General features: G+C 41.8%; 2 protein-coding genes across 7 annotated transcripts; one reads left to right on the top strand and one right to left on the bottom strand.

Annotated features, from left to right (window-relative positions):
- Positions 1 to 27,998: 27,998 nt before the first annotated feature.
- On the top strand, positions 27,999 to 29,930 carry LEAP2 (liver enriched antimicrobial peptide 2). The gene is made up of 3 exons (XM_089503880.1): positions 27,999 to 28,107; positions 28,680 to 28,816; positions 29,589 to 29,930. The coding sequence occupies exons 1-3, from the start codon at positions 28,051 to 28,053 to the stop codon at positions 29,623 to 29,625; spliced, it is 231 nt and encodes a 76-aa protein (XP_089360006.1). The 5' UTR covers positions 27,999 to 28,050; the 3' UTR covers positions 29,626 to 29,930.
- Positions 29,931 to 30,373: 443 nt separating this feature from the next.
- On the bottom strand, positions 30,374 to 120,296 carry AFF4 (ALF transcription elongation factor 4). 6 transcript variants are annotated; one of them, XM_089530923.1, is made up of 24 exons: positions 120,171 to 120,296; positions 118,873 to 119,020; positions 90,145 to 90,232; positions 89,585 to 89,711; positions 85,526 to 86,317; positions 84,288 to 84,332; positions 80,481 to 80,567; positions 77,118 to 77,154; positions 74,390 to 74,438; positions 73,985 to 74,005; positions 73,151 to 73,205; positions 71,641 to 71,678; positions 71,094 to 71,256; positions 67,310 to 68,236; positions 63,203 to 63,291; positions 61,749 to 61,983; positions 58,401 to 58,498; positions 54,906 to 54,969; positions 54,664 to 54,800; positions 54,202 to 54,273; positions 44,889 to 44,982; positions 40,379 to 40,422; positions 38,794 to 39,014; positions 30,374 to 36,546 (listed from the first exon to the last, which is right to left on the bottom strand). In XM_089530923.1, the coding sequence occupies exons 3-24, from the start codon at positions 90,147 to 90,149 to the stop codon at positions 36,428 to 36,430; spliced, it is 3,519 nt and encodes a 1,172-aa protein (XP_089387049.1). In that variant the 5' UTR covers positions 90,150 to 90,232; positions 118,873 to 119,020; positions 120,171 to 120,296; the 3' UTR covers positions 30,374 to 36,427. The 6 variants fall into 6 exon arrangements, with proteins under 6 accessions (XP_089387049.1, XP_089387060.1, XP_089387071.1 ...); XM_089530934.1 differs by lacking the exon at positions 118,873 to 119,020; XM_089530945.1 differs by lacking the exons at positions 118,873 to 119,020; positions 120,171 to 120,296 and adding an exon at positions 91,990 to 92,065.
- Positions 120,297 to 121,896: the final 1,600 nt, after the last annotated feature.

A 121,896-nucleotide genomic window follows, 5' to 3' on the forward strand; every position in this document is an offset into this window, starting at 1 on the left:
AAAGCAGTGACAGTTTGGTTTGGTTTTTACCCCCTTCCTATTTCCAAATAGTACTTCAGCCATTCCAATGAACAGCAAACTGGGGTAGTTAAATAACTGCCTGTCACTTTGTGGGAGAAATGCAGCTACTGAAGGCAGGGCTGTACACACTCAGGACTCTCTAATGTAGAAGTGTGTACATCTGTAAAGTAAAAGAGGTTTCGTATATATGTATTTATAAAACTGCCTTCTGACTTGTGGGATATTGCTGGTGAGAAAATGTTAGAGTAATTTTGAAGCTCATATTGAACACCAAAGACAGTGCCTCCTGTCTTTGCTGCCTTTAATACCGGGTGGGATAAAAGAATGTGTTACTGCCCAGTCACAGTATTACAAAAATCCAGGATTTTGCCACTTACTTCCATCCATCCCCTTTTCCCCTCTTACTTGCACTCCTGGAGAGGGGAAAAGTGTCTCCTAAGAAATCATAGATCATGACCCTATTCATATGTTGCTCACACACAAATACTTATGAAGAAGAGCTCTGCTTTTAGTTCTGCCCCTCATGTCACTCCTGTATCCAACATTCTCACAATTGAACATAATTATTTGTAAAGAAATCTCACTTTTCCAGACCTGTTGTCCACTCCCGGCACCATTTTTAAATGGGGGGGGGGGGTCACTTTAACCCTGAAAAAGTGAGAATTCTACCACAAATGTAGCTGTTGCCCTAGCCCTGACCCTGGAAGTCTCCCAAGGCTGTATTCTAACTATATAGATGTATATACCTGTACATCTGTACAGGTATATACCTATATATAGCTGTGTAACCCTCAAATAGTGAGTGGATGTGATGTCCCTTCTAATATACCTGGATGTGGCCTGCAGGAGGCACTATGTGTGTGAAAATTGGATTTTTACCCTCTTGAAACTGTCCACTCCTGGATTAAAGAAAGCTCTCTTTCAAATGGCCATAGTTAAACTTGGGAATTTGCTACTCCAAGGTCTAGAGATGGCAACCCACTCAGAATGCTTTAAAGGCGATCAAAGTATTGCTGATTGGAAGTAACAAAACAGACACAAGTACTACTTGTGTCTGTTTCATTACTTCCAATAAACAATACTTTCAACCTTATATAACCTGTTTTAAAAAATAGTTTGTGCTCTTTTTTCTTTTTCTTTTTGTATATTGATGTTGTAGTATACGATAGTAAATACAATCAGAAGGTATGTGAAACTTGCATGACAGGTTTAGACTGTTGGGTGGAGGCTGCAGAGAGTATCTTTGATAGTGGGAGGAAAAATAACTATTTTTGATCAGGGTTGGGGTTCTAGAGGAGCCTAGGTTGTTCATTTTGCTTTTCACATTATCATCCACTTTTTACATTAGCTAATTTTGCATTTTGAGGTGATTTGCCCAAGGTCACCCAGTGGGTTTTGATGGCCAAGCGCATAGGCAAACCATGATCTCCAAAGTTGTTGTCCAATATTCAAGCCACCACTACACATTATAAATGGTCATTGGCTGACCTTAATTTTCAACTGGACAAATATTCTTTTGGCTCTCAAGTCATCCTCTAGTTCGTTCTGTTCCTGTAATGGTGCCCTCTTGTTTAATAAACTACACTGCTGCAACATTCAACTTTATAGCCCCACCATTACACTTCCCTACAAAAATGTAACAAACCAGAAAAATGAACAAACAAGACTGACTGGACTGTGCTGCAGGATTGTCTTGGAATATTCTAATGATTAAAACATGGGGGCATCTGATGTAACCCACAATTGCAGTATAGGTAGCAATGGGTTGTTTTATCTGCATTAATTTACTGGGTTTTTCCCCCAATAGTTACTACTTCAAGGGATACACCTCCAATTCTAAGTAGGAGCTGAGATACAAAAATCACGAGTTCCTGTGTGTGTTTGGAGAGGAGGACACACTTTTGCCCAGTGCAGAGACTTCTCAGACTATTTAAAAATGAAGCAGTAATCCCTTCCTAACTCTAAAGACCAAAGGAATGGTTTTAAAATGGAGCAGTACATTGCTTCGCTAGAAAGCAAATGTACAAATCATTCCTTTGGCTTAAATACTGGGAGCAAGCTGGTGACTTACAAAATAAATGCTCAGAATAATGGCTGCACCTTTTGCTTAACTGCTTTCTTTCTACAAGGACTAGATGACTGATTTGTAAGGAACAAACAAACCTGGAAATTGTGATTTATGGCTTAATTTGAGGGGGAGATTGTTCCCTTGCCTTCCCTGTTACAGATGCCCACAGCTGCTGTGATAACAATAAGAGAGAGATCAGCATACTACAAATTGTCTCCTATTTCCAAATGGGGAAAGGGGTGGGGGAATATGGTAAAGAAGGTCTAGAGGCTACTGCAAACACTGACATATTGAAACCAAGAGCATATTTACTAAATATACATCCCACAAGGTTTATGTTATTATTGTATATGTAAATATAAATATAAATACACTGAAGGCCCCAGGTCCCATCTGATCCCTTGAAGCTAAGCAATCAGTCCTGGTTAGTAGTTGGATGAGAGATGGCCAATAACCAGGTGCTGTTGGTTACATTTCAGAAAAAAGAACTGGCAGAACCATTCTGAGTATTTCTTGCCTAAGAAAATTATAAGAAATGCAAGGGGGTCAGCATAAGTACACAGGTGACATAAAGGCATATACTCACACATTTGTGTTGTTTCTGTATCTTGCAAAATTTGCAGAAGCAGCATCGTTAGAAGAGCATTCCTCTGACCTCCCAGTAAGGCTCTCTCCCAAAATTGTAGGGAGTCTGGCAGCTGGCCTATTCAGGAGTGGTAACAGAGATCAATCAAACTTTCTGGCTGTCTAGATTGTCTGGTTGAAATAAATTACATTAGCATCCCTACATTCCATGGTGTTTAATGCATCTGTCTGCTGGAAGAAGGAAAGAGCCTATAATTTTGGGAGTCACTTCTATCTCCTTTTTTATGCAAGGATATAACTATGCCTGTTCTCCAATCTTTTTGGATGCGGACAGTATTCTTTATATGAGTGAATAGGCTTGCAAATAAAGTAGCCCACCAGTCTGTTCTGCTTAAACAATTTGGGAGACATACAATGCTCACCTGGTGCTTTATTGCCAGTCAGTCAGTCAACCGTTATTAGACATAGAAAAACAACATGCATTTACAATAAAACTTCAGGATTGTTATTAAATTTTAAGACATAATCTTATTGCCTCCACCAGAAAATTGGCCATTAACCTGGTAATATGTGGGTTCTGATCTTCCAATAAGTATTTCACTGATAACCCATCTAAACAGATATTCATTTCCAATAACCTTCTCAACAATTTTCCCCTCAGAATAATATACAATGGACAAAGCAATACAATATGATGGAGAACATCTGGAGCTTGATCACAGTGACATACACAATTAAAAAACAGGGTCTGCAAATACCTGCCCCTGGTCACATTTGAGGGGTGTACATTCAATCTCGCAAACAAAAAAGGCTTCCTCGACACCAGCAGTGAAAGGGTTTGAAAATAATCTGAAATCCTACCCTGCAAGGAGGGGATACCGAGCATCGCTGGGTAACACACTCTAGGAGGAGTTGGATATGTCAGTTGATGTTCTCTCTCTGCAAGGCAGACCCTAATAGATTCAAGACACTCCTTTTCGGTAAGTAAAAGGAGAGAAACAACATTTAAACCCACAGAAATTACTTTACTTTTATAAAATTTAGCCCAACTAGCTAAATCTATTAGGCCTGAAATGTATCTTAAACCAAAACCTATAAGTCATCAACCAGGCTTCAGTTTCAAGAGCATTCAATCCCAGTTCCGCATAGAGAGTCAGATGGTGTACACATGGCGGTATAGATAATAGTCTCCTGAAAAAATGCGTCTGCAAACATTCAATCTCCTTATTGAAGGCTGGAATCCAGGTGAATATGCTGTAAAGTAATTGCGGTCTTAATTTGGCTTTGTAAATTTTTTAGGCTGCTAGAATATCCTGGTTGCCTTTTTTATAATAAAAAGATTGTGTAACTCCCAATAATCTTTTCCCTGTTTGTATTATTTTATCTCTCTGTTTACTCCATTGCCCATTAAAATGAAAAAGGACACCAAGGTAAACATACTTTTTGACCTGATTGCCAACCTTCCATGTTCTCAGTACAAATCTCTTAGAAAATACCAATATTTTGGATTTCTCAAAGTTTACCAGTAGGTGAAATTTGTCACAATATTCAGAGAATCTTTTCAAGGCTCTTACGATACCCACTTGAGATAGAGAGAGTGATAAAGTATCGTCAGTATATCGGAGTACAAAAAGCAGATGATTTCCCAGTAAAGGTGGGTGAAAATCTACTGTGGTCATAAAGGCAGGTAGATCAGCCACAAATAGATTAAACAGATGAGGAGCCAACACACAACCCCTTCTGACTCCTATACCAGAGTAGATAGGGTTTGTTAATAGGCCGGATTCGGAAAATTTCACTCTACAATGATTATTTGTATGGAGTTGGCTTAAAAGAAACAACAATTGAGGATCTATATTAAGCCTAGCCAACTTGTCCCAAAGTAAATGCTGGTGAATTGAATCAAAAGCAGCCTTCAGATCAATAAAAGCCGCATATAGTTTACCTTTAGGGTGCAACACGTATTTGTTTACGAGGAATGAAAGCACTGTTATGTGATCCACAGTGGACATATGCCTTCTAAAACCCGCTTGTTCCAGACCTATCAAAGCTTGTGCATTCATCCAACTCTGTAATTTCAAATCCAAATAACTGGCATACAGTTTGCCCCCTACGGATAAAAGACTTATTGGGTAATAGTTACCAGGATCCTGTCTGTCCCCTTTTTTAAAGATTTGAGTGTTGAGATTATGATGGAATCTTGCCAGAGTTATTTACAACAGTAAACAAAGTAGCCAATGCCTTTGTCCATTGCTCGGGGCGGAATTTCAAAATTTCTGCCAGGAAGCCACCATATCCAGGAGATTTACCAGATTTTATTATTCTTTAATGTTTCAATAAGGCCTCTGATTTCCTGTGTAATAACTGGAGGCCATTTGGGGAAAATCATTTATATCCCCAAAGGATACCTCTATTGTTGATGGTTTAACTAGCTTTGAGTGCTCTTTAAACATATTCAGGAAGTAGCCTTCCCAGGTTGATGCAGCAATTGTATCTCAAATCACCCAGTCTCTTGGCTGTTAATTGCCAGAAATGAGTTGAATTCTTAATAGTTGCCTTTTTTTCCAACAATTAGTCACATAACAAATTTTTGTTTTTAAATTTTGACTAGGTTTTTTTTATAATTCCTTCTGGTGTTAAGCATAGCTAGATATACATTGATTTCAGGAAATGAATGGACCAATCTCATTGGTTTCTTCAGGCAGGCTCTCATCCTATGACATTCGACATCAAATCATGGATAGTTTTTATTCTCAGAACCCTTTTTTCTATATTGGGATATTAACAGAGGTTTTATGAGGGAACACTTTTATTCTGAGCATATATTGTAAAATAAAAACAATTTTCATTTTGCTAGTTGTTTATTTCACAACTGATTACCATTGCATTCAGTGATATATGGGAATTACGATTTATGAGTAAATTGGTACAAAAAAAATTACTACGGATTCTGTATGGGAGGAGACCAATGGGAGTAGTGACACCATGAGTTACACCAGGTGCCACCAAACCTAGTGATGCCACTGGTCTGAAAGACCCGTGAGATAAAGTGCTGGAGACGAATTCTGAGAATACCGTGGACTGCTTAAAAGATCAATGGATGGGTCCTAGAACAGATCAGGCCTGAACTCTGCCTGGAAGGAAAGATGACTAAACATGGTTATATTTTGGCCATATCAAGAGAAGAAAGGACTCACTAGAAAAGACTATAATGCTTGGTAAAGTGAACGGCTATAGGAAAAGAGGAAGAATGCATTCCAGATGAATACACTCAATCAGAGAAGCCACTGCCATGAATCTGCAAGAGCTGAGTAGGGCTGTTGAGGATAGGGTGATTTGAAGGTCTCTCATTCATAGGGTTGTCATGGGTCAAAGTCGACTAGAAGGCAGTTAATAACAACAACAGTTTGACTGTGGTCAGCACTGTGCTGGGGAAATTGGTAGGTCCTGTTAGTATCAGGCATAATAAGTGCTCCTTCTAGCTGGAGTTTTCTTCCATTTCCATTGGAGAAACACTCTGTTGTGGCATTGGTGGTCTTCAAGTAGTTTCCGACTTGTGACTACCCTAAAGTGAATCTATCATGAGGACTTCTTGGAAAGTTCCTTCAGAGGGGGTTTGCCATTGCCATCCTCTGAAGCTGAGGGAGTATGACTTCCCCAAGGTCACCCAATGGAGTTCCATGGCTGAGCAGGGATTCGAACCCTCTTCTCTAGATTCAACACTCAAACCACTACCCCAAGCACTCTATCCCTGCATATTCAAGCATAGCCTTGTTGGCTAAATAGCAAAGTTATGTTATTGTACTCTACCTCTGTAGCCCTTTATGATGCAGGGGGGGGGGAGCCTTGGAACTGGCAATAAACTGGCTAGCTGAAAGCAGATTGAGGGTGCATCCTCCTTTTCCTGGATGACTTTTGTTGTTATTGTTGTGTGTCTTCCAGTCATTTCTGACTTATGACAACCCTAAGGTGGTGAACCTATCAGGGGGGTTTCTTGGTAAGGTTTCTTTGGGGCAGAGTGACCAGATGTCCCCAGACACGTCCTCCATTTCAACCTTCTCTCCAGAAGGAATTCCAGAACACCCTCCATTCTGAGCATGACTAAGAAGTGTCCATTTATATTTCTATGAGTTCTTTTAGCTTTTTATTTTCTGCCCAGAAGGAATTCCAAAACATCCTCCATTTTGAGCATGACTTAGAAGCATCCATTTATATTAATGTGAATATTTGTAGCTGTTCTTTTCTGTCCAGGAGGAATTCTAGAACATCCTCCATTTTGAGCATGACTAAGAAGTATGGATTTACATCTCCATAAGTGTTCTGAGCTTTTATTTGGTTAGGGGCTCCATTTTTTTCTTGAAGGTCCTACATTTTGCGGTGCCTTGTCCTCCTTTGCGGTGAGGACATGGAGTCACCCTGCGCAGAGTGAGGTAAAGATGCCTCAGGCAGCAGGAATGAAGTGGCATCTGAGGCAAATACCTAAGGACTTTATCACACGGGAAAATCGGGGGTTTAAGCAGCATTATCCAACAATATTCTTTCTATTGCGGTAAAGATTTTCACACACAATCATGATTAAAGATAACTTATCCCGGGAATAACCAGGGAATAACCAGCAACAAATCATTCATGGGATTTCCAGGATAAGTCATCTTTAATTGCGCTGTGTGTGAAAATCTTCACCGCAATCATGCAAATATCACTGGATAATGCCCGTTCAAACCCCCAGTATTCCCCACATGTGATAAACTCCTAAGAGCTGCCCTTTCTCGCCACTCTGTTCCTGCAGGGGGCACTCTGCCCCTGCCTCCCCTCAGAGGCCAGTGAGAGGCCTGGCGAGTCCATCTGCAGAGTTCCCTGGAGAACTTCCTTGTTTTGGCATTGGCAACCTCAAACAGGGAGGGTGGGGGGGAAGCCCAGGGCTGCAGGCAGTGCTGGTTGCCAATGGGCCAGTGTGTGGCTGTCAGCCTTAGACCCCAGATTTTTCAGGGATTTGTTTAACCCACCCCAATGCAACAACAGTCATTTATTGTAACAAAACAGCAGTAACAGCAGCACTCCAAACAACATCTTGGACTGGAGGGGCATTTTTGTTACAAAAGTATATACCAGTGTTATAGCTATTCCTGATGAGGAATGACTTAGGGCGCTGGGTGTGTTTAGCTTGGAAAAGAAAAGATTTGAGTGGGGATATGATGTGTGTGCCAGGAGGACCATGTGTCCTCTTTTTCCAGGACACATCCTACATGTCAACCTCCCTGTAGGGAGAATTCCTAAACATCCTCCATTAGAGTAATTAGTTTGTCTAATTACTGTCTATTATTTTATATTCCATGACTTTTAGATTCTGCACTATAGGCCAGATATATGTTGCTTTGATGATTTCTGTAAAGTGCAATGCAAATTTATGGCACTATATAAACAAACACTAATAATAATAATAACATCATTCTGAGCATGACCAAGAAGCATTAACTGATATTTATATGAGTGTTTTTAGCTTTTATTGGGCAATAAATTACTGTATTTACTGTATTTATTAGGCAGTCAACCATTTTTCCTGCTTATTCTACATTTTGTGGTGTCTTGCCCTCCTTTGCAGTTAGGACATCTGGTCACCCTGGGTGTGTGTGTGCGTGCGCGAACACGCTTCAAGCAGGGTGACCAAATATTATAACCACAAAGGAGAACATGGCACCACAAAATATAAGACATTATGGAAAAATGTAGGACATGATCAAATAAAAGCTCAAAACATCCAGATGAACGTAAATTCATGCTTCTTAGTAATGCCCAAAATGGATGACATTTTGGAATTCCTCCTGGACAGAAAATAAAAGCTAAAAACACCCATATAAATATTAATTCCTGCTTCTTAGTCCTGCTTAAAATGGAGGACATTTGGGAATTCCTCCTGGACTGAAATGTAGGATATGTCCTGGAAATGGAGGACACCTGGTCACCCTACCTTTAAGTTGCCTGTTGAGTTATGGCAATCTCATGAAGTTCATATGGTTTTCTTAGGCAAAGAATTCTTAGAGCTGTTTTTGCCAATTCCTTTCTCTGAAAAATAGCCTACAGCACCTGGTATTCATTGGCCATCTCCCAACCAAAAACATCCAGTACTTTTAGCAGTGTGTGTGTGTGTGTGTGTGTGTGTGTGTTGCTTCATATTTCCCTCCTTTTGCTACCTATGTATATCTCATATGAGAGAAATTAGAGGAGAGACAAAAATGACAGCAGTGGAGATGGAAAGGGGCTTGAACACCACTAGGCATTAATTGTATAATATATTGTAGAGAATTTTCACTCTGTTGCTAGAACCTGGTAGTTTAAAGTGATTATTAGCCCAGAGTCGAAACTATGGAGATTATCGCACTGCGTTCTGAGACCGTTCTCATCACGTGATGAGAACGGAACGTATTTGAGTATACCGCACGTATGTGTTCCAATCGGGTTCTCAGAACGCTTAAATGTGTTCCAAATGTGTTCCAGGAGGGTACAGATATGAATGTGTTCCCAGAGAGCTGAAACGTGATGAGAACGTTCCAACAGAGGTGTGTGCGGTATTCTTATCTGTTCTCAAATCCGTTCTCTCATTCCTCCGTCTCCTGATTGGCTGAAAGAATGACAGGCAGGGAGGGAGGGAGGCAGGCAGGCGAGCGACTGCAGTGAGGGAAGGGGTGTGTGTGTGAGGGGGGAAAGAAGGAGGGAGGGAAGGGAGGAAAGTTGGGACAAGTGAGAGAAGAGGAAAGAAGGGAAAGAGAGAGAAAGAGAGAGGGAAACAGGGGGGCCAGAGCAGAAAGCAAGAGGGAGAGGGTCTGGCTGCTTCTGCGGGGGCCTCTAGTGTCATGTCCAGCGGGGCTCCTGTGCTGGCAGCCTGCAGGAGGCAAGGATGGCAGGGATGCCCAGGACCTTCTCCTCCTTCCCTCCAGGAAGGAACCCACAAAAGCTCCTCTGTTTGGAGCAACACACAAAAGCAAGCAAACAACTCCCAGAATTCCATAGCAAAGAGCCAGACAAGAATTAAAGCGGGGAGGGAAGCTCACAGGCCCCACCTGGAATATTGTGTCCAGTTCTGGGCACCACAATTCAAAAAGGAGCGTGTCCAAAGGAGGGCGACTAAAATGGTGAAAGGTCTGGAAACCATGCCCTACAAGGAACGACTTAAGGAGCTGGGGATGTTTAGCCTGGAGAAGAGAAGATTAAGAGGTGATATGATAGCCCTGTTTAAATATTTGAAGGGATGTCACATTGATGAGGGAGCAAGCTTGTTTTCTGCTGCTCCAGAGACTAGGACCCGGAGCAATGGATGCAAGCTCCAGGAAAAGAGATCCCACTTCAATATTAGGAGGAACTTCCTGAGAGTAAGGGCTGTTCGACAGTGGAACACACTCTTTCCTCAGAGTGTAGTGGAGTCTCCTTCCTTGGAGGTCTTTAAGCAGAGGCTGGATGGCCATCTGTTGGGGATGCTTTGATTGTGATTTCCTGCATGGCAGAATGGGGTTGGACTGGATGGCCCTTGTGGTCTCTTCCAACTCTATGATTCTATGATTCAATGAAGGCACACATTACATGCGCACACACACAGGAGGCAAAAGGGTGACAAGCAGCCAAAATGGGGAATTGGGATGACAGCAGATGACTCTTCTTTTCTAACCGGTTTAAAGAGCTGCTATGGCTGCCGGGGCTCTGCCCTTGGCCCAGTCCCCTCCCTGGCAACTTGCTTTTCTTCGGCTTGAAGAGACCTGCATGGAGCTCCTCCTTCTTCCCAGCCTTGCAAAGGAGGTTTGGGATGTAACTTGCAAGGCTCATCTCTCCTCATTTCTCTTTCTCCCTGCCTTCCTCCCGATCCCTCCTTCTTCCCTCCCTTCCCTCCCTCCTCCTTTCCCCCCTCTCTCTCTCACACACCCCCCTTCCCTCACTGCAGTCGCTCGCCTGCTTGCTTTCCTGCCTCCCTGCCTGTCATTCTTTCAGCCAATCAGGAGACGGAGGCGGCCTTGGTGGAATATGTTCTTGGAACGGTTTCAGGAATCGCTGTGCGGTAAAATGCAGTTCTGATCACGTTCTGATCACGTTCTAGTTTACTAATGCAGTAATATCTGTTCCAGGAACGTTCTCATCATGTGATGATAGGAACGTTCTCAGAACGCAGTGCGATAATCTCCTATATATCTGTAAAATAGATTGATAATAGGCTGTTTCCAGACTTGGCCATACTTTAACAGAGACCCAAAAACTTAGGCCCAGTACAGACTGGTGCAAAGCGCCGGCCTGGGACCGATTTTAGGGCTCAGGAGAGCAGAGTGTCCGCACACTCCCAAGCCCTACTACACTGTCCAGGCACCATTTTGGCATATGTGCATTCACACTGATGACATGCCTTGTGCACTGCGTCCAATGGCGTCCAATGGCATCTCAGCAGCAGAAGGATGCTAATGGCACCTCGGCAGCTAATGTGCTAATGGCACCTTGGCAGCAGCGGAGAAAGCAGCCGTATTTCACAGCTCCTTTTTCATGGTGCATCATTGCAGCAACATGCGGTCACCAAGGCAAAGATCTGTGGGAGAAAGGGGTGGCATCTCACCGCCCCTTTCTGCCCATCTGTATCCCCCCTTAATTTGATTTGAAAAATCTATTCTAAGATATGTCTGGAGCCAAAACACTGTACGTACTTAAAAAATTTTTATTTTATTTTTTACAATGGCTTATTTTAAGCCTTGGTCTAATTAGATGTTATGCTTAACAATGAAAAATGTGTATCTGGGTGCTATAATATACCTAGTTGTCTAGAGTTTCAGCCTCTAATTCACACCCTGACATACCCAATATTTTAAAGTTAGGAATTTTTTAGGTTTTATGGGTTTTTAAGTGAATATACTTATTATTATTAACCTTTATTTATAAAGCACTGTAAATTTACACAGTGCTGTACATATAATCTTTTTAATTAGACGGTTCCCTGCCCTCAGGCTTACCATCTAAAAAGACACGACACAAAAGGAGAAGGGAGTGGTGGTGGGGAAGGGGATGAGGGCCAGCAGTTCTTCTCAACCTCCGAGGCCTGGACCAAGGCAGGTGGACTGGAGGGAGGGCTTGGCTTCTTGGAGCTAGCCTGCCTCTCTCTCCCTCAAGATGGAGGACGAAGGGAGGCCTATTCTTCTTCCAGGCAGGCCTGGTGGAGCTAGCCTGCCTCTCTCTCCCTCAAGATGGAGGACGAAGGGAGGGCTTGTCTTCTTCCAGAAGAAGCTAGAATATTCCATTATGACATCCTAATTTAGCTTTATCTAGAGCCCAGCTTCACTCTGTTTACTTGAACTTTTACTTATTTGGAGATGTTTAACTTTGTACATTATGTACTTGTGGTTCTTGTAAATCTAAGTTCCTCAACTTTACACAAAATTCAACAAAATTGAATATAGACAAGCACTTCAAGGCATAACAAATGTGCAGTTGTTCCACATTATCTTCCTTTGATGGTTAGCTTATTTTCCCACTAAAAAGTGCTTGTATTATCTCTGGCAAAATTTATCTTCAACTAGTAGGCACAGTGGTTTGTGAAGTGCTATAAAGAATGTTAATACTAGGTGATGACATATCATACAGCCATCCCCAGTATACTGAATTCTGTCATGATCCTCCTAAGAGCCTGCAAAGAGATGAATATCTGAAACTGACAAGTCTCAAGAAACCTGCAGAAAAGGTATTTTCAATATTTGTCTGTAATGTATACCCTTTATATAGCTTTTTGTGGGTTTTTCAGGCTATGTGGCCATGTTCTAGCAGAGTTTATTCCTGACGTTTCACCAGCATCTGTGGCTGGCATCTTGAAGATGGTCACATAGCCCGAAAAACCCACAAAAAAGTATGGGTGCTGGCCATGAAAGCCTATGCCCTTTTTGTTCCTGCAAAGAAGATGAGAGCAGATGACACATTTCCCAAGAAATGTTAACATCCATACAAGGCTGGACTGATAGTTTATTAGTAGAAGAACTTCATCATGTACTTTCAGACTATAAAAGAAATGAGCATATTTATTTAAGATAGTGTACGTTCAAGAAATAAATCACCATAGTACAATAATACAAATGATAAAAACACCATACTTCATGCACATGTAAGCACATGCACCTTAAAATTATAGACATGGTTTAGATAGATATGGTTTAGAGATATGGTTTCTTCAGATTTTAATTTGTGACTTCAAGGCAGGGGTGTATAACCTGTGGTCCTCCAGAAGATGCTGATCTACAAGTCCCATTACCCCCAGGCCGTTGGCCATGCTACCCAGAGCTAATGGAAATTTGAGTCCACAAATATCTGGATTCTAACTAGATTACCACACTACACTCTTATAGTACTGCTATTCCCCTTTAACTGCTCTGGCTGCCTCCTGTTGCATTCTGGGATTTGGCGTTTGAGGAGGGACATTCAGAGTTCTCAACCAGAGAGCTCCTAGGCCTCACTGAACTACAAGCCTCAGAATAAACTGTTCAATAATTTAATTTTTTTTCTCTTCAAAATAACATTTTTCCTCAATCCTGCCCCCCCATGTATTACACACTTGTTTTTATACCATACTCTTTATTACCTTTGTACCACAATTCTAAGCCTCTGGCTCTTTTTCTCTAGATCAAATGTCAAAATTTGTTGTTAACCACCTTTGCGTCAATGCTCACTCATGGCAATGCTGTGGATGAAATATCTCCAAGACTCCCTATCCTCCACCGCTCTGTTAGGTCCTGCAAATTTATACCCATGACCTCCCTAATAGAGTCTATCCATCTAGTATGCAGTCTTCCTCTCTTTCTACATCCCTCCATCTTTCCTAGCACTATCATCTTTTCTCATGATGTGGCCAAAGTAGAATGGCCTCAACTTGATCATCTTGGCTTCCCGAGAGAGTTCAGGCTTGATCTGCTGAAGGACCCATTTGTTTATCTTGTGATAGTATGCAGCCTTGTCTGACCCCTTTGCTAATTGGGTACTACTGTATATTTTTTTCTCCATATTCTGTTCTAACAGTTGTCTCTTATCCTAAATACAGATTTCTCATCAGGACTATCAGCTATGGTGACATTCCCATGTTTTTGAGAGCAATCCATAGCTTTTAATAATCTATGCAGTCAAAGGCTTTGCTGTAAAAAAACACAAGATTTTCTTTTTGAATTCCTTGGTGTGCTTCATTAGCCTTTATATGTTTGCAGTGTGGGTCTTAGTGTCTTTTCCCTTCCTGACCCCCGCTTGCTCTTCTGGTATTTCTCTCTCCATGTAGGATTGGAGTCTATGTTGCACAATTTTGAGCATAATTTTGATTGTGTGGAAAATTAATGCTATGGTCATACAGTTGCTGCAGCCTTTTGTATCTCCTTTTTTGTGGATGGAGATCACTTCCAATCTGTTGGCCACCATTTTGTTTTCCATATTTGTTGACATATATTCACAAACTTTACAGTTGATTCTCTCTGTGTGGATTATAGCAGTTGAACCGGAATATCATATATTCCTGGTAATTTATTTTTTCTCAATGTCTCTTATTGTAGCTTCCATCTCACTTTTAAAATTTGGAGTTCATCTTTATGTTATTCTTCGTTCCATGTGTCTTTCATTTTTTCATCTCTTTTATATAACTCTTCTATGTATTGCATCCAACTTTTTTTTTTATTTCTTCCCGGTCTTGTAGTATTTTATTTTTATTGTCAAAATAATACACTTTAAGCTGACTGGATTTTCTTTTTATGGATAGGAATCAGTGCATTTCAAATGGGAACTAAGGTGCAAAACACATGTGCAGCAGATAAGAAAGTAAAAGGAGGCCTCGGAGGTGCTCCTGAGGCACAAGGCTCACTCTGCTGTGTTCTTGTTCTTTTTGTTGTACACCTGGCTCAATGCTAGGGAATCTTGAGAACTGTAGTTTTGTGAGACACTGAGCTTTCTCTGTCAGAAAGAGTCCTGGTGCCACTAAAAACTCCAGTTCCCAGGATTCCCTATGTTAGGAAGGATCGAATTAGGGGAATTTAATTAGCTCAAATATTATGAGAGACGTGTCCTAACAATGCACACACGGGATCGTGTCCCTATGTGTATACCAGAGGTCATCTAGTCCAACCCCAAGAAACAGAGACTCAAAATGCCAATGAGTTTCAATAAAAATATGAAACGTTTATTAAAGCCACACAACAAAGGGGATCACACACGCACACACACATTCAATGCTAAAGCAAGGGAGGGGGAGAGTCTGGGAGTAAAGGAGAAAGGATAGAGGCATCGTTGGGATATTTACCTTAGGAGTCTTCTCCAAAGCGACGGATGTGAGGGATAGTGAGACACAGCTGCAAGAACGGGGAAAGAAAGCGGCAGCCGTGGTGGCTAGGATCCGAGTTCCGGCGGACAAAGCTAACTGGAGGCCTGGTGACAGTGAGCTTGGCTTCGCTCAAGTGATTTCAGTAGAGCAAATTGCTCAGGGAACGCAAGCTTGGAGCAGGTTGCTTCTACAAGCGAAGAACTCAGGCTCAGAACTGAATCTACAAGTCCACTGGAGGGCTGGAAGAGGGGTCCTTTTATACCCCTGAACATAACCTCAGGCTATCTAGATGGCAGAGCTGTTATGTTAATCACTCGCTCATTGAGAAGGAGGCTACCTCTATTGTCCTCTCTTCTTTGGGTAGCTTGCGAAACTTGTAGGGCAACTCCCAAACCTGCTTGCTTAAGGTTTTAAAATGTACTTTTTTTCCTGTGGCCAAGCCTAGCAAGCTTGCTGGCTAAGTTGTCAGCTCGCCTTTGGGATAATGGCGGCTTGCGATGGGGTCAGTCAGGGGTCATGATTTTTGATCGCATGGCACCCAAAATTTATATACAGTCCGTCCTCGCCTTGCGCGGCGGATCCGTTCTGGATCCCGCCGCATAAGGCGAATTCCGCCTAAGCTCGAGCCCCATTGGAAACAATGGGGCTCGTGCATGGTGGCGCAGTGGCGCGGGAGCGCGCGGGGCGCAACGGGCGCACGCGCCCATTCAATTGAATGGGACGCGCCGCCCCTTCCGCCCCACGCGTGCCCCGCAGCTTGAGCGCGTATGCTCAAGGCCGCGTATGACGCACCCACGTATGGTGCAGGCGCGCTGTAAAACCAAACTTGGTAACACCTAGCACTGAGCCAGAACAGTTACAGCAGTCTCAAATTGGATTATTTCTGCATTGAGCAGTGCTAGCCTAACTTGTCAAGATAGCAGAAGAACTAATTTTTGCACTGATTTCTTTGAAGCTATAATTATAAGTAATTGTCCTCTCATAACCCCATTCTCTGCTATTTTAACCATAGGTTTTGCCAAGTGTGTTAGAGTGCCTTTAGTTATCAAGTGGAAAATAACTATCATCTGCTTGATTTGCATCAGGAGTACTCAGGCTTGTGGGCTCCATTTAGGTTTTTGTACTTGATTAATTGAATGAAAGATGGTGCAAAAAACAAAGACTCAGATAATATGTTGACTGAATGCCTCCCACAGTCTTTCCACACAAAAACCTCTTCTTGATTACCTCGCATGTTCTTTGTTTTCTCATAACTTGAAGCAATTGGATAGATTCATAAGACTGAAACTTTTTTTGTTACTTTAGGAACATAAAATATATTCTTTACATAATATGACACAACTATACAATTTTGTTTGACATAACATTGTCATGTTTGGTATCAAAATGCAGTTTAGTCAGACAAATTGAATTCCCTTTTAATTGTTATTGTTGTTGTTAGAAATTATTCCCCAGGGGGTGATTTTCAGGAACGCTTCTCAAGTGTTCCCGAAAATCACTCCCTCTGGGATGCATCTGGAACGGGATGGGGATATGAGGCAGCGGTGGCAGCATTATCGCTGTGCAATAAAATGCATTCCCTGCCACCTTCCATCCCCAGAACATTCCGTTTGGGGATGCTGCAGGCCTGTTCCAGGGCCAATGCAGTAAAGCTCAGAGACTGTCCCGTTTAATCCTCTGTTGTCCTACTTTTTCAACTGCTTTTAAAACTCCTCATTTCTCTCTCTTCTTGCTTTCCCCCTTTGGCCTCAGCTTACTTCAGTTGCTGCAAACTGACTTCAAAGTGGAAATGTAATTTGCACTCACTTAACAAAACCAGAGGGAGAAGAGAGGAGAGGCCTGAATCTTGATCTTCCCAGTAGGCTCAAGCACAAGCAAACTGTTGCAGCCTGTCCTTGCTTGTGCATTCTTACTCATAACTTTTATTGTCTTGATGTTGCTTGGCCACATGGTGTCCCAGTTTTCAGCTATACAATGTTGGAGGGTGTCAGGTGGTGGTGATGGGAGTGATGTTTCTTTTCTTTTGATTTGCTGACTGTTAGATTTATTTTGTTCTATTTTATTTTATTTCAATTTTATGCCACCTTTCTCCCAGAAAGGGAGCCAAGGCAGCTCACAAGACAAAACACATTTTTAAAACGTTACTACATGGCTCAGGTCCACACTGTTTGGCAGACTGTTTCTCTTGGTATGAACTGGCCCAGACTCTAAGATCCTCTGGGGAAGCCCTTCTCTCTGTCCCAACATCATCACAAACACGGTTGGTGGGGACAGGAGAGAGGGCCTTCTCAGTGGCTGCCCCTAGACTCTGGAACTCCCTGCCCAGGGAGATCAGAACGGCTCCCTCCTTGATGGCCTTCTGCCGGCAGGTGAAGACCTACCTGTTCACACAGGCATTTAGGGATTTACTATAAGAACAGGCTGGGATGTTCGATGTTGGACCAGTTTAAAAATTCTTTTCAATGTACATTTTATTTTATTGTACTATTTTTATTTTTATTTTTAAATACTGTGAAGCTGCTCTGAGTCCCAGTGCTGGGAAAAAAGCGGGAAACAAACAAACAAACAAACAAATATGTAAAAACAATTAAAATAATCTAATTAAAACAGTATAAAATTAACATAAAAACACTGAAGTTATGCCATTCTCTCTTCAGCCCTAAGGGGTTGTTCTTAAAAAGGAAAAGAAAAAAAGACGAAATAAAAAAGCAGCCTAACACTATGAGTTAGTCTCCCGAGAGGACAGCAAGCAACAGCAATGGGCTATTCCTCCAACACTGCACTGAGTAATATTAATGAATTACTTTTAAGAAGTAACTGCATAGCACAGATGGCTGAAGCATAAGTAAAGGAGGCCATAGAAGGTGAAATAAATTTAGCCAGGAAGAGGGGAGGGTGAAAAGGATTGGAGTTAAAAAAGAAACATTGAGTGCTGCTAGGGGAAAAAAAAACCTGTCAACATGAAAGAATTATCAGTGCTCTCCACAGAGGGGGCAAAGATGAGATGGCTGAACAACTGGCAGACTCCATGTAGACAGACTGTGCTGTTTGACCCCTGCTGAATAAGGATACAATGGCAAAGAACAGAACACAGCTGGAGCCAAATAAGAGGTCAAGAGCGGTTGCATTCTCTTATCTGAATTAGGCAATCACTTGGCACTATTAAGTATCTCTCCTGTGGCTAATTCTAGGAACAGATAACCCCATTTAAAAAAGGGGGGTGTTGAGAATGAAATTTTTTAAAATGTGAGTACATTGAAATTATTTTGCTGCATTTTCATATAAAATGAAGTTGCTTGGCCTCCTGACCTACTATCCCTTTTGTTTATGTAATGTTATTTTTGGTGCTTGGACTAATAGGATTATAATGTTTTTTGGTCTTTTTTAAAAATTAAACCTTAAGGCATCTTTTTCCCATTTTGGGGCTAAGGCTGACTGGCTTCTGGGAGCAAGTGTGAAGCAGGGAGGACATACCTCAGTTTACTCTTCCATGCAATGTCTTGCTGGTGGCACTGAGCAATGTGGGCTCAAAGAAGTGCTTTGGTGCCATTCCAGAGTGACACCAAGGATGCTATCACATGTGGCAAAATTGGAAGTTTAAAGTGGGGCCAATGCAGGGTCATCCAGGGTTTAGGGATAAATTTGCAGCTGCTTTTCACATGACATGCATGCAATCAGAAGAGAATCCGGGGTGAATGTGAGGTCAGTCACCAGCCAGCTCCATCAGGCCTTGCCTGAAAGAAGAAGACTCTCCCTTTATCTACCATCATCTAAAGGGAGATTGGGGCAGGCCAGCTCCATCGAGCCTAACCAGAGTAAGAAGAAGGCTCTCCTTCCAGTCCATCTGCCTTGGTGTGGGCCTCAGAGGGAGAGAAGATCTGCTGGACTTTTCCCCTTCCCCACTGCCATTCCCTTCTCCTTTTGTGTCTTGTCTCTTTAGATTGTAAGCCTGAGGACAGGGAAATGTCTACTTAACAATTTGTGAGCTGCTCTGATAGCCTTTTGGCTGAAGAGCGGGGTATAAATAAATTATTATTATTATTATTATTAATCGGGAAATAAGTAAATTTGCAAAACTACCAGATTTATGTGTCTGTTTCGCTTGCGAATTGACTCCCTTTGCGTCATTTTGCGTCATGCCAGCCATGTGGAAAGCAAGCCTCAGATGACTTCATTTCCCAGGGTGCCTTGCTGTGCCAAAGAGGGAGAATGCTCTGGTCCCTTAAAGGGATACACAACACTCCCCTCTTTAGGCTCCCTGGCTGCTTTTCCTCCTCTAAGTAAGGGCACAGCTGCTGGGAGAAGGCAGAGGGAGGACGCTTTGGAAGTCCTTCTGGACAGTAGGGAGAAATGGAGGACATTCCTTGGAAAAGGAGGGCATCGAGGAGGATCAGCCCTCTGTGGAATCAGGCAGGCCCCCTCTTTTCTCATTCTCTCTCTCTCTCTTGTGTGTGTGTGTATGTGTCTGTCTGTCTTTGTGGTTTCACGGAGTTTAAAAACGGCAGCCTCAGTCTGCCTCCCTCTGACACAGTTTCTGGGGCTTTTGGGACAAAGAGGATCCCCTCTGGTTTCCCCTCCCCTTCCTGGAGCGTGTGTGTGTGTGTGTATGCACTTGTGGAATTGACAGTTTTGAACATGCACAGAAAAGGTATTTCTAAGCGAACAATGGGGATTTGTTTGTCTCCTTTTGATACCCAAACTCGAATCTGACCCTAACTAATGCGCCTTTAACCCCTTGTTGTGCTCTTGTGTGTGATAACCATTAGCAAATGGGCTTGTGTTTCTGGGATGCCACCACTTTAACCATTTTTGAGATGGACACGCATAGTTCCCCATGTGATAATGTCCCAAGTGGCTGCCAACAATCGGCTTTGGATTCTGGGGTTCCTGTTCACTTGCTTGTCTACACTATGCACTAAGCTGCTGTTGCTGCTAACTGATAGAAGTGCAGAAGGAGTGCTTTTTCTTGTGGCTGGAATCAAACTCAAACTCTTGTTACCTTGGGATTTCCCTGTTTGCCTTGGTGTGAAGCAGATTTTGTCTTGAGCTTTTTTATTCTTCCCCCCTTAAGTTATGGACAAATTGCCGCAGTATGGGAATGCTTCTGTTCAAGGTTACAGCAAGCCAGATATGACACCATTTCCAGGATAAATCACCCTTTCCAAGGGCCACTCAACTCTCACTTTCCATGTTTGACCCTTCAACAGTCAGCCAATATAATGCTTCATACCAACTCAGCAACCTAAGTCATTAATGGACTCTGGGGGATTCCCCATCATCTTATGCATTTAATAATAATAATAATAAATAATAATAAATTTTATTTCTACCCCGCCCTTCCAAGAAATGATCAGGGCGGCTTACAAAGTTATAAAAAACATTACAATACAGGTAAAATTCAATCAACAGTTAAAAACCATTATTACAAAAGCCGGAACAGGAAGACGATAAGTAAAAGATACATCTATCAGGGGCAATAGAAAAATGCAAAAACAATCATCAATCCAGGGTCAGAGGAAAAAAAGGGGCAGGAGAAATAGACAAACAATTTAAGGTGGGAAGGCCAGCCGAAATAGATATGTTTTCAGCTGTTTTTTAAAAACATCTAACGAGGCGGCGGAGCGAAGCTCTGCAGGGAGCTTATTCCAAAGTACAGGGGCAGCGGTGGTAAAAGCCCTCTGTGAGGTTCGGGTCAGATTGGACCTGGGAACCTCCAACAAGTTGGTCCCAGAGGTTCTGAGTGTGCGGGGTGGATTGTGTGGGGAGAGGCGGTCCTCCAAGTACCCTGGGCCCAAGCCATTTAGCTCATAAATGAAGTCCCTCATTGTTTAGTGGAGTATACTGCCTTGCAATTGAGAGAGCGATTGCACCTTTTCAGTGCAATGGATTTTTACTGTCAGTTCTTCCTTTTCTTCTTTTCCTTTCCCCAGGGCTGCAGGCTCTGGGGCTGCACTCCTTGTTCAAAGTGTGGTCTGCGTAAATGGAGGATTGGGTTACCTGTATAGGGGAGGGGGTAATGACTATCACATTCAACCCTTGCTAACAGAGTAAACCATGAAGGATGCCAAGAATTCCAATCCTATATCTGGAGGGTCACATAGTTTCTAGCTCTGAGGTAGACATGTGGGAATACCAACTAAAGAATAGGATGCATAAATGGAAGATGAAAGTGATTGTAATGGCTGGCCAGACATCTTGAACCCCACTCCAGCACTAAATTAAGTATGACAGTACCTGATTTTTCTGAAGCAAGATTTCTGTATATACTCATGTGTAAGTCCAGACATTTTAGTCAAAACATCAACCCGAAAAACCTGGGTCAGCTTATCCATGGGTCAGTGTAAATACTGTACTTTATAACCATACGTCTGGAATGTTCTTTGTATTTATTGCTGAGAACTCAATACTTTGATCCTCTTATCGTCCAAAACTGACATTTTTGCTAGCCGGATCTGACTACAGTCGTCCCTCCCCATTAGCAGACTTGGGATCCACAGTCTTGATTACTCACAGGTTGCAAGAGGGAGGAAACAGAATGGCACTTGTGCTCACACAGTGCACGGCCATTGAAATAAATGGGACCCCAACATCGGCATTTTTTCTGATTCATGGGAGGGTCTGGAAAAGATCCCCCACAAATCGGAAGAGACTAGTGTGTTACGTGTCTTATTGAGCGGCTAAGTAAGGGGCTCTACAGATCGGCAAAAAGGGGCGATGAGAAGCAAGCCGCAGCAACCACATGGCCTGCACAAAGTGGTGGTCTGCACTGCCTCCATGTTAAGATAGCTTTGATGAGGAATTTTAATCTGATGGGTGATAAAATATAAGGTTAGAACTATTCTGAATATATTGCATTTTGTATATAATCCATTTTGCTTGTTTATATCCTTAGCTTGATTGTATTATTCAGTCTGTGTATGAGTTTATGCTGTTTTGTTGTTTTATGGATTTTTATGGTCCTTGCAAAGTCTGATTAATGCAGAATAAACTTCTTCTTCTACTAATACTGTACTTTAACTCTTATCAAAAAGGAAACATCCCCTTCTCTGAGTGAAAGACCTTAATCTGTCCCAGGAGCACCTAAAAGAAGCACTGACACACACCTGTGATGTCCTGCCAGGACTGAATGAAATTTTCCCCTGCATTTTCTTTCACATTGGTTCAGGCCATAGTATGTTTAGTGTAGGAAAAGTTCATTGTATTAGTTGTGGGAGGAGCTGTAGGTTTCCCCTGCATTATTTCCAGGTTTGGTTTGCCCTTTCCCAACATGCTCTGTTGTAGCTGGACGCTTTTAGTTTTGGAGCAGTCTTTGTTGTCAGCAGGCAGAGAGCTGACTTTTGGTGGCAAACAGGCCCAGACAGCCGGAAAGGGCATTTCTTACACGTTAGCCATTTTAGTTACCATGTTAGCCATTTCAGTTACCAGATCTCAGCCAAATTAGTTACCAACAACAAGTGAATAAAGAATTCAGGAGCTGAAAGACCCTGCACCAGCTCCATTGAGTGAGGAGAGCAAACTAACATCAGACCCAGAAAGATGACATCCGGAAGATTGCTGAAACTGTAAAGTACCTTTTGTTTAGAGCTGGGGAGGACAAAACTCTTTATTTTGTCCTTTAAATTAAATTTCCCCCCTTTTGAACTTTACATTCAGCTTCAGAGCCTTTTTTGGGTAGAAGAGTTTGATCTCACCAGGGTACCGGCGTTGCACACCCAAACCTGCCACCACCTTTAGTTGGGTGTGTCTTCACAACACCCCTTCTACTCTCTCCTTTGTACATGCCCATAAATTTTAGCCTTGATTTATCCATGGATCATATCAAAATCCATAATTTGGCAGCAAAGCATGCCCAAGACATGAACTTGACTTATACATTAGTAATGTACAGTGTAGTGGTTTGGTGTTAGAATATGACACTGGAGACCAGGATTCAATTCCCAGCTTGGCCATGAAACCCACTGGGTGTCCTTGGGGAAGTCACACTCTCTCAGCCTGAGGGGAAGGCGATCGCAAACCCCCTTGGCAACAAATCCTGCCAAGAAAACCCTACGATAGAGTCATCATAAGTCAGAAATTACTTGAAGGCACACAGCAACAACAATATATAGTACACACAGTTTTTCATCTTAATTGTATTGTCCTGTTTAAATCATTTTGAGATTTATTTAGATAGATAGACAAATATGTATTATGGTCACAGACCAACATAATAATAACATAATACAGCGTACAAAATACTAGATACAATAGCAAACTGCATAAAAGAAGTAAAATACATATAAATATTCCTATAAAAAATAAATAAAATACAGATACAGATACAGACAATAATCTGTCAAAGGACTGGATCCAGCTAATTCTTACAGAGCCCAACTAGAAGTTTAATTTCTAATCCATTGTGTTAGTTATCACCCGTCAGATTTTAATTGCTGTTGCACAAAATTTTGCTACTTTGTGTGTTATAGAGTAGGATTAGTATCTGAAAGTAGCAAGGGAACAAAATAATGTTCTGAACATCCTGGATAGATCAGTGCATAGATCTCTATAGTATAGACACTGAAAAAGTACATGTTCCACTGGTTCTATTTGACCAGAATCACAGGGTCACAGTCTTTCCAGGTATGGGATCTTCCTTCAAGGACAGCTGAAGAAAGAACATGACATTGAGCCAAGGTGAAAGCATTATGGTTTTTGGGCACTTCTAAGTTACATATGTATACCATAGGACAGTGATGGTGAACCTTTTAGAGGCCGAGTGCCCAAACTGCAACCCAAAACCCACTTATTTATTGCAAAGTGTCATGTCCCTCTGGCTTTCTAGTAACAAACTATGGTAAACTCTGTTCTGGGGCGATGGCACATGTGCCCACAGAGAGGGCTCTGAGTGCCACCTCTGGCACACGTGCCATAGGTTTGCCATCACTGCCATAGGAGCTGTAAAGTATCTACTGGTCTCACTGGCGGTAAAGGAAAGAGACCTAGCTATATGCATTTGGCAATCTATATCAGTGATACATTGTTTAATAACTATTTTAGCCTGTTCATATCCCTTGTTAAGCAGAAAGTTGGGAGAAAGGCCCAAGGATAGAATTTTAGTTATAACTATTTGATTCCATTTAGATTGAACTTCGTCTTTCAAAACTAGCAGGGCAAGTCCACTGAGTGAGAATGATAATTTGAGCGGGTAATTCAGTATGGATATCCATACTCTAGCCTTTATCTTTATGAAGCCTGCCTCCAATCGCAGAGTGGCATTAGCGACACATTCTGGGAATTGGAATACTGATCTCGAGAATTTTGATTGTATAAGTTCTAATGGAGCAGAATTTGAGAAAGGGCCTAGCTGGGCACCATAAAAGAGTTCTGCTACTGTCTTTGCTTCAAATAGTTTGAGAACTGCTGGTATATAATGTCCTCCCTTTGCCCGGTAAAAGTTTTGAATAGTTAATGAGCTCCTCTGAGTATTTGCCCCTGAGCTTTCCTACTTCCAGTGGAATGGAAAACTACACCTAAATATTTGAAGCAAGTAGCCTGCTCAATCTTGTGTCAAGATGTAAAATTTCCAAAAACTTTGAAGCCATGGAAATAAAGGTTTTCCCCCATTTTTTTTCCAGAAAAAAATTGAAATTTTCAGAAAAATTGAAAAAATGCAATATTAGCACTGTTTACAGATTTAAAGTCACTCTGTTACTTTAGCAACATAATATATGACTATGTACAATTTGATCTGGCATAAAGTTATTACAATTGGTATATTAAAATACAGTGTATTCAAACAATTATTATAAATGGAATTTACTTTTATTTTTAAATTTTTTTTTTATTTGTAACAAGTGGAGTAATAATCTCCTCCACTTTGGTTTTGCTAGTTTATGTGAAGCAGACAAAACAGTAAAAAAAAGCATAAGAAATCATCAATATTAGTAACAATGAAAATTATATTTCCTCTCTACAATGTCAAGCACATTTGAACCCAATATGTATTGGGTTTGTTTTACTGCTGTATTCTTTTTAATATATACTTTTAAATTAATGTTTTATGTGGTTTTTAATGCTACAGACAGTTTAAGATTACTTTGTATGTCTTTAGCTATGTGTGGTTTTACTTTATCTCTTTATTCTGTAAACCGCCTCTTGGGGGAAAAAGCATATAAATACGATGGTTGACTGAAAGCTTCTATTTGGGCATAGAGAAACAACTGTTTTAAAGCAGCAGAGATTGTAGAATCATAGAAACATAGAGTTGGAAGAGACCGCAAGGGCCATCCAGTCCAACCTCCTGCCATGCAGGAAATCACAATCAAAGCATCCCCAACAGATGGCCATCCAGCCTCTGCTTGAAGACCTCCAAGGAGGGAGACTCCACAACACTCCGAGGGAGTTTGTTCCACTGTTGAACAGCCCTTACTGTCAGGAAGTTCCTCCTAATGTTGAGGTGGAATCTCTTTTCTTGTAGCTTGCATCCATTGCTCCGGGTCCTAGTCTCTGGAGCAGCAGAAAACAAGCTTGCTCCCTCCTCAATATGATATCTCTTCAAATATTTAAACAGGGCTATCATATCACCTCTTAACCTTCTTTTCTCCAGGCTAAACATCCCCAGCTCCCTGAGTCGTTCCTCATAGGGCATGGTTTCCAGACCTTTCAACATTTTAGTCGCCCTCCTTTGGACACGCTCCAGTTTCTCAATGTCCTTTATTAATTGTGGCGCCCAGAACTGGACACAATATTCCAGGTGGGGCCTGACCAGAGCAGAATACAGTGGCACTATTACTTCCCTGGCTCTAGACACTATACTTCTATTGATGCAGCCTAAAATCGCATTGGCCTTGTTAGATGCCACATCACACTGTTGACTCATGTTCAACTTGTGGTTTACTTGGACTCCTAGATCCCTTTCACACATAGTTTCATTCAGCCAGGTGTCCCCCATCCTATATCTGTGCTTTTCATTTTTCCACCCTAAGTGCAGTACTTTACATTTCTCCGTGTTGAATTTCATTTTGTTAGCTTTGGCCTCTGTTCAGGTGATTTTGAATCTTGATCCTGTCCTCTGGAGTATTAGCTATTCCTCCTAATTTGTTGTCAACTGCAAATTTGATAAGTATGCTCTCAATTCTGTCATCCAGATCATTGATAAAGATGGTGAATAACACTGGGCCCAGGACAGAGCCCTGTGGGACCCCACTGGTCACTTCTCTCCAGGATGAAAAGGAGCCATTGTTGAGCACCCTTTGCGTTCGGTCAGTCAACCAATTACAAATCCATGTAACAGTTGCCTTGTCTAGCCCACATTTTACAAGCTTGTTTGCAAGAATATCATGGGGAACTTTGTCAAAGGCCTTACTGAAATCAAGATATACTATATCCACAGCATTCCCTTCATCTAACAAGCTGGTAATTTTATCAAAAAAAGAGCATGACTTCTTTCTCTGAAACCCATGTTGACTTTTTGTGATTATGGAGTTGCCTTCTAGATGTTCACAGACTCTCTGTTTAATGATTTGCTCTAGAATCTTTCCTGGTATAGGAGTGGAGTAGAGACCCTGCTAATGTGGAGAAGACCCTGTGGAGTAGAGACCCTGCTAATTCCCCCTTTAGCTTACCAATATACAAATTCTGTACACCTACGCACTCCCACCGCCTATTTAAAACATGTAGGAAGATTTTTATCAGTTTCACCAGTCTTATATTTAGAAACATCTAAATTAACAATTTGGGTGAGATGTCATCACACAAAGGTTTGCTCTGCTTTTTTCCAAAGTTTCTGAACTTGAATTCTATTTCCAATATTTTATCTAGAGAATGTTGAAACAAGCCAAGATTAGCTTCCCAGAGATTTAATAAATAACTATACTTAGAACAGTGGTTACATGTGAATAGAACACATTAAACAGAGTGAAAACAAGTGTAGGATAAACAGTCAGTTAGGAGGGCGAGTTTTCTTTCTTTGCACAAATGAAGTCAAACTATGTTTCTAATAAAATAGAATAAATTATGTTTCTAATAAAATAGCAAACCAAAACCTGACCACGGTGGACAGCTAGTCATTTTAGCTTAACGTCTCAAACAGTGCTGTTGTGAGAATATAATGTACCCTATATAATATTTATTTATTTATTTATATTTATACCCCGCCCTTCAGACCTAAAGGCTAATTATTTATATTTCCCGCCTCTCCCTGCAGATTGAGGCAGAGCCTTGACTTCACTGGAGAAAACGTTATTGTCTTATTGGAGATTTTAAAAACTCATAACAAGTGGGGGGGAATTCTCTCAATATTCCAGGCGGGGGGAGGTCTGTTAACACAGAGTGGATTACTTAGAAACACTCCCAATGGAATGATTTCCAAATTTTAAACAAGGGATCCATTTGCTTCAGCAGCAAGTTGCTCAACTCTAGGTGCTCTGAAGTTTAGCAGTAGTTTTGTGTGTGATGCTACAACATATTCATAAACATAAAGGGCTGACCAATACCACTCAGCAAGATCTTAAGAAAAGAATCTATACAGGACCCGACCCCTTGAGGTTTTGTGTGCACGGACTTGCATGCATGAAACACAATTTTCATCCACAATCTGCAAGAAAACACCATTCACCTATGAGGAGGACATTCTGTTTGAATCTGCACTTCTTGTTTTCCCACTTCTCACGATCCAACTATTGGCAGTTCCTTTTCTCACAACTAATTCCAAGCAGTGCTGTGAAAAAACATAGGTCAGTTCTATTCTTTCTGTTCTGATCTTTGAACTCTTTTGAAAGTACGTGGTGATCACTGGGTGAAATCCGTTTAAAAAAAAGTCATGGTTGGCATGTTTGATGCACTGTTCAAAGTACAAGTATTTGGAAAAGTAAATATATTTAGCCTAGAGTACAGACCTTGGACTATCACTTTAGTAGACATTAACTTATTACACCTCTTTCCCTTTAAGGTGACCTTTGTGCTTTTAATAAGCTAGCAACTGATGCAATAAGGATTTCATCTATAAAAGTCCAGTAGCAAGCGCTGGGCAACTATGTCCACAGGAACCCAGCACTTTTGGGGAATATACTGACAAGTGAAAAACTATCCAAAGATGATGCATCTGAAAATTGCAGCAATCATCTTAATCTGTTCAGTCCTCCTTCTTCAGGTAAGAATACTTCTAACATTTGAATTTCGTAATCTAAGGAAATTGCTAGTTTGGATGTTATGTGTACTGTACTGTATTTCAAGGTATATTTAAATAGCATGCCTAGATGTGCCATAACTAGGACTGACCTGGATTACAACCCAGCATGAACAGAACACAATTGGGTGCTATTAGAAAAAAGACCACCATTATGTCTTAAACATATTTGGAAGGAGGGTTCATATTCAGGAAGGGTAACTGAACATGTTGCACCTCCGCATAGGCTCTCACTTGACTTGGGCTTGCCTTTACTCAACAGAGCCCCCAAACAGAACGAATAGCAGTCATAAATTTGTATGGTACAAGGGGGACACACTCATGGACATCATGGGAGCAAACACTCAACTTGTGCTTCTGAATGTATTGTTTTTACAATCTCACTGGCTTGGTGAATGCTTCTACAGAAATGTAGGATGGTAATACTTGCCATATGTAGTAGAAATGTGGAAGACCTGAGTGAAGGAAATTACAAGAGCTTGTTGTCAAAATGGACCTCCAGTGTCATACATAAAAAATATGTAATTGTGTTTCAGACACACGCTGCCTCATTGTATCCACAAAACTCTCAGCTAGTACGGCAGAGGAGAATGACACCTTTCTGGAGAGGAATCTCAAGACCAATTGGGGCCTCATGCAGGGATAACAGTGAATGCTCCACAAAATTATGCAGGTAATTTCTTCCTCACTCTTTCAAACAAAACATGTGAATTTTATGCATAATGATTTAGCTAACGATTAATGTTATAAAATTCTACATAAAAAGTTATAGCATGCAATAATAATCCAGTCATCTTCAATTAAAAGGAGAAACAGAATGCTCTAGTGACTCTCCAGGGTTGCAAAGGTACATGACACCAGAATGACAGAAGTATTTTCTATTTCAATACCTCAAAACTTTTAACCTCCACAAAACATTTAAGGAAACTTTGGAGGCCAATTTCCACCTCTCAATCTGACAGTCTGGACATCTGCTGTGCACTATCAAAAGTATGGGACAAACCAGAAATAACTGATTTAAACCAACAAGGCAAACCACAATGAATTAAAGTCATGTTCCAAGTTAGTTTAAAAGGTAATTCCTGGTTTCCCACTTTGGCAATTTTGAGAAGTTGGAAGACCATCGAAACAGCATGGGAACTGTGCATGTTCTACAAACTGATTACCTGTGCTTTCATACAATACACTAAAAAACAGACACTGAAAAAATGTTTTGGAAAATGTAATGCAGACATACTACTAGCAAGGATGTCTAGTGGGAAAACAGATATATACACTGAAATATATTTCTACATCTTCTCTAATCATGATGTTATTTACTACCAAGTTTGCACCAAGAAAAAAAAATCCATGATGGAATTCTAAAAATTAACAGATTAAAAAATGCATTTGCATTAGTCTCAATACACCTAAGAAAAAGTAAACTGTTTTTTCTTCTTTTGTAGGAGCAAACACTGTTCTTTAAGAACATCTCAGGAATGATTCTTCACTGAGAACCTGCTGCTGTTACCTGCAACAATGCTCCTTCCTGTTTATTTATTATCACCCCATCTAACATCATTTGTCAGAGCTTTCAAAGCTTTTAACAGTTCAGTTTTATGGGTGCAAAGGACTTCAACATGTCAGAAGTACATGCTAATTTCAGTTACATTTTTCCATCTTATTCAAAGGTGGGCCTTTAGCCAAGCTACAGTAGCTTACATTGATTGTGCATTTTATATTGTTTGTATTTCATGTTTTTTCTATGCAAGATATTAAAACTCTATTAAACAAATATATGTCACTTGTTGGTCTTGTATACAATCTAGCAGGAAAGGACACTCTGGGAAGCTGTGCTGCAAGTACAGCTGAACTATAAACCTTGACCCTTTTGTTGCAGTTTTAACTTTCCCAGAGCCAGGAATTCTTAAAATAATTATCTAGCCCTAATGAATAAGAAATTTACCCATACCATTAATAAACATCTCAGTATCACCAGAGATTCCATTTCTCTTCCCATGTCCCCTATGGCATTCAAATTTCTATTTTGTGGCAAGTAATGCTGTGTAACCTTCTCTGAGTCAGTAATTCAGTGGAAAGTAAATGGATCAGAAATATAGTGTGCTGTGCCCATCTCCACTTTGGCCAAGCGGAACTTATAAACCAGGTTTTTTCCCATCTTCAAAATGAAAGGTTTTGTAGTCTTTTGTAGCAGCTGCACAGAGACCCATGCAAAAGGATTAATTCAAACACAGTGCATATAAAGTTTAATACAGAAAATCTATTTGATATTTATTAAACTTAGTTTCTCCAGTTACAGTTTTGCATTGTACAAAGCATTTAAATGACACAGTAGTTAAAAAGATCTTTACAAATTGAAATGTGATACCCTTTTCTCCAAATATTTAATTGCCATAAATTTGTTTAAAAATACACATTAAACGCATATTTCAGACACTAAACTTTCTATAATCTCAATACCACAAAATACATAGAATATACTATACAGATGTGGAAAAAAATCTAGTTAGTATATAATACTTTGCTCACCATTAACATACGTGAAATGCACATACTGACTTAGAAATCCTAATTTGGAGCCCCAAAGTACCCTTTTGAAATTTCAAATGTATTGCAAAGAAAAGGGGGGGATCACAGTTTTGTTTTAAAAGTTTAGTTTTGGTTGAAAACAGGTGACTAAATACAATGATAAGTAACAAAATGTGTAAGACATGAACATGTCATGTACAAAGCATACAACAGAGAGCCATCCTGCCAGTCATGATCAGTACCAAGCTGCATGCTTAAGATTTTTTTTAAAAAAACTGATAAGTTAAAGGTTAAAACTAACCTTTCCCCACCCCATTCTTCCCCACCAGTTTGTCCCTAAAAGGAAAAGAAAAACCTTCTTTACCGAACAATTTCAAATAAGATAAAAGGATCTTTAATAAATATATAAGCACTTTATCCTCCATATACAAAACTTCTTAAAACCATTTAAAAGGGAAAACAGATAGAAATGTCAGCATCTGTGCTTGCGGAGGCTACACCTGGCCCATGAAGCCACATTCTCAGTGATCTTAATGCAACCATTTTGGAATGCTTTCTCCAATACTGATGTGATTGATAAATTAGGAGAAAGGAAACATTTGAGTCCATTCTGTTATCAGAAACCAATGCTTTTCCAAATTACATATGTAATCAAGAAGCAATGCCAACATTAGATCTGTTTTGACAATTATCTGAGCAGAAGCAGCAGTTCAAAATGTTTTCAATTGGTTTTAAAGAAAACCTAGATGAACCAGCAAGGGATGTGTAAGGCATTTGTAGAAATGCTTGGGTTTTCTTGGATTTCCCACTCCAATGAATATGTTTTCATTAACCCATCACAGCTATTTTGAAAGGTAATAAAGTGTCAGAAAGATCATCCAAAATAGTGTTGCAGATTACACTTTGCACAGTTAAGCTGTCTTTTCTGTCTCTAGAGAAAAGACAGAAATTGTTTTAACAAGAAGATGCTTTGGCTACACTGTTGAAAGACATCCAACATCAGTTTATTGAAAACCCAACTCTCCCACAATACTGGTTCCCACTCACAATTTAAAAGTCATTCTGCCCTTGACCCAAATATTTATGAAATATTTGACATTCAGGACTCTTATCATATGGTTTGAATGTTGCTTAAAATGTGTTTAGTCTTGATTTGCTCAGGTCCGTCTAAACCACTTTCATAAAAATACTGCAAAGTTTACAGTGCAAGGAAATATTACTACATATAGCAAAGGTAGTCTTTCCCATTATATGCCATATTGGCAAACTATACAATTACCTGCCTACAGCTGTGTTTTACTTGCCTTTGGCAAGCACTTATATCCACAGACTTCATACCTGCTGTGGCTGCTTATAAACACACTATAGGGCTGTTTTGTATAAAAATCACAGCAATCAAGCTTCAATAGTCTAAAAGAAACCAATAGCACTCCTGCATAATATGCAAAATTTACCACCATCACTAAAATGAGGATGGTTCTGCACTCAATAAATATGTTGATATAGTCAGCTGCACTATAATCTAACACAAGTATAACAAACTTTGGACAGACTTGAGTTCATTCATCTATATATGTAGATATATGTATTAGAAACATGTATATTACAAATTGCATACTGCTGTCTAAAGATCAAGAGCCACTTACTTGCTCTGCTTTACAGCCAAAACATTTAAACTGTATTGAACTGAACACGCTGGGCCATCTTGGTCTGGTACCTGGATGTTCATTTAACATAAAAATATGAAGTAGTCAAGTGTTTACAAGGTCAATGGTTCCTATTTTATTAATAGGATCCGCCATAAGAATTTTGCTTTAGTTTGGGATCTGCCGGCTGGATTCTGCCCCAATGCTAGCCCCTAAATCAAAACTGTTGTAATGTCTTGTGCTACATTGTCGCACACATCCACTGCCAGCAGCCTGGTGAAACACCGGGTTCCACCAGTGGATCTTGCATCACCATTCATGAAGTGCTCTTACAACCCTGTAAGTCTGAGAGAAAATTCAGAATTACTTGAACACCTGAGCAAGCCTAGTGTGATTATTAAGCCAGTATTAAAGGCTCATAACAGGATAATGCTACAACACTGATATGTGTTAATACACAATCGTGAGCCCCTTACATTTCAGAGCCTTTAAGACATCACAAAAATTTGAGTGATGTTCAAAATATACACACAAAGGGGTCTATCTAGATGAAGGTGGACATATTTCAGTCCTAGTGGAAGAAACTGGACACATTTGTTGCAATTAACTTAAGTTTCGAAAAAGTAATTGTTAAGGGTAGATTTATGCTCGTAACTTGCTTTTGCTTTTAAGAAAGGTAGTAGTTTATTCCATGTTTGTGCTGAGAAATTAACTTTGGCAATTTACTCATGTACTTCAGAGATTCAGTTATATGGCCTTTTGATATTTGACAAGTCCAATTTAAAGCTGAAAGTTCATATTAAGGAAGAAGAAACACACTCCATTCATTTAGGAGATGTAGATAATACCTCTGGGAGGCATCTAGTACAATGCCTGCTAGCTCAGTCCAGCATTTAAAAGAGGCCTTGGTAGATTATTGAAGATACAAATCCCCAGGATTCATATGGAAACACAACCTGATAGAGCGTACTCTAGTTTTTAAAACAAAGTTATTTCAGAAAAAGAGAGGTTTTCCCATTGGCAGCTAGATATAAAAGCAACCCAGACCACCCAATTTATCACTGTGGCACTACACAGCAAATAAGCAAGTAACTCAGCTCCTGACACTGCAAAATAGAGGTGGGAATCACGCTGCTTTCCTGATATTGTTGGACTGCAACTTCGAGTCTTCCTCAACACTGACTATGCTGCCCAGGGCAGCTGGGACAAGCAATTTCAACGTCTAGAGGGCAGCTGCATCATTCCTACCCCTGGTATAGAGGCTTCAGTGTAGTAAGCATACCCAGGCACTTCTGGATATTAGAGGTGGGGAAATTGTTTCCTGCACCTTAGCTAGAATCTTTGCTGTTCCTGTTGGGACTGAGAAATAGGAAAGGGGACCAATGGCCGGGCTGTTCAACAGTGGAACACACTCCCTTGGAGTGTGGTGGAGTCTCCTTCTTTGGAGGTCTTTAAGCAGAGGCTGGGTGGCCATCTGTCAGGGATGCTTTGATTGAGAGTTCCTGCATGGCAGGGGGTTGGACTGGATGTCCCTTGTGGTCTCTTCCAACTCTATGATTCTATGATTCCTAGTGATCTCAATTTCGTCACCACTGAATGCTGCCCAATCTAGCTGGTCCTAACAGGAACTAGATTTCATCATCATTTCAAGGGCCACAAGTTCTCCATACCAATATGAATGAACCTGCTTTCAAAATGCTTCTCGTGATGGAAGCCTCAAAACAAGCAGTTCATGTTAAAGGAACCATAGAAGCCTTCTCACCACCACTAAAAACAATAAGTAGAATCTCCTAATCTCTGTGTAGAATTCATTCACAATAAACTGTTCAAGAAAACAACTTAAAGGGGGTTCCACAGAACAGATTCTCACACTAGAACTAATGGCAATATTGCCAAAACCATGACTATGTAGTAATTTAATACAGACAGACATACCCATTTTTTACTCAATCTTAGTTTCTGCATATTAAACCTTCTTGAGATGCATACTTTTCTCACTTTTGTTATAGTGTAATTATTTTTGTATGAAGAGACAGTATGGATTTGACTACATACATCTGACCATGATCCAAAAGAATAGTTCTATGGATCCTACAGCTTCTGCCTTCCTACAACTCACCATGAATACTAAAATCTGCCTCAAAGGGTCTGGAAACCCTAAAGAACAGGGTTTTGACACCACAGAAGTTTGCAGATGGAGATGACACTTGATACCAAAGTATGTTGGATATTAGTCATTATTTCTCCATTCTTTTAAAACTTCTTGTGGGTGGAGTGCAACAGGGAAACAATATTCTTGATTGAGAATACAGAACCCGGGGCAGTGATTTCAAAGGAACAGATTCAAATATTAGAGGGCACTCATGCACCCCTAAAAGAAAGAGACATCAGAGTACAAGGCTCTATAATATCCCAGTTATCGCTTAGTGAAGTTGTTGTAATTGATGTAGCCTCTTAACTTTCAAGGTCCCAAGGACACACTGCAGTACTCATGAATGTAGAATTCTATTCCTTATTTCAAAGCTTGCCATCATTTTGGCACATAGCTATACAGCTAGACAACAATTTAGTGCAATCATTTTCTTGAGCATGCACATTCACAACAGGGGCCAAGGATTCAGGGACAAGGGCAGGGAAAGCAGCATTCCATGATCCCACAACGAAGGGATTCAGAGTTTGACTCTAAGACACAACCCATGGTATTGTCAACAAATGACAGCCTCTAGTATTAGGAAAAGGAAGTGGAATTTTACCAAAGTACTGCAGGAGACCAATCGGATATAGTATACCAATTCCTATGTGTAAAACCTCTTGTAAACAGTATTCAAAATCTTCATCTACAAAAGCATAAGGCACACCAGACATGATAGGGATGCTAAGCAATATTCTTATAGTCAGACAAGCACCTTCTATGGAAAAGTACTTTTGGCTAGTAATCTTAAAGCAGTCACGTAGAATTCTATGCATTATTCTTACAGATTCTTACAGATCACAGTAATTTTCCTTTAAAATGAAAAATTCTGTTCCCATCAAAAAGTTAATAGACATGAAGATGCCATAAAATGGCCAAAAAAAATCAAGATTTCAAATCAACTGGACAGAGTAGTTTAAAACTGTTCCTGTAAGTCACAGGTCTATTCTCTACCCCACGTGGACCACCATATAATCCTTTCAGAAAGGAAACACAGATGTTATTCCCCATGCACATTTTCTGATTAAGCACATCAAGTTTCACATAGGAATTGAAGTTTCAGTGTCCACCAATGACAAGCAACAAAATAAGACACTGCACCAAAGCACAAGATTGTCCATTTGACACTATTCCTAGACCATACATAGAGGCAGAAGCTCCTTGTGACCCACACCTTTTTGCTACTGCATTAAATGCAACTTTCAATAATGTTCTGAGATTGTTAGTGTTAAGACATGTGTTTTGAAGCTAATTTTCCATGTAGTTTAAAGAAAAACATTTCACTTAAATAAAACTACTAATGTATCAAAGAATACCCTTGGAATACAAAAGTAAAACTGTGGCTGTCATTTAGGGGTTGACACAGATATTCATGAAAATGTGTTCCTACACCTTAGAATCTATCAACCCTGACATTCTCTTACAAGCTCTACCACCACAAGACATTACAGAATAACAGAGTTCACAAAATATTTAAATAAAGTGTCTACATTTAATCTTCACTAAGTACTTGATTGGGTAAAATTTATAGGAAAAACAGCTAAATCTTAAAACAGCCCAAAAACAGAGCTTTCAAAAACAAAATAAATAAATTTTAAAACAGATTTGTTAGGCATAATTACTAGAATTCCAATCCAATTGCAGCTTCATGAATCCATCTTACATTAAAACATTGCGGAGTTTAAACTATTCTTAAATATCTTAAAAATGGGGCAACTGAAAAAAGTTCATGAACATGATGGTTTAGAGGTTTTCACACACATGATGCTGGGAGACACACAAAAGCCTTCCTTAATTTTAAGCTTTCACTAAGCAACAAATTATGGCAGACTTCCTTTTTTATGACACAGTGTTGAAAAAAATCAGAGGCAGCAAGAAAAGTTATCTTCCATGTTTTACAATGTCTCCAGTCCATCTATCACTTGGCATCCAAGCGTAACCAATGAAGTCCTTGTCTGGTGTAACGTACTAGGTCTGTCATGACACTTGCATTAAAGATCAGAGGGCCCATAACTTTATCCAGTTCAGTGAAGAACTCTATAGAAAAGAAGAAATAACCAAGCTGAAATGCATTTTTCCACAAGATAAACTGATTAATTGAACAGATTAATTCAATTCCAAATATTAATTTTCTAATGGCAATGTTATTTTTATGTTGAACTCTTTTTACCCAAAGTAAAAACTGGAAATTGCAAAATGTAAAAACAAAAAGAGACAAACTCCTTCTTAAGAAACAGTAGTATTTATATTGTAACTTACACTTCAGGTTCAATATTGGAAAGTCTTCTTTAAGTGTAATCAAGTATCACACAGCTGAAAAAGTACATGCAAACCTTTCAGTTGCAAGGGGGGGGCGGGGGAATAGCCAGTTTTCTCAGACATTTTCTTTGTTTCTTTAAGAAACAACCATCAGATTGGTCTTCACTGTATGGAAACTTCCCTAAACTCAAATGGATCAGATACACACAGAGCCGGTCCGAGAAACTATTTCTAACTCAGTGTAATTTCCATAATAAATGAAAGAATGGCTCCTTTTATTGTCTACATTTTCTAACAAATGGGATCTGAAACGTTGTCTCATCCACAAACTTTTAAATTTCACAAGCAAGAAATGGTTACAATACGACTTATCACAATTCAAAGAAGCCAATTATGTCATAGCACATATCTAGCCTGCATTCAATGCCCAAACTATGTTTCACTGGGTCTTGTACTAACATTTAAAACAGACCACCCATTCCTGGCCCTGTCTTTAAATAAATAAATAAATAAATAAATATTTAATATTGGAAGACTGGTAGATGTTCTTTACATCCCTTATATTTGTTAATTTACAGCCATATATGCATGTCTATTATTTATTGGCAAAGAAAGCCAGAAACCTAGTTCATTTATATTCTGAGGCCTCTGTGAATCCTATCACCAGCACTGGCTCAGTTGTCCCTAGTGAGTATACTTTCCTTGCCTTTATACTTTGCAGAGTCCTGTTAGTGCACAGGGAATTCCATCTTGAACTAATGAACAAGACTGATTATTTGAGACAGCAAGCAACAGGGATACACACATTTCCATCCCTGGCATTTGTAAGTTATTTTGGGAGCCTTTTTGGCTAAAGGGTAAGGTATAAATCAGGGGTAGACAATCTTTTTGAGCCGGGGGCCGGGTTGCTGTCCCTCAGACAACTGGGGGGCCGAAGCCAAATAAATAAATAAATAAACAATTAAAAAAAAATTAAATAAATAAATAAACTGGGACAAATGTAGGACAACATTTTCAATTGGTGGACACTTTTTTTAAAAAAGTGCAGGACATGCAAAAAAATTTGCTGATTTTTAAAAAAATGTTAATATAAATGCATGTTTCTGAGGCGTCTATAGACAATTGCCCCCCTTGCCCCTGCGCACGAGAGGCCAAAGGCCCCAGCGGCAATCGGCAGCAGGACCGGGCTGGGGCCGGTCCCAAGGCCTCGCTGGGCCGCATCCGGCCCGCGGGCCGCAGGTTGCCTACCCCTGGTATAAATACTCTGAAGAAATAAATGAGAAATTCTAGTTTTCGCACAAACCTATTCTACCAAAGTTCTCACTGTTCTGAATGCTCCTTATTCTATTCTAAGAATGTTCTATCTATATGGTGTGCCTAGACCTGCAAAATCTACCGGAAATTAATCTACAATTTAATCAACAAATTTTCTCTCATATGAATGCAGTTCAGCCCACAGCAGCTGGCCCTTGACGTAGCCAAATCCACAAAAAGTGCTTCTCTCCCATGCTTAAAGGAATCCCTGCAGCCTACAGGCCATAGGGAGATAAAGTGGTTCTTCTATGTAGCTGGGTGAAGGATACAGTGAATCCTGCTAGTCTTATGTTAAAGCATAGCTAAACAAAGAGATTTGTAAATCTGGCAAAATAACTACACAGTTTTCAGAGATATATGAGATGGCACCTATAGTCTAATCAAAGCTGGAACTATTCAGTTGAAAATCAAGAGATTCACAAAGGGCAAAATGGCTTAGAGAATATGCATTGTTTAACCAAACTCAGCCAATGTAAATAAAGGATTGACTATTATTCAATTAAAGTTTAATGCATATGTATTAGAGCACCTTATCCCAGGGAACTCCTTTGAAAATTTTACAAAGAAATCTAGAAAACTGCATTGCAACTATACCTACTGATGGATAACTGTTATATCTTTTAGCCCCATTTGGGCATTCTCTACTTAGGTTGAATAAACTCACTTAATCTTTGTTATTAACCTGACAGTTATTAATCCAGTAAATCTTACCCTTTTGCTCTCTTGCAAGCTGATCAGCTTGGTCCCAAATTTCAGTGGCATATAGGAAATTGGAAGTAACCTGGACATAACTGGCTGCCATCTGGTGTATCCTCTGTGGAATAGTCACTGAAGAAGTGCTACCTGAAGGGTTGGTTGACCCTGAAGAGTAATTTCCTGAATTTCCTGGAGATAACTTCGGAGAGACTGGAGATGGCATGCTGACAGGTTTGCTAATAATTAAAAAGACACATCTTGGCTAGCTACAATTGTTATATAATACGAAAACTTCATATTAACATTAACTGCAGACCGACTATATAAATAATAAATTCTAATGGCACCATCATCTGTTGGGAAAAGCAGTGGACCCAATTCAGCACAAAAGATGTTTGCAGCCAGGATGCTGGATATATAGTTAAATATCCATAAAGCATCCTTTTGCACGTAAAGTGGGGCAGAGGGCCCTTTTAGTGAGCTTGTGATCTGGAAATTTGACCATGCACAGGTCAACATACCTCATGTTATTCAATGGCAGCAGCATGAATGCACACACACTGAAGTGAGTGCACTCATGTTGCTGCCACTGAATAATATGGGGCACAATTGTTTACATTTTTTTTAGCATCTGCAGAGAAAGACAGAAGAACTGAACCCCTGCCAATATGGAGAGCCCATTGCACAAGACATGATGCACAAGGTGCTGAATATTCCTGATCAATGCATGTTGTTAGTTTGGGGTGACACTGATTCTCAACTGTGCAAGATGTTACTTCAAACATGCAGTGACTCCTGTAAGTGCTATAAATGATGCAATACTTTTAGCATATAATATAATCTTGCAAATTATATATTAGTGCTCTTAAAAATTTGTAGGACAGTAACCTGAGCAACACTGTATCAAAAACTTGGCCAATATATTAATTACTCAAGGGAAAATATAAATTCTATAATAATAATTTTAAAAATGAACAAAATCAAACCAATCTTCAGTTCAAGTCTGAATCTTTAAAACCCAAAGAACATGGATTGATGAAGATAATGAAAGAATGTAAGAGAATAATATAGAAGATCTCTACTTTTCTGGTGCTTCAAATCCATAATCTGATCTCTGATGTCTTAAATCATGCCCCCATGCAAAAGATATAATCATGTGTTAATTACCGTATATACTCGTCTATAAGTCTAAAAACATATGCCCAAAAAATTGATCCCAAAATCCCAGGTCAATTTATTTACAGGTCAGTATGGTAAAGTGATAGCAGCTCTTTCAGATTTCCCTGTGTAGTGGGAAGAGTCCCTCTCCTGCTGTCCGGCACTATCAGGGTGAAGGCTGAAACCAATGTTGAAACAAACACTGAAGCAAAAAGCTTCAATGAGAGTCTCTCTTGCTGTATGCAAACATACACACACTGAAGGAGCTTCCAAGTTTTGCCCTCGACTTATCCTGATTTTGGCCCTCAAACCTGCCCTTGACTTATATATGAGATCAACTTATAGGAGGGTATATATGGTAAGTGCTCACTAATAATAATAATAATAATAATAATAATAATAATAATAATAATAATAATAATAATCTTAATTAAATGCTTACCTTCCCATGCCAGGTGATGGGGCTTGAGAATTATTATAGGAATTCTGTTTAGAGAAACATTAATAACACATTTTACAATAAACATTGACTGAATATAAATTATAAACTGTACAATTAAAATGGGAAATACAAGGGTGTTGTTGTTTTTAGAAAATGCAGCACTACTGACAGTTTGAACAATGATGGTACCTGAATCCATACAAAATTGAAGCAATAATTATCAGCTATGACTATTTGCAAGAATAACTGCATGATTAAGTAGTGACAATTGAATGAGAATTTCCTTGTACTTTCAAAATGTTAATATAAATATATTGTCAAGAACAACAAATTGGCCATCTGGAGTGACATGGCATTGAGTCTACATAATTTCTATACCTTTCACATTGGAGATCAGAAGACAAGGGACATAATGGAAAACATGTAAGAAATCAATAGGAGATAATTCACAATTATCTCCTTTGAAATAGAATGCAGGACCCGGAACAATGGATGCAAGCTACAGGAAAAGAGATTCCACCTGAACATTAGGAGGAACTTCCTGACAGTAAGGGCTGTTCGACAGTGGAATGCACTCCCTCGGAGGGTGATAGAGTCTCCTTCCTTGGAGGTCTTTAAACAGAGGCTGGATGGCCATCTGTCAGGGATGCTTTGAATTGGATTTCCTGCATGGCAGGGGGTTGGTCTGGATGGCCCTAGTGGTCTCTTCCAACTCTATGATTCTATGATTCTATGATTCTATGATAATGGCTTACATACTTCATATGGTTAAATAATTTTCACTAGTAAGAACTAGTAGATGAGAAACTGGGAAGAGATTGTTATTACACAGAATCGTAGAATCATAGAATCGTTCAGTTGGAAGACACCACAAGGGCCATCCAGTTCAACCCCCTGCTATGCAGGAACTTTCAAAGCATCCCCGACAGATGGCCAAAAACCTCTAAGGAAGGAGACTCCACCACACTCCGAGGAAGGAGTGTGTTCCACTGTCGAACAACCCTTACTGTCAGCAAGTTCCTGCTAATTTGAAGTAGAATTTTTTTTCCTGCAGCTTTCATCCATTGTTCCGGGTCCTGTTCTCTGGAGCAGCAGAAAACAAGCTTGCTCCCTCCTCAATGTGACATCCCTTCAAGTATTTAACCAGGGCTATCATATCACCTCTTAACCTTCTCTTTCCCAGGCTAAACATCCCCAGCTCCCTAAGTTGTTCCTCATAGGGCATGGTTTCCAGACCCTTCACCATTTTAGTCACCCTCCTTTGGACACATTCCAGTTTCTCAACATCCTTTTTGAATTGTAGTGCCCAAAACTGGACATAGTATTCCAGGTGGGGCCTGACTAAAGCAGAATAGAGTGGCACTATTACTTCCCTTGATCTAGATACTATACTTCTATTGATGCAGCCTAAAATTGCATTGGCCTTTCTAGCTGTCGTATCGCACTGTTGACTCATGTTCAACTTGTGGTCTACTTAAACTCCTAGATCCCTTTCACACCTAGTGCTTTATAACACTAGGGGGCAAACAGGATTTAAATGAGAATTAAACTAGAGAAAACCAGGAAATGTTGTGTGACAAACATCAGGCATTTCCTGGTTTTCTCTAGATTAACTCTCATTTAAACCCTGTTTGCCTCCTAGTGTGATAAAGCAGCTAGTCTCGTTAAGCCAGGTTTTCGCCATCCTATACCTATGCATTTCATTTTTCCGCCCTAAGTGCAATACCTTGCATTTCCCTGTGTTCAATATCATTTTGTTAGCTTTGGCCCAGCTATCCAGTTTATTTAGGTTGTTTTGAATTTTGATCCTATCCTCAGGGGTGTTAGCTATTCCTCCTAATTTGGTGTCATCTGCAAATTTGATAAGTATGCCCCCAATTCTGTCATCCAGGTCATTGATAAAGATATTGAATAACACTGGGCCCAGGACAGAGCCCTGTGGGACCCCACTGGTCACTTCCCTCCAGGCTGAAAAAGAGCCATTGTTGAGCACCCTTTAGGTTCGGCTAGTCAACCAGTTACAAATCCATGTAACAGTTGCCTTGTCTAGCCCACATTTTACAAGGTTGTTTGCAAGAATGTCATGGGAAACTTTGTCAAAGGTCTTACTGAAATCAAGATATATTATATCCACAGCATTCCCTTCATCTATCAAGCTGGTAATTTTATCAAAGAAAGAGATCAGATTTGTCTGGCATGACTTCTTTCTCTGAAACCCGTGTTGACTTTTTGTGATTGTGGCATTGCTTTCTAGATGTTCACAGACTCTCTTTTTAATGATCTGCTCCAGAATCTTTCCTGGTATAGATGTCAGACTAACTGGACAATAATTGTTTGGATCCTCTTTTTTTCCCTTTTTGAAGATGGGAACAACCTTTGCCCTCCTTCAGTCTGCTGGGACTTCTCCTCTTCTACAGGAGTTTTCAAAGATTATTGCCAATGGCGACAATATGACATTTGCCAGTTCTTTTAATACCCTTGGATGTAGTTCATCTGGTCCTGGAGACTTAAATTCATTTAGATTAACAAGGTATTCCTCTACTATCTCTTTACTTATTCTGTACTGAAATTCCCGCAATCTGTCCTCTGCTTCATTATCCTCAGGTTGCGCACCCTTTGCCTTTTCTGAGAAGACTGAGGCAAAGGTGTTGAGTAATTTTGCCTTTTCTCTGTTCCCTGTTAGCATTTTGCCATCTTCTCCACACAGTGGCCCTACCATTTCATTCTTCTTCATTTTGCTGTGGACATAATCCAAAACAGCCCTTTTTATTGTTCTTAACCTCTCTAGCAAGCCTGAGTTCATTTTGCCCTTTAGCTTTTCTGACTTTACGCCTACACATGCTCGCAATTTGACTGAATTCCTTTTTTGTCATTTCCCTCTTTTTCCATTTCTATGTAAAGTCATTTCTGACTTATGGCAACCCTAAGGCAAACCTATCATGGGATTGTTCACAAGGGGTTTGCCTTTTCCTTCTTCTGAGGCTGAGACAGTGTGACTTGTCCAAGGTCACCCAGTGGGTTTCCATGTGCGAATGTAGATGTGAATCCTGGTATCAAGACATAGTCCAATGCCCAAATGCTGGCTCTCCAGGGGTGATTATTAACCCATAACTGAACTACACTGATCAGCACACTCCATTCATTTAGAGATGTTTCAAGCATTAAACGACATTATTTATGAAACATATGGAAGTCCTGATGCAGATATTGATGTGAGATAAACAATAAATTGCTTGGCAGAGTATAATTCCATGGAAGAAAGTCTTCTTAAGTGCCAATGGGAATATCTGATCAGTACAATATTGTGACTTAGAAATTAATACCATTGTTAGCAGGGATGCGCTTGTTTAATTTATTTGTTCTTGCAGGTGAGAGCAAATAATTTAAACCAAGTTCTCCTCACTGCAAGAACACCGTTGAAAACTGTGAAGTTGTTGACTTTCTCACAGGGAGAGCTTCAAAGTGCCCTCCTCCAACTGGCGTCCCCCAGCACATGTGCTGGGGGGGTCTCTGGAGAACCCTTGTGAGATCCTGGAGGATGCCTGTGTCATTGTGCACCCGACATAGCTGTTGATGGGTGATCCTCTTCACATGGCTGCTCACTCACTGTCTTCTCACCGCCTTTCATCATGGCTGTGCTGGTGGGCTTGGGGTGGGAGGAGGTAGCTGAGTAAGACTCATCTTTCATCGACTGTGATAACTATCAGTGGGCAATCCTCCTTCTCTCAGCTATCATCTTGCCAGCCACCATGTGGCTATGCTACTGTGGAGTGTGATGGGGTGTAGATAATGGCCAAAGGGCAGTCCTTCTAGCTGGGCTGCTTTCACAGCTGCCTCCTCCCTCTGGCTCTCTGTGGCAACTACTGGTGAGAGGACATTGCTAGCTAACAGGAATTAACCAGTGGTGATTCTCCTTAGTCATTTGTCTCCATCCCTCCTGCTGGCCACTACATGGCCATGTCAAGCGGTGACAGGTAAGTCTGGGCTGGAGGGAGTGTAGTGTATTTGAAGATGGGAGGCAGGGAAGTCCCATTGTCCCTAATGGTGTTGGGGATGCATGCATGTGTTGCCACTGGGGACAACGGAACCTGAGCATCTGTGGATTTTGGTATCCATTGGGGGAAGGACACATCCCCCATGGATACCAATTCAAGGTTTAATTTAATTTAAGATTGTAAGCCTGAGGGCAGGGAACCGTCTAACTAAAAAGATTGCATGTACAGCGCTGTGTAAATTTACAGCACTTCATAAATAAAGGTTAATAATAATAATAATAAAGGAGCTTCATTTTCACACACATACACACTCCTTCAAATATTATTTTCATCCTTCACTTTTAGTAATTCAAAAGATAAGAAACCAGAGCAGAAAAATGTGGAATACAGGCCAGTAGAGAAGGAACTATATATACCAGCCAGAAATAATAACACTTGGAGCCTCTTGTACAAAGTTAAAGATCTACAATTTCAAGGCAATTTCTTTAAAAAAAACACACACTTAAACTTTTTACCTTCAAATGTTCAGTTAGTGTCTTGGAATATTTTAATGCACTCTCCTTCTTCAACTTGAAAAGTCTTAAGTATAACAGGGACTGGCATCTAAGACTATATAAAAGGAGAAAAAAACCATTGTTGCCATACAATCTTATAAATAACAGACCAAGAAATAACATCATTGTCTCTGGCAAATAGGCAAAGTGCTTCCACTGGGATCCTAAAATAGGTAAGAGTAATAGTAATCATGGTTAACTTCAATGAAGATTAAAGTAATCCTTAATCACTGTTTCACAAAATTCAGATACTGAAACTTACAAGCCAAGTAAATTTGCACTTTGACCAGGACCCACAGGTGAACTTCTACTCCTGCTTCCAGTAGAGTCAGAAGAGTACCCCTTCCACTCTATAGACACTCATCCCCCAAACTAGCTCTGAAGACTGGGAAACACTCCAGGGATGTACATAGCTGTGTTGGCCATTTAGCAAATTCAAACAAAAATCCACCAAACAGTGATATCTTTACTGGCCAACCGAAATGCACAATATACTTGTTGCAAGCTTTCGGTGTGGGGAGGGTATCTTTTTCAAGGGGGCTGCTCCTCCTTCTGGCCATGTAGGCAGAGGCCTACAAAGAGACCGGTGGCCTCAAAGGAGACAGAGAGTAGTCCTTGTTGAGATGCAAATGGATTGTAAATTTCCTGGACTTTGAAAATCTCCCACGTGGCCAGAAGGAGGAGGAGACAGCCTGCAAAAGATGCCCTTCCCATACCATCTTAACTAAGAACAGAAACAACAGAATGCAGGCATCTTACTAACATCTCTAATTTTATTCCTGTTTGGTTTGTAACCACTTGCCTGAAGATGCCAGTGGAGCTTCGAAAGCTTACAACAAGCATATTGTGCATTTTGGTTAGCCAATAAAGGTATCGCTGTTTGGTGGATTTTTGTTTGAATTCTCTAGGGATGTGTTTGACTTTTGGTGGGGCTGTAGGGACTAAGAAAACCTCTAAACTGGATTTTAAATGGATGGTCAGTGTAGCTATGGTATAGCTGGTTATCTTTTGTTGTTTAAATCTTCTTTTATCGGAGGTGATAAAATTAATAATTTGGGAAGCCTTTCTGACTATAATATCATTCAGTCCAAATTAAAGGTTATGCCTGTTGGAACTAATACTCCAGCTCAGTTGTTTGTCAATTGACAATTTTGGTCCAAAACACAGTGCAGAAATAATCCAGTTTTATACTGCTTTAACTGTCCTGGCTCACTGCTAGGGAATCCTAGGAATTCTAGTTTATTGTGGCTCTGAGAGAGCAGTAGAATTATCTCACAAAAGGACAGGTTGCTTACCTGTAACAGTATTTCTTCAAGTGGTCATCTGCGAATACATACAAATGGGTTTCACTGCGCCTGCGCAGTGATGCTCGGAACCTACTGGAATCACTGGGCAAAGTTTACTTTGCAACATAAAGAAACTTTTTGGCGGTAACTCCGCCCACCCATTATAAAGCCCCTGCCTTCCCGCTCTTTTCCCCAGTTCCGCAATTTTTCCGCCAAGCAGGCGATGGAAAGAGCCAATAAGAGCAGGACACTGAGGGGATGGACGGGTGGGATTTGTATGTATTCGCAGATGACCACTCGAAGAAATACTGTTACAGGTAAGCAACCTGTCCTTCTTCTTCGTGGTCTCTGCGAATCATACAAATGGGTTTAGACTGACAAGCTTAGGTAAGCGGCGGAGGGAGTGTGCTGAAACCAAAGCTATGGTAAACCAAGGGTATATTTATTGCAACAATAAACACCTTGAACCATAAAAAGAGTCAGTCTCTTTGTTCATGCACAAACTCAACATAGCAATAACATTGCAAAACCTGAGAAGGGAATCAAAGGTCATGCAAGACCAGTCCCATTGAAATTGTGCAAATCAACTTTCAACAGAATGTAAAACAGTGGCATTATGTACATAATGCTGAAAACACAAACCATCAGTAGTGCAATCAATGCAACCCTGAAACCAACACAGCCCTCCCAAAAGCTGCGTCTCGGATGGCTCTGGTGTCCAGCCTATAGTGCTTTATAAAAGTCAATGGCTGGGACCAGACAGCAGCCTTACAGACATCCTCCAAGGGAATGCCCGACAGGAATGCAGAGGATGCTGACACTGCTCTCGTGGAGTGGGACCGAACCCTGCCAGGGAGAGGTTTGCCCAGTAGTTCATAGCAGAGATGGATGGTACCAGCCACCCATTTGGAGAACCTCTGCGCAGACACGGGCAACCCCTTCTTCGGTTCCGAGTAGCATTGGAAAAGTCTCTCGGAACGACTGGAGGCAGCAGTTCTGTCCAGGTAAAACGCCAGCGCTCTCCTGACATCAAGAGAGTGCAGGCTTCGCTCCGCATCCGAAGTCGGATTGGAAGCGAGGGTAGGCAACACAATGTCCTGGCACATGTGGAAAGCAGACACAACCTTAGGCAAGAAAGTAATGTCTGTCCGAAGGACCACCTTGTCCTCGTGAAACCTCAGGAAGGGCTGGTCCCTCCGCAAAGCACAGAGTTCGCCCGCACGGCGGGCAGAGGTGATGGCCACAAGAAAAGCGGTTTTCCAAGTCAGTAGTCTCAAGTCCGCTGTGGCCATCGGTTCAAAGGGCTTGGATTGGAGCACGGCCAGCACCGCCTCCAAGCTCCAAGCCGGCGCTGGTACCAACACAGGAGGGTGCAGGTTGGCACATCCCTTCAGGAACCCCTTCACCAGGGGGTCCCTAAAAAAGGAAGCCCTACCCTCAAATTGGTACCTGGAACAAATGGCAGAGAGGTAGCACTTGATGGATGTGAGGCACAAGCCCTCATCCAACAGTGCCATCAAAAACTCCAGCACCACTGGAGTGAAAACTTGAGCAGGAGACAAGCCCTTTCGATCAAGGAAGAGGCTAAACCTCCTCCACTTCAGGGCATAGGACCGCTGGGTGGATGGCTTCTGTGCAGCCAGGATCACCGTCCTCACCGCGTCTGGCAGTGAGGCTAGAGCTGGATTCTCCAGGCCACAAGCGGCAGGCTCTCGATGTCCGGGTGCAGAATCCGGCCGTCCTGGATCGACAGCAGGTCCAGGTGGAAGTCGAGGCGTATGAAGCATCTCCTGGAGAGGTGGAGAAGGGATGCGAACCAAGGCTGTCTCGGCCACCACGGGGTGATCAGGATGGCATGCGACCGGTCCGTTGTCATCTTGAACACCACCCTGATGATGAGAGGGAAGGGAGGAAAGGCGTAGAGCAGCTCTCCCGTCCAAAGGAAGGAGAACGCGTCTCCGAGGGATCCGTCCATTCGCTTCCTGGAGCAGAACTGGGGACAGTGGCTGTTCCATTCGGTCGCGAAGAGGTCGATCCGGGGGGTTCCCCACCGCTCGAACAGGTTGCTGACCATCTTGGGATGGAGCCTCCATTTGTGGCACATCGACGGAGATCTGCTGAGGCGATCTGCCAATTCGTTGTCCTCTCTGGGAAGGTGAATAGCCTGGAGGAGAACTTGTCTCTGGATGCACCAGTCCCAGATGCGGAGAGTGAGGTCAAGCAGTCTTGGATCTGGTGCCTCCATGTTTGTTGATGTAATACATCACCGTGGTGTTGTCTGTCCTTAGGAGGACCACCTTGCCTGCGACGGCAGCTTCGAAAGCCCTCAGCGACTTCTCGACAGCCAGCATCTCCAGGGCATTGATGTGGAGAAGCTCGTCTTGGGAGGACCATTTGCCCATGACGACCAAGTCAAGGAGGTGGGCGCCCCAGCCTTCCAGGGAAGCATCGGTTGTCAGAGTCAGCTGGGGCTGAGGCTGGTGGAAGGGCATCCCAGTGCACACGTTGCGACAGTCCAGCCACCATCTCAGGGAAGCGGCTACCGGTCTTGGTACCGTGAGCCACTTGGATGGGGGGTCCTCCATCGGGGAGAAGACCGAGAGGAACCAGGACTGAAGAGGTCGAAGGCAAAGCCTTGCCCACGGCATGACAAACGTTGTCGAAGCCATGTGGCCCAGGGCGACCTGGACGTCCCTGGCCCTCACCCTTCTGTGTGAGATGCAAGGCCTGAGCGATGCTGTCAGCGCCTGGAAACGGTCTGGAGGGAGAAAGGCGGAGCATCTTTCGGAGTTGAGGATGGCCCCGATGAACTTGGCCTGTCTGGTCGGTGTGAAGTGGGACTTTTCCCGGTTGACGACCAGTCCAAGGGAGTCCAAAAGGTGCAAGGCGAATGAAACTGCCTCCTGCAGCTCTCGCTGGGATTTGGCGGCAAGCAGCCAGTCGTCCAGGTACGGGAAGACTATGAAGCCTCTCTGGTGAAGGTATGCCACAACCGGTGCCAAGCACTTTGTGAAGACTCTCGGTGCCGTGGCAAGGCCGAAAGGAAGCACGTTGTAGTGGTACGCGGTGGAGCCGACGGCGAAGGCGAGGAATCTCCGGTGGGACTCCCGAATCCCGATGTGGAAGTAGGCATCCTTCAGGTCGACGGTTGCGAACCACAGGCCCTGGTGGAGCAGAGGCAGAATGGAAGCCAAGGTTACCATTCGAAAGCGACAGTATTCCAGGAACAAGTTCAATTGTCTCAAGTCCAGGATGGGCCTGATGCCCCCATCTGCCTTCGGTACTGTAAAGTACCTGGAGAAAAAGGCCCTGGAGGATTGTTCCGGCAGCAAGGGGGAAATTGCCCCCTTATCCAGCAAAGTGCGCACTTCGTCGAGAAGGGTGTCCGAGGGTTGAGTGGACATGAAGGCTCCGGTTGGAGGGAGCTCTTGGAACTCGAGGGCATAACCCCTACGGACGATGTTAAGTACCCATGAGTCCGATGTTATAGAGGCCCAGGTGTTAGCAAAGGGCCTTAGAATGTCCAAAAAGAAGAAGGAAGAAGGGGAGACGAAGCGCACTGTGTCCCTTCAGGCTCTCTTCTTCCCCGGTCGGTATCCTGCCGGCGAGCCTTGCGGTACCAAGGCGGGAAATTACGACGGCCAGAGGAGGAGGAAGACTGTGAGGGGTAGCGGCGTCTCTGGGAGCCCTGCTGCTGAGATTGCCGATCCTGTGGGAAGGTCCCCTGAGACTGACCATGCGGTGGCTACGGACGGTGCCTCTTTCTGAAGGGCGAGACGGAAGCCGATGACATCCCGTGCTTCTTCGCCGCCGCCTTCATTCTGAACTTGCGGTTCAGACACTCGTCGGTGTCGGTGTGGAAGAGGCCGCTACCGTCCAGAGGCATGTCCTCGATGGCTGACTTGACGTTGGCGTTGAGGTCTGACCCCCTCAGCCACGCATGTCGGCGCAGAGCCATCGATGCCGCCATGGCCCGTCCCACACAGTCAGCCACATTTCTGGAGGCGGTGATGAGCCAGCTCCCGATCGAGTGGGCCTCATCGCGGATCTCGACCAAGCGACATTGGACCTCATCTGGGACGTCGGGAACAACTGGCGAGATCCCCTCCATCAAGGCCTGGATGTAGGCCCCCATGCAGGCGTTGCAATTTATGGCCTTGACAATGAGGGCAGTCAATGAATAGGCCTTCTTAGCAAGGCTGTCGATCTTTTTGGCCTCCCGGTCTGCTGGGGAGGTCGCTTGCTTCGGCACGAAGATCTGCTGAGCCCCCTCCACAATCGCCGAGTTCTGCTTGGGGTGGTCGGTCAACCAAGAGCAACTCGGCGGGGAGATCCGGTACAGTGTCTTGATCTTCCGAAAGGACGCGGTGAGCGAAGCTGGCGCATCCCACAACCTCTGGACGATGGATTGCAGAGACGGCAACATTGGGATGCAGGGTGGTGTGGGGACTCGGCCAAGGACATGCGCTCCACAGGGTCGCAAGCCTCCTCCTCAGGAGGGGAAAGCTCGATGTCCAGGGCTCGACACATCTTAATGATGTGCTCGCTGAACGAGCGCACATCATCAGTTGGGGACGAAGGACCCAGATGATGCATCCCTTGAGGAGACGGCGGGTTGGAGGGGCCCTCGTCCTCATTGGACGGCACCCGCGATGGCAGCAAGGGCTCTTGGTTGGAGTCGGAGTCCGAGATCAAAGGGATGTCCAGGACCCTGACTCGGGTTGAACAGCGAGCCGGAATCTGAGGGACCACAGGCTCTGCAGGAGGGCGACAAGGTGCCGACGTCGAAGCCACCACATGCGAGGAGGTAGGTTTGTCTCCCTGGGAGGCCACCGGGCGCAGGTTCAGCCTGGTAAATCCCCTGAAGGCAATCTCCCTTGGCACTGACATGCAGTACCTCTGGGTCTCGGTGTCAAAGAACATGTCAGTGTCCGGCTCCCGTGGCTCATCCATGTGTCCGGTTCCATTGGTTCATCCACCTCCGACTGGGGGGAAGGAGGAGACAACACTCTCCGAGGGGAGGCAGGCGCATCATCATCGACGCGGGTGAAGTCTTCCGCTGCCGGTAGCGATGAGGCGGGGTCATCCAGGCACGAAGGGGCTGGTGCCGAGGCCTTCTTTGAAGGGGAGCGTTGCTTATGAGAAGCGCGCTCCTTCGCCTTGGGCGGGCGCTCCGACCCAGTGTGGTCCTTGGTGGATTTGGACCTTTTGGGTGCGGATCCCTCAGCCGTCTCCTTGTGGTGCCTCTTTTTGGAGGATCGCAGCGTCTCGGCCTGATCTTCGGGAGGGAAGAAGGGGTTGTCCGGCAGGTCGTGCAGGACGACAGCTCCCTTGGAGTGGGGCTTGGTCGGCTTAGCCTTCTCCACCGGTGCGGCCTTCCCCGAAGACGATGCCCCCGTCTCGGACAGCTTGGAGGCGTGTCGAGATGCCTTCGATGACGCCTTGGAGGACGGAGGCGAAGCGAGCCAGACCTCCACCTCCGTGCGCTCCTTCGCACGCGAGCCCTCCGGGGACGGCTTCCTCCCGGATCTCTCCTTGGGCTCAGGACCCTCAGTCCCCGAGGTTTTCTGGGGGCGCTTGGAGGGTTCGTCGGTGGCACTGGGTCTCGGGGGACCACGAGCCACATCGGAGGTGGTGGAAGACTGTGTCCCGGCCGGGACAGACACCACACTGGACACGCTGGCCCGGGATGACGAAGCAGGCGGCGCAGCCAAAGGGGCCGATGACGGGCGGGAGCCCCCGTCCTGAACCTTGCCCAAGGCAATAGCTGAAGTCAGCCGGGACTCACGGTTTTTCCGGGCCTGGGATGACAGGGACTTGCAGAGCGGGCAAGCCCTGGCATCATGGTCCTTGCCCAAGCAAAGGAGGCAGGAGGAATGCGGGTCTTGGAAGGGCACCTTGCCCCCGCAAACATCGCACTTCTTGAATGGTGCGGGCATGATTCCGAAGTCGTCAAAGCCAGAGGAAAATCCAACGAGGTCAACAGTCTGAAAGTCCGAAGTTACCAGGGGCGGGAGACAAAGAATGGTCAAAAGACGGTCCGAGGTCAAGTGAGAGTGATTCCAAACAAGCTAAGGAGCGAGCGAAGTTCCCTGAAGCAGCTAGCGCGGCGGAAAAAAGGAACTGGGGAAAAGAGCGGGAAGGCAGGGGCTTTATAACGGGTGGGCGGAGTTACCGCCAAAAAGTTTCTATATGTTGCAAAGTAAACTTTGCCCAGTGATTCCAGTAGGTTCTGAGCAGCACTGCGCAGGCGCAGTGAAACCCATTTGTATGATTCGCAGAGACCACGAAGAAGAACTACAGTTTCCAGAATTCCTTAGCATTGAGCTAGGGCAGTTATAGTGGCCTCAAACTGGATTATTTCTGCAGTGTGTTTTGGACCCAAGTTTCTGTCCAGAAGCTACTAGATATTTAGACATGTTAGTTTCTTGGGATATTAACTATTGATTGCAATTGAATATTAATTCTCTCAGAGCACTGTAAATATCTGTTTGTAGACCCTTACTATGGTGAGCCATACACGCTCTCTCCAACTCACTGTAAAAAAAACCCGCAGCTGCCCTGCATGGCCATTTATTTTATTTTATTTTATTTTATTTTGTGATGAGCAGACAGTATCTGAGAAGCATCTACCTATGTCCCCATAGCCAAGCATGAAATGATTACAGCAGATCAGTGTTGATTGTCATCATTTTGCACCTGGATATGCGGGAGTAGATAGACACTTCTCTAATACGCCTCACAGAATGCTGGGCACCGTCTGCATTGCTAGAAGAAGGTTTTTTTTTTTAAATTTGGATAGACAGGTATCTCTTAAAAGTTACACATTTTACCTTAATATACTTAAGATGACTGTTCTGCCATGGATATTTTTATGTTCTTTGAGTTATTTCATTGTATATTCCTCAGGTTTCATTTCAGAAAATTAATGCAGGCTGAGTCTCCCTTGTCTGAAATGTTTGGGACCTGTGGTAATTTGAATTTCAGAATTTTTTGGACTTTGGGGTACCTATATTTGCATATATGCACATAATGAGTTATCTTTCAGATGAGACTCAAGTTGAGACACAAAGGCGGGTTACAGACCGCCAAAAAATACGTATTCCATACGTATTAGGGTTAGGAAGGGGCGGTGCTTCCGCACCCCCCTAACCCTAGTACGTATGGAATACGTACGAAATGGCAGCGCCCTGTTCATATGGGCGCCGCCATCTTTACGTCTTGGACGCATAGCGTCCAGATGTGTCGCGGCGCCTATGACGTCACGAATGCACCAGCGGCGCCTCGCGATGTCATAGAGGCGCCGCAAGAAGGAGCTCCATTTTGGAGCTCCTTTTTTGCTCCGCGCGGGAGCCGCGCGGTGTGGCTGCTACGGCTCCCTCACGGAGCAAGCGGTGGCAGCGGCAGACCGCCGCAAAGTGGCGGTCTGTAACCCGCCAAAATTCACTTTAAGTTTCATATACACCTTAAGCACATAGCTTGAATGTTTTATACAATATTTTAAAATAATTTTGCAGGAAACAAACTTGGTGTATATTGAACAATTGGAAAGCAAAAGTGTCACTGTCTTAGCCACCCATGAAAAAAGTTTTGGTTAAATATTTTGGATTTCAGAATTCTGGAAAAGGGAGACTCAATCTGTACTGTACTTAAGAAATTAATATGTGGATCCTCACCATGTCGTTTCTCGCTCACCATGCCTCCCATGAGGTAGCAGCAGTCCGAGAGTATTTGCTGTCTTGCCTTATCTAAAGGGGCTGAGTGTTCAGTAGGAACAGCTGGTGCAGCTCCAAGTGAGCTATATCTATGCTGAGCCCCTCCCAAACACTCTTGCCTTGTTGATATCTAAGGGGGAGGCATAACACTAGACTAAACAGTAAACTATGTTTCATTTTTACTGCCAACTCTTTTAAAAAAGAAGTTTATATAGGTAAATTATGCCATTAGCTATTTTATTCTTTCTTGCTAATTAAACTGTGTATATTTACCAAAGTACTGCTAGCCTTTTATCTGCAGCAGTTGCATCTGGTGCAGAGTAATTCTTCAGTTTCATAGTGTACCTGTAACAACAACAAATTAGTAAGCAACTGATTTGTCCAAACTACCAGTTCGTATTCATTTTCCTTTTGTGAAAAGTCTTGTGATGCCTTTTAGGTTTTGACTATATATTGTTTAAACTGAAAATCTTGCTGTTAGCCCCAAGAAAAAGCATATGGAGAACATTTCTGACCAATATGCTTCTTAAGGCATTTTTAGTAAGAGCACATTACCAAAACATACCTCTGGAATTGACTAGTGCTTTTTAAAATATGACTGTTAAGATGACTTTAAAAAACAAACAAACTAAGTTACTCAAATCCAAACAAGATATTACTGTAATCACGCTTCTTCTAAGAATGGGACATCAGTGTTCTAATAACCACATTTCTTGCTTGCCCTGCATCACTTACTTGATCAACTCCACAGTTTCAGAATACATAGGGAATGGGGACTTTGATTCCTGAGCATTTTTCTCCAATGCATTCCCACACTCAATGAATGACACCACAGCATCAAGGTAGTACACAGCTTTCTCAAACCTATCAGACTGGAAAAGAAAAAAACCTTTTATATCCAACTCGAGATTAAATGGGAAGTTGACTCAATGACTCAAGTCAAGAGAAACAGCCTTGAAAGCAACATCACCCCTTACCAATGCATCAGCATTATGCTTCAACTTCTTTGCTTCTTGTAAGTAGTGATCTGCTGAATATGTTCTGAAACATAAAATGGAAACAACACTTACATTAATGCAAGGGTGAGGAATGAATACCACAAGTCCCATGCAGCCCCCTCACCCATAGTTTTTTAGTCTACCCTGAACTGTTTTAGGTTTGGACCATTATCCAGAATTTACCTGAAACAGTCCAGGGAATCAAAGAGATAGCACAATTGCCCCCCAAATCCCCCCTTGGTGTGCTTTGATTTTTTTTAAATTAAAAATCCAAATGAAACATAACAGGGGAATCTGCAAGGTATTGCAGGAAACCAACACATTCCCTGGCAGTTGCCACCTCTCTATTGATGAATTAAATTAAATATGCACAATTGGTATAGGACAGAATTATCTCTTAAAATAGCTGAGATGTGTTTCAGCTATGATAAAATGATGTCATACTACAGTCAGCTTTCCATATCCACAGATTCTACATCCATGGATTTAACCATCTATGGCTTCAAAATATTCCAAAAAACCAAATTCCAAAAAGCAAAGCTAAATTTTACCATTTTATATATGAGACAACATTTTACTATGGCGGGATACAGACGGCCAATTTGGGGCGGGCTGCAACCACCCCTTTGCGCCACGTATTGGGGCTAGGGGAGCCACAGCGGCAGCCCAAAGGCCCCAATACGGCACTTTTCGGGACCAGGGAGGAGCGGCAAAATGCCGCTCCTCCTTGGTCCTGAAAAGGGGAGTCCTTGGGGCTTCATGCCCCAGGACACTCTGGGAGCCGCAGCTAGGGGAGAAAGGGGCCACTCGGCCCCTTTCCCCCTAGCACCATTCCCGTGGCAATCTAGTTGCCACAGAAACGAGGTGCCCTCTGGGAAGGAACTCCGAAACAGAGATCCTTCTGGTGCTGCTGAAAGGGCACAAGTGCCCTGCAGCGGTGCCAGTACGTGATAGCTGCGCAGTGCTGTTTGGATGCAACGCGGCCGTCATGTCAAAATGGTGGCACCCATGTAGACAGGGCACCGCCATTTTGATGTCCAGGCGACGTACTAGGGTTAGGGAGTGTCTAAAAAGGACGCTCCCGGGCAATCCTAGTACGTCGCCAGGACGTACTAAAAGGCCCATCTGTACAGGGTATATGCCACAGTATATAATGTGACTTAAGGAACCACGGATGAACAGGTTACTCACCTGTAACTGTAGTTCTTTGGGTGGTCATCTGTGCCATCACACAATTGGGTATTGCGCCTGCACAGAGATTCCATTTGGAAGCTGAAAAGCTGAGCAAATTGGCAGGAACCCCGCCCACTCCTATGTACTGGTGGCGCAGTGGTTAAATGCCTGTACTGCAGCCATTCACTTGAAACCACAAGGTTGCGAGTTCAAGACCAGCAAAAGGGCCCAAGCTCGACTCAGGCTTGCATCCTTCTGAGGTCGCTAAAATGAGTACCCAGACTGTTGGGGGCAAATTAGCTTACTTGCTAATTAGCTTACTTGCTGTTCACTGCTATGATCTTTGGAATAGCGGTATATAAATAAAACAAATTAATTTATTATTACTACTGATTGGAGAGGACCCGTCAATTTGCTCAGCTTTTCAGTTTCCAAATGGAGTCTCTGCACAATACCCAATTGTGTGAGGCACAGAGACCACGAAGAATAGAATTAGGTATCCACTTGGGGAGGGAGGGGCAGGGAGTGCAGCCCACACCGAGTGACAACTCAGAAGAGTGATGACACCTGGTTGAGCCTTCTCCTGCACCCATCACTGCTGCCACATCGTAGTAGTACGATGTGGAGGCCAGGCAGCCAGCTGGACACACACACCCCTACCTAGCTGCTGCCATGGCATCCTACTCATGAGTAGGAGAACACAGTGGCACTGAGGGACAGAGCCAGCCCCTCTCCAACTTGCTGCCACCATGTCATCCTACTCATGAGTAGGACAACACAACAGCACTGAGGGTGAGGGCCAGCACACCGACCCCTGAAGCCCCTCCAGCCTCTACTGGGTGGCACCTGGGGCAGGGACACAACGGTTTGGAGCCAAACTCCAGCAGATATCAAGGGCCCACTGTAACATATTAGCATGTATTCAAGATAACAATTCCTCCTTAATGCCAAAAATAGTGTATTTTGATAACAATAAGAACTCTTTTCAGGGAAGGTGGGCAGATTTAGAGAACCACAAAAGTTCTCACTTTTTAAAACAAATGAAGAGAACACTATGCTGTGTTTTTCCTGACCACTGTATCTCCCTTCAGGAGACGAGCACACAGGTACTCCGTCCAAGACAGAGCTTCTTGTCTTTGCTCCTAAGCCCACCCTTCAACACTCCTTTTCTGTCTCTGTGGATAACATTTCTATTCAACCAGTCCAGCAAGCCCACAGTCTTGGTTTTATCTTTGACTCTTCTCTGTCGTGTATCCCTCAGATCCAGACCACAGCCAAGGCTTGTAGATTCTTTTTGTACAATATTGCCAAAATCCGACCATATCTCTCCGCCTCTACTGCCAAGATCCTGGTCCATGCCCTAGTGATCTCACAACTGGATTACTGTAACATCCTTCTGGCTGGGCTTCCTCTTTCTCACCTCCGTCCTTTAATCTCTGTCCAGCATTCAACTGCACGCATTATCACTTCCACCCACCGCTCTGACCACATCTCTCCTGTGTTGGCATCCCTTCACAGGCTCCTTCTCCCTTTCCGCATTCAGTATAAGCTCCTGCTGTCCGCCCTCCATGGACTGGCCCCTCCTTACTTATCAGACCTTCTTTCTCCTCGCCTTCCCACTCGGGCCCTTCATTCTGGTAGTCAAGGGTTCCTATCTCAGCCCAGGATTTCCTCTGTCCCATCCCGGATTCGCCCCTTTTCACTTGCTGCCACTCACTCCTGGAACCTTCTTCCCCCACAAGCAAGAGCCATCACTTATTTAACTAGCTTCAAAACGGAGTTGAAAACCATCCTGTTCAGAGAAGCCTTCCCAGGCATTGCATAATTGTCGCTTACTATCTGATGTTCTTTTGTTGCCTGTTTATCGAACCATTTCCTGTATTGCTATGTATTGTATATGTATTATCCTACTTGAGAGTATGTATTTTCCCTGGATGAAGATTAACCTTCCATTTTGAAGCCAAGCCCTCCCTCCAGTCCATCTGCCTTGGTCCAGGCCTCGGAGGTAGAGAGGAACTGCTGGACCTCTTACCCTTTTCCGCCACCGCTCCCTTCTCCTTCTGTGTCATGTCTTTTTAGATTGTAAGCCCGAGGGCAGGGAACCGTCTAACTAAAAAGATTGCTTGTACAGCGCTGTGTAAATTTACAGCGCTTCATAAATAAAGGTTAATAATAATAATGTTCATATCAGAAAAATTAAAGAAGAGTAAAATGGACTACACGGAGAGGTTCATATAAATGTCAGCAGAAATATGTGCCAGTGTCATAGACCAATTACTTAGTTTCCATCTTTATTCTCACCTGTCATCAAACACTAGCTTTGCTCTCCGAGACTTTGAACTATCCGCAGTTGTGGCTGAGGCAGAAGGGCAGTTTGAAGAATTATTTAAAGCCTTTTCCTTGAAAGAAAACAATTCTTGATTACTTAAAGCAACAATTCTTAGCAAACAAATGCTCACTGTGCTTGAATTCAGTTTTTGAGCTTAGGCTGTATAAATGCAACACAGATGTGTATTCATGATTCATATTGCATGATTACCACTCATACAGTTTAACCTACACAGTTGCTGCCATACTGACAACTACATATTCAAAATACAGAGCAGGGTAGATCTTTAATTACAGAGCATGTGTTACAGTTACATGTACTTAGTTAATACTTAAATAGGCATCTGTTAATACTTCTAACTAAGGAGCTCTGTCAGATTTCCACTGACAATGCTGTTTCAACCTATGCTGCAGTGCTACAGAATGAGGATCAAATTACAGCCAGATCCCCAAGCAGAGGTAGAATATTGCCATTATTCAAATACACAGCACACAACCAAAGACATTTTACTTTCCAAATTCAACGCAATCATTTTTTTTTCATTATTTTCCCAATAACATTCTCTAGGCACTTGTATTTTTCTCTCCCTCTGCCAATTGTAGGAGCCACCATGGTGTTGTGGTTTGAACATTGGACTATGACTCTGGAGACTAGGGTCTGAATCCACACTTGGCTATAGAAACACACTGGGAGATCTTAGGCAAGTCACATGCTCTCAGACTCAGAGAGAGGCACTGACAAAACCCCTTCTGAACAAAACTTGCCAAGAAAACCCTGTGATAGATTTGCCTTAAGAATCGCCACAAGCTGGAAAAAATGTGAAAGTACACAACAACAACAACAACAACAACAACAACAACAACAACTTTCAATTCTCCTGTTTCCCTCATTTGAAAGAGACTGTAACATGAACGAAAGTGCACCACTCTAATACAGAGATGTGATTTGCCAATAACTCTGGGGTTTTATTACCTTTCTTCATCCCACGTGTGGCTCCTTTCTTAGCAGAATGGAATACAGAGTTTGTTTTCTATTCAATTTCTTGCCCTGCCCCCCAAGTAATGAAATATTGCTTAAGGGCTCTCCATCTAACACAGTCCTAGAAGGCTTTGCAAAACAGATAAACCATATTCCACTTTAAACTTCAGTGGTAGGTAAAGATTTCAACCCTGAAACTCAGACAACTAGAGAGATGTATTCACAGAAACGTTACAAGATTACGCACATCATGAGAATTATTAAAACCCAGCAGAACTACAGGGGCATGCTAATTTTGTTGTTGCTATGTACCTTCAAGTCATTAAAAAGTGTCCAGACATGACTCAGTGTAGGCTTAGACAAATGAATACCACCCCCTGCCCCCATATATCAAAACCAACTTGTGTCATGTGTACACCCGCCCCCCAAAAGGCACTGCTCTGGCTAACTCTACTTGGATCATAAAAATCCAAGATTCTGAGAAGCTGAAGCTTGAGAAGCTGAAGCTTATTTCTTAAATAGTCAGTTACTTGTTTACTTCCTAAGATCCTCCCACTGTCCTAGTTTCTACACAGTTTTGCCTCAGGCATAAATAACTTTTATTTCTTCCTTTCCAATTCACTTCCCAGTAATACTTTCCGATTAATAAAAAACTGCCCACTGATGAACAAATACTTCTGCAATTCAGAGTAACTATTTCTATCTTTGACCTCACAGAGTTACTACAGTCTAACACAATTGTGTTGTCCACTTTAACTTATATCCATGTTTGCAAAAATTCCATTAGTCTTGATTTCAATAATATAATTTTAATTTATTAACTGCAATAATCTGTGGAATCATATACTCCCACAATTCAATTAAGCAGGAAAACTCAATGCTGTTAACTTGTTGATGTTGTTGTCGTGCGCCTTCAAGTAGTTTCCAACTTATGGCGAACCTGTAACAGGTGTTTTTTATTTTTGCAAGATTTGTTCAGAGGGTGTTTACTTTTGCCTTCCTCTGAGGCTGAGAGAGTGTGACTTGCCCAAGATCATCCCAGTGGGTTTGCGTGGTAGAGAGGGAATTTGAACCCCAGCCTCCAGAGTCACAGTCCAATGCTCAGACCACTACATCACACTGGCTCTCAACTTACAGCCTTATTTTAAAAAATTCATCACATGAGTGAGGCCACAACTACTGGCTTAAACCCCAGCACTATACATTTCAGGTTGCCTCATCCTTTGACATCTTTGCATGTACAGTAGCATCAATGGATTTGGAACCCTAATGGTACTGGGCTCCACAATGCATGGGTGTATTTGTGTGTACAGCTATACAGACAAATTCTTTCTTCCTGAAGACAAGTGTGATGTATTCACAGACAATAAGGGGTGTAGGGCAAACTGATATATACAACAACAGGTCTGAAATTAATTAGTGTGGTCCAGCTTTCACACTTTACTCAACAAATCGGCATTTTTTAAAAGGCTTATATGTGTGGCTTCATAAAAATGACAACAAAGGACTAAAAATTACAAGGACTGGAGTGAGCCTCTTTTCTGCTTCTGCAGAGCCTACAATATGAACCAATGGATTCAGATTACAAGAAAAGAAATTCCACCTAAGCATTAGGGGAAACTCCTTTACTATAAAAGCTGATCCACCATGGAATAGGCTGCTTCAGAAGGTGGTGAACTTCCTTTCCTTATAGGTCTTTAAACCGATGTTGTTCTAGTTATATATCCCTGCATGACAGGGGGTTGGACTTTGCAGTCCCTTCCAATTCTGATTCTAAGGAAAAATCATTACCATATATAATCGACTGTAAGTCAAGAAAATTATGCTCACGAACTGACCCTAAAATCCTGGGTCAACTTATATATGAGTCAATACGGTAATGCTGCTTAGAAAGGTCCTGAAAGAACTATCACACCACTCTCCCAGCCTCAGCAGTGATTTCTGACAGAGCTGCCGAGGCAGTGTGTGTGTACGTATAAAAGAGGCAAGTTTCTTTACGATGGGATGGTAAAAGCTTCTCTCCCATCCTCCTCCCCCTTTCTCTGCACCTCTGCCTACAGAACACCCCACTTTCCCTCACTTCCCTTCCCTTCTCAATGGAGTGGTAAAAGCTTCTCCTTCAGCACCAGGGAAGTGGTGTTAGGTGGTTGGGAGAGATCCAAAGACAGAGAAGGTGGGAAGGAAGTGGTGTTTTCCTTTATATCCTTTGTTACTGCCCCTAAGTTCTACCTTTGACTTATCTATGGATCATATCAAAATCCATGATTTTGGCCTAAAACCTTCCCTCAACTTAAACATGAGGCTGACTTGTACACAAGTATATATGGTAGGTACACCCTTACCTTTGCTTCCTTGGTATTACTCAGGGCCTTCCCTTCAGTCTTCTTTTGTTTAGATGAGCTACCTTTACTGCTGTTGCTCTCCTTATTACTGTTACTGCTTGATTTCAAAGAAGAAGACTGACTGATTGTTCTCTTACGAGATCCATGCTCTTGCTTTAAATCTTTTTGGGTTACTGGTGTGGTGGCTGGAGATGGGAGATGTTCCTTCTCTTTAACAGCACTTTGCTTTGATGACCTGCCCCCAAAAACAAAAATAATTCCAGTCAGATTTATATATGACAGTTTTTCATTCTTCTGTTTCACCAGCTGCTAAAAAGTCACTTCATTTTAGCAAATTGTATTTCCATTTGAAAAGGAGAAAAGGCTTTGCTCACATAACACTTGAAAAATCACTATGTCATGAAGAATGAACAAAAGGTTGCTATTGTAAAACCACAACATTAACCCTGCTAATGCAAAGCAAAGTCACTTGCCTTCTTCCCATTTTGCACTCCCACCCCATCCACTCACCCCCAGCATTTAAGGATGGCTCCCTAAATCTCAGGGAAAGTTTCTGGAGTCATAAAAAATGCGGAGGGAGCACACATCACCTCCTGCAAGTTTTCATTTCCTTATAGTCTTCTGGACCCACATTATAGCTAGCTAGTGTTTAGTGAACTGAAGAGGACACCTCCTTCAGATTTTTCTTTGCCAAAAGACTGTTCTGCTACATCTCTAGGATAGTCAACTGATTGGCTTAGAGCCAAACCTAACCTAGGACCAACCTTCTCTTTTCATAGGAACCCCCTCAAATATATTTAAAATGTGGCTACAGTTTTACTTTTAAATGATGTCTAGTCAGAATCTCTGATTTTTTGGAGGGAATCATGTGCACATTTCAGACTTTGACAATACGTTGTGCATGCCATCACAGAATGACTGCTGAGGAAGCATTCATAAAATAGGTATCAGTCATATAATACCAAATATAGAAGCCAAACTTGTAAATCTAAAAGATGAATGATTAGTCCAAGAAACTGAGTATAAGGTAGAAGCAGAGTCTAAACCCCCAAACCAAACACAAGCAGGTGTCAGGTATCACTTCCATGAACCAAAGATGCAAACATTCTCACACATTTCGGCTGTTTTTTTCCATCAGTTACTTCAACAGAATCAAAACATTTCCATTTAATTATTCTAATGTTAAAAATACAGCAGCTTGTATGAGACATTTTGTTTCTATTCTCCCCTTCCAAGGAGTTCCACACCAACCCCCAAATTAGAAACTTTAAAAAAGTCTGTCAAGTCTGTAGTGGCGGGCGGGGGGAGAGGGGCGGGTGAAGGAGATGAAACATTAAAATTTAGTTTTCACATGGACTTGTGCTTGAAAGGCATGCATGTTAATTACTCCGTGTCCCTTGACAAATCCACGCTGCCACACTTTTCCAGTCTTAGAAATCACAGAAGGCACTCACTCTCTATTACTGGAAGTTTTGTGTACTGAAGAAGGCTTTTCTTCTAGTTTTGTTTTCTTGCTTTCAGTGCCTCGGCTTTCTTCTGCATTCTAAAAGAAAGCAATCATAAAATAACCATTAGAACAATTTCTGATTATTCTATAATGGCAGTAGTGACATTTTGTAGACTATCACAAAGATACTAAAAACTGTTTACAGCATGAAGATCGTGTAGTAAGTAATAAAAACAATTCCTTCGTCAGCAGGATGGTAACAGGAGGCATAAGTATATTGTTGAAATAGTGTGGCTTAAATTTTTAATGAATGCAAAAACACAACTGCTCCGTTTACTCCCACTCTCCTCAATTGTCAAAACAGCAACTGGTCTTGTCATGCCAACATGAAAACCTTGGTAAATGGTGTCACTAACACAGATGGGGATTTTTAAACTATACTACACTACCTAATGAGCACTGCAAAACACACAAACACATTCTGTGTTTTTGTGTTGCTACCTGATTGTGGAATATGCTCCCCTTGGAAATGCAGTTAAGGTCCATTTCATTGCTTTTAAGACTGTGTAAGTTCAAATTTCAATTTTGCCTTTTAAACCTGTTTTATGACTGTGAGTACTTTGTTGATTTACAATGTTTCTGGTTGTCTATTATTAATTGTTTTGAACATGTTTTTAGAAGGTGAGATATGAATGTAATAATAAATTGCAAACATTCACCTTATAAAGCATGTGTTAACCTTCTGATAACCACAGAAACAGTTAAAGGCAGCATAATGTTATTCTTCTGTGTTTGTTAGTTTGGTACAAATACAGCGAACATCAGATGAAGGAACAGGTATGCCATGTAACAAAGATGAAATTAAGATCCATGGATACTGCTAAGAGATTTGATGTGAAGTTTGGCATGCAACTTTAGAAGAAGTGTCAGCTGTGTGACAGTGTAATGTGTGTGTATGCACATGCACTGTATATAGTAATGGCTCAGATTACAGTCCTTCATGCTTACAGCTTTCACAAATTTACCCTAGATGAAGAGAATGGAAGGTGTATCCGCTGTCCCCATTGTTGACATCATATACTCCACTGGCCCAGTCCCTTTCCCAACACCCAGGCATTCATCATACTAACTACAAAGAAGACCTATGTGTATACAAGTAAGAATCAAGATTTCCAAACACATATAAGCCTGCATGTATACAGCTGTATGTGCACAGGCTCTTCTTTTACAGGTGCCAGTGAATTGACAATTCTGTATTATGAATACAATGTGCTGTAATCTCAAAGGTTCTAATCTTTCCTTAGAAAGAAGCTCACTAGCTAGTCTCAAACTCAGCTTCAAAACTCTCACCTGCAGTAGAGGAACAATAATATTGACAAAAATAAACCAAACTAATGAAAGGCTGTAACAGACAGGCCTGATAAAGTGGGCCGTGGCCACTCCAGCACAAGTTGGCCTGACCCCAGTCTGGGCTGCCACTGCCAAGGTTTTGAACTGGGCTGGCAAAAGGAGCAGTATTTTACCACTCCTTTTTGGCCTGGTTCTTTGTAAAAGAAGTGGCCACGGCATGGTTTTCAGCTGTGCATAATCTAAACACTATAGAAATTGGTTTATTTGGCCCATCTGTTTCAGGTCAGAGTGACTTTTTCAGTTTAAAATATGAACTGTATGTAAACTTAAAAGGTGGAAAAACAACTACCTAATTTTGTGTGTTCATTAATTTAGACAAAGACTCAGCTTCTGGTCTGGTTCAGACTACCATGTCTTGGCTTTATAAACTGAGATACAAATAAACCTTTTGCAAGCACATACATGCAGTCCCTTTGCTGCATGAGCAATCAAACTAGGAAGCTTCTGATCAGCTAAAATCTTCTCATTTTATTCAGCCCCGGAAACTCTGGTTATCAGCTTCTGCACAAGCCAGAATGTTCAAGGAATGTTTGACAGACAGGCAAATTATAGCTAAATCAAGACACACAAACAAACTTTACTAGATAGCCAAGGGACATCAATTCAGACAAAACAAACATCAAATCACAAAAGATGCAGCAAAAAGACAACAGACAAAATAGAGTATTTGACTGACATCAGCTCATTTTACATCACAGATAAAAAGCCAGAAACCTAAACATCCCTTCCATTTCCTCCCCTCTTTCATCATTCTGAGATACGTTGGCAATCTATCATATGGCATTCAGCTAATTCCTTTTTAATAGACTGAACTGTCACCAGAAAATGACTGAAATCAAGTAAGATCCTGCAGGTCTGACTATAGCAAAAAGACAAATATATCCCTGTCCACCATTACCCTGATCATCACTATCATCACCACTATGCCATAAAGTTCTGCCTTGGGCTATTGTATGAACACCACCACAGTGCTATGTGTTCTAGCAGCTAGCTGTCCGCAATAACACCAGCATACCACAGAATTTCTGGTGTGCACTCTGTGAAGATGCCAGCCACAGATGCTGGTGAAACGTCAGGAAGAAACTCTTCTAGAATATGGCCACACAGCCCGAAAAACCCACAAAAAAACTATGGATGCTGGCCATGAAAGCCTTTGACTTCACTCTGGTATGATGGTTTACATGACACACTGCAACATGGGGCAAAAGGCTAATTCATGGAAGCCATTATATCACAGAGTCAGTGCTGGAAGAGACCACAAGGGCCATCAAATTCAGCTGTTATGGAAACGGGTTTTCATAAATAGGTATCATGTTGTTGCTAGTAGCTTGCATTTCACTGCTGGCTACTCAGAAATAGTGAAGGAGTGCAAAATTTGTGGATCCTTGATTCACATCATGTATATTGCTTTAAACACTGAAGAGAACTTATGAATGCTAAGTACTATTTACTAAAGGAATGATCATGACTATAATCCCTGAGAAGACTCTGAAAGTAACTGGTGAGACAACTAATTCAGCTCAAACCTGCCATGCTCAGATAGCTTTTTACAAAGGGCTACAAACAACACTTAGTTCACTGTTAGAATTCATAGAGAGGAGCATGGTGTGTGCTCTTGCAAATATTTTTATGTTGATAAAGGCAAATATGTGCTCCACTTCTGCAATTACAAGCAAAAAGGACTAAATGCATTTAACCATTACTGGAGGAGAAAGTCTAGTTAAAACAATAATTGCTCCAATGGCTCCATTATGCTTAGCTGTTTCTCAATCTTTATTATGCTGGTTTTGCAATTTTGAGTCACATTGGCTCCTCAAACAGCCATCAAGACAAGAAAAGTAAATGTTTGCTCTGTGTTTATCACTAATTTAGTACAGCATTGAACATACACAAATCTACCCTCAACTAATAAATTTGGCAAGAACTTAATTCAGCCATGCAGTTAAAATCTCTTACCTCAGGATGTCACAACATTCAAAAAGAATCACCAGAGAAACTGTCACTCTAAGCTGATAACTGGAATAAGGTAATTTTTGCAATACATAAGTTAAAAGTTGAACAAAATGGCCTTTGGGAAGATATTTCAATTCCTGTAAACAAGGTCTGCACAATACCATTAAAAATGCAATGTTTATAATGCAAAGGACTCATAAAAACACCCATGCCTATTTTCTTACCAACAGAGTACTATGTACAATTAAAGTATTTTTAGCATTCTAGAAACAAAAGGTGTTGTTTGTCAACAATCACTATCTTCTGAACTGACTGAACTCCACTTTAGAACACACAAAGATGCCTTGTTCATCAGTTTAATAGTCAAATCAATACCAATACATGTTTTTGTCAGGCTACTGACTGAACTACAATTGGTAACATTTATCATGAAGAACTTTCCACTGCCTCCAGAGTATGTAGTAATAAGAACTCAAAATCATCTAGCAAATTAGAATGAGGAGCAATGTCTTCTTACCTCTGTGAAGTTGATCTCTTCTTACCTCCTTATTTTACATGCTCTTCACCTCATCAAAGTAATGTACCAACTAAGTGCACACGTAAATTGCTAAAATTAAGAGTGCTAGTTTAGCTGTCAACTTTTTCAACAGAGCTGGTTAATTCTTAGTACATTGAAAAGCCCCCTGGTTTAAAAACTATTTCAAGGATCCTCCATTTTGATAAGAAAAAAAAATCGGAGACTAAAACTAACCTGACATAATTTATGTTTTCTCTTGCCCTTGTTGGAGCTTTTGTCAGCAGAAGATGTTTTCTGGGGCTCCCTTGGATGCTTCTCAGACACATTTTTCCTGTCAACCTTTGAAGGATCTGTGTCTTTGTAAGGCTTCCCTGGTATTCTGGTTAACAGGCTCAAGTCAATCTTCACAATGAGGGGATACCTTTCATCAGGATCACTGAGTGGTGACAGGAGTTCCTTCTCTTCCATAGGAGAGAACATTCTTTGTCGTAAAAAACTGTCATCCTCCTCCATGGAGGGTTTAACAGGAGTCCTATTGCTCTCAGAATATTTGGGGGTTTGTGATGATGGTGGAAGGCTCTCATTCTCATCAGAATCAGAGGATGAGGTATCTGTCTCTATGAATTCTTTAGATTTTTGGGTGGATTTACTTGCAACTTTGCATTTCTTTTTCTCTGTTGTAGGACGAGGTGAACATTTGGTCTCCTTCTTTATATTCGGTTTTCTGGAGCCTTTTGTGGCAGCCTTGTGCCTATTAGAGGGTATACTTGTTGCCATGTCCAGCGGGGTTTCGCTTTCTATTTTCAATCCCCCTCTGGGCTCTTCCACAGATAGTTTCTCTGTCTTTTTGGGTTGCTTTTTACCTACAGTCCTCCTCTGGGACATGCTATCACTCTGAGCAGGTGACTTTTGCCTGCCACGATTGCTCTCTGAACCCTTCTGGCTGGTTTTTGAATCTCTCCCAGGAGTGGAGGAAATAGAATCTTTAGATCCACTTTGATCGGCATACCCACCCCCGGCACTTGAGTCTCTACCCTCTTTTTTGTAGCCTTGTGTTGATGGGATGTTACTGTCCACAGAGGAAGCCGGTGACACTTTGTGTGGATTCACTTTATTCAGCCAGTTGTCAAGCTGCCACTTGTTTGTTGGAGGTGGTTCAGGCTAAAGAAAAGAAAAGTCTAAAATGAAAAAAACTCCACATTTCTTTCATCTTCCCAGCAGCCAATAAGCTGCATCAAAGAATCAGAGCTTGAAAAAACCTTTTCTTTGGACTACAACTCACTAAATCCCATAGTCTGTGTAAGTACATGGGAAGCTATCATCCAAAACAGTAACTTTATCTACCTTTGCAAATAATAAAAACCTTTTATTATGGCTTTTCAGGTTTGGGGTGATGGCAATGTTCCTCACTTCTCCACTACTAAGAAAGCACAAAAGCAATGCCAATTTCAAAGTGTGCACCCTCTCTTATTTAGACATTACAAAAAAGGGAAGGAAGGCCTGCCAAAATGTGTGATATCTTCTTGACCAAGGACCTGTCCCATAGCCCCTAGCAAGAAGATCAGGGTCGAATTATCTGATTTGACTTAATAATTAGCAAATAAATACGTGAGACCTGAAACAGTAGCCTTGCTGTGCTGCTCACATTTGGTCACCCACTTGCCCTGAATATGAACAAATTATGTGAGGTACAGGCAGGAGGTGGTATGTTCTGGAAGGTTAGTAAGGCAAAAAGGTATTGTTCTTCCTTCCCTTATTCCTTAAAATATTCCTGCATAGAAAAATAAAGAGGAGGACATTTTATAGGCACATATCTCTCAATTCTAATCGTCCCTCCAGAATACTTATATTATAAATTGCTAGGGGCTTAAAGAGGATTAATCTCACCTGCCTCAACATGCCACTCAACCATAACCTAAAATTGCAGTGATGGCGGATTCACAGTCTCTATACTTCTTATCACTTCAGATCCTCTTCCCTCCTCAATGAGAGTTGAAATAAAAGGATGCCCACAGATGGCAATCCAAGATTCTAGCAGAGCTATAGACTGGTGAGCAATACTCAGCTCACTCCACTCACTGAAAAGGAAGCATTCAACATTCATAATAATAAAATTATTATTATTATTAATATCCTGCCTCTCTACAAAATGCAATCAGGGTGGTATCATCATATACCTGGCATTCATCTGCTCCCTTTCCTGGAACGGGGTGACCTCGAAACCATAGTACATGCGCTGATAACCTCAAGACTTGATTTTTGCAATGTGCTCTACATGGGGCTATCCTTGTGCCTAGTCCAGAAACTCCAGCTGGTACAGAATATGGCAGCCAGGTTGGTCACAAGAACAGCAAGGATATAACACCAATATTGAAGTCACTCCACTGGCTGCCTATTAGTTTCTGGGCACAGTACAAGGTGTTGGTTATCATCTTTAAAACCCTACATGACATGGGCCCAACCTATCTAAGGGATCGCCTGCTTCTATACAATCCGCCCCATACACTCAGGTCCTCTGGGAAGAATTTACTACAACCCTTAAAGACCAGATTGATGGTGACCTCCCAGAGGACATTTTCTGCAGCCACTCCCAACTTATGGAATGGCCTGCCGGACAAGATCCATCAAATTACCAATCTAGAGAGCTTCATAAACGCCATTAAGACAGATCTCTTCCAGCAGGCCTTCCCGGAATAAAATACTCAACCATGAATAAGACTTCCCATCTATCCAACTCTGCCCATGGTTATTATTTGGATTATTTGGATTTTAGCATGATAGTTTTAATTGTATACTGTTTAATCTTGTTTTAAAGGAAAGTTACTATGTCTATATGAATGTATTTTAGCTTACTGTACGCCGCTTTGATTGCCTATTATTATTATTATTATTATTATTATTATTATTATTATTATTATTATTATTATTATTATTATGATCATGTTCCTGGGGATTCTGCAATAAGATATGGTTTCTTTCAATATTCAACCAATATTCAATTCTTTCAAAGTTCAACCAAGTTTTGTATACTCACAGGGCTTTATCTCTGAACAGCAATTTTGCTTTCAAACTGGTTGTCAACTGACAATAATGCTTGCTATCAGAAGGAATGGTGTTACAGTGGACCCTTCCCTTACGTGGGGATCTGTTCCAGATTCCCCCCCCCCCCCCCGTAAGAGGAATTCCATGTACACTTGCTCCCCATTGTAAACAATGGAGTGCATGCTTACAGCATGGCGTATGTGCCATTTGTTTACTTGTTGCACGGCTTCAGCATAAGCTTGAAGTTGTATATAGTGCACCTGCGTATGGCATGGGCACACTGTATATCTTGTGATTGCCTGACCAGAGTTTGGCTTTCGTTAAATTACAGGATACTTTCTGTTAGATGTTACAAATTACAAACCAAAGAGTCATGCATCAAGACAGACTAATAAACATATGTGATCTAATACAGCTTAGGTCCAGACTATCTCCCATAAGAATTTGCCAGAACTTTAAGATCTACAGAGGAAGGCTTTCTCTCTTGAAAAAGAAAGGCTCGCTTGGTCAGAACACAAGAGAGAGCCTTCTCAGTAACTTCTTCCATGCTCTGGAACTAACTTCCATGGAAAGCTTGGCTGGGCCCCTCCTTGCTTTCCTTTTGCCAGCAGGCAAATACATTTTTCAAGCAGACTTTTAATGGATAAGTAGGGAAGCTTCTTGCTGTGTGTTTTTAATTAACTTTTGTATGTTTTTAAAATGATTTTATATCTTTATAATGTGGAGGATTTTAATCTTTTTTTTAAAAAAAACCCTAATATTTTTAACTGATCCTTTTTGGAAGCTGCCATTGGTCCTTATAAATGGGGAAAGGTCACATATAAATGAAGTAAATAAATAAACAGAGCTGGCATTTGTAACATCTGCATACCCTCACTTCCTCATGTCACTGCTGCACTACTACCACATATGACTATGAAGATCATAGGGCCTACAATAATCACTTACAGTATAAGGGGGGGAGGGGAGACCTTACCTCAGGAGATGCACTCTGTGATGGTTCATTGGCTTCACTGTCACTAGAACTACTTTCACTTTCTGAGTCAGAACCAGAACTGCTCTCAGATCCACTATGACTGCTGGAGTCATCCCTAGAGTTGTCTGCCCCTTCACTTGTATGCTGGGATGGTTCGGAAGCACTGGGGGAATGAAAAGGTGAACAAAGAGCAAAAGTAGTTAAGATAATTTCAAACCATTAGCCATATGCTGAAGAGTAAACAATTTAACAATGACCAAGACAAAATTAAATGACCTCTCCACCCTGTTGAAGAACATAGGATGCTGCCTTATAAAACCCAGTCCATCTAGCCCAGTATTGTCAACACTGACTGGCAGTGGCTCTCTAGGGTTTCAGGCTGGAAGTTGTTCCCAGCATGACATGGAAATGCTGGGATCAAACCTGCAACATTATGCATGCAAAGCATGAGCTGTAAGGACCCCTCCCTCTTAACTTAAAACATTCCTAATGTTCAAGATCAAAACTGTACACTGTAATATAACATCAGGCATCAAGGTATACCTACCTTCCAGGTGTACTTCTTGGAACTGTCTTATCAGAGTCCTGTAATTGAAAGAAAAGACTCAAATCAGCATTTTGGCATTCTTGTACCAATGAAAATACACTGATTACATATGTTAGAGTAATAGACAACTGTATTTAATCGACACAAATCTTATTGATCAACAAAAATTAAAATTAAGACATATTTGCTTAACTTGCCAAAGTTTACCAGGGAGTAATATTAAACATCAATGTGAGATCAATCAGCAGTCCGAGGAGGGACAGACTACTTCAACAGTCCTCTGACAAAATGTTTATACCAGCTAACATGTCTTTTATATGATAATAAATTATTGCTTCCCTACGCTCTCAAACAAACTCACTATTCTTCCAATGCTTCTCAAGAGTACTTTCAGCAAGTGTTCGAAGCAGGTGAGTACAATCAGAAATGCTTGTTTATAAACTTAGAAGTCTTATAGAACAGTGTTCTCGAAACTGTGCACCATTAATGCTGGCTTTAGATGTCCTGCTCTTTCTCACCACTCCCCCACCCAGCTTTTAAAGTAACAGAGGTGACAGAGACAGGGTCCTTTCTGTATTGCCATTCCATCTTTCAATCCTCTTTCAAGAGACATTAATCTGACATTTTTCCCTTCTCTTTACAGGACCAGGTTAAATTCTGTTTATGTCCAGGCCTTTTCATTCTGTTTTAACACAATTGCTGCTGCAATTGGCTTAAATATACAAATAAGTTCATAGTTTTGAAGTAGCACTAGGATACAAAGCTGCATGTGGATGCATGGGAAAACTTCCAATTTCACGTTCATCCATTTCAGACTACACAATCATAGCAGTGATTCCATTGTCATGGCCACACTCAATAGGATCCTGGCATTTGCAGCCTAGGAATGATAGTTTAGAATATTTTGTCAGAGAGCTTCTCTAGTGGCTCACCAAAATACAAATCACTGGATTCCTTAGGATACAGCCATGTCAGTTGAAGGGGAATCATAGTGCTACACCTGTGTCACGTGAAAGGGTCCCTTGCGTGACAATTGTGCCCTTGCCTAAAGAATTTGGACCTGGCCATTCATGTTCTTCCTCACCATGAAGAACAACTCGTCTTTACACCTGAAAGTCAAAATATTTCAACAAATGTGTTCCTCTACGTAAACCTGCTTTGTACTTTTATTTCAATTCTGCTGCTATCTGAGCAGACCTTTTCAGCCGGAATGCTCAGGATTCAGAGTGGCCTCCTGAGGAAAGCATGCTTGGCTTCAGTGCTGTCTATTTTTAACTGGGAAGTGAAGATGTCATTATTTTGGTAGGCTTTTCTATTATACCAATTTCAGTGTAAACTGAGTTTCCATTAACCCCACCCACCCCCAAAAAACAGTTAAATTACAATTGTATATCTATATTAGTTCCTGTCTAGCTGAATTTGTACCCTGCATTCTACTGCTTAGATTATACTATTTCCCCTCTTGGCAGAAAGACAATATAGTAATAGCCAATAAAAAAAACATAATAACCTGTTCACCATCACTGTCTTCACTGCTGCTGAGCTTCAAGTCATTTATCAGAACACTAGAAAAGAAAGAAACTTAATTTTTTAAAACAATTTTTTCAACAGAAATGCATAAGAACTTAAATAAATCTATAATGATGTCATTAATTTACTGACATTTTCATAATGGAATGCTACTCTATTGCACAAGCCATGTTGAAAAGTGCTTAAACCGTTACAAGAGAGGCAGAGGAAAATAAGATACTTAACAGTCTGATCTCTTGGCATTCTGTAAAAGACAGAACGCTGAGTGGACAAAATACAAGGGCACTTATAATGTGTTGTTGTTGTGTGCCTTCATGTCATTTCCAACTTTAAATTTATAAGGTGGCTGGAGAGTTGTTGATGTTGTAGCCCAAAGAACTAACTTCCCCAGGCTCTGAGAGAAAGAGCATAATGCAGGCTGAATAAAGGAATAGTAGGACAAACAGAATCCTGTGCCTATCTACAAACTGAGGAACCCCATCGGCACTAACATAATGCTGCTATAACATATCATTATCCTGAAAATTCATTAAATGCATAGGCCCATACATTACAGTAGACAGTAGGTGAACACACTAGAAGCAAAGCTCAGCCTAAGCTCATAACCATCAAGACTGAGAGCTACCACTGAATCACTGAAGGACATCATGTGATGCTTGAACTTTTTCAAGCTTTTAAATAAAAAGCCTAAGAGCTGGAATGTAAATTATTAACTAAGTGTTCACAATTTATTTAAATTAAGAAATTGAATTAAACTTAAAGTTCTACATTAAGCAAAACATTTGACATTACTGTAAAAAAAATAGCATCTTACTCTGTCTGGTTCGACTCGCACCTGGAATGAAAACAGAAATGGGGTTAAAATTCTTCAATGTAGCAGGCAATTTTGCAGTAATAATAAAAATAAAATTGTTTAACAATGATAGTTTACTGCACTCAGCTGGGTCTACACATGCAACAGCATCTGGTTGATTGTATTCAGAATGCATGTAAACAAAAGCAGCTTGAATAGACACACAGAGGGAGAACTCTCCCCAAACACATTTAACTATCAAATTAAAGAGAGAACTAGTCCAACTTGACTATATGCCTGCTGTACTATTTTTATATTTCCTGGGAGCTTGAAACAAAGGAAATCATCCCAATGTATAGATATAACCACTTCTATACTTTTATAATATTTCTGTAAATATTTCAAAGAAACATAAGACACACTTACGATTTAGATTGGTGACTATTAGAAGTTTTTGATGAAGGATTGTATCTTTCTAGATGATATTTTTAAAAGGAGAAAAAAATACATTTAAGCTATAATACACACACACATATTATCCAAGATACTACAAACAAAAAAACCATAAATGGAAACTGTATAATATCCATGCATGAAATAAGAAATAATGCAAATAGGTGTTGTGTAATAGTACACTTGAAGTAAATGAATGTAAATAAAGTATTGTTTTCCTGTTACTCACTCAGCTCCATGAGCAGCATAATTGATCACCACTGGCCTGAAGATGTAGGATGCAACTGAGTACATTCTAGATGTATTACTATATTTTATTTATTTTAATCTGATTAAGAGAGCCAGAAGTGAAAGACTAACATCAAAATCAACTATAAAACTGGCAGGCTAGGCCTTGTTCAGACGACAAGTACTTTATAAATGAATTCTTCTTTTAACATCAATGGAACATACTTCTAAACAGAATAGGCTATTTCTTATCTAATGCAATGACTTAGTGCATTTGACTGGTGATGCTGTTATCCTAACAACAGATCTGTTATCATCTCTTTTATACAACAGCTGAGCAAGAAGCCCTTTCTCTCAAAAGTCAAAAACAATATACAGTTGTCCCTCCGTTTTCACAGACTTCAGAACCGCAATCCTCACTTACTTGCAAGAGGCAAACAGACGGGGTTAAAATGGGGCGCACACTCTCAGCCAAGTCTATGGGGCTTGAATATCTGCAAGTTTCCTTTTTCGCAGGGGGGTCCAGAACGGATTCCCCGTGAAAATGGAGGGCTGACTGTATAGCATTTCAAAACAGTATATCCTAACTTAATGCCTACAATCAAAATATTAGATATGTTTATAGACATTAAGAAGTAGTACCCAGGGTGGAGTCATTCTGAGAAATATGTTGCTGCATTCTTTAATTTATTTTTTTATTTAATGTTGCATCATGATAGTTCTTGTCACTTTCCAATGCAAATACTGTTCAAATACACATCCTGGCTTTTTAAAACCTCCTCAAAATGCGAGACATTGTGGACATCTTGCTTGTAAAGATAGATGAGAGTGTGTCCAATACCATCACTTCCTGTTCTATTTTGCCACTAGATTTTTTTTCTGCTATCCAATCCTCAAGAGTCTCATTTTGTTTCTCCCTAAATACATCTGGAGGCAAAACAGGGAAGAGGCACAGGGACTTGACACTACCCCAGCAATCATCACAACTAACATTTCTAGCAATGTGTCAACAAATGATGCAAAATGAGCCATGTTTATCAACTATATTACTTGAATGGCACCCAGAAAACTTTTTTTCTTTAAATAACACTCTTCTGGTAAGAACAAAGAATGTTAGAAAAAGAGAAGAACAGCCACATAAAATCATTTTTAAATGGGAGGGGGCTAGCGCAGCAATTAAAACCATCATTTTCTAACTAATTTTGCCAATCTCAATGAGCCCCAAGACAATCACTAAGTAGGTTCTTTTTTAATTTTGTTTTATTTAAAGAGATAATTTCAACACTTATTTATGCCACTGAGTGAGACTGCAAGTGCAGTGAAATTGAGGTAGTAACTGAATAATCCTAGTAATTCACTGGCTATTGCAGCAATGGTGTTGCTAACCAGATACAGCCTACTGTTTCCAGAAGACTCGCAATGGTTACTAAATGAAAAACACTACCAAAAGGAAAAATCACACATCTGGAGGCAAAACTGTAAACTGACCTTCCAAATCAACAGAAAACACACACAACAAAATTACCACAATATTGGCATTTATTATTTTACTCAATGGTGTGTGAAGGCAAACTATCATTATACCACGGCTTGCCTGAGTCTCACTTTATGCCAAACTATAGGCATTCCAAACTACAACGGAAGGCGGAAATCTATGAAAAAGGAAGTAGGGGAAGAAATTACCTGTCTGTGGGTATAGGACCTGATAACCAGAACAAGTTTGGCACTCTGCTTTGTAACATCTGCACTGAGCTAGTATAAGAATAACTAGATCTGCTTTTACTAATTATATTAGCTGCTTGAGTTAAAGCAGTTGTAGTCTGACATGGCAAATTAAATCATGCAGTCCTGTTTCATTCACATCAAATAAACTGCTGTTTGCGATTATCCTTTTGGGAGAAAACAGTTTTAAAGGAAAAACCTTAGATTAAAGACTAGCAGCACTAGGAGGACAGAAAAGAGTAACAGTTGGCACAACCACACACAGGTTTTTAACGCAGACACTGCCTGCTTTGAATTATGCTCAATGATGAAAATGCAAGTAGTCCAGGAGTAAAGCTGTTTTGTTGCTTAGTTGTCTCACTTATAAACATTACAGGGTACAAAACCAATCTGATACCCACAGACTAAATACATCTGCCATATTCACATCGCATTCCAAACATTTCTCAACATGAGCAACAGATTCAACAGAAATTTCTATAGGGAAAAATTGATCAATCACTGTATTAATATTCTGAAATCATATCCTAGTGATAGCTCCAGAAAATGTGTGTGTGTGTGTGTGTGTGTGTGTGTACACATACATACACACAATAAAACAAACAATCTAAGTCAGACCTTTATTTTGCCAAAGATCTTGACACATTACTAATAACACTTTATAAGGAATATTGCAGCATCCCAAATGAAATCTGAATGTAAAAAGGCAACAGATAGATAAATAATTAAGAGCAATTACTCATGGACTTACTTTGTTCTCCAGTGACAAAATTAGACTGCTGTGTTTCCTGTAAGAATACAAAAAGTTACTTATCTGTTAAATAGAGTGCGCTGAAAGAAGAAAAACTTTAGTCCTGGTTGTCTCTGGACATTTACATTTTAAGGGGGGTGGGGGGGTGGAAATCACTCTTATAAATTACAGTGACTCCCTTTAAAGCTGATGGAGAGAATTTGTGCTCTCCATTTGTTTTAGCATCAACTCCCATAATTCTTCACCAGTGAGCAAGCTGGAAGAGACTGATGAGAGTCACAATCCAAAGCTTCTGGAATTGCCTCTTAAAAGTGATTTTTCACGTGCTGTCCTTTACTCATACAAAGTTACAATTATTATGGTACTTGGTTGTGGCAAATGTGAAGGGATTAAGACTCCTAGTTATATTCAATCAGTGTTACAACCTCTACTGGAAAATGCCCACATAAGAAGCTTCTTCTCTTGCCTGTCTATTAAGTAAGGCACTATTTTGTAACTGTTCCCAAAGCTTCCCAATACTTGTATAAAATCATTAATGGAGAACTTGAGCCCAAAACTTTTGCTTTAAGAACAAAAAATGGAAAGGAAGGGGAATTGTTACATAGTGCCCTCCTTTAGCAACAAATAAAAAAATACTTCTTATGAATGAACACTGCTGGTAGAATAATTTTTAGACAAGGCAGTGTTACAAGAGGAAACATTCATAATAACGCAAGGGGAAATAACATGAAAAGATTTGTTCTTACGTTTATAACAGAAATTTAATTTGGGGATTTGTGGAATATTACTTCAACTTACAATTCATTGCAAAGTAATAAACCATGTATATCAATTGACAGCTTAACTGCCCTTGCAAAGAAATCCAACAACAATAATAGTGCGAACAAAGTCATTTATAGTAAAGTCAATGGCCTGTTCTAAATTACAAAAGCATCCTTGCCAGGAAAGCATGTAGCTATGCATAAAGCTGAGCAAGGCAACTAAGGTACATACTGTGTGCCTGCTTGATTACATTGAATCTGTTAAGGTAGGAGGTTTCCACATCTCTCAATAAAAGCAGAATAAAAATGATAACACAAGTTGACAAAGCTGAGCTACTGCCATTAGCTGCCACATAATGTGACTGTAGGACATTCACTATTACTAGTACTCCACAGATCTATATTAAAGAAGTTAGCGAATAGAGGTCGTTATGGGAACAAATGCTATATTTATGAAATAAAATATACGTGGATTGCAAAGGGAGACTAATTTTGAGACTAACTGAAAGAGAAAAATTAGTAGTATGAGCTTTCATATACTTAAGCCTACTTCCTCAGATGCATGTGGTAGGGACACACCTATATAGCAGTCTGTGAGTGACAATGTCTATAAGATTGCAAAACTTTGTGTGTGTAGAGATGCGGCGACAAGTTCAGTTTTAACCATGGTTGCTGGAGAACAAAACAAGCAGCTTCCGTGTAAGCTGGAAGCCACCTATAACTAGCCCGCGTATGGCACAGGCTCACTGTATATTCCAATTGTACCGTTTCCCTTTCCAATCTTCCTTTATAGATTTTTGGTCAGGAACCGCTGAGGACCAAGATGGAGTGCCCAGGAAGACTGAAGTGTTCTGCAACCAGTTTTTGTGTGTTCTCATTCCTAATGTCTGATTTATGTCCATTTATCCCCTGGTGCAGGAACTGACCTGTTTGCCCAATGAAGACTGCTGAAGGGCATTGCTGACATAGTATGCCATAAATTGCACCGGAGGATGAGCAAGGGAAAGTCCCTCTAATATTGTGGGTGACATCATTAGGTCCTGTGATCCTGAGTAGATGTGTGGGCAGAGTTGGCATCTTGGTTTGTGGCAAGGCTTTGTACCCATGTCCACGTCTGTGTTGTGTGTCCTCCAGTAGGTAAGTAACTGTTTGAAGACTATCTACGGGTGAGTAAAGGCTTGCTACCAAGAGTCCTTGAGAGGACAGCATTGTTGTCCAGAATATGTTGCAGCTGATATGTGTGAGTGATCTCTATTGTGAGCTGTATGTCAGCACTAGTGGGTTTCTGTCATTTTTTTGTCCACAGTCTATTCTCTAATAGATTACAGTCTTGAGTACCAGTTTTGCCTTCTTTATTTGGTGAGGTTGTTAAAAAAATCTTCATGTAGAGGGGTATAAACAAGGCAAGACTGGTACCAAGGACTAATCTATTACATAACAGACTGAGGAGAGAAAATGACAGAACCTCACTAGTGGTGACATACATCTCTCAGCTAAGACCATTCACACATATCATCGATGAACTACAACCTATTCTGGACAATAATGTTGCTTATGTCTTTGAATTATACCATATATGTGGTTTGTAAGTCTTTGCTTACAAACATGCAACTATATGATGTTTATGCTCTTGAAAGTTAAAACATTATATTGAAGGACTTTACCAAAATTTAACATATAGTATTATCCCAATGAAACATCAGAAAACTTTTTTTTAATTGAGTAAAGGAAATCCCACAAGTGGTCCTCTTAAATAACAAGGCATTCACTACAGTTTTTTCCTAAAATAAACTGTACAAAAATTACTGTAAACTTCCTAAGCAACTAAAAAAATACAGTGTTCATGCACTCCTGATATTTTACAAAATACTCAGGCATCTTTAAAAGTACTGCTTAACTTAGAATCCTTTTGGATAGGTTTAATTTCTGCATGTTTGTATGAACAGTACAATGCAGAGATGAGCCCTCTAGAGCAGGGATTTTCAGCCAGGGTTTGCTGGAATCCTAGGGTTCTGCAGAAGGTTACTAAAGGTTCTCCAAGATAACGATGAGGAAAAAATAAACCTTTTTAAAATTGTAGATATTATAATTTTTATGCTGAAGTTCCCTGAGGCTTGCAAATTATTTCAAGGGTTCCTCCAGGTCACAAAGGTTGAGAAAAGCTGCTCTAGATCTATCCAGGATCATTTATGTTGGACTGGTGGCTCAAGAGGTTAAGACAGTCAAAAGACTACAAAGCATTATGCCCAGAAAAAAATGCAGAGCTAGGGTTCCTTGACAAAAAAAAAAAAAAAAATAGCCAATCTATATGACACACTGTTCTGAATATATGAAGGCATGCCTGTTAGAAAAATTTTCTAGGTAAGACTGCAAGGAGAAGAACTGACAAGAATGTAACATGTTTAAGAGAAAAGGCAAACCAGGTTAAAACGCAAAAAAGTTACAGATGAAGAGAACTAAAATCATTCCAATCCAAAAAATTATTCAGATAAATTGCTACAATCCTATTATGAAAGACATGATTCATAAAAAGTAAAATCCTAATTGCAGAGTCATGTGAGATGTATCTAGAGTTACAAAATAGTTTGTGTTATCCACTCACCTTTGTTGGGAATGGAAACTTTGAAGGTTCTGTTTTGCAAGGTGTATGAATAGCAGTCAGTGGAGGTGGCCAAATATGGGTCATTTCCTGTTATGAACAAAAAAAGATATGCAACACCACCACATATTTCTATATTAAATCTAAAGAAAAGGCACACCTTAAGATATTTAAATATTGGCAATACTTGCACTACTTTCAATGCTATCAGTGACTGACTCACATTACTATTTGTCCAAAGAGTATAAAAAAAACAGAGGGTTCTGTAAACTGGGAAGAAGAAACATAAACATAAAACTATGGCTGGGATCTCACTGGCTGGATCCTGTTGAGTTGCTCAGAAGCTTCACAATAAAATCTTTATCTGCTCTCTTGCTGCCACGACTGTGCATGCCTACAAAAAAGTGCACTAAACCAGCATAGCAAACCATTACATCAACAGGATCATATAGAGATGGAGGAGGAGAGAAAGAGCCCTTCTCCTTTGGAACAGATCTTGAGAACGAGGGGGGAGGGGTTTGAGGGGAAATCTATTCTGCTACCTGTATCTGCTGTGCTGACAGATGGAAACCATTGATTACAACCCCCAGTCTTAAATTAATTGGCTATACATACAGTTGACCCTCTATGTCCGTGGATTTTTTTATCCACAGATAATTCAACCATCCACTTGAAAATATTAAAAATATGCATAAATTCCAAAAAAGCAAACCTTGATTTTGTCATTTTATATACTTCACTCCATTTTACCATTTTACAATACCATTGTATTTAACAAGACTTGTGCATCCACAGATTTTGGTAACCATGGGAAGTCCTGGTACCAAACTCCTGCAGATACCAAAGGCCTACTGTATTAAGAAAAATATTTTTGCTTTGAAAGAATGAGCAATGATCAATGCAGAAATTATTTGTATTTTTTTTAACTTAATATAATTCTGAAAAATGGAGTAGATTCTTTCCGTCATCTGTCTCAGGTGAGTCTCTGCAGGTGCTGAGTTAGTGTACAAATTCACTAATGGGCTTCATGAGGACCAGTATATTTAAATTCTGATATGAGGGCAGCACTGTGGGCAGATGGCTCCTACCTCTAAGCAACAGGTACAGAAGCTGCTCTAGAAGGGGCAGCACTTCACCTGGAACAAAAGGTACCTAATCTGGGAGTATTCCTTTTAGCATAATTGTCACTCATCCCGCAAGTAGCCTGGAGAACCTTTTGTTGGCTTAAACTAGTTTGCCACCTCTGACTGTTTGAGACCGGAGTAAATTAATCACAATGATCAATTTCCTGCTAATCCCTCAACTAAACTGTCCTAATATACTATATATAGGGCCGCCTTTCAAGGTGGCCCAACACCTTCAACTTGTATAGAATGCAACTGTCAGAATGCTCATAGCTATTGCCAGGTACATACTACCTGGAAATTACATGGGGGATCTGTTTCAGACCCACCCACCCACCACGCAAGGGGAAAAGCGTGTACGCTCATGCCCCATTGAAAATAACGGGGTGTGAGCCTATGGCGTGGTGCAGTGCACACACCCGAGCACATGTGCCATTGGTTTTCTCCCACATGGTTTCTGCATATGCGGGAAGCCACGTATGGTGCACCCGTGTATGGCACAGGCTCACTGTATTGTGTGTTGCGCCTTCAAATCTCCTGGCAACTTGTGGCAACTCCACAAATTTCATAGAGTTTCATGGGGGAAGAATAATCAGAGGGTTTTTTTTGCCAGTTTCTTCCTCTAAAATACAGCCTACAGCATCTGATATTTGCTGGTGATCTCCCATCCAAGTACTAAACAGGGCTGGCCCTGCTAAACTTCCAGGACCAGACAGAATCTAGTGCCTCAGTGTATGTAATGGGTTTTCTGGACGGTATTATTCACCCTAAATTACCAGCCAGGTATACACTACATCTGTTCTGAAGGAGTTGCACTTATTGTCTGTTTTCTTCCAAACCCAATTTAAGGTACTAGTACGTACCTTTGAAATTCACTCAGGGCCCTAAGTACCTGAAGAAGTGCTGATCTGACCTTGTTTCAAGGCAGGTATGGGCAATGACTGGAGGCTTGGGACTGCAATTGTTCCCCCCAAAAACCTGGTAGGCTGCACAACTACAACCACTACAGAAAAAATATCAAAATATTTTGTCCCTACATACCCTCTAGGAGGTAAGAGGGGCAATTATGCCACAGTTTTGCCTGCTCAAGCCATTTAGGCTCAGGAGAGGCCTTCTGTTACAACAAGAAGTGACCCAAAAGATAACTTCCCAGTAACTTCCTATTAGATAAAAGGCCTCTTCTGAACCTAAAACAGCTGGGGGAGGGGGAATGTGGCAAAATTGCAACCCACAACACCTCTAATGTGTACATGGATATTATAGAGTAAAGAAATGGGGTGGGGGCTGTGGGGCTAAATGTAGCATGCGGGTCACACTTTTCCACTCCTGATTTAAGATCTAAGTTAAGAATCTCCATACTGCAGTCAGTAGATACACTTTTATGGCAATAAAAGGAAGTCCTGTCACAGTATTTGGACTGTGGAACACCCTCTTCATAGAGACAGTTTTAACATTGCAACCTTTTGTATATCAATTTTTTAAAAAAAAACTGGCAGGCACTTAAGGATCTATTAGGGACACAGTGGCTTAACAGTTAAGATACTGACTCCGATGACTGCAAAGTCAGCAGTTCGAGACCCAAGCACCACATGACGGAGTGAGCTCCCGTCACAGTCCTAGCTTATGCCAAGCTAGCAATTAAAAGCATGTAAAAGTGCAAGCAGATAAATAGGTACGACTTCAGTGGGAAGGTAACAGTGTTCCATGCAGTCATGCTGCCTACATGATCACCAGAGCCATCTTTGACAATGCTGGCTCCTTCACCTAAGTAACGGAGATGAGCACTGACCCCTAGTCAGAAACAACTTGATAATCATGACAAAGGGGAAACCTTTACCTTTATCTTTTAAGGGTCTATTATGATTAGCCTGCTATAATATTTTCCCTCCCTCTCTACTGTTTTACTGAATCATTCAGTAATAATTTTTCCACTGTTTTTCAGGAGATGAGAGGGTTTTTTAAAAAACAGACTCTCCCCTCACCCAATTCACCAGGGGAGAAAAATATAAAGAGCTCTCTAATCCAGGGGAAAGAAATGTTGGTCCTCCACCACAATTTTTGTTTCCCCTAAATAATCTCTCCCCAGTAAATGCCCCTTTCACTATATATAAAAGAGTAGCACATACATTTTGGGTTTTTTTTTTTAAACTGGAAGTGTTCTTTTAAGAATCTGTCCTTTTATTTAGGGCTTGTCCAGGATCTGTTGAGTTCTGGGGACATAAAAACAGTCCCTCTACTCTCAGAATGTGTCCAGATCTACTCTTATCAATCAGTTTCATTGTTAACTAGTTTAATATATGAATATGTTTTTCTTACATGAGTATTCAAAAATATATAAAGAAATGTAAAATGTATTATCGCAATTCATTTTGGATAAAGTCAAAACATACACATTTACAGTCCGTCCTCGCCTTACGCGGGGGATCCGTTCCGGATCCCTCCGCATAAGGCGAATTCCGCCTATGCTCGAGCCCCATTGGAAACAATGGGGCTCGTGCGCGGTGGCGTGGGCGGGGCGCAACGGGCGCGCACGCCCATTCAATTGAATGGGAAGTGCCGCCCTTTCCGCCCCGTGCGCGCCCCGCGGCTTGAGCGTGTATGCTCAAGGCCGCGTATGGCGTGCCTGCGTATGGCACGGGCGCGCTGTATTAACCAAGTAAATCCTGAAAGTCAACATAAAACTTACTTTTAGAATTTCATCCACACTGCTCATGTCACCAGATGCTGATGCCTACAAATCAATATTCAGATGTCAGTGTTATCACATATATTTTTAATTTTAATGTTTTAATTCTTTGACAATCAATGATTCTAAAAATCATCTAATGTTTCAAATTCAGGATTAACTATTAAAAAGTAGCATCTTCGGATAAATTAAGGTACAAGCAGTAGACAGTTATGAGGTATAAAAAACCCATGAAGTTGCATATTTCATATAAAGGGTTCCCCTTCAATACACTGCCAACATACTTATCCTTTCCAATAATACAATCAATAGCTCTTACATACATGAAACTTGAAAATTATCTCACTTTAAAATCCTGAGACAAACCAAAAATCATTTTACAAATGCTGCTTCATGAATTGAAGCTTACTAAATATATTCTGATGAAACCTATTATTCGGGTTCATCCATTTTTAATCCCCGAGATCTGTAATGAAAAGTAATTCCTAGATCTAGCTCTTTAATCAAAATGCAGATGTGATTGCTACATGTTATATTTAAAAGTAATTTTATCCTAATGTATGCAAATAACAACATCATTTTGGGGGGCATACATGTGCCAAACACAAAAGGACAGAATTGATGGCTCTGACTTCATCTGTTAAATGTCATAGGACATCTCTTTTTCTTTCAAACATGGAACACCCTCTCAAAATGCTCCTATCAGCAGAAGAGGGTGAAGTGATTTTTGTCAATCCTCATTGCTGACATTCACATTATTCCCCAACCTCTGGAACACATTTTCAGAGAGTACAAAGGGTGAAGGGAGAAGATGATAAAGATCACCTCCCTTTCTCCCTCTGTTAGATTCCTCCAATGGATCAAGAACCTTCCATGGACAGAAAGAGATCAATCCATAGTCTTTTGCTGATGTGGACCAGGCTGTAGTACATTCAATACAGAACTGCTATTATTAACAATTAACACCTAGCACAAATTTATGATTGGCCTGCTAATAACATAGCAGAACAGAGGATTACAAATATCCCAGCTACCAAAGAATCATAGCAAAAGAGGTAGAAGCGAGGGTGTTAAAAATAAACATGCTTATTGTTGTATTTTAGTTAGAAGTCCTTACAAGCGTATTCAGATTTCAATATCTAGGAAATCCATAATCCAGAGATTAGTCCATGGAATGACAACATAATCATCCTCCCCATCCCCACCTCTCACATCTATTTTAAAAAAAAAAAACTTACATCAAGTGGCTGAGAAGGAATTTTCAGCTTTGTTAGATGTGCTTTGCTACTGGGCTTCAGCTCATTCATATTGTTGCTGTGAGTCTGGCTACTGTAGTGTTCAGAAGATAGCTTTGGTTCCATGGACTCCTGACCATCCATAGGCCTTACATAAGCAGTAGGCTTCTGCAACATTGTGTTAGACTTTGACATGAGTGAAGGAGGAAAAGACTGGTTACCACTAGAAAATGAATGCACACGAGAAGGTGAGTCCCAGTTGGCATCAGGATCTCGCGGAGATTTCGAACGCTGATGTTCCTTGCTGTGATGATCACTTCCATGAGATCTGGAATGGCTGGGATTCAGAGAAGAAACAGCAGTCGGTTTTCCGGGGCTGGAAGAACGGGACTTTGAGTGTTCTGATCCATGCTGGGATTTTTTGTGACTACTGCTGCTCCCACTACTGGCATATGAGTCACGATCATGCCTCTGGCCACTATTGCTACTGCTATTGCCACTGCTACGCTGGCTACTATGTCCACTTTGTAGACCCGAGGACCGCTTCTGTGACTGAGAAGAAGTGCTAGGTGCTGGACCTACAGGTGTCCATTTGCTGCTCTGATGAGAACCACTACTATGTCTCTGATCACCAAAGAAACTTTGGTTTGATTTTTCGTCTGTTGTTGACGGTACTGTTGGCTTGGGCATTCCGCAACGTTTCTGGAGGGACCGGTCACCTATAAAATCCGTCATTTCATCATAGTTTCCGAGCATGCTTTGGATACGGCTAGACAACTTATCTTCTTTGCTGGTCTGTAGGAATGATAAGAACATGGTGCAAAAGTACATTTTAAAATATACTTTCTAGCCACAAGTCATTATATTATTTACTTTCTGAAATGTTGAAAATATGTATCTGAAATCATTTTCATTCTGATTTAACTCTATAATAGGCTATATTTCATATTTTTGTTCAATAAACTGCAAGCTATATTGTTCCCATGGAAGTGTCACTTCCTTTTAATGAATTCAAAAAGCAGCCTTCCTTTCAGTTTTGCAATATTAATTTGGTAGATTAGCAGGCAGATAATTGAACACTTAATTTTAAAAAGTAACAGACATTTTAAAGTTTATACATCAGCAATAGTGACATCTTATACAGTAGCAGTACAGTGGAACCTCACCGTACGCGGGGGATCCGTTCCGGATCCCGCCACGTATGGCGATTTCCGCCTATGCTCGAGCCCCATTGTAAACAATGGGGCTCGTGCATGGCGGTGCGGAGGTGCGCAGGGCGCAACGGGCACGCGTGGCGCAACGGGCGCACACGCCCATTCAACTGAATGGGACGCGCCGCCCCTTCCACCCCGCGCGCCGCGGCTTGAGCACATATGCTCAAGGCCGCGTATGGCGTGCCCGCCTATGGCGAGGTTCCACTGTACTTCAAATTAAGGGAATAAAACATGGTCATTATGTATATTATTCTAATAAAGCACAAATAAGGCCAACTCTCTATAAAAAACATAGGCACATTGTTTGTGTAACTAAAGTTTAACACAAGTGCAATCTGTCCCTCTAGCTGATCCCTCTACTTGTAAGACATATGTTGCTTCATGTGCTAACTGGTCTTGTAAAGAGCCAAAAGGTGATCCCTCTCGTTCCGGAGCCTTTCAGAATCCTTCCTATGAAATCCTTAAGACATGCCAAATTCACTTAGGCTCTCTATGGTCCTGGGATCGAAATAAAACAGACAGCTGCCTGCCAAGCTATATTTGGCTCATTTGGAACCCTCTAAAAGCTTCTTATGTCAGAAGAAACACTGTGAGAATTACTGACTTAAGAGTGTCCATTTAAAAACACATCAGAAAAGAAAAGTAGGGATTGCAGAACTACCTAGTTTATCCATTGGTACAGAGTAGTATCACAAATGTATTTTGATAAGCAGTAGAACAATATTTGAAATACCCAAAGTAGCATTTTAAAGGGGGCTGAAAAGGAAAGAAGTAAGATGGGATAACCACATCACTGTGTCCTCCCCTTATTTCTCATGTATACACCTCTCTTCCCTTCTTTTCCTCAATCTGTGAAGAGAAAGAAGAATGTGAGAATGGAGGAGGAGGTGAACACATCTCTGAATCTCAGTGGTGGATTGTATATTAACATCCCACCATCTTTACAGAGTACAAGAAGAGTTTGCAACTAACTGAAGATCTAGTATAATTATTGGCGCCTTACAGACGGGCCTAAGTGGCACCGTCGTTGCGCCAGGAATACGCGCAAGGGGCGGCGCTTCCAGACGCGCCTTGCCCCTCACGCGTATTCTGTACGGCAAGATGGCGGCGCCCTATACAGACGGGCGCGGTCATCTTGACGTAACGGACGTGCAGCGTCCAGACGTCTAAACCCGGAAGAGCCGTCGCGAATGCGCGCTTTGGCACTTGCGGCGGCTCTTCCGGGTTGCCGGAAGGAGTGCGATTTCTGCACTCCTTTTTTGCAGCGCGGAGGAGTCATGCGGTTTGGCTGCTGCGGCTCCTCCGCACTGCAACCGGCAGCGGCCCAAGACCGCCCCTTTTGGGCGGTCTGTAACGGGCCATTATTACTAACTTTATAACCTGCCTTCTTGCCCCAGACCAAGGCTTTATTTCAAGCCAGAAAAAAGGGTGAAATACCCTATATATCCATATTACAAGACCTCTTGTAAGGAAACAATCAGATTAACTGCAGTTTCCTTGTGTATTTAAAAAACCCAGAAACTCTGCCTTCACTAGCTTGTCTACATATATATGTGTGTTACAAGTGCACAACTGCAAGCTTTGAGCCCTGTAGTCACTAACTGCAATGCCAAATAATACATATGTCCAAAATAATTAGCTTTTATTGCTTATCTAGTTAATACACTTTGGTGAACACAGAAAGAGGAGTGTAAAGATAGATTGAGAGTTGTGTGCCAGGCACAAGAGATAAGACAAACAAGCATCCAATACAGATTCTAAATTCAGGAGTATGTAGAGCACAATATAGTGGAACAACTAAAGTCGCTCAGAACCCGACAAGCTTTGCCCAATTTGCTAGTAGGGATAGACTTGAAGTTTAATTTTTAAAAAGAGCTAATACCCCTAACAAAAATGCTGAAGTGTTGTCAAATTTCTTACAGTCTAGTTTCAAAATTATTAATGATCAGTACAATCAGGTAGCTGCACAAACAAAGCAATTGGCAGTCTTATAATGAACCTCTTACAAACAATGAACTACAGGCTAAAAACATCAAATCTCAACAACTATTTGTCATCTACAGAGTTGCTTCTCTACGAAGCTCATAAACAAACTCCTGGAACAGTTTTTCCCTCAAGGCAAGAGTATACAGCAACAATTTGCTGAGTAAATATTCTGAGTTAAAATTTCATTCTACCATTTCACATTTAGACAGTTAACTGCCAAGTGGTTTCAAGTATGAATGTGGGCATGCTATAATCTTTAATATTTTCTTTCCAATAAGATTCAGTTAATATAATGGCACATGTATTAAGCCCAGAACAATCATGGGGATAAGTCTAACATGATGTTAGTGGTAGTAACTGAATTTCCTTCCTTTCCCTCTTGCAGGCCTCCATGATGCTCAAAAACTGGTTCTGGCCTCCCCCCCCCCCCCCCAACCTCCAGAGCATTTTGGAGAGTATGGCTACTGAGGAGGAGGATTCTCCTGTCCCATTTCAACTGGATTCCACTGTTATGCCAGCAGCAGTCCACCACTGGATGTAGCCCAGGACTTTGTAGTAATCTGTTTTTCAGCACCAAACACTTTCACTGTGTTCCAATTGTAACAACAATCCAACTCCTGGGTTTATGTGCATCTAGAGCATCAGGCTGTAAATCTCTCATTCTTGGACCCCTTATGAACACTGACCTACATCACAGGATTGTTCTAGGTGGGTGATTGGGAACTGTTACATAAACCATACTTATTCAAAATATTTTCAAGAAAGTATATCCCATTACCATCAGCTTAAATTAAAAATACAAGCAATATTAACTTAAGAGTGTGATTTTTTAAAACCCTATTAAAAAAACTCACGCACTTACAACTTTATATGGTTCAGCAAAGAGAGGAGAGTTAGGTGGAAATGCTTCTTCACCCTGCTGAATTTCCTGATTACGCCTCTCTCTTTCTTTGATACGCAGCGCATTCCGGTCTTCACGGTTCATGTTGCTATTAATGAAAACAATTTGATTACATAAAATGATACAGAGGGGAGGTAAGTGACTAAGGGGTTTCTTCCCCTTGGCTATATGTAATAGAACTTAAAAATCCCCTCCCCCTTTTCAATGTTTCAATGGATTTTCTTTAAAAACAATAATGCATAAACATAACAAGTTGACTTAGATATGACACTGACAAAACATATGCATTTACTATATGAAAACCCACACTGCATTTTAAACTTTACTCTTGAGATCATGTTATCTGTATAACTAAAATAAGTGCACAGAAGAGAACCAGAAGTACTTATCTAATTAAAAAAATATATTAAACTCAAACATTTTTTACCTACTGGTTATGTCATTCAAATTGCCTCCCACCAGTCATACTATTAAACACACACATCCCCATATACAAGAATTGGCATCTACTTTTGATCTACCTCATTTTTCTTTCTTTCTGTCCCCAACAGAGCCTCCTTCGTGTCCATCCGCCGTAGCATGCTGTCAGCTTTGCTGTTTCTAGGTTCCCTAAAAATGACATTTCTACTCTAAATACATATTTCAGTAAACATCTCCAAAGTTACAGCAACCTCTAAAAACATCTACACTTCCTCACAGGAGTAGGAGCTACTGGTCTTTGTGGATAATGAATGTGAACGATTTCCCTTACAGAATAGGCTTACTGAAATGTGATGTAACAGAGCCCTGCTTTATTTGACCCAGTGCTCTAAATATAAGCCATAAATCTAACAGAAGATTCTAAAAGGATTCCACTTATGCTCAAGGAAGCATCTAAGCCAAGAAGTAAATGACACTAACAACATTTGTAAATGCTACTAAGGGCTGAATGTTCATCGATTATTTTAAATACACAAAAAGATGTCCTGAAAGTGTTGAAGGAGGAAGTCACATGAAGATTATTTCACGTTTAGACCACAAGTTTACTTTTAAGAATAGTTTGGCTTTAGCTCAAAATTCAGTAGCAAAGGAAGACAAGTAAAAAAAAAAAAACCCTGCCAAATGTACAATGTGGTGTGAGGGTATGTGAATCACAACACATGCTACTTTTTCCCTGGGAAAAATTACTATTGAAGTAGTACCACACAATGACAACCTCCATGCAATCTTCAGCAGTGTCACCCTCCCACTGAATCCTTTCATGCCACACCCCAAACCAATTTCTAAGGATCCCCTGATCCTAGTCTGGGCTCCTCTGGAGAGCTGAGATTCCAAGTGGAGGTGAAGGGGAAAAGCCCTACTGCACAAACAGACATCATATTAACACTGGATACAATATTACACTAGCCTTAATAACTACTCTTCCACCAGCCCAATAATGAAAAGTAGCCTCTGAATTCTCTGTGTTATTCATTTCTCTTACAGAGAGAGTGTTTTGTGTGCAATACCGAGGCCACAAGTTGAACATGAGTCAATAGTGCAATGTAGCAGCTAAAAAGGCCAATACAATTGTAGGCTGCATCAATAGAAGTATACTGTCTAGATCAAGGGAAGTAATAGTGCCACTCTATTCTGCTTTGGTCAGGCCCCACCTGGAATACTGTGTCCAATTCTGAGCACCACAATTTAAAAAGGATGCGGAGAAACTGGCGTGTGTCCAAAGGAGGGCAACTAAAATGGAAAGGGGTCTGGAAACCATGCCCTATGAGTAACAACTTAGGGATCTGGGGATGTTTAGGCTGGAGAAGAGAAGGTTAAGAGGTGATATGATAGCCTTGTTTAAATATCTGAAGGGATGTCATATTGAGGGGGCAGAGAACAGGACCTGGAATAATGAATGCAAGCTACAGAAAAAGAGACTCCAGCTCAACATTAAGAGGAACTTCCTGACAGTAAGGCAGTGGTTCCCAACCTGTGGGTCAGGACCCCTTTGGGGGTCAAACGACCCTTTCACAGGGGTCGCCTAAGGCCATCGGAAAACACATATTTGCATGTAGTGATAAAAAATAATTGTATGGTTGGGGGTCACCACAGTATAAGGAACTGTATTAAAGGGTCGCGGCATTAGGAAGGTTGGGAACCACTACAGTAAGGGCTGTTCAACAGTGGAATACACTCCCTCAGAGTGTAGTGGAGTCTCCCTCCTTGGAAGTCTGTAAACAGAGGCTGGATGGCCATCTGTCGGGTATGCTTTGATTGAGAGTTCCTGCATGGCAAGGGGTTGGACTGGATGGCCCTTGTGGTCTCTTCCAGCTCTATGAGTCTATAAATATACAACAAAAACTATACTTGAAAGAACACTGGTATAAATCTAAAAAGAGCTGTACCTGATACATCAACAGTCTAACTTTCTTCATCTGATGTATAACAGCAGTTCTTTCACCTTCATACATTTGTTTTCTGTAGTGGTTACCAGTGTTCCATTTGTAGTAGAGGAAAAAGTGGTTCAGTACAGCCAGTTGAATATTTTATTTTGGTAATGAATGTACATGAGTCGGTGGGCATAGGCAATTTATCACATTTGTTTTGACTACTTGTGACTGAGTGCAAAGCAAGAGATTTTTTGAAATATAAACAAGTTTGCTCATTTGTTAGTCTATTCCTCTGAGCACTATCATTTATCAGTGTTTGTCCTCCTAGAAGATTAACTAGAACTTCATATCCTATATTAAGCCCATCTAACCTGACTGACTACAGTACGACAGCCTAGACAACTATAGATAAACTGTATCTCTCCCTCTCCCCCACTGTCTGTGTATCTGTAGAAAATTTTCCATGGAAAAATACAGCACTGTAAAAAAAAATATCACCACATCAGTTGTGTAAAGCATTCCGTTCAATCCTCAGCGTCTCCTTGTCACCTCTTAAAGAACTGTTGACTGAATAAATCTTGTGGACATTATCTAAGAACAACCTCTCATAACTCCAAATTGGAGTTAATGCTTTTAAACAAAATTCTCAGTTTATCCAGAACCATTTGGCTTGTTTATTCTTCAGAGTATGAGTCAGAAAATTAGGAAGTTCCTTTAGTCTTACTTTAAATATGCCTAGAAGGCAAACAATCAACTTAGCAGCTTTAATTAATGTTTAAGCAGACAAAATGGCAACAGTTATGAACAAAATTAGAAGGTTTATGACAAAAGCAAAAGTAAGTTCTAATCTTTTAAGCAAGTCATCTCCTATAAACAACATGAGTGGAACCTTTCAAACTGTTCATTTGCAGTGTAGTAGTCAAATATATTAACTAAAAATATAAACATTACTAGGGATCAAATGGCATCAAATTCTAAAGTGTTAGAAAAAGACTTAAATTAATTCTTTCAATACCGTCAGCTCAGAAAAAGCAGCTCTGAAAAGGAGGCTGGGGGGGGGGGATCAACAATGCTCATTTTTAGCATTAGTCAGTAATAACCATCTTCCATGTAGTAGTATTTACTCACATAAATAACAATAGAGATGATGATGATAATAATAATAATAATAATAATAATAATAATAATAATAATATATATATTTCCCACCTCTCCCTGTGGATCGAGGCAGGATTACAACAACAGAAACAAGATTACAAGATAAAAACTACAATTTCATATAAAATACACTCAATAAAACAGTAAAACCACTATCAATACAATACACAGACTAAATCATAATTTAAAATACATATCTTTACAAATAGAGGGTGGATATTTCTAACTCTCTTATAGGCCTGCCGGAACAGATCTGTCTTAAGTGGCTTTTTAAAGGCATCTAAGGTGGTAATGAGACAGATCTCCTCTGGCAAGCTATTCCATAATTTAGGAGCTACGGCAGTAAATGCCCTGTAGGAAGTTGTTGTTAATCTGGTGTTTACATACTCTAATAATTTCTTCCCGGTTGTTCTGAGAGTATAGGGCGGATTGTGTAGGGAGAGGCATTCCCTCAAGTAACTCGGGCCCAAGCCATGTAGGGCTTTAAAGGTAATAACCAACACTTTGTACTGCGCCCAGAAGCTAATCGGTAGCCAATGAAGAGATTTTAATACTGGTGTTATGTAGTCTGCTCTAGATGTTCCAGTAGGGTTGCCATAATGGAGGACCTCGAAACCGGGACAAATGTAGGACAAGGTTTGAAAATGTAGGACATTTTTTTTTTTATTTCCTGGCTAGGAAATTAAAAAAAAAAGTCCTAGATTTTTAAACCTTGTCCTCCTCCTCCTCCTCCCGGCCTGAGAGGGAGCCTAGGCTGTCTCCCAGGCCGAGAAGGGCGGGGGGAAGCCTGGCATCGCGGAGATCGCCACGGTGCCAGGCTTCCTCCTCCTCCTCCCGGCCTGAGAGGGAGCCTAGGCTGTCTCCCAGGCCGAGAAGGGCGGGGGGAAGCCTGGCATCGCGGAGATCGCCACGGTGCCAGGCTTCCTCCTCCTCCTCCCGGCCTGAGAGGGAGCCTAGGCTGTCTCCCAGGCCGAGAAGGGCGGGGGGAAGCCTGGCATCGCGGAGATCGCCACGGTGCCAGGCTTCCTCCTCCTCCTCCCGGCCTGAGAGGGAGCCTAGGCTGTCTCCCAGGCCGAGAAGGGCGGGGGGAAGCCTGGCATCGCGGAGATCGCCACGGTGCCAGGCTTCCTCCTCCTCCTCCCGGCCTGAGAGGGAGCCTAGGCTGTCTCCCAGGCCGAGAAGGGCGGGGGGAAGCCTGGCATCGCGGAGATCGCCACGGTGCCAGGCTTCCTCCTCCTCCTCCCGGCCTGAGAGGGAGCCTAGGCTGTCTCCCAGGCCGAGAAGGGCGAGGGGAAGCCTGGCATCGCGGAGATCGCCACGGTGCCAGGCTTCCTCCTCCTCCTCCCGGCCTGAGAGGGAGCCTAGGCTGTCTCCCAGGCCGAGAAGGGCAAGGGGAAGCCTGGCATCGCGGAGATCTCCACGGTGCCAGGCTTCCTCCTCCTCCTCCCGGCCTGAGAGGGAGCCTAGGCTGTCTCCCAGGCCGAGAAGGGCGGGGGGAAGCCTGGCATCGCGGAGATCGCCACGGTGCCAGGCTTCCTCCTTCTCCTCCCGGCCTGAGAGGGAGCCTAGGCTGTCTCCCAGGCCGAGAAGGGCGGGGGGAAGCCTGGCATCGCGGAGATCGCCACGGTGCCAGGCTTCCTCCTTCTCCTCCCGGCCTGAGAGGGAGCCTAGGCCGGCTCCCAGGCCGAGAAGGGCAAGGGGAAGCCTGGCATCGCGGAGATCTCCACGGTGCCAGGCTTCCTCCTCCTCCTCCCGGCCTGAGAGGGAGCCTAGGCCGTCTCCCAGGCCGAGAAGGGCGGGGGGAAGCCTGGCATCGCGGAGATCGCCACGGTGCCAGGCTTCCTCCTTCTCCTCCCGGCCTGAGAGGGAGCCTAGGCTGTCTCCCAGGCCGAGAAGGGCGGGGGGAAGCCTGACATCGCGGAGATCTCCGCGGTGCCAGGCTTCCTCCTCCTCCTCCCGGCCTGAGAGGGAGCCTAGGCTGTCTCCCAGGCCGAGAAGGGCGGGGGGAAGCCTGGCATCGCGGAGATCTCCGCGGTGCCAGGCTTCCTCCTCCTCCTCTCGGCCTGAGAGGGAGCCTAGGCCGGCTCCCAGGCCGAGAAGGGCGGGGGGAAGCCTGACATCGCGGAGATCTCCGCGGTGCCAGGCTTCCTCCTCCTCCTCCCGCCCTGGGAGGGCTCCTAGGCCGGCTCCCAGGCCGAGAAGGGCGGGGGGAAGCCTGACATCGCGGCGATCTCCGCGGTGCCAGGCTTCCTCCTCCTCCTCTCGGCCTGGGAGGGAGCCTAGGCCGGCTCCCAGGCCGGGAAAGAGGTGGAGGCTGCTCCTCATCGCGGCGATTGCCGCGGTGGGAAGCGGCCTGCTCCTCCTCCCAGCCTGGGAAGAAGCCTCGGCCGGCTCCCAGGCCGGGAAGGAGGCGGGGGCCGCCCCTCATCGCGGCGATCGCCGCGGTGGGAAGCGGCCTCCTCCTCCTCCCTGGCCTCGTGGAGGCCTTGAGGACCCCGCGGTCGGAGCTCCGACCGCGGAGCTGCCTCCAAGGCCTCGCTGGGGCCTGGGAGGGAGCGTCTCCGCGGCTGGAGCTCCAACCGCGGAGAGCCTTCCCAGGCCTCAGCAAGGCCTTGGAGCCGCCGCGGGGCCTGAGGTGGCCGCGGTGGGCGGGGCCGTCCCGGTTTGGGCCCCAAACCGGGCCGGGACCGGGACAGCACCGCCCAAACCGGGATTGTCCCGCCCCCCGGCGGGATATGGCAACCCTATGTTCCAGTGACCAATCTGGCTGCCGCATTTTGCACCATTTGAAGCTTCCAAACTTGGTATATAGGTAGCCCCATGTAGAGCACATTACAGAAATATAAACGAGAGATTACCAGCGTATGTACCACTGCTTCAAGGTCCTTTTGGTCCATTATGTCAGTTCTGTACTAAAGTTTTCACTCTCCATTCCACCATATTAGCTTAAGAGATGTTGAAATACTTATATACTCAAACAAGGATTATCAGCTAATGACACCAACTTTTAATAAACAAGTTTGAGATAAAATGAAAATTAGTTTCTTATTTTGAAACGCTTAGCACAATTGCACAAGTGTATATATCTTACCATTTAGCAAAACAAAAGCATGTGTCAGGAAACAAGGATGGCCTGTCTACTGACAGAGTCAAGGACAATCAAGATCAACATGTACTCCTAATTAAGACTTAGCTGTTGCAGATGACACAAAACTAGGGGGAGTAGTTAATATCCCAGAGGACAGGATCAAAATTCAAAATGGCCTGAATAGACTTGAAAGCTGGGCCCAAGCTAACAAAATGAAATTCAACACGGAGAAATGTAAGGTACTGCACTTAGGGCAGAAAAATGAAATGCACAGATATAGGATTGGGGAAACCTGGCTGAATGAAACTACATGTGAAAGGGATCTGGAAGTCCAAGTAGACCACAAGTTGAACATGAGTCAACAGTGCGACGCAGCAACTAAAAAGGCCAATGCGATTTTAGGCTACATCAATAAAAGTATAGTGTCTAGATCAAGAGAAGTAATAGTCTCACTATATTCTGGTCTGGTCAGGCCCCACCTGGAATACTGTGTCTTGTTCTGGGCAGCACAATTCAAAAAAGATGTGGAGAAACTGGAGCATGTCCAAAGGAGAGTGACTAAAATGGTGAAGGGTCTGGAAGCCATGCCCTATGAAGAACGACTTAGGGAGCTGGGGATGTTTAGCCTGGAGAAGAGAAGGTTAAGAAGTGATATGATAGTCCTGTTTAAATATTTGAAGGGATGTCATATTGAGGAGGGAGCAAGCTGCTCCAGAGACTAGGACCCGAAACAATGGATGCAAGCTACAACAAAAGAGATTCCACCTCAACATTAGTAAGGGCTGTCTGACAGTGGAACACATTCCCTCGGAGTGTAGTGGAATCTCACTCCTTGGAGGTCTTTAAACAGAGGCTGGATGGCCATCTGTCGGGGATGCTTTGATTTGGATTTCCTGCATGGCAGGGGGTTGGACTGGATGGCCCTTGCGGTCTCTTCCAACTCTATTATTCTATGATTCTATGTATTTCCGTCTACTCACTCTTAATACCAAGGGGTTATTTAGATGGTGAAAATAATCGAGGTAGAATCTGGGTTGACTCTTTGTTCTTCACATGCATTTTGAATGCACCCAATTAAGATTTTTTTTGGAGGGGGGGTGGTGCCAAAAACCCACTTAACCCTGGATAATCAATGCTGGGTTTTTCCCTGAGTTTTCCTAAAAGATTTAGATTCTTGGACATGTGAATAACCTGGGATAAACCCATGATTGCCTTGAAAGTGCTTCAAATACTTTCTCATTATTGCCTCCATCTTTATTCGAGCACATATGAACAACAGAACTCACAGAGATATGCAGAGATGTGGTTCCATCATATGAAACAACAAACCTGGAATGTATGAGTGACATTATCCACATAGTGTGAATGACCCCCCTAATGTTCTAATCCAGAGGTTTTCAAACACTGGTCCTCTAGATTATTTGGCCTTCATTTTCCAGAATTCCTAGTCATTGGCCATGCTAGCTAAGGCTTCTAGGATTTGAAGTCCAAAACTTCTAGAGGCTCAAAGGTTAAGAACCACCATTCTAAACTATAGTACTCTTTTAGAAACATAGCAATTTAGTAATTTACACTGAGTCAAACCATGGATCTAGCTATGCCAGTACTAGGTTTTGAACAGACTAGCAATGGTTCTGCAGAATTATATCTTTCCTAGCCCTCTTGCTTGAGCTGCTGAAGATTAGAACTGTTATGATCTTTATGCAAAGCTTTTGCCATACTGTAGACACAGCCTTCACTTGACCGCACTGCTGCTGGAATCTCCTGGCATTTCCAAACCAAATAAATGTACAATCTAATGCCATGTGTCATGCACAGAAGACACACACACTCATTCACACTTTCAATGTTAAGGTTTTCAAAATACCTCCTTAAGAAGAAATCATTCTAGGTTTTTGGACAGTTTGTTATTTAAATGTTTTTCATAAGCAAAAGCAGAACTAGACATGATGCAACATGATTCTTGCTTGCTAATATTTGGCTATGAATGATAAATAAGCCTCCAGGAGAACTATAAATAACCATCTCCTGGTCACACCCAATTGGTAAGAGCTACCCTGGACACTCCTGAACATATTCCACATGACTATTTAACAAACTGTCATTGAAATCAGCTACTGATACTTAGAGAATTCAATAAAGTATTTAGAAGTATAATATAAATGATGAGAATGTGCCATGCCATTAAACTTATATTATATAATGCTAAGTGAGTGTGTATTATCCCTCTGAAACAATTTTTCCACTGATTCTGAGAAAACACATGTACACAATGAGATAATCTAGAAAATTTCAAAGTGAAGGCACTGTACATCCAGCTGTTATTTGATTTGACAGTAGGCATCAACATCTGCTTTCATAATGAAAATTTTAAAATATCTTATTGCTGGTTTTATGTACATTACTAATGACTGCAGTGAAGAGAGCCAGTGTGGCACAGTGGTTTGAGCATTGGACTAGGACTCTGGTGACTGGGATTCAAATCCCAGCTCAACCATGGAAACCCTCTAGGTAACCTTGGACAAGGCATAGAATCATAGAGTTGGAAGAGACTACAAGGGCCATCCAGTCCAACCCCCTGCCATGCAGGAAATCTACATCAAAGCATCCCCAACAGATTGCCATCCAACCTCTGTCTAAAAACCTCTAAGGAAGGAGATTCCACCACACTCCGAGGGAGTGTGTTTCACTGTTGAACAGCCCTTACTGTCAGGAAGTTCCTCCTAATGTTGAGGTAGAATCTCTTTTCCTGCAGCTTGCATTCATTGCTTCGGATCCTGTTCTCTGGAGCAGCAGAAAACAAGCTTGCTCCCTCCTCAATATGACAACCCTTCAAATATTTAAACAGGGCTATCATATCACTTCTTAACCTTCTCTTCTCCAGGCTAAACATCCCCAGCTCCTTAAGTTGTTCCTCATAGGGCATGGCTTCCAGACCCTTCATCATTTTGGTCGCCCTCCTAGGGACACGCTCCAATTTCTCAACATCCTTTTTAAACTGTGGTGCCCAGAACTGGACACAATATTCCAGGTGGAACCTGACAAGAACAGAATATAATGAGACTATTACTTCCCTTGATCTAGACACTATACTTCTATTGATGCACGCTAAAATCGCATTGGCCTTGTTAGCTGCCGCATCACACTGTTGACTCATGTTCAATTTGTGGTCTATTTGGACTCCCAGATCCCTTTCACACGTAGTCTCATTCAGCCAGGTGTCACCCATCCTATATCTGTTCATTTCACTTTTCTGCCCTAAGTGCATTAACTTACAATTCTCTGTGTTGAAATTCATTTTGTTAGCTTTGGCCCAGCTTTCTAATCTATTAAGGTTATTCTGAAGTTTGATCCTGTCCTCAGGGGTATCAGCCACTCCTCCTAATTTGGTGTCATCTGCAAATTTGATAAGTATACCCCCAATTCTGTCATCCAAGTCATTGATAAAGATGTTGAACAGCACTGGACCCAGGACAGAAACCTGTGGGACCCCACTGGTCACTTCTCTCCAGGATGAAAAGGAGCCACTATCGAGCACTCTTTGGGTTATACTCTCAGCCTCAGTGGATGGCAATGGCAAACCTCCTCTGAACAAATCCTGCCAAGAAAACCCCATGATAGGATCGCCGTAAGTCAGACACACCATGAAGGCACCAAACACCACCACCAATAACTTCATGCTATTACACATAAGATGCCAGCTAAATGAATAAACTTTTAAAACTTCCTGCACATCCTTATTTTAAGAGGAAAGTGCAGTGTGGGTGGGTGTTGAAATAAATGCATTCCACTCTCATCTTTAGTTGTCCACCCCTGGTTATGTATTTGTATTACATTTGTTTTAAATGTCTAAATATGATTGTCTTTGGTACATAAGATATACAACCAAAAGTTTTCATCCTCTTCTAGGACACTGTAATTAGTTAATATGCAATCATCTGGAAGATCAGATGAAAGCCCTATCTAATCTACCACAGCCAACCAGTTGCCTATGTGACATCCACAAGAAGAGCATTAGGGCAACAGTGTTCTCCCATTTGGGCTCCCCAGCAGCTACTATAAAGGCATATTGCTTGCAGTGAGGAAGAAAGAAATATATACTCATCATGATTAGCAGCCTAATCTGCATGACTTTGTTCAGTATCAATTTGAAGCCATCCTTATTTCTTGTGATAGAGAATCCCCCAATTTAACAAGTGCTGTGTACAGCAGCACTCCTTTTTATTTGTTCTGAATCTCATACCACCCATACTCAATGGATGATGCAAAGTTCTAGTATTATTATACTTTCTCTACAACATACTTAATTTATGTATCTCTTATCATGTTCCCTTACACACCTTTTTCTGTATGTAAAAACAGCTTCTAACTTTATAGATTTGCACCTCAGTAAGGAAAGAGAGATCTTTTGACTTGCAGTAGAATTCACACTTGGTAATATACATAAATATTGCTTTGGATTCTATAGTATTTTTTAAAAGTACAAAAGTATATATGATGCAGGATCAAATGACCCATGTAATCAGAAGCATTTGTCATACATACACTCATGAAGAAGTGCAAATCTATCAACACAGGTCATGGTTCTATCATTGTAAAAACCTATGGCAAAACGGGTTCCCAAATTAGTGGAACCTGTTTAGCATAGAAGTTAGCACCAACATATATCCAAGAGTTAACTATAGTGAAAAGGTATGAGGGCAAAACCATCTGCATATGAAGAAGCATATGGGCAAGTCACACTCTCTCAGCCTCAGAGGAAGGCAAGGGCAAAGCCCTTCTGAACAAACCTTGCCAAGAAACCCCTATGATAAGTTCTCCTTAAGGTCACCATAAGTTGAAAATGACTAGAAGGCACACAGCAACAAACAACTACAATTCCCAGAACCCCATTACAAGGGGCAGTACTTCAAGATGGAATGCTGGCGCTGCCAGACAGTTCCTTTCAGTGGCACAACTGTCCAGGGGCAAACTGGGTTGTGACAAGGAACTGGGTTTGTGTCACTCCAGCTGCCTTACACACCATCCCTACCTTATTACCAATATTAAAAAGCAGTACTGACAAACGTCTATTTTAAAGTTTATTTTTAGTTTTATTTTCCTTCATCTAGACCAAAAAGGCAAACAAAACACTCCTCAGAATGGTGAAATATAAGGAAGCCACACAGTGGTGGAATTTAAAATCTCATCCCTTCAAAGAAGTGTTTTAAAAAGTGAGGATGGGAAAATTTCTAGATCGTTGAGTTAATATGCTGATAATGCTCCCCTTCTCTATATATAAAAATGTGTGATGAAATAAGTACCAGCTTTTTCAGCTGCAGCCAATAAAACCACTGGCTGTATGTAGAACAGTGGGTATAAGAACTGTTATGAGGCTAAAAGGTCCATGTACTGTTGCCAGTAACGACAGCAATGTCTAATGGTAAGGATGAATATCCAAAGGATAGGTAGGCAACCTGAGGCTCTTCAGAAGCTGTTAACACTCCACTTCCCCCAACCCACAAAGCCAATGGTCAAGAATTAGCAGAGTTACAATCCATCACTATATGGAGCACCAAAAGCTACCCAACCTTAGTCTAAGAAACACGTGAAGCTGAAGTCAGGCTGAGTTTAACCACAATGGGCAACTATTTACAGTACAATCCCAGGAGGCAAGAACTTAAGTACCATATTTTCCGATGTATAAGACAACTGGGTGTATAAGACAACCCCAACTTTTCCAGTTAAAAAATAGAGTTTGGGATATACTCACCGTATAAGACTACCCCTGTTCCAACGCAAACCAAATAAAAATTTAAAAAAACATGAGATTTGATTTCAATATAGTAATTTTAATTCAAATGCTTATGACATGCAGGTACTTAGCAGGAAAACTTGTTGTATACAAAGCCTGCTTGGATTGGTCAGCTCTCCCTGCCTGCTCAGTGCTCCCTGTCTCCAAGATTTTCTTCTACCATACTTGCATTGCTGCTTTCATACGGTCACCACATACGGAGAGGATGTGGCCGTTTTTGAGCTCTCCCCACCATATGCGGTGACCGCAGATTCTCCAGTCCAGCTTGGAAGTTTCAGCAGCCATCCTATAAGACACCCAGCGTATAAGACAACCACCGACTTTTCAGAAGATTTTCCTTGGTTAAAAAGTAGTCTTATACGCCAGAAAATACAGTACTTAAGAATAATTTCAATACAACTACAATTAGTTTTATTGATAGCTATTTTATGATGAGCATTTTTATGATGTATAATTTTTACGGATCTGTGAACCGCTTTGATCGTTCCGGAAGAGCGGTATAGAAATAAAGTATTATTATTATTATTATTATTATAACAGAAAGAAGGGTCACAAAAAGGAGAGAGGGACACTTAGTGGGTTTGTGGGGGAAATGGGACTGATGAAATGGGACAGGTGAAGATTGAGAAGACAGTAAGAAAGTAATAGCAGATGGGGATGCAGACCAAGAAAAATCACGCAGCCATCCCTTTTACAGCCAGATCAGGGCTGCGGCAACTCCACGCCATGGCCCCAATTTGGCCTTTGCAAGGTGCAAAAAGTGACTTCTTTTTGCACCCTGCAAAGGGTGCAATGGCCTTGGTGCCACGGCTTTACAGCGCTCATTTGGCACTTGTGTGTCACGCCATCCTGGGGATGGAGCCATGGCATGAATCATGTAGACGCTAAACCCCAACTCCACCCCCAACCCAGCCCAAACTGCCGGTCTGTACAGGGCCTAAGAGAAGTTTAGAAACTGTTCTGGTGAATTAGGAAAAATAATAACCAGCTGTGAAACAATGAAAACAAATAGGAGTTAACAATAGCAATAGCAGTTATGTTTCTATACTATTTCATACTGAACTAAGCAGCCTCTAAGAGGTTTAAAACTGTAAGTTAATTACCCCCAACAAACTGGGTACTCATTTTAGCAACTTCGAAAGTAGGGTTGCCATATCCCACTTCTTAAAATCTAGGTACTAATTGGCATATTATGAAAATATTCTAATTTTGGAAATTCAACACATTAATGGTTGCATTTTTTCATGTTTAACCTTTGTACCATTTTAAAGGTTAGAACTGATCTGACAGAAACACCACAGACTAATGTTTAAAATGCTGGATCTGAAACAGAGAAATCCAAATCCCTCAGGAGATAAGTTTCTTATGGAGGGAGGTTGCCATTGTCATCCTCTGAGACTAATCCTAACAAACCCAATGAATTTTGCTTCTGAGTAGATCTATTTAGGATTGTGAATTTATTCATTTGTCATTTTGCAGGGAGGCAAACAGTGTGGAAAGCCAGATGACAGACCAGAACCTGAAGCATTTCCTCCATTCTTGTCTCTACCTCCCTCTCTTAAGGCTTAAGTATTTCAGGATTGTTCTTTAGTCCTTGCACATCTCCTACCAACCGCACTCCCCATACCTGGCTGCTTATTCCTCCTCCAAAATCCCAATCACCATCCCATAAATTAAGCCATCTGAATTAGAGACAACTTTGCAGAGAAGTGTATACTTACCCCACTTTTTTCTTATGCTTATTCTTCGTCCTTTGTTTCCCCTTCTTCCCCCTCCTCTCCTCTCTCTCTCTCTCTCCCTCTGAAGTAGAAGGTAATCCAACAGGAGAGGGAGACTGCCCATCCACAATTTAAAGCAATGATTGCTGGAGGCTATCCTGACCTCCTCCTTGGCTCCTTTTCCCTTTCTGATGTTAATAGAGCTATCATCACTGGCACTGGATTTTAATTGTGTTGCTCTCTTCAGAGAAAAATAATTGGGGAGGGGAATTTCTCAGTCTTTGACAAAATGCAGCCTGGAACAAAGCAAGAATCCGGGATTTATGGCTTCAATCATGCTCAGCCAGCAGAGACATTTTTTAGACCCTCCAATCGATGATTTTCCCGGTTTCTTGGCACATGTGGCAAGCTACTAGAAAGGATGCCAGGCTGAGTCAACCCTGAAGCCCCTGGCTGGAACTGAACTCACAATCTTCTGGCTGTGACTGAGTGGCTCCAGTATTGAACCACTGCTTCAGAAGGTTCCAATAAATGCATAAAAATGAAAGCAAAAGATTCAAATTGGGAAATATACTTTTCTGTGGTTGATTATAACATTGTATTACCTTGTGTATAAGTTGACCTCATGTAAAAATAGAGGACAGGTTTTAGGGCCAAGATTATAGATTTTGCTTTGACCAGTGGATAAATCAAGGGCAAAACTTAGAGGCATGAAACAAATATTTTTCTCTATTTTTAAAAATGTATAAAAGGAACATATTTAGGAAGAGCTAAAGAGAAGAAGACAATCTGCTTACTTGGAGGATTACAATCGGGAGGTGTAAACTGCACTGCTGATAACTAAAATGTTTACAAACACAGATAGGGAAAGCAATATAAATTAGGAGAAAGAATGAGAATGTGACCTGGGGAAAAAAAGAGGGCAGGGAGAGAAAAGAGCTAGGGAAGCAGACCGTCTCTATGAGGGACCCAGTGCAAAGGCAGTGACAAGAGGCAAAGGAGAGAAGCCTCTCTTGGCTTGGCAGGGCAAGGTGAGAAAGCAGTGCTCCCACAGGGTGCCAAAGCAGCCATACACAGACTGGAGTGAGCGGCTGGAGGGGCTTTTTTCCTATGCCACACCTGACATACAATCAGAGTGGTCTTTGTCCGCCTAATCCCTAGCGGATGGGTCCTTCTTTTGCCAGACCTGACGCACCATCAGAGTGGTCTTGGTTGGCCTTATCTGGAAGTGCTCTTTCCAAGGTGAGACTCATTAGAGGCTTCTTCCTTTTAATAATTTCACCTTCTTGCCTACCAGAGCCATTGCAGAAATCAGACAGAAAAAAGAAGAAGAAGACTAAGAACACTAAAGGGCAAATCAGGCTAGATGCAACTGATTAAGAGATAATAAAAGCTTTGAGAGAAAAGAGAGAACAAGCAGAGCTTTGCTCTGGGCAAAGGCTGGAAGAAGAACTAGTCTCCAAGATGGCTGAGTGGGAGAAGTATTGACTTCAGCTACCATGAGATCATGTGGTTCTTCCTGCCTGACTCTGGACAGTGATGAAAATATGACCCAAGTTGTGTGGATTCTTTTTCAGTCAGAGCAGCATTCAGCAACAATGTGAGGAAGAAAAATGTGTTGCACCCACCATTTTGAGTACTTCTGGTGGTGAGGAGCAGTGGTGGCTATTTTAATAAAGGCTTACTGTATAAGCCTCACCCCACGTTTCTGGCACCCATTTTTAATAAGGGCTTATTGTATAAGCCCCACCTTGTAAAACTTGCAGGGAGACTGACAAGCCTCACAAGGCTTGCAGAGAGACTATATAAGCCTTGCAAGGCTTATACACTAAGCATCTATTAAAAATGACTACAACCACTTCAAGTACTCAAATGGTGGGGAGCATAGAGCTTATCCTGTCATTGTCATCTGTTTCCAGCACTGACCCATGGATAAGTCAACTCATGTTTTTTGGGTCAATTTCTGGTCAAAAACATTTTAACTTATATACGAGTATATATGGTAGATGTAGGGTTTGTGGAGAAAAAACGCTGACCAACACCTTTGAAATTAACATCCCTGGTTTGTTTGATAAATAAAAATAAATTGTTACAACTGTGATTCACTGTGTTAACAATCTGAAAAAAGAATCTCATATTTAATTCAAATTATTGCTTCTTCCATGGCAGTATGCTACTTGCTCTAATAAGGCTAACAATACAGATAATAAAAATCTGAATTCAATATTCTACAAACTGGCAACTTTTAAACCAAAATAAATACAGTTGGGAAATTTAGAAGGCCAATTTATAGATTTTCTATTAAATTACATAACTGAAAACCTATCATATAACTTTGATCAGTTTAACCAGTCTCTTTGCTAAGGCAGGAAGTTGCTCACCAGAACATTACTGGCTCACTGCACCTTTACCAAGGCTCACAACTGAGATACTACTCCCTAGAGGATAAAATCTGGTTAAAACAGTGACCATCAAATTAAGCATACCACACCCGTGGTAGAGAGACTCTAAAGTAGCTGATGCTTAGATGGTGATCCTGCTTGATCAGACAATAGAGACAGCAGGGCATAGCTGCAGCAAGGCTCTGAAGAAGTCCCAAGAAAGAGAGTTGGAGCTTAATGACAAGGAAAGAAATCACTGCATTGCAGATGTTCTAAAGTAATCCTAGTCTTTAGAGAACTGGTTCCTGATTGCATAGAAAATTGAACACAATTAAGTCAATATTAGAAGAAAGACACAAACATACAGATTAATAGTTGGAAAGGAAAGCTATTGGAGACAAGTGCTGTCAGAAAAGGAGAAATACATCCACTCATACAAGGCAACACAAGAGCCAGATAGACAACCAAGGGTGATTCAATGGAAGCAGAATAACTGAAACAGAGTGTAAAAAGTATTGCAAAGTTTAAATACTGGCATCCAACTCAAAATAACTATTGTTATACAATCCTACAAAATTCTGAATTCACACAATTTCTCTGCATACCCATTCCCCTCCCCTTTCCTAACTCTTTCTCCTCATTTCTTGTCATGCCACTATAAGAACAAATTAAGCACCCTATTTTCTAGCAGTATCAGAGCCTTACAGCAACAACTTAGAACAACCTCAGACTCCACTCCACCTCACATGTTTCAAAATGAAGATATATCCATCTTTTTAAACCCCATTTCCAGGTTCCAAGGAAGCAGCTCTGCAGACAACCTCACAGCCCTTCCACTACAGCTAGGAAATGCCCAGCAGGATCAGTAGGGTTGTGACGAATCTCCCAAGAGTTGTCTTCTAGGAAGTGACAGGCAAAGGTATTCAGCTGCACCAAATTGGCCAAGCTAACAATTGAGCTTGCTTAACATCACCCAACACAATTGCTGCCTCCATTCTGTTAAGATATGAGGGGCACTTCTCCTCACAGGAAAAATCCTGTGGGGAAAACTGGGCTCAGAGGCCACTGCCCTTCTCCCATTTAGGCCCAAGGATGAAAGGAATCCAATTTGGCAGTATCCATACACAATCTGCAATCACTCCAAGTACTGGGGTTAGATTTAAGTAATGTGTGTTGTCTTCTATATAGAAGTCCCTTCCTCATATGCCCCTCCGCTCCCATTTCCCCCACCCCAATGAAAATAAGATCAGTTGTTGAATAGTTCATTGAAATTGGTCAATACTTCATCCAACCTATAGATGTAGATTCTGCATCATATGCACTATGTATAAACAGCATACTCAACTGCTCCCACTTATAGTCGAATGTATGAACTTGCCAAAAAGCAGGTTGCCTTATTCCTTGTACAACAAAATAGAGAAAGGCTTGCTTCTCTTGCTCAGTGGGTGAGAAAAGGCCTGAATGGCAACTGCTGCTGGGCTTGTATGTCACACTAAACAAATGGTGGGATGTAATTTATTTAGCTGGTACCATGAGTGATCAGGTAGGGCAAGTTAGCACATTTGCTTGTTCTTAATAAATCAGGGTTCCCATATAATCTTAGCTTATATCATTGATATCTGACCATACTCAGAGAACTTCATAGGATCACACAGTTGGACGAAACCACAAAGGCCATCCAGTTCAACCCCTCCCCTGCCATGCAGGAATAAACAATCAAAGCACTCCAATAAAGTACACTGAGAATACTGCAATATAGTCTGCATCTTGAAGAATGTGCCTTCAAATAAAAAATTATGTCATATATTTACCCAGGAAACTTCTCTGTGACCTCAAACTGATCAAGGATCACAAAAGATGACAGCATGTTCTTTTCTGGTTCTTTTAAAAATAACAAATTCTTCCTGGCCATTTTAAAAACAACTCTGGGCACCAATATAATTATATTACCAACTTTCATTCTAATACATATATTTTCAGGGTACATCACAATATAGTTTGTATCAGCTTGCATGAGTCAAGATCAAGAAAAACATAGTAATTCAAATTAAGCTTCCCACTTTGGAGAAAAAAAACCCTGTACACACACACACACACACACACACACACACACACACAACAATCTTCTATAACCCGGCCATGCTGAATGGGGCAATGGCAATTGTAATCCAATACATCTGGAAGGCTAATATAAAAAACAAAGAATGGCCTGCAGCTTACTGAAATGGAAGTCATACAATCCAGGAGTACATAATCCAAAACCTTTGATCCTGTAAAGCATGCATACTACATGTGACTTTCTCTTATCCAAGAAATGTGAGATCACTTTCTAGGCTGCAATCTTTGGCATACCTATTAAGAAGCAAATCTCACTGAGCCAAGTAGAACTTTTTATTATGATGTAAGTGGGATTTTTTAAAAGTTAAAACACATATTTATTAGATTATAAGTATCCATTCCACAACATCTGTCAAATGCAATTTTTGTACCCCCATGAAAAATACTCTTTCGCTACCTGCAAACAGAAAAAAATTGCCTGTGTACAGTAGTGGTTTAGATTATGTACTGGAAGGAGGAAACAAACAAACAAAAAGCAGGCATCTCTACTGCTCAGCAAGCAAGGTATAAAGCTTTCCAGTTTCATACAGTTGAAGTCTGAGCATTTGCAGGGTTTTGTTTTTTTTAAAAAACCTACAATTTATGAGCACGTACATATTAACATTTGAACTAAGTAAGCAAATCCTTTTAAGATGGTAACAATTTGTGCTGCTTAACTGTAATTGGTAGCCTGGATAAACAATGTTATGATTTGTCACCTTACTTATGACAATTTTACTTTCTTGCAACAGAATATGCTACAGTACTTCTTTGGTTTCTTCATGTATTACCCCACTGAATTTTCATCAGTCTCTTGTTTCCAATCCCAAGCCATACCATCCGCCTGAGCAGCTGCATGCCTTTTGCCAAGACTTTTCAAAGTACGCTGCTTATGTACCTCCCACAGCTTATATCCAAAGTCTATGCCAAAGGGAACATTCCTGATGACTCAAAAAGAGGGAGGGAGAGACACAAGCAGATGACTTCTAGTAAGCAACACTGAAACAAGAGATACAACAAAAGCAAGGACCTAACAGATCTCTTTCAAATTATTGAGATCTGGAGGGAAAAAATTACTAAAGTGAAAGTAAAAAACTGCACACACACACCATAAGTATTAAAAAGAAACACCACTCCCCTGACGTATGTCTATGTGCCTTTAAGTTGCTTGTCACCTTGCAGCAATCCCATCAATTTCATAGGGTTTTCTTAGGCAAAGAATATTCAGAAGTGGTTTTGTCAGTTTCTTCTTCTGAAATATAGCCTACAGCACCTGGTACTTGTTGACAATCTCCCATCCAAGTACTAACCAGGTCTGATTTAATCTGTTTAGCTTCCAAGATCAGATGGTACCTTTAGCATATTTAGGCCCTTTTACTGCCACTTTACCCAAAAGCAGAAAATGGCGGTGTAATGATTGGGCCTCCAGTCATTTGAAGACTTCTGTCAGGAAATAAAAAGTTAAGCTGGGAGGGAGGTACATGCAAATGAGTATTTACATCACAGCTGACAGAAGGCCCACTTGGCCAATCAGTGAGCAGGAGTGAGAGTTTCTTCTGGAAGCTTCCAACAGAGGGATATAAAAGGCCTCTGAGATCAGCTGGAGGAGCTTCTGCAGTGAGAGTCTGGAGTGAGAGTCTCTCCCTTGATGCGGGTCTTGCCAGTTGGAAAAAACTGCAGTGTTGAGCCTGTATCAAGAAAGCATACTTCAGGAAGGTAGTTTGTGCTAGGCCAAGGCCAGTAACTACACCTCAAACCCATCTAGGCCGGCAGATTCCATCTCGGTATCAGTTACTCAGGAATATGACAGAACAGTTAGGCCTTATTAATTTTTTTTTCTGTTGGCTTGCTTGAAATGAATATCTGATAACTATACGTATTGTACCTGCAAGGTCAAAAGTCCTTGTATGATTTATATTTTTTTGTTAATAGAATAAATATTTTCTTTAAAAGTATCTGCTATTTCTACACTTCTTTACACGTGCCTTAGTTTGGTTATCACTTGCTTAGATTAGAAAGGGAAGGGAACTATAAATCCTTAAGAAGTCCCAGTGTTTAAGGGAAAGTCATTACAAATTCACTGGGTAGTGGCAGCATGATTTGAAGTTCTCCAAGGGTCTCATTCAACTTTGCAGGGAGTGTGAACCAAGAACAGGAGATTCGGGGGGAAATAAAGGATCTGCTGGGACCAAGTGCCAAGACAGGGCCACTGTTTGGGCTGCTTGGACCACAGGGATCATCACAGGAGGGAAAACATATCTTCAACATAACATGACAGACCAAATCTTCTCTTTGATTTTAAGTGCCAGTTGAACTGGTATCACTTCCTATTTGATGTCCATGTAATACCCTCATTTATTCAACAGATAAAATGAAGGGGCAGACATTCAATTTTTAAGCCTGTGAACAGATACTTAGAAACACGCAAGCAGCTTTGGCCAAATTTCACGCATTTTTGGTCAAAAATTTCTGGTCAAAACTCATGTTCTAAATTAAAGGCAAGTTTGGTATTCACTGGGATGTTTTTTAAAAAAGAGGATTGGTCTTTGCATTAGTTTTTCCAACAGTAATATTACAAAGGAAACCTCTATGTATTATACAGTGCACCTGCGTCATACACGAGCACGCCATACATGGCTTTCGCATTACACTGAAGCTGTGCACCAGAAGAAATAATGGTGCACACACCATGCTGCACTGCATACATGAGCCCCATTGTTTTCAATGGGGCTCGAGCATACGCGGTATTTTCCTCATACCGGGGGGGGGGGGGGGGAGGTTCCAGAATGGATCCCCGCATAAAGGAAGGGCTGACTGTACATAAATAGCTATGGCACGTTACAGACTGCCCAAAACGAGTGGTCTTGCGCCGCTGCGGTTGCTCCGCGAGGGAGCCGCTGCAGCCAAACCACGCGGCTCCTTGTGGAGCAAAAAGAAGCCCCAAAATGGCGCTTCTTCCTGCACCCTGGAAGAGGCGCCGCAAGGCATGCACTCGCGGCACTATTTCCGGTGCGCGATGTCTGGACACTGCACATCCGTGACGTCGAAGTGGCGGCACCCATCTGTATGCGGCGCCGCCATTTTGACGTAGTCGTTACACGCGAGGAGCAAGGCACACCAGGAAGCGCCGCCCCTCGCGCGTAACGACAGCGCCCCATAGGGCCCATCCGGAACGCGCCTATATGTTCAAACTGTGCTAATCTACTCTAAAGGCAGAACTATCAAATGTATTGGCACTCCCTTGTCTTTGAGAACATTCCATAGTTTTTCATGACCGATGCAAACAAAGGTTTTGTTATAGTCTATAAAAAAAACGTTGATGTTCTTTTGGAATTCCTTGTTGCACTCCATGAGCCATCATATGTTTGCAACGTGGTCCCTGGTGCCTCTTCCTTTCCTGAACCCTGCTTGGACCTCTGGGATTCCTCTTTCCATATGTGGCTGCAGTCTGTGTTGCAGTATTTTGAGCAAAATTTTACTTGTGTAGGAGATTAGTGCTATCGTCCTATAGTTCCCTTTTCTGTGGACAGAGATGTATATGTGTCCCCTTTTTCTATGGATGGAGATGTATATTGAGTTTTTCCAGTCTGTTTTCAGCATTTTGTTTCCCATATTTGCTGGCATATTTTAGTTAACACTAGAGTTGATTCTCTGTGTGTGGACTGCAGTAGTTCCATTGCTGTATCATTTGTTCCTGGCACTTTATTTTCCCCAATTTCTTTTCATTCTGCTCCCACCTCACTTATTAGAATTTGGGGTTCATCTTCATCTGATTCTTCGTTCCATGTGCCTTTAATATTTTCATCTCTTTTATATAACTCTTTTGTGTACTGCATCCAGCATTCTTTAATATGTTCTTAGTCCTGTACTGTGTTCCTGTTCTTGTCATACAGCATTCCAACTTTTGGTTTGAACTTCTCTTTAATTTCCGTTATAATGGTAAAGAGATTTCTTTTTTCCTTTTTTGTTATTTTCTTCTATTGCTTTGAATTGATTGTTATAATATTCTTCTTGCACATTAGTCTTTGAACAGTTGCATTCATGATTCTGATTTTGTTCCTTTCCCACTTTTCCTTTGCCTTCCTTGTCTAATTTTTAGCATTGTGTTGCCTCTTATCCATTGTGTCTTCTCTTTCTTTTTGGCCTCAGTAAGTGTCTTGCTGATTCTTCAATTGTTACATCCCTGACTTCTGACAACAATGATCATATTTTGTTATTATGACTGTTTTTGCTTTCTTTAACAGCTTTACTCCAACTTTTGATATCAGTAGTTCATGATCCAATCCGCATGTACCCTGTCTGGTTTCAGCTGAAAGAATAGAGTTTCTCCATTTTCTGCTTCTGATTATATAGTTTATCAGATTCTTGCATAGTCCATTGGGTGATGTCCATGTACAGAGTCTTCTCTTTGGTAGTGTGGAGCAGGTATTTGCAATGAATAAATTGTTGGCTTTGCAGAATTTTATCAGTCTTTTGCCTGCTTTGTTTTTTGTACCTAAACCAAATCTTCCAACTGTTTTTGAGGTCACTTTGCTACCTAATTTAGCATTCCAATCTCCTATTATTAGTTTGAGGCCCTGTCATGGTGTGTTGTCAATCTCCTCTAGACTCCTTCATAAAATCTCTCCATTTTTCCTCTGCCTCTGTGATTGGTGCATATACTTGTATTATGGTGATGTTTATGGATTTTCCCTTGAGTTTTATTGACATGATTCTGTCTGACCTTGCACTGTATCCTTTGACTGCTTTTGCTATGTCTTTCCTTGGTATGAAAGTCATCCCATTTCATTTGTTTTTGATCCCTAAGTAGTGTTTTTTCTCATCTTAGAGATACTCTGAGCCATGTTCTCTCTTTGGTGTGCTCTCTCTCTGTTACCCTCTTTCTATTTTATTGCCTTTCCTTCACTTGGGAAACCCCAACACAGAGTTTTCTTGGTGAAATAGTGTCACAGAGAGGTTCACTTGTGTCTCCTTTTGCAGTGCTAACCTGTGTTAGCTATTATGTCACTGTTGTTCTCTCTATGAGATCCTCTCAGTGACACCTACCACTACTGCTGCTGCTGCTTCCTCTGTATCCCTCTTTCCTTCTAGCCTTTTCTCTCTAGCCCCCTCAGGGTGAGCTGTTCCCCATCTCAACCTCTCATTTCTTCCTCTTATTTTCTTTCGTTTCTACAATTTCCCCCATTTTATCCCTCCTTATTCTAATCTCTTGTTCTTTCTTCCTACCTTATCTTTTCCTCTAGCTCCTGTCCTCTTTGTTGTCCTTTCTCTTATGTCTTTTCCCTTTTACTTCCCCAGATGTCATCCCTGCCGCCTACCTCCTCCTTCTTGGGGGATGCTGCAATGTCCCTTTCTTCCCTTTCTCCTTGGCCACTGGAAATATGAGAAATCTATATTCAAGACATGAGGCCACTATCATAACAGAAAATGGAGAAACGGAATGGTTCCCAATTGGCAAGGAGTCAGGCAAAGCTGCATATTAACGCCATACTTGTTCACCCTGTATGCAGATAATATCATAAGAAGAACAGGGCTAGACTCAGAAGGAGTAGGAGTGAAGATAGGAGAAAGGGACATCAACAATCTAAGATATGCAGACAACACAATATTAATAGCAGAAAACATCAATATCTTGGAACAAATACCAAGGAAGGTCAAGGATCAAAGTGTAAAGGTAGGCCTGCTGCTGTACACAAAGAAAAGAAAAATGACCATGAAGGACCTGTACAAATTCAAATTGAACAATGAGAAAACTGAAACAGTCAAAGATTTCTTGTACTTGGGATCAAGACTAGGAATGGGAAGGGCAGCCATGAAAGAGCTAAAGAAGATCCTAAAAAGTAAAGATATACAACTGAGCACCAATGTCAGAATCGTCTAAGCAAGTGGTCCCCAAACTGTGCTCTTTAAGGGATTTTGGACTTCATCACCCAGAATCCCAGACTATTGGCCAACATGGCTGAAGCTTCTGGGAGCTGAAGTCCAAAATCTCTTAAAGGGCACAGTTTGAGGACCACTGGTCTAAGCCATAGTATTCCCAATCACTACATATAGATGTAAGAGCTGGACTGTGAAAAAAGCACATAAAAAGAAAATTAATTCATTTGAGATGTGGTATTGGAGAAGAAGGCTGAGGATACAGTGGACAGTCAGAAAGACAAGCAAATAGGCCCTTGAGTGAATCAGGCCAGAAATACCCCTGGAGGCCAAGATGATTAAATTGAGGTTTTCATACTTTAACCACATCGTGAGAAGGCATGAGTTATTGGAAAAGACAATCATGTTGGAAAGGCAGAGGGAAGAAGAAGAAGAGGTAGACCACACACCAAATGGCTAGACTCAATTAGAGAGGACAGAGGCATGAGTCTAAATGAGCAGAGCAGTGGAGGACAGGGAGACTTTGAGATATCTCAGCCACTGGGTCGCCAAGAATTATAAATAAATAATTGAATTCAACGCATTGGCAGCTAACAACAACAAACCCTACAGGCACAAAATCCTGTATGATCTTGGCAGCTAAGCAGTGTCAGCTCTGGTTAGTACTTGGATGAGAGACCATCAATGAATATCACCAGAGTAAGTAACTTGTAGAACCGCTGAAGATCCCTTGCCAAGAAAACCCTATGAAATTCATGATGTTGCCATAAGTCAACATGTAACTTGAAGGAACACAAACACAGTGCCTTAGAGAAGTATTGGCTCTCACACACATATTTTGACTTTTCAAGATTTGCTTTATTTCGGCCTGGAATTCAATTAGATTTAGCTGGGATTGTTAGCACTTGACATACAAAAGATACTCAACACCATGAAGGTGCAAAATCATTTTACTGAGGTACAGAAATTAAAAAAAACAAAAACATGGCAATTGGTGGAATACACATTCTGAGTCAATGCCTGCTAGAAGCACCTTGGGTAAAAGCCTCTAACAACTTTGGATTGTGTGATTTTTGCTCATTCTTACCAAAACTGCTGCAGTTCTGTCAAGTTAGCTGGAGACCACTGGTGAACAGCAACTAAGAAGTCTTGCTATAAATTCTCAATAGGAGTGAAGTCTGGTCTTTCACTGGACCATTCTAACAGATCCAAATTCTTATTTACAAGCCATTCCAATATTATTTTGGTTCTCTTTAGGATAACAACACTTGCCCTGTATTTATCTCCTCCCATTGTGCCTCAATCCTGATCAGTTTTCAAGTCCCTGCTAAAGAAAAGCATCTCCACAACATAATGCTCCAAGGACCAGACTTCACCATGGGGTGATGTTCAACAATGAGTACTGTTGGTTTTGTGCCCCACAAAATGTTATGGGGTAAGGCAAAAATCTCAAAGCCAGAAAATATTAGTCCTATGAAGAGTTTCTCCCATCACAGTTGCAAATCTGTCCAGTTCTTGCAAGAGTTGTTGGCCTCTTGATTGCATCTCTGATTAATGTCCTCCTTATCTGGTCACTTATTTTTGATGGAAATCTCTCCTTTCCATTTTGTAATAATGGTTTTAATGGCATTCTGGGGAATGTTCATAGTTTGTGATGTTTTTAGTAGTCCAACCCTGAATGGTGCTTCTCCAAAATTTTATCCCAAGCTTATTTTGATACACAATGTTATCTGTGTAGATATGTTTGCCAACAAAATATGGGCCATTCCAGAAATGGATACTACTGGAACTGCACACAAGTAAACTCCATTCAACTACTTATGGGACTGCTGAGTGCACCAGAGCTCATTTAGGTATGCCACAGGAAAGGGAGTGATAGTAATGCAACCAACAAGCACCTGTTTCTTTTTGTTCACTTAACATGCCACACACAAAAAATATTTGCACCTTCACAGTACTGAATATCTTGTGTACATCAAGTAGCAACAAGTTTATTTTTGTTGTCTCCCAGTGCTTTCTAACCTTGAATACACAGAAGTTGCATTACTACAATTTCCATCATCCTGGGTCAGCACTGTCAGTGGCCAGGAATGCTAAGACTTGTCATCCAGCACCATCTATAGACCTAAGACTGGAAACTACTGCTAATTCTAGCCCAGAACACTTCCACAGTAGCTTTTGAAATTGAAGGTGGGTAAAGTCAGTCAAGTGAATCCCCTAAATATCTTATGGTAATATTGGCACGGTACAAACCGCCAACAAGCACACTGGCATTAGAGTTAGGGAGCATGCACCATGTACATGCTCTCTAACCCTAATACGTCATGGCGACCTAACAATGGTGGCACCTTGTATACATGGGTGCCACCATTGTTACATAAGGACAGCGTGGCATCCTCACGGCGCCATGGGGCACTTACATAACCAGTGCGCCAGTGACCGCCACCGCCATCTTATGTAAAAGATTTTCTCCCACATTCAGGATTTCAAGCATTCACAAACAGTAAGGATGGTTCTGCAACACAGCAAATGTCTGAGACCACTATTGCTGCAAAAATGCATTTATATACATATGTGCAGATGCACATGCATGTATGTATTATGTATGTATTAACTTCATATATCAGTATGCAAACTGCATAAGCAGCTAAAATGCATCAAATCAAGAATTTCTACACAACCCCGCAACAAAACTGAACCTCAGCTAGACAGCTAACACACAAATGCTCAGTCTTCAAGTCACCAATGTTAACACTTTGTTCTTACCAAGAGTTTTTCTATATTTAATCTAAGCATCCCATACTACTAATACGTATCTCATCTGATCTCATTACCACTTGACACCAGTGTTAACGATATTTTTCTAGCCTTCACCCAATTTAAAGGCAGACTGCATAGTCCTTCCAGGAGATGTAAAAGCAACACTTGTTGTGTGTAGGTTCAAATCCCTATTTTACTACATCTTACACCTCCAAGGATTTTTTTTTTTTGGGGGGGGGGGAGAATTTCATACCTAGTTCATGTAACAAGATGGAAAACACAAAGATTTACATTGGGAAAAAACATCCAGCACCATCAGTAATTCAAACAGGTGTTAGCTTTCCTCTAAATCAGTGGTTCCCAACCTGTGGGTTGGGACCCCTTTGGGGGTTGAATCACCCTTTCATGGGGGTCGCCTAAGACCATTGGAAAACACCTATTTAATTACAATTATGAACGAAAATAATTTCATGGTTTTGGGTCACCACAACATGAGGAACTGTATTAAAGGGTCACGGCATTAGGAAGATTGGGAACCACTGCTCTAAATTTATAAGGCTACAAAGTATTACAATCTTCCCCAGTCACCAAACTGAAAAACTAGCAAAATTAGAAAGATTTAAAATAATATATAGCAACAAAAAATTATTTTGGCATGTTCACAGAAAAGCTTTGTAGAGTAAGAAGGGCTATAAAGGGGGAGAAAGAGAAAAATGGCGGGAATTACTGCTGCTTGGTAAGTCCATTTATAAACAACACTTTTCTTTCAAGATGGGATGTAATAAAATGTAAGTGGGATTCCCAGAGGGTCTGACCCTGTGTTGATCAAAGCCACATTTGGCTTACACCTTCAGCATATGCCTTGTATATGTGCCTTCAGACAGAGTTCTAGCAAAAGGCTATAACTCATTGGCCCCACTGAAAACAGAAAGCAGCCTTGAATGTGAGCATTTATCTGGATGACACAGACAACAAGAAAGTGCATCCAGGCAATTGAGCCACTGTCAGAGGAAGAACTTCAAATCCATCAAGCATGCCACTGGAGACTGGACATCACTTCCACTGTACACAGGATGGGAATGCAGCAGAATGGTACAAAAAGAATGGATCTCTCCAGTCTGTCCCTGCCAACTTCCAGACTCCCAGGTGCTGTAGGATATATTTCAGATGAAGGAACTGGCAAAACCACCTCTGAGCATTCCTTGCATAAGATAACCCTATGAAATTCATATGGTTGCCATAAGCTGACAGGAAGCTTGAAGGCGCATGTGTGCATACACACACTTTCATGGTTTGTTTACAAAGATATTATATGGGATTATACAGTACTTTAAACTGGCTTTCTCTATCCTGGTGCTCTTCAAAAGTTTGGACTAAAAGGCCCATAATCCGTGACCTGAGTCATGGACCAATGAGTACTATAATCCAAATGTTTGGAAGACACCAGGTGAGGGAAGACTTGCTCCAAGTATAAGTTCCACCCCACAGTCAATGTCTTGAATTCCACTGGGTATCCTGCACCAGAACAGACATGCCGAACCATCTATATTCACAGGGGCAGACAACAGGATTTAGGCAGCAAGAACCTTCTGCACAAGGGAATGGATCTCAGTTGAGAGGGAATCATAACTTTTTGTTGTAGTGTGTCTCCAAGTCGTTTCCAACCTAAGGTGACCCCAAGGCAAACCTATCATGGGGTTTTCTTGGCAAGATTTGTTCAGAGGAGGTTTTCCATTGCATTCACCTGAGGCTGAAGGCATGTGATTTGTCCAAGGTGATTCAGGGGGTTTCATGCCCAAGTGGGGAATCGAACCCTGGTTTCCAAAGTCGTAGCCCAACAATCAAACGTTACACCATTATGGCTCCCAATCATAACTTTATGGATTGACAAAAAAGAGTGCAATTTCTTAGCTGCTGTTGAAGCTCTATTAAACATCAGTTCTGGTCTATCTCACACGACTTGATGGTACATAACATACGCAATATACTATTCTGGGACTAAACCATATTTCTCCTGTTGTATACCTGAAAATGAAGTCCAATCAAATTATAGTACTCAAGCTGTGAACCTGACACCAATTCAAGCAGTTCAGTCCAAACCCATGTCATTCTGCTGTTCTCCTCAAATGGATATCCAAATATTCCAAATTCAGTAAGTCCAGCCAGATCACCTCTGACAACAAGAAAGTTAAAACAATGTCATTGATTATTATAAAGAGTTATTTTAAAAAAGAAAGAAATTATTTCCTAACTAAACAACACTCTGTCTACAGTGTTGGTCCAATGAGGTATTATAGGGAATAGGGGCAGGCTACATGCTCTCCCTGGTTATTTTGGCAGCACTGCCATAGTCCCCAATGCTGACTTTGCCACCATTCTGACAAAGCCACCAGTTTCTGCACATGCCTTGCTCAAAGGACCACCACGCTTCATAGAGTTTTGTACAACCACGCTCCCATGTTAAACACCGACACATCTGGAGAAATACACCCTCCCTGGTTGCTTCAGGAGGTTCGGTGCTCTCCCCAGAATCTACCACCCCATCTAAATCTTTACGAATCCTATCCAAAGTGAAGTTACAATCCCACAGTTATATAGAAACAGATAATGTCTCAGGCTGCTTCAGTCAACAGATCTTTTGCACACATATAAGCAAGTAATGGTGACAGTCCTTGGTTGTGCCTACATGCAAGCAAGTAGTTCCGATGATGACAGGTCTTCAGGAGATACCTATAGTCACCCCCTCTTGCCCCGTTTACTTACGACATTTGCTTTAGCTCAAGCTCGCTCTCAAGCACCGTTAACACGCTTCAGGTACAAAACAAGTCTTGTGTAAGCCTACCCTGAGTTCTGCAATTAAGAAGTACATCTAGCTATTCAACCTGTTACAATGTGGGGCAGGTCATTCCAGGTTGAGAGGCTGGAAGGCTAAGAACAAAGACTCAGAGGAAGAAGGCTGTACTCCTTCAAGCCTTGTGTCACATTAGACTCCTTCACCTCTACGACTCCTGTGGCTTTTGCTGTAAGAGACTAAGGCTGTTCACCTTTCCTTTCCAATTCCCAAACTCTGTGGTCTGGCTCTCTGCTATGGAATTCTGGGAGTTGGAGTTTGTTGTGGGGCCCAGAGCGGAACAAACTCCAACTCCCAGAATTCCATAGCGAACAGCCAGACAACAGAGTTAAACCGGTACTAAACCGGGTTATCTCTCCAGTGTGGATGCAGCCCTGGAAATAAGGCTCCCTTCAGAGGAAGAGGCCGCCCTGAAAGGCCGAAAACGTGGGTGGGGACCCTTCCTCCCTTCTTCCCTTGGGCGGCCACTCACCTCCGCGGGCGCTGCTGCTGCTGCTGCTGCTACACCCCGACCATTTCCCGGTTGCCGCCACAGCCAGGAAGGCCGGGAAGGAGGCAGGGAAAGATCACCGCGAAAAGGAGACGCAGGAGGAAGAAAGAGGCCACCGCTGCTGCTGCTGCTGCCGCCCCCGCCGCCCCCGGCTGCCCCCCTCCTCCATGCCCAAACCCCGCGGCGGCTGGAGCAAAAGGACGGCGCAGGGGTCGTCCGTCCTTGCTTCTCCTTCCGTCCGCAACCGCCTCTTTTTGGCCTCCCTCTCTCTCCGTCTTCTCTCTCCCTTTCCTCCCTTCAGTCGACCAGGATTACCCAGCAGCCCCCGCGCGGCAGCTGGGAGGCGGGGCCGCCCCACGTGACTTCCCTCCACGGAGGGGAGGGGGCAAGGAGCGCCGGAAGAGCCCTCCTCAGCGCCTTCCGCCTTTCCTTCCAGGAAGGGAAGCGCGAGAGCGTGGTCACGTGACTAAGAGAAGGCGGTTGGGCTCGGGAGCCCAGCTGCTCTCCGCGCCCTCTACAGGGGGAAAGGAAAATAGCAAGGGAGGGGCGGGCTTTGTATTCCCCCCTTCTCTCTCTCTCTCTCTCTCTGTTCTGGAAGAGCTTGTTCCTGATGTTTCACCAGCATCCCTGGCTGGCATCTTCAAAGAATGCTGGCATGGAAGAGAATGGGATATATATGTGTGTGTGACCTTAGGTTGGGAGGAGTGATTTCCATGTTAATCTGTGTATTGTTGTGTTGTTGAATGGCAAGGCCTCGGGGTGGGATGATATGCCACAGATTAACATGGAAATCACTCCTCCCTACCCAGAGTCACTATTCCCCTCTCTCTTCCATGCCAGTGTTCTCTGGAGATGCCAGCCACAGAGGCAGGAGAAACGTCAGGAATAAACTCTTCTAGAACATGGCCACAGAGCCCAAAGAACCCACAAAAAATACATAACCAGTCGAGCCATTGCATGGGCCATGGGTCTGCTGAGGAGAAGGAGGAGAGATGGGGCTGAGGGGTTTGGGTTGCTTGGGTCATATTGACCTCCTGGCACCTCACCATTCAACACAAAGGAGGACCAAGCACCTCAAAATGGAGGACCTTCAAGAACAAATGGAAGAGCTTCTAAAAGCTTAACATGTTTCTTAGTCATCCAGATGTCCAAAATGCAGGACGTTTTGGGACTTCCTCCTGGACAGAAAATAAAAGCTTTTGTAAAAATGTCAATCCATGTTCCTTAGTGATGCTCCAAATGGAGGATGTTTTGGAACACCTCCTGGACAGAATACTGAAATGTAGGACATGTCATGGAAAAGGAGGGTGTGCCTGGTCACCTTGGGCATGAGGAAACATTGAGGTGGGCCTCACCTCAAAGGAGGACAAGGCACCATGGAAAATGGAGGAGGTGGCCAAAGGAAAAGCTAAAAACACTCCTATGAATGTAAACTCAGGCTTCTTAGTCATGCAGTTAGTTCCATCAGGGCCAGCCTGAAGATAAAGCGCCCTCCCTCCATAACTGTCATCTTCCGACCTATGAGGGAGTTGACCAGGCAGGAACAATTTCCCCTCTCTAAGGGATGCATTTATTATAGTCTGAAGCAGTGAACTAAAGATATCCCTCAGGATATTATACTCCAGCCACTCTCTTTCCTAGAGTCCTGGACGTATATAACAGTAGGGAGCCTCTAAGACTCTACCCTTAACCGTCCCTGACTGACTCT

Source organism: Sceloporus occidentalis, unplaced genomic scaffold, assembly GCF_023333645.1.
Source record: "Sceloporus occidentalis isolate IW3139 unplaced genomic scaffold, rSceOcc1.0.p SCAF_1, whole genome shotgun sequence".
Lineage (NCBI taxonomy): Eukaryota > Metazoa > Chordata > Lepidosauria > Squamata > Phrynosomatidae > Sceloporus > Sceloporus occidentalis.

What these genes read in the sequence shown, in the direction of transcription:
- AFF4 (XM_089530914.1), bottom strand. Translation starts at nt 90,245, where the DNA reads ATGTCATTTTTAGGGAACCTAGAAACAGCAAAGCTGACAGCATGCTAC. An exon ending in TGCGAGTCGAACCAGACAGA is followed by an intron (nt 73,206 to 73,984) that starts GTAAGATGCTAT and finishes TTTCTTTTCTAG; the next exon opens with TGTTCTGATAAATGACTTGA. An exon ending in AAGCTAGTGTTTGATGACAG is followed by an intron (nt 54,970 to 58,400) that starts GTGAGAATAAAG and finishes TTTATGTTTCAG; the next exon opens with AACATATTCAGCAGATCACT.
- LEAP2 (XM_089503880.1), top strand. Translation starts at nt 28,051, where the DNA reads ATGATGCATCTGAAAATTGCAGCAATCATCTTAATCTGTTCAGTCCTC. An exon ending in GTTCAGTCCTCCTTCTTCAG is followed by an intron (nt 28,108 to 28,679) that starts GTAAGAATACTT and finishes ATTGTGTTTCAG; the next exon opens with ACACACGCTGCCTCATTGTA. An exon ending in TGCTCCACAAAATTATGCAG is followed by an intron (nt 28,817 to 29,588) that starts GTAATTTCTTCC and finishes CTTCTTTTGTAG; the next exon opens with GAGCAAACACTGTTCTTTAA.